We start from the raw sequence: 121896 nt of genomic DNA on the forward strand, positions 1-121896 counted from the left end.
AGGAGGAGGTGAAGCGGATAGCAGTGAGGGACATCAGGACGATTTCTTGTGTTGGCATCGTGGAGGTGAGTCGTGTGTGCGCCGAGAAGTGTGTCTGTCCTCTGCCTCGTTGTAAGGTGTTGGTTTGGTGGTGTTCCTGTTGTATGTCGGGAAGGTATGTTGTACACTGTACAGTGGTGGTGTTGGCGTGTGACCGTGTGTAGTGAAGGACCTTTGCCCGTTTCTCATGAACGAGATGTATTTCAGATGATAGGAAGTGTTGCTTGGCACTTCGTGGAACGGTTTGTTTATAGAGTATTTCTTGTTTATAGTGTATTTCTGAATATCAATTTGGTTATTTGGTAACACTTAATATGCATTGTAAGTTGCCATTCCGTAGTAAAATAACGCGTAGTGTTCTATTAATGGGAACTTGTAACCTGTTTGTTGAACGCAGCACATGCTCATAACTCGTGGCTTTGGTGTGCATTGATAGCAAGGCTGAAGGGTGCTTTTAGTGGCTCTTGGGTCTCCCTTAGTGTATCTCGGCTTCCCTCACTGAGCGGTGGCGCAGATGTAGGCTAAGCGGTCACGAACTTCGGCATGAGCTACGTGTAGGATTGTTAGGGTAGTGGGATAAGGAGTTGTGTGAGAGTTGTTGGGTAACGTGACGTTTCGACCCCAGTTTCGTATGTGTTGTGAACCAGTGTGCCATTTTATATGTAAAGCATCAAACAAGTGATCGTGCTTTAACGTCACGGCACCCCAGTTTCTTTAATAGTTTATGAATGAGTAAGGCTTTTGTTGTGTAAAAGCTTCGAAATGGCTGTGTAGTAACCATTTATATTGGCAGTGTCCCCGATAAAGTCTCGTGCGATCGCCTCGATTCCCTGCTTACACTTCGCAGCTCCTCTACCCTGGTGATTTGACGTCGCATATGTGAAGCCACGCTATTGGTCAGAGTGGCTTCAGAGAGAGAGAGAGAGAGAGAGAGAGAGAGAGAGAGAGAGAGAGAGAGAGAGAGAGAGAGAATGAAAACTAATATGAAAAATGGAAATACATATAGAGAATATGGTTTCTCAACCTTTTTACCCTTGCGTAACCCTTGAAATACATGCCATGTCTCGAGGAAGCCATGCGCAAAAAACAGTCGAGTAATAATTTTCGGGGTGTTGTGGTGCACTAGCTAGGTGCAGCACCATACGCTAGTTAGTTCCATCAGTAATATACGCAGTTGCATTGAATTTGAGGCAAGTCACTCTGATCATACTGTGCAATTTGTCCCTATATCAGAGGTCTTGGATTAGTCATTAAAGAGGAATTAATGACAGCAGATGTTTCTTTATTGATTGGTGACTTTCTTGTTGCAGGAGTGTACAACAAGGGGCGGTGTATACGACGAGGGACAAGGTCGGGTCATGCCGGCCATCCCCTAAACATGGAGCAAGCAAGTCTCGGGCGTCAGTCAGGAGGTGGAGCACGACCCGCCACAAATCTGGCACAGGCGTCCCTACAACTGCGCAACTGCGCATTACCAACTTCGTGGAGGCGCATGTGTTTCACTCTCTTCAGAAGATGACGCAGACCGAGGAGGCGTGTGGTTCGGCACAGGTATGGGCCGGGCCGTTTCACCGCCTCCATGAGGCGTACAGGCTATCAGGAACTGTTCTGTCCAGGGTCTCTTTTTTAACCCTGGTTCTGTCTTGGTGTTAAAAGGTAATATAACGGTGTTACAAGCAAAACTCGAACGTTCGTTATCAGAAGAGAATGAGGAATATATATATTTTTTAAGGAATTAGTTTTTTAAGGAATTAGTTGTTTTAAGGAATTAGTTGTTTTAAGGAATTAGTTGTTTTAAGGAATTAGTTGTTTTAAGGAATTAGTTGTTTTAAGGAATTAGTTTTTTTAAGGAATTAGTTTTTTTAAGGAATTAGTTTTTTTAAGGAATTAGTTTTTTTTAAGGAATTAGTTTTTTTTAAGGAATTAGTTTTTTTTAAGGAATTACTTTTTTTTAAGGAATACTTTAATAAAGAGGATTGGAGATAACTTGCGGTGAGTAAAATGGAATCCACTAAACATTTACAGGGCGGTCACACCACACCACACCACACCACACCTGTCCTACATTTGAGGACAAGGTTGTTCATGATTAAAGTGTAAAGGTAAAATTATTTTTTACAGGTCCTGCCACTACTGGAGGGAGAACCAAACCAGCGTGTCCTAACACCCTCAACCTGCGGCAGGAAACTGGCTCTTCTTGCACTGGAAGACACAAACTGTCTGCGCCTTTCATGGAGGAATTGGACCCTGCCTCTCACCAGCTCTGACCTGGCAACACTCGGCGTCATCCAGGGAGGGAGGACAGGACAGGACAGCCTTGCTTCATCTAACCTAACCTAACCAATACATGTTGCTGCCTCATCCAGGGTGGGAGGGAGGGAGGACAGGACAGACTGCCTTGCTTCATCTAACCTAACCAATACATGTTGCCAATCACTCTTGTAATGTTATTTATTATTCCTTCCATCTAATGTGAATGTGCCCACATGTGTAATGTTGTTATTCCTTATGTTCTGTGATGGACCCACATGACTGTTGTGTTAGTACTAATAATAAATCATAATAAGAAAATTGATATTGCTTTAATTCCATTATTTTTTTTTTTTTTATAGGAACCGTTTATGAAATAAACATAACCAGACTTGCTCTGGAGCTTAACCTTACCTCACTCACCTCAGTTAAAATCTAAACTCAAGCCTCCCCTTGTTAAGCCCCACAATATAATAATACTACATACAGCTTGTCACAAAGTGAGTAATCCTTTCTATCAAGTTAACCAACCATTCAACATATCAAAGAACCCTGAGATACTCACTCAATTGGGCCAATTCTCAGTGAAATGCCTAAAAAAGCTCAAAAGCAGTAGGAAATAGTTAAAAGAATACTGAAAACCAGTTAAAAGAATATAACTGAAAAACCAGTCCTTACAAAACTGCTCCTGAAAAGCAGCAAAGTGGGAAAATTCCCTGCAAAACTGCCCCAAAATGCTGAAAAATTGCTAAAAGCAGCAAAAATGGCAATTCCTGCAAAACTGCCCCAAAATGCTGAAAAATTGCTAAAAGCAGCAAAAAATGGCAAAAAATCCCTGCAAAACAGCCTCAAAAACTGTGCTAAGTCATAAATACTCCGAAGAGTCTCCGGAGAAACAGCAGATGTATATTTGGGTTAAAAATACATTGAAGAGTCTCCCTTCCTTCACTTTTATTCAATCAACACATTTTTACACAACTCTGAAAACTCCACCAAAACTTTCAACTTAGAAAAATTTTACAGTGTAACACCAGAATTTGTACAGCTAGAAAACTACAAATTTCAACTAGAAAATTTTTACACAAATCTGATGAAAACTCTACCAAAACTTTCGACTTAGAAAATTTTGTACAGCTAGGAAACTACAAATTTCAACTAGAAAATTTTACACAAATCAGATGAAAACTCTACCAAAACTTTCGACTTAGAACATTTTACAAAGCAACACTAGAATTTGAACAGCTAGGATATTTTTACAAAGCAACACTAGAATTTGAACAGCTAGGAAAATTTTAACAATTTTCAACAGAAATTTTACAACTTGCAACATACAACAATTTTTATATTTCAACTTAGAATAATTTCTGCAATTTCTAACTTGGGACAATTTTATATTTTTTAGTCTGGGAATATTTTCACCTTACAAAGTATTAGAGAAAAAAATTAGGAAAGTTGCAAGATGGACCATGAGGCCTGCACATACATGGCAGCAGTCTCTGTATGAACAGGTCATCCATACATTTGTCTAATATAACATTAAAAAAATGAATACAATAACATAATAGTATTTTGACAGCAATTTCATTGCAAAGTCTAGGAGGAACTATCAACTCTGTACAATGATTTCTTACACAATGGCTTTGGTCTCAAACAGCATGTTGTCCCTTGCAACGCTACATTGTCACCATAAATACACAAAACACAGACCGTCCTTCTGGGGCCGTATTCTACACAGTCAGCCTCAGGTCTCACTGAATGCCTGACCGTCACTCCACTGCTGGTCTTTGGGCTCATCACTTGTCAACTTTATATAAGTATACAAAGAAATAGATCCTTGACATAATTTCTACAATTCTAATTATTTTGACATCATAGTAAGACTGTGTATCCAAACAAAGGAAACATGACAAACATAAGATTATGCCCAACAGCCTGACACATGACACATGACACATGCAAGCCACTCAGAGCAAGGTTTGTTTGAGTTTTTGGAAAACTGATCGCACCCTCTTGGCAGTTATCTATAATGATAAATTACTCCATCAAAGGACATTATTTAGCCATCATTACAGATATTTATCATTAATTAATATCAAAAACTGTCGGGGATCATGCCATGGTACATAAAACAAGCTCTCACCATGCTGAGAAGAGTTTTAAGACAGTGGTTGGCAGCGCTGCAACAGACTGAACTTATGACGAGTCACAAGGTGAGAGCCTGTCATTGAGGGACTTGTGTCTAAAATGCACCATTTTGTCTACAATCACATCACTAGCTATGATGGTTTGTAGAATACGGCCCTTGAAACCTTACACAGAACAGTAACAGCAAAGCTCTACAAAGTAGAGAAACTTACTATTTAATCAGTCTAAACATTCCCACTCAAAAATGTCTATAAACCTAATTATATACAACAATTTTTCCCTAAATGAAAAACATTGAATTCAAGGAATGACTGGCACACTTGCCCATAAAGCTGCTGCCCACACACACACACACACACACACACACATATAATCCTTCGGTTAAAACTGTGTGCACTTCTTTCCACACACACACACACAAAAAAAAATAAAAAGCATGAACCAATGATGCTGTGAATGTTGATGCATCCTCCATCCTTGCCACTCTGTCTTGCACTCTGCACACACGTTTAGGAAAGAAGTGTGCAGTGTGCCGCTGGACCTCCAAAAGCCTGCAACAAAAGAAAGGAGTCAACAAAAGATCATGTTTAGTGATCAATTACCTTCAAGTCATCTTATCAATCAGAAATTGTGAAAACTGCTCATTTGTAATCACATTTCTGATACAGGAAGGTAGATCAAAAACCCAGCAAAGCAAAGCCACACTATTTTTTTTTTTTTTTTTTCCATGCAAGAGGGCAACTAGCCAAGGCAACAAAAGTTAAAGAAGAAGCCCACTTGAATTTCAAGTTCACTAAAAGATTGGTACAGAATTAGCATGTCTTGAAATCTCCCTATTAAAAAACATCAAGTTGTACAAAGATGGAAATACAGAAGCATGTAGGGAATTCCAGAGTTTACCAGAGAAAGGTCTGAATGGTTGAGAGTACTGGTTAACTCTTGTATTAGAGAGTTGGACAGAACAGGGATGAGAGGAAGAAGAAAGCCTTGTGCAGCAAGGCTGCAGGAGGAGGTGACGTATGCACTTAGCAAGATCAGTAGAGCAGTTAGCATGAAAATGGTGATAAGATAAAAAAGATGCAATATTTTGGCAGTGAGAAAGAGGCTGCAGACAGTCAGTCAGTCAGAGGAGAGGAGTTGATTACATGAAAAGCTTTTGATTCCACCCAATCTAACAATACTGTGTGAGTGGAACTCCCCCCAAACATGCAAAGATTACTTCATACAAAGACAGATCAGGCCCTTGTACCGAGTAAGCAGATGGGGGCGAGAAACACTGGCGACAATGTCAAAATAACTACTACTTGACAACTTGTTTGCCTTACTTGTAGTGCAGCAAAGTGTGTGTGCCACCCTTCTTGAAACTCTGGAGCACCTTCATGTGTTCAGTAAAGTGGTGGGCAGGAACACAAAGAGGTGCTTCCTCGACGCCTCGCCACCGGTGCAGTACGTCCTGTGGGGGAAACAAACCGTCATTGCACTCATTAACACACAGGGAAGATGTGCAACTCAGCCACTCAGCCCTCCTTACTGATAAACACCACCACTCACAAACACACACAAACTGCACTCACCAACTCCTAACAAATAAATACAAGTCAGCCACTCATCTCTTCTTCCTCCTGTGACAGAGATGCCTCCACAAAGAAATCAATAACACACAGATTGATCACATTCATCTTTGACAGACACAAAGTTCACAGAAAAACTGAGAATCTGTACATCTTACTATTCAATCACTTCATCTTTTCTTCATTACAAAGTTTCATAAACTGTTTCATTGCACACACACACACAAACACACACACACACACACGACAAATGTGGAGAATCTTTAGGAAAAGTGATGGAGAAGCAGGCTGAATGGAAAAAAAGTCAGGAAGTGGAAAGAAAGGAGGTAAATTACAAAGTTGCAAGTCTGGAAAAGGAAATCAAAGAGTCTGGGGAGAAAACTTTGGGCCTTGCTGAAATTATAGATCAACAGATCATAGAAGAGAAGATTGCTGAGAAAGTTGTGAAGGTTATTAAGTCAAATGAGACATTGGTGAGGGAAACTGTAGACAAAAAGAGATGTGTGGTGATATTTGGTGTGGAGGAGGATAAGACACCGAGTAAAATGGAGAGAGAAAAACATAAAAAAGGTGATAAATAATATCATTAATGTGGTGCAGGAGGAGGGAAAAGACCTAGTACAAGAAATAGAGGACTTCCATAGAATTGGAAAGTTCACAGGAGAAGGTATGAGGCCAGTAAGAATCAAATTTAAGTCACAAAAGGATGTAGATGAATTGGTGGAGAAGTCATGGAGGTTAGCCCAGCAGGAAACAACAAGGAAGATTTGGTTGAGAAGAGATCTCGGTGAAAAGGAAAGAGAAATGTTAAATGAGTTGAGAAAGGAGGCTTTGAAAAAAAATGAAGAGAGGACAGAAGAGGAGAAGAAAGAGTTTTTCTGGAGAATCTTGGATATGAGACTGAGGAAGTGGTTCATAACCCAGAAAAGTACAGTAAGAAAGGACTAAAGAAACTTACGTATGAGCGGAATGTAATGTATTCCAACATAAATGGAGTGATATCGGGATTTTAGAACTCAACGATTACTTGAGGGATAAGAACCCAGATATTGTGGGTCTTACTGAAACAAAACTGAGAGAGGAGAAGACCTGATGATGGTTGGAGAAGGAAATATAATGTTTGGAAAAGAAATAGAGTAGGTAAGATGGGAGGAGGAGTGATGTTGCTGGTTAAAAAAGATATAAAGGTGGATCAAGTGAAAGAAGGTATGGGAAAGGCAGAAGTGCTAAAGATCAGAGCAGAAACTAATGAAGGAAAAAGAGGCACTACATAGTGGTGTACGTACCACCTAAGACAAATGCATGGTCAGTACAGGAATATGAAGAAATGATAAGAGATACAGGAACATGTCTGGAAGAAATGTTGGGTGGCTGTGAACGAACTATAATGATGGGAGATTTTAATTGTAAAGAGGTGTGTTGGGAGGACTGGTCAATGGAGGGATCAGAGACAACATGGGGAAATACACTATTGACACTGGCAATGGAAAATGTGTTAACTCAGTGGGTCAAAGAAGATACTAGGTTTGGAGGAGAGGGAGCATCGTCAAGACTGGACTTGGTCTTTAGTACAGAGCCAATGGTCATTGAGGAGATGAGGGTGGAGTGCCCTTTAGCAAAGAGTGATCATGCAGTTTTGGAGTTCAAGGTGATAGATGAAGAGAAATCTAGAAGAAATGAAGAATATAAAGTGGGAAGATGGAATTATGCCAAGACAGATTTTGGAAACCTAAGGAAATTCTTTCAAGAGACAAGTTGGATGAAATTCAAAAGTGCTAAGGGAGCAAATGAAAAGTGGAAGGAATTTATAAAAATATACAAAGAAGGTGAGAAAAAATTTGTACCAATAAGACAACATAGAGAAGTTGGAAAGCAGGACTGGTTTAACGATAGATGTGAAAAGGCTAGAACAAGAAAAGAGGATGCATGGAAGAGGTGGAGAAGGAAAAGACGGATTAAGCAGTGGGAAAGTTACAAAAGAGCAAGAAATGAATATGTGTTGATTAGAAGAGAAGAAAGAAAGAAACAAGAAAAGGATATAATTGATAAATGTAAAGACCAACCAAGGCTTTTTTACAGACATGTGAACAACAACATCAAAAATAGAGAAAGTATTGAAAGTTTAGAAGTAAATGGAGTTTGCAGTGAGGATCCCAGGGAAATGGCAGAGGCTATGAATGGATGCTTTCGGAAGGTATTCACAAAGGAGACTGCTTTTGACAAGCCACTGGTAATGGAACAGAAAGGGATTATGAAGGAGTTTCAAGTAACTGTGGAGGAGATCAAGAATATGATGGGGAGTCTAGAAGTGAGAAAAGCTGTGGGACCTGATGGGGTATCAGGATGGATTTTAAGAGAATGCAGGGAGCAACTGGCAGAAAAAGTTTGTGAAGTAATTGATGCCTCATTAAGGGAAGGTGTAGTGCCCCAAGACTGGAAAAGAGCTAACATTGTCCCAATTTATAAATCAGGTAACAAGAGAGACCCATTGAACTATAGACCAGTGTCACTTACAAGTGTGGTAGCTAAGATGTGTGAGAGGGTGGTGAAGAATAGATGGACAGACTTCTTGGAGAAAAATGACATACTTTGTGAGTGTCAATTTGGTTTTAGAAAAGGGCGTTCATGCACGACAAACCTGATATGTTACTATTCGAGGGTGATAGATGTAATACAGGAAAGAGATGGTTGGGCTGATGGAATATATCTAAATTTAAAAAAGGCCTTTGATAAGGTACCACACCGGAGACTGATCTGGAAACTTGAAATGGTAGGAGGAGTGCATGGCAGTTTACTAAAATGGATGGAAGACTTTTTGGTAGGAAGAGAAATGAGAACAATAATTAAGGACAGACCATCAGAATGGGGCTTGGTGGAGAGTGGAGTCCCACAGGGATCAGTGTTGGCACCAGTAATGTTTGCAGTCTACATAAATGACATGGTGGATGGGGTGTCCAGTTATGTGAGCCTATTTGCAGACGATGCAAAATTGTTAAGAAAAGTGAGATGTGACAAAGATTGCGAACTACTCCAGGAAGACTTGGACAGAATATGGAAATGGAGCTGTACATGGCAAATGGAGTTCAACACGACAAAATGCAAGAAATTAGAGTTTGGCAAGAGTGAAAGAAGAATCAGGAGTATGTACAAGATAGGAAATGAAGACATAAAAACCAGTCATGAAGAAAAAGACCTTGGGGTGACAATTACCAATGACCTATCGCCAGAGAGACACATAAACAAAATAATTGGAGAAGTATTGAACTTACTGAGGAACATAAGAGTGGCGTTCGTATATTTAGATGAAGAAATGATGAAGAAAATAATTACTGCAATGATAAGACCAAGGCTTGAATATGCAACAATACAGTGGGCTCCGAACTTAAAGAAACACATAAGGAAACTAGAGAAAGTACAGAGGGCTGCAACAAAAATGGTGCCTGACTTAAGAGATTTGACTTATGAAGACAGACTGAACAGAATGCAACTTCCGACCCTGGAAAACAGAAGAGAAAGGGGAGACCTGATAGCAATATACAGAGTGATGATTGGCATGGAAAAAATGGATAGGGAAGATCTGTGTATGTGGAATGAAAGAGTGTCGAGAGGGCATGGGAAAAACTAAAAATGGCCACTTATAGGAGAGATGTGAAAAAAATATAGCTTCCCTCATAGAAGGGTGGAAGCATGGAATAGTTGACACGTGGAAGTGGTCAACGCAAGGAATATTCATGATTTTAAGAAAAAGCTGGACATTAGTAGATATGGAGACAGGACAGTACGAGCATAGCTCCTTTCCCGTATGTTACAATTAGGTAAATTAGGTAAATACACACACACACACACACACAACCTTACCTGCATGAGATGTGGTGCACTGCCTCCCTTGGTGGGAATAAGGGAGAGTGGAGTGGTGTGCATACTATCAGGCTGGCTGCAGAGACCACCCAGCCTGCCTAGCCATCCCCAATCTGCTCACATGCTCCACCACAAACTTCATCACTGAAAGAGAGAGAGAGAGAGAGAGAGAGAGAGAGAGAGAGAGAGAGAGAGAGAGAGAGAGAGAGAGAGAGAGAGAGAGAGAGAGAGAGAGAGAGAGAGTTAAAAAAGAATGATCTCAGCTTGCATTTTTCATTGAATCTTCTACTTTGGTCACCTGTGTAATGTTTTGGTGTCAAATGGTAATAAAGAAGGGAATAGTTTGAACAAATCTAGGATAAAAACAGCTGAAATTTCGAGGCAGTGGTAGCAAGAATAGGCAAGGTCATGATAGGTACCTTGTGCGACCTTCTCTTTCATTGTACCATTAGTTTGATGGTGTGTTGTGTTGGTGACTGTCCTGGTACAAGAAAATAACAGGGCAGATATTCATAGTACAATTACCTAATGGGGAGTTAGGTTAGGTTAGGTTACAAGATATTAGGAAAGTTTATCTTCTGGGAGAGATAAACGACAGCTTAGTTCATCCATGGTTGGTCTGTCCTTTGCTTATACGTAGGTGTAGGTACTGTGCGCAGAAGTACTGAGCGTGGAAAGTCCCATGTGTGGCAACTGTAAAAAAGTCCGGTGGTACATAGCATGCCTTGAATAGGTACGCAACACAGCACACGCAAAGCGACAGTCAGTTGTGACGTAGTGTAGCTACGCCCACACCCCCCCTAGCCCGGGAGTTTTTGGTACCTATTAACTCCACTATGTACCGCATCTGTGTAATCTAAACTGGACGCTTCACATCTCATCTCTTGCTAAAACAGCTTCTATGGAGTTAGGCATTCTGAGGCGTCTTTGCCAGTTTTTCTTACACTCCTGACTACTAACTCTGTACAAGGGTCTTATCTGTCCTATCCGTCCCTGTATGGGAGTATCCTTAACATGTATGGGGTGGTTCCACTCACACAGGGTGGAATCAAAAGCTTTTCATCTTATCAGCTCCTCTCCTCTGACTGACTGTCTTTAGCCTCTTTCTCACTGCTGGAATGTTGCATCTCTTGCCATCTTGTGGTAAATATTGACAAGAGGTCCTTTGTTTGCCAAATATTGCCATTTGTCCCCTTAGACCTTCTCAGCAAATGCAAAATTTGGTCTATTTTGGTTCCCCTTCCTGACTGACTCAACCAAAACAAACTTCATCGAAGTTAACCTAACCCCAAATCTAATCTAACCTAACCTAAACTTAATATTACAACTCTGTTTTTTGCACGATGTCCTCATTTTCAAAAGCATCAATAGGAGTCAGAGGTTTGAGAGTTCAGCTGGTGAATACTGAATACCAAAGTCTTGAAACTGCCAGCACATTGCTTGACAGTGGCCATCCTCAAGCAATCCTACCTGCTGTCAGCCCTGTGACCTTGTTGGGCTGTGCTGCCATCTCCCATGATTATGACTCAAGGTAAGGTGGCTAATACGCATTAGGGTCGTGCTGGAAGCTCCATCTGGCCCCTTGCTAGCTCTGCCTCTGCTGATCGCCAGGCCCATCGTAATCCAGGACCGAGTGTAAATGTAAACATTGAGTGTTGGTGAACCACAATTATGTGGCACCTGTAAATTCCCCAAGGAGAGAGAGGACTGTACAGGGTGTGACTGGTGTGCCACAAGGTGCCACTCTAACGCAATGTGCATGGGCGTGGCAGAGAGTGTAGTCCAAGACATTACTCTGTTGGCAGGAGAAGGTATTTCTTTTGTTTGTTTGCAATGTAGGGTACAAAAATGAGGGCTTGCAAAATAGTCTCCCACACCCCATAGAAGTGGAACAGCTGTTGATTTAAGAACAGTGTGACCAAAGAGAAGTTACAAAACAGTTGGCAGAAATGGTCACTGCCTAGTGTGCTACTGGTCAGACTTTGACAGACAAAGTAGAGGCAATATCGTCCAAGCTACAGTCTTTCTTGTCCTCTGCCCTCTCCGGTGCTCCTACTTCATTAGGTGAGGCTGCTCTCAATGCTAGAATTAGAGAACAGTGTAGAGAGCTAAGGGAGAGGGAACGACGCTATCGTTCGGTGACCATCAGAGGTGTACCCACAAACTTAACTATGTAAGTTGCTTATTGCACAAGTATGATTTACATGTGTTAGGGGTGACTGAAACTTGGCTATTGCCCTCAACACCTTCCCTCTTCTTTTGTTGATATTCCAGGTTATATATTTTTGAGGAAGGATGTCAATGGTGTTATTGCAAAGCACGGTGTGGGACTTTATATTAGTTCTACCCTAAATTTTCATGAAGTGGAAATTCATGTTCCAATTGTTACCATTTATCTTATAGATTTTGATTTCTGCCTTATAGAGTTTATAGAGCTCCTTCTTATGCAGTACTAAAAAATGAGTCCTTGTTATTGTGTTTGTGGGAATTGTGTTCTGGGAAGAATGTTGTTGTGGTAAGGGATTTCAATTTACCAACAATTAAATAGTATTCTGACCAACCTGGTATGCATTTGTCTCAGCTGGATGAAAGATTCTTGTTGGGATTAACCCAGTTGATTGCTGAACCAATCATAAATTCATCCAGTAATGTATTTGATTTGATCTTGACAAACTATGTTGAGAGAGTGAGAGGTAAGAGTTCTCTCCCCATTTCCCCACAGTGTTGTCCTACTTATTGTGCTTTAATTCTCCAAGACTTGCCACTGGTGGTTGTTATGATCTGGTTGCCATTATGATCGCCTAAAAGTTTTGAATTTATTTTCTGTTAAAGGGAGGCTATTACGTCATGGCATTATTAAGATGTGACAAATTGTAAATGGAAAATCCTTCTTATATTTTAATGACTTTTTCTTCCACCCAACTTCTAACACCACCAGAGGCCATCAACACAAGCTTGCACATGTACACACCAACCTAGATATTAGGAGACGTTCATTCACAATATGTAATACTGGCCACTGGAATTCCCTCCTGAGTCTGTTGTTACACATCCCAGTCTTCAGACATTCAAATCAGCTATCACCTCATCTCGGCAATTTACTTTTTGAATATTATGATTGATGAGGTTAATTTATCATATTTCTTATTGTACTTGTGATGCACTCCCCTGCCCATCTGTACAGTTATTCAAGATGTGGAGAGATAGAGTAGCTGTGGTGGCGAGTGGACGTGTTGTGTGTGCGCTCCGTTTCTGGCTGTGGTTTTTATAGTTAGCGAGTGGTGTTTGTGCTTGGTGTCTGTGTGTGGTGCTTTTGAGTGTTAGTGAAGTGAAAGTGTGTACTGCAAGTGTTAGATTAGAGTGAAATAGTGGTTAGAATCAGTGTTTGTGAGTTAAAAAGTATTTTTGTAGTGGGAGGAGACTAGGCTTGTAACCGTCAAGTTGACCTTGAAAGAGGATTAGTTGACCTCACTTAGGCCCTCCCACCACCGCGGTTCCCCCACCCCGCCGTCACCTAGTATTTTTATTTGTTTGTGAGTTAACATATTGTAAATTAGTATGGCGGTAGCTACTGAGGTATATCAGAGTGTGATTGAGTGCGTGAAAGAGAGTATTGAGGTGGGATTGGGAGAGTTTGTTGTGTGTGAGATGTGTGGGCACGACAGGAAGGTCGTTGACTTTTCTGAGTGTATGGTGTGTAGGCTCAAGAGCGAGAATTTAGTTCTTTCTCTTGAGCACCGAGAATTGCGAGAGGAAATCAGAAAGCTAAGTGAGGGGAAAAGTGCGAACGAAGTTCTCATCTTTGAATTGAAGGAGGAGGTTAAGAGGCTTGGGGAGGCAGTGGAAAAAATTAGGCAGGAGATCAGTGTTAGGCCGAAGGTTGGACCTTCTGAGGGCGACAGGGTGGCTTGGCCCTCTGTCGGGAAGAGCAGAGTGGGGAAGAGGGAGCAGGCGAGCCAGACGGGGAAAGATAGTAGTCAGGATAGGCAGAGATGGCAGGTTGCGAGGGGAAGGAAAGCGGAGACAGTTAGGGAGGATAGGACTAAACCCGTTGAGTGTGAAAATAGGTTCGGTTTGTTGGAGGGGGAGGGGGAGAGTGAGAGTGGAGTGAATGAAGTGGTTGTGGTGAGTGAAAGGAGAAAGAAGGGGGTAGAGGAGAGGAGGAGGAGGGTTGTGCCTAGCACACCTCAGGTGTGTGTGGTGGGTGACTCTCAGGTTAGGTATTTAGATAGCACTTTCTGTGGGAAAGACAGGGATAGGAGGACGAACGTGTGTATGCCTGGTGCAGGTGTGAAGGCAGTGAGTGAGGAGGTGCAGAAGAGGGTTGGGGGGATGGAGAGGGAGGGTGTAGTAGTTTTGCACGTAGGTGGGAACGATGTCAGAGCAGGTGGGTCGGAGGAGTTAGTGGCAAGATTTCGGAAAATGTTAGGCAAGATAAGGGAGAGTGGTAGGAGGTGTGTAGTGTCAGGAATCTTGCCTCGTGTGTATGTTAGCAGGGAATGGTTGTCTAGAGCCATTGGTGTGAATGTTCGGGTAAAAGGGATGTGTAAGGATGTGGGTGTCAGCTTTGTGGATGTATGGGATAGGTTCTATGGGCGAAGGGATTTGTATGCTAGGGATGGTGTGCATCTGAGTAGGAAGGGTGTGGATGTGCTGAGTGGATGTCTGGAGGGGAGTTGGGATGGAGTGTAGGGGGTGAGGTAGCAAATGCATTCCAGAAGAAAGATGCTAGACATAAATTAGATAGGATAAACAGAGATAGTGAAAAGATTAGGAAAGATTTCCAGGTGCAAATAGGAGAGAATAAGATTAGGATTCCAAATAAGGAGACAGCATCTAGGAAGGTAGCAGGACTTAAATGTTTTTATGTAAGTGCCAGGAGTCTTAGGAACAAGAAGGACGAGTTATCTAGTTATATAGTTGAGGAGGACTTAGATGTTGTATGTGTCACAGAGGCATGGGTAAATGAGGAAAAGTTTAGGGAAAATAGGAAAGAATATGAAGTAGATGGACACATTATGTATTTACACCAGAGAATTGGTAGGATAGGCGGAGGAGTAGTTATTTATGTAAAAAAATCCTTCATTTCCAGTCAGGTTAATGGTATTAAGGTAGATAACAGAGTAGAGTCCTTATGGCTGGATGTTAGAGTAAACAAAAGTAAGGTTATTAGAGTAGGAGCTTTTATAGGCCACCTAACCAGTCAGCAGATGTAGACAACCCTATGGTAGATGAGATAAATAGGGGGTGTACTAGTCAGACAATTATCTTAGGGGATTTTAATCTTAAGTCAGTAAACTGGGAGAGGATGGTAGGAGATGCTAGTGAAAATAAGTTTATGGAAAGTTTTCAGGATAACTATTTAGTGCAGATGGTAAATAAACCTACTAGGGGGAGGAAGGTTTTAGACATAGTACTAACAAATATTGAGCATTGTTTAAAGGAAGTTGAGGTAGGAGAGACTTTAGCAAACAGTGACCATCATATAATTAGATTTATCATTAATTCCAGTAGGGATAATATAGTGAATAAGACTAGAGTCCCAAACTATCAGAAAGGCAATTATGGTAGGTTACGTCAGTTATTAGGAGAGGTAAACTGGGAAGATAGTTTTGGAAATAAAACTGCACAGGAGATGTGGGATATTTCTAAGGTTGTAGTAAAGGGTATAGTGATGCAGTGTATCCCTTACAAAGATATAAGGCAGAGAAACAGGAAGCCATTATGGTGGACTCATGAGATAGGTAGCCAGATCAGAGAGAAGAAGAGGGCATACAGAGAGTTGCAGAAAAGTGGGGAAGATGTAGATTTGATTAGGTACAGACAGGTCAGGGATGATTTGAGTAAGGTTATAAAAAAAAGTAAAAGGCAGGCAGAGAGAGATAAAACTAGCTAGAGCTGGGAGTAAAGATCCCAAAAAATTATATAGTTATTACAAGGTCAGTGATAAAAGAAATAAGGATAGGATTGGACCACTCAGAAAAGATGGTGTAGTACTGGATCAAAATGAAGACATAGTAGAATTATTGAATGAACAATTTTCTTCAGTATTTACTAGGGAAAGAATAGGAAATCCTGTTACAAACAGTGCGACGAGTAGTTTAAGAGCTTTAGAAAATATTGATATAAAACCACAAATATAGTGTTTTGCCTGCATTTTTTAGTTTGGTGCATAAAACGCTAAAATACACTAAAATAACCCACTTTTGACATATTTCACTTCCTTAGATATATATTGTGTTTTCCCTGCATTTCTGAGTTTTGGTTCATAAAACGCTGGAATACATCAAAATAACCCCCCTGCAATTCTGAGTTTTGTTACATAAAACGCTGGAATACACCAAAATAACCCCTTTTTCACATATTTCACTACCTTAGACAAATAGAGTGTTTTGCCTGCAATTCTGAGTTTTGTTACATAAAACGCTGGAATACACCAAAATAACCCATTTTTTACATATATCAGTTCCTTAGACAATTAGTGTGTTTTCGTAGCATTTTTGTGTTTTGGTGGAAAACAGCTAAAAACTGATTATATTACACGTTTTTCTTAATTTTGCTTTGGATTCTCTATACTAGCTTGTTTTTATCAATTTTATAGTTTTGAAGCAAAATAATGTAAAATGACGAATAAGCACAATTTTCAATCGAGATAGTTTTTTTTTCATAAAACACCTTAAAAACACATCAATAAGACGTTTTAACAAATATAGTGTTTTGCCTGCATCACTATTTGTCTAAGGAAGTGAAATATGTCAAAAGGGGTTATTTTGGTGTATTCCAGCGTTTTATGTAACAAAACTCAGAATTGCAGGAAAACACACTATTTGTTTAAGGAAGTGAAATATGTCAAAAGGGTTATTTTGATGTATTCCAGCGTTTTATGAACCAAAACTCAGAAATGCAGGCAAAACACAATATATGTCTAAGGAAGTGAAATATGTCAAAAGTGGGTTATTTTAGTGTATTCTAGCGTTTTATGCACCAAACTCATAAATGCAGGCAAAACACTATATTTGTTAAAACGTCTTATTCATGTGTTTTAAGGTGTTTTATGAAAAAAAACTATCTCGATTGAAAATTGTGCTTATTCGTCATTTTACATTATTTTGCTTCAAAACGATAAAATTGATGAAAACAAGCTAGTATAGAGAATCCAAAGTAAAATTAAGAAAAACGTGTAATTTAATCAGTTTTTAGCTGTTTTCCACCAAAACACAGAAATGCTACGAAAACACACTATTTGTCTAAGGAACTGAAATATGTAAAAAAAAATGGGTTATTTTGGTGTATTCCAGCGTTTTATGCAACAAAACTCAGAATTGCAGGCAAAACACACTATTTGTCTAAGGAAGTGAAATATGTGAAAAAGGGTTATTTTGGTGTATTCCAGCGTTTTATGTAACAAAACTCAGAATTGCAGGCAAAACACACTATTTGTCTAAGGAAGTGAAATATGTCAAAAAGGGGTTATTTTGATGTATTCCAGCGTTTTATGAACCAAAACTCAGAAATGCAGGCAAAACACAATATATGTCTAAGGAAGTGAAATATGTCAAAAGTGGGTTATTTTAGTGTATTCTAGCGTTTTATGCACCAAACTCATAAATGCAGGCAAAACACTATATTTGTTAAAACGTCTTATTCATGTGTTTTTAAGGTGTTTTATGAAAAAAAACTATCTCGATTGAAAATTGTGCTTATTCGTCATTTTACATTATTTTGCTTCAAAACGATAAAATTGATGAAAACAAGCTAGTATAGAGAATCCAAAGTAAAATTAAGAAAAACGTGTAATTTAATCAGTTTTAGCTGTTTTCCACCAAAACACAGAAATGCTACGAAAACACACTATTTGTCTAAGGAACTGAAATATGTAAAAAATGGGTTATTTTGGTGTATTCCAGCGTTTTATGCAACAAAACTCAGAATTGCAGGCAAAACACACTATTTGTCTAAGGAAGTGAAATATGTGAAAAAGGGTTATTTTGGTGTATTCCAGCGTTTTATGTAACAAAACTCAGAATTGCAGGCAAAACACACTATTTGTCTAAGGTAGTGAAATATGTCAAAAAGGGTTATTTTGGTGTATTCCAGCGTTTTATGTAACAAAACTCAGAATTGCAGGAAAACACACTATTTGTTTAAGGAAGTGAAATATGTCAAAAGGGTTATTTTGATGTATTCCAGCGTTTTATGAACCAAAACTCAGAAATGCAGGCAAAACACAATATATGTCTAAGGAAGTGAAATATGTCAAAAGTGGGTTATTTTAGTGTATTCTAGCGTTTTATGCACCAAACTCATAAATGCAGGCAAAACACTATATTTGTTAAAACGTCTTATTCATGTGTTTTAAGGTGTTTTATGAAAAAAACTATCTCGATTGAAAATTGTGCTTATTCGTCATTTTACATTATTTTGCTTCAAAACGATAAAATTGATGAAAACAAGCTAGTATAGAGAATCCAAAGTAAAATTAAGAAAAACGTGTAATTTAATCAGTTTTAGCTGTTTTCCACCAAAACACAGAAATGCTACGAAAACACACTATTTGTCTAAGGAACTGAAATATGTAAAAAAATGGGTTATTTTGGTGTATTCCAGCGTTTTATGCAACAAAACTCAGAATTGCAGGCAAAAAACACACTATTTGTGTAAGGAAGTGAAATATGTGAAATATGTCAAAAAGGGGTTATTTTGATGTATTCCAGCGTTTTATGAAACAAAACTCAGAAATGCAGGCAAAACACAATATATGTCTAAGGAAGTGAAATATGTCAAAAGTGGGTTATTTTAGTGTATTCTAGCGTTTTATGCACCAAACTCATAAATGCAGGCAAAACACTATATTTGTTTAAACGTCTTATTCATGTGTTTTAAGGTGTTTTATGAAAAAAAACTATCTCGATTGAAAATTGTGCTTATTCGTCATTTTACATTATTTTGCTTCAAAACGATAAAATTGATGAAAACAAGCTAGTATAGAGAATCCAAAGTAAAATTAAGAAAAACGTGTAATTTAATCAGTTTTAGCTGTTTTCCACCAAAACACAGAAATGCTACGAAAACACACTATTTGTCTAAGGAACTGAAATATGTAAAAATGGGTTATTTTGGTGTATTCCAGCGTTTTATGCAACAAAACTCAGAATTGCAGGCAAAACACACTATTTGTCTAAGGAAGTGAAATATGTGAAAAAGGGTTATTTTGGTGTATTCCAGCGTTTTATGTAACAAAACTCAGAATTGCAGGCAAAACACACTATTTGTCTAAGGAAGTGAAATATGTCAAAAGGGGTTATTTTGATGTATTCCAGCGTTTTATGAACCAAAACTCAGAAATGCAGGCAAAACACAATATATGTCTAAGGAAGTGAAATATGTCAAAAGTGGGTTATTTTAGTGTATTCTAGCGTTTTATGCACCAAACTCATAAATGCAGGCAAAACACTATATTTGTTAAAACGTCTTATTCATGTGTTTTAAGGTGTTTTATGAAAAAAAACTATCTCGATTGAAAATTGTGCTTATTCGTCATTTTACATTATTTTGCTTCAAAACGATAAAATTGATGAAAACAAGCTAGTATAGAGAATCCAAAGTAAAATTAAGAAAAACGTGTAATTTAATCAGTTTTAGCTGTTTTCCACCAAAACACAGAAATGCTACGAAAACACACTATTTGTCTAAGGAACTGAAATATGTAAAAATGGGTTATTTTGGTGTATTCCAGCGTTTTATGCAACAAAACTCAGAATTGCAGGCAAAACACACTATTTGTCTAAGGAAGTGAAATATGTGAAAAAGGGTTATTTTGGTGTATTCCAGCGTTTTATGTAACAAAACTCAGAATTGCAGGGAAAACACACTATTTGTTTAAGGAAGTGAAATATGTCAAAAAGGGGTTATTTTGATGTATTCCAGCGTTTTATGAACCAAAACTCAGAAATGCAGGCAAAACACAATATATGTCTAAGGAAGTGAAATATGTCAAAAGTGGGTTATTTTAGTGTATTCTAGCGTTTTATGCACCAAACTCATAAATGCAGGCAAAACACTATATTTGTTTAAACGTCTTATTCATGTGTTTTTAAGGTGTTTTATGAAAAAAAACTATCTCGATTGAAAATTGTGCTTATTCGTCATTTTACATTATTTTGCTTCAAAACGATAAAATTGATGAAAACAAGCTAGTATAGAGAATCCAAAGTAAAATTAAGAAAAACGTGTAATTTAATCAGTTTTAGCTGTTTTCCACCAAAACACAGAAATGCTACGAAAACACACTATTTGTCTAAGGAACTGAAATATGTAAAAATGGGTTATTTTGGTGTATTCCAGCGTTTTATGCAACAAAACTCAGAATTGCAGGCAAAACACACTATTTGTCTAAGGAAGTGAAATATGTGAAAAGGGGTTATTTTGGTGTATTCCAGCGTTTTATGTAACAAAACTCAGAATTGCAGGCAAAACACACTATTTGTCTAAGGTAGTGAAATATGTCAAAAGGGTTATTTTGGTGTATTCCAGCGTTTTATGTAACAAAACTCAGAATTGCAGGGAAAACACACTATTTGTTTAAGGAAGTGAAATATGTCAAAAGGGTTATTTTGATGTATTCCAGCGTTTTATGAACCAAAACTCAGAAATGCAGGCAAAACACAATATATGTCTAAGGAAGTGAAATATGTCAAAAGTGGGTTATTTTAGTGTATTCTAGCGTTTTATGCACCAAACTCATAAATGCAGGCAAAACACTATATTTGTTTAAACGTCTTATTCATGTGTTTTTAAGGTGTTTTATGAAAAAAACTATCTCGATTGAAAATTGTGCTTATTCGTCATTTTACATTATTTTGCTTCAAAACGATAAAATTGATGAAAACAAGCTAGTATAGAGAATCCAAAGTAAAATTAAGAAAAACGTGTAATTTAATCAGTTTTAGCTGTTTTCCACCAAAACACAGAAATGCTACGAAAACACACTATTTGTCTAAGGAACTGAAATATGTAAAAATGGGTTATTTTGGTGTATTCCAGCGTTTTATGCAACAAAACTCAGAATTGCAGGCAAAACACACTATTTGTCTAAGGAAGTGAAATATGTAAAAAGGGGTTATTTTGGTGTATTCCAGCGTTTTATGTAACAAAACTCAGAATTGCAGGGAAAACACACTATTTGTTTAAGGAAGTGAAATATGTCAAAAAGGGGTTATTTTGATGTATTCCAGCGTTTTATGAACCAAAACTCAGAAATGCAGGCAAAACACAATATATGTCTAAGGAAGTGAAATATGTCAAAAGTGGGTTATTTTAGTGTATTCTAGCGTTTTATGCACCAAACTCATAAATGCAGGCAAAACACTATATTTGTTAAAACGTCTTATTCATGTGTTTTTAAGGTGTTTTATGAAAAAAAAAAAAACTATCTCGATTGAAAATTGTGCTTATTCGTCATTTTACATTATTTTGCTTCAAAACGATAAAATTGATGAAAACAAGCTAGTATAGAGAATCCAAAGTAAAATTAAGAAAAACGTGTAATTTAATCAGTTTTTAGCTGTTTTCCACCAAAACACAGAAATGCTACGAAAACACACTATTTGTCTAAGGAACTGAAATATGTAAAAATGGGTTATTTTGGTGTATTCCAGCGTTTTATGCAACAAAACTCAGAATTGCAGGCAAAACACACTATTTGTCTAAGGAAGTGAAATATGTGAAAAAAAGGGTTATTTTGGTGTATTCCAGCGTTTTATGTAACAAAACTCAGAATTGCAGGCAAAACACACTATTTGTCTAAGGTAGTGAAATATGTCAAAAAGGGTTATTTTGGTGTATTCCAGCGTTTTATGTAACAAAACTCAGAATTGCAGGGAAAACACACTATTTGTTTAAGGAAGTGAAATATGTCAAAGGGGTTATTTTGATGTATTCCAGCGTTTTATGAACCAAAACTCAGAAATGCAGGCAAAACACAATATATGTCTAAGGAAGTGAAATATGTCAAAAGTGGGTTATTTTAGTGTATTCTAGCGTTTTATGCACCAAACTCATAAATGCAGGCAAAACACTATATTTGTTTAAACGTCTTATTCATGTGTTTTTAAGGTGTTTTATGAAAAAAAACTATCTCGATTGAAAATTGTGCTTATTCGTCATTTTACATTATTTTGCTTCAAAACGATAAAATTGATGAAAACAAGCTAGTATAGAGAATCCAAAGTAAAATTAAGAAAAACGTGTAATTTAATCAGTTTTAGCTGTTTTCCACCAAAACACAGAAATGCTACGAAAACACACTATTTGTCTAAGGAACTGAAATATGTAAAAAATGGGTTATTTTGGTGTATTCCAGCGTTTTATGCAACAAAACTCAGAATTGCAGGCAAAACACACTATTTGTCTAAGGAAGTGAAATATGTGAAAAATGGGTTATTTTGGTGTATTCCAGCGTTTTATGTAACAAAACTCAGAATTGCAGGCAAAACACACTATTTGTCTAAGGTAGTGAAATATGTCAAAAGGGTTATTTTGGTGTATTCCAGCGTTTTATGTAACAAAACTCAGAATTGCAGGGAAAACACACTATTTGTTTAAGGAAGTGAAATATGTCAAAAGGGGTTATTTTGATGTATTCCAGCGTTTTATGAACCAAAACTCAGAAATGCAGGCAAAACACAATATATGTCTAAGGAAGTGAAATATGTCAAAAGTGGGTTATTTTAGTGTATTCTAGCGTTTTATGCACCAAACTCATAAATGCAGGCAAAACACTATATTTGTTAAAACGTCTTATTCATGTGTTTTAAGGTGTTTTATGAAAAAAACTATCTCGATTGAAAATTGTGCTTATTCGTCATTTTACATTATTTTGCTTCAAAACGATAAAATTGATGAAAACAAGCTAGTATAGAGAATCCAAAGTAAAATTAAGAAAAACGTGTAATTTAATCAGTTTTTAGCTGTTTTCCACCAAAACACAAAAATGCTACGAAAACACACTATTTGTCTAAGGAACTGAAATATGTAAAAATGGGTTATTTTGGTGTATTCCAGCGTTTTATGTAACAAAACTCAGAATTGCAGGCAAAACACACTATTTGTCTAAGGTAGTGAAATATGTCAAAAAGTGGTTATTTTGGTGTATTCCAGCGTTTTATGTAACAAAACTCAGAATTGCAGGGAAAACACACTATTTGTTTAAGGAAGTGAAATATGTCAAAAAGGGGTTATTTTGATGTATTCCAGCGTTTTATGAACCAAAACTCAGAAATGCAGGCAAAACACAATATATGTCTAAGGAAGTGAAATATGTCAAAAGTGGGTTATTTTAGTGTATTCTAGCGTTTTATGCACCAAACTCATAAATGCAGGCAAAACACTATATTTGTTAAAACGTCTTATTCATGTGTTTTAAGGTGTTTTATGAAAAAAAACTATCTCGATTGAAAATTGTTCTTATTCGTCATTTTACATTATTTTGCTTCAAAACGATAAAATTGATGAAAACAAGCTAGTATAGAGAATCCAAAGTAAAATTAAGAAAAACGTGTAATTTAATCAGTTTTAGCTGTTTTCCACCAAAACACAGAAATGCTACGAAAACACACTATTTGTCTAAGGAACTGAAATATGTAAAAAATGGGTTATTTTGGTGTATTCCAGCGTTTTATGCAACAAAACTCAGAATTGCAGGCAAAACACACTATTTGTCTAAGGAAGTGAAATATGTGAAAAAGGGGTTATTTTGGTGTATTCCAGCGTTTTATGTAACAAAACTCAGAATTGCAGGCAAAACACACTATTTGTCTAAGGTAGTGAAATATGTCAAAAAGGGGTTATTTTGGTGTATTCCAGCGTTTTATGTAACAAAACTCAGAATTGCAGGGAAAACACACTATTTGTTTAAGGAAGTGAAATCTGTCAAAAAGGGGTTATTTTGATGTATTTCAGCGTTTTATGAACCAAAACTCAGAAATGCAGGCAAAACACAATATATGTCTAAGGAAGTGAAATATGTCAAAAGTGGGTTATTTTAGTGTATTCTAGCGTTTTATGCACCAAACTCATAAATGCAGGCAAAACACTATATTTGTTTAAACGTCTTATTCATGTGTTTTAAGGTGTTTTATGAAAAAAAACTATCTCGATTGAAAATTGTGCTTATTCGTCATTTTACATTATTTTGCTTCAAAACGATAAAATTGATGAAAACAAGCTAGTATAGAGAATCCAAAGTAAAATTAAGAAAAACGTGTAATTTAATCAGTTTTAGCTGTTTTCCACCAAAACACAGAAATGCTACGAAAACACACTATTTGTCTAAGGAACTGAAATATGTAAAAATGGGTTATTTTGGTGTATTCCAGCGTTTTATGCAACAAAACTCAGAATTGCAGGCAAAACACACTATTTGTCTAAGGAAGTGAAATATGTAAAAAGGGTTATTTTGGTGTATTCCAGCGTTTTATGTAACAAAACTCAGAATTGCAGGGAAAACACACTATTTGTCTAAGGTAGTGAAATATGTCAAAAAGGGGTTATTTTGGTGTATTTCAGCGTTTTATGTAACAAAACTCAGAATTGCAGGGAAAACACACTATTTGTTTAAGGAAGTGAAATATGTCAAAAAATCGATATTTTGATGTATTCAAGCGTTTTATGAACCAAAACTCAGAAATGTAGGCAAAACACAATATATGTCTAAGGAAGTGAAATATGTCAAAAGTGGGTTATTTTAGTGTATTCTAGCGTTTTATGCACCAAACTCATAAATGCAGGCAAAACACTATGTTTGTTTAAACGTCTTATTCATGTGTTTTAAGGTGTTTTATGAAAAAAACTATGTCGATTGAAAATTGTGCTTATTCGTCATTTTACATTATTTTCCTTATAAAGCATAAAATTGATGAAAACAATAGAATGTTCTCCCTGCAATTCTGGGTTTTTTACATAAAACGCGGGAATACACCAAAATCTTGTGTTTTGCGTGCATTTATGAGTTTGGTGCATAAAACGCTGGAATACACGAAAATAACTCATTTTTAACATATATCAGTTACTTAGACAAGTACTGTGTTTTGCCTGCAATTCTGAGTTTTGGTGCATAAAATTTCTGGAATACACCAAAACAACCCCTTTTTGACATATTTCAGTTCCTTAGACAAATAGTGTGTTTTGCCTGCAATTCTGAATTTTGTTGCAAAAAACGCCTGAATACACCAAAATAACTCGTTTTTGACATATTTCATTTCCTTAGAAAATAGTGTGTTTGCCTGCATATCAGAGTGTTGGTGCATAAAACGCTGAAATACACCAAAATAACCCATTTTTTACATATTTCAGTTCTTTACACAAATAATGTGTTTTAGCAGCATTTGTGTGTTCTTGAAAAAAGCTAAAAACTACTAAAATACCACATTTTTTTTTTTTTACTTTGGATTCTCTATATTTGTTTGTTTTCATCAATTTTATCATTTAAAAGTAAAACAACATAAAATGACGAAAAAGCAAAATTTTCAATTGAGATAATTTTTTTTCATAAAACACCTTAAAAACACTTCAATAAGACGTTTTAAGAAATCTAGTGTATTGCCTGCATTTCTGAATTTGTTGCATAAAACGCTGGAGTACACGAAAATAGCCCATTTTTGACATATTTCAGTTCCCTAGAAAAATAGTATTTTTTCCTTCATTTCTGAGTTTTGGAGCATAAAACGCTAAAATACACCAAAATAACCCCTTTTTGACATATATCAGTTCCTTAGCCAAATAGTGTGTTTTGCCTGCAATTTTGAGTTTTGTTACTAAAATTGCATGAATACACCAAAATAACTCGTTTATGACATATTTCATTTACTTAGAAAAATAGTGTGTTTTACTTGCATTTCAAAGCGTTGGTGCATAAAAAGCTGAAATACCCCAAAATAACCCATTTTTTTACACATTTCAGTTTTTTAGACAAATTGTGTAGTTTGGTAGCATTTCTTTGTTGTGGTGGAAAAAAGTTAAAAACTACTAAAATGCCACAGTTTTCTTAATATTAATTTAGATTCTCTATATTAGCTTGTTTTCATCAATTTTATCGTTTAAAAGCAAAACAAGGTAAAATGACGAATTAGCAAAATTTTCAAACGAGATAGTTTTTTTTCATAAAACACTTTAAAATTTAACAAATAGATAAGTCGTTTTAACAAATCTAGTGATTTTGCCTGCATTTCTGAGTTTGGTGCATAAAACGCTGGAATACACGAAAATAATCCATTTTTGACATATATCAGTTACTTAGACAAATATTGTGTTTTGCCTGCAATTCTGAGTTTTGTTGCATAAAACGTTGAATACACATTTTTTACATATTTTAGTTCTTTAGACAAAAAGTGTGTTTTCACTGTAATTCTGAGTTTTGTTGCAGAAAACGCCTGAATACACCAAAATAACTCGTTTTTGAGATATCTCATTTCCTTAGAAAAATAGTGTGTTTGGATGCATATCAGAGTGTTGGTGCATAAAACGATGAAATACACCAAATTAACCCATTTTTTACATATTTCAGTTCTTTACACAAATAATGTGTTTTGGTAGCATTTCTGTGTTGTTGAAAAAAGCTTAAAACTACTAAAATAAACATTTTTCTTGATATTACTTTCGATTCTCTATATTAGCTTGTTTTTATCAGTTTTATCGTTTAAAACCAAAACAATATAAAATGATGAATAAGCAAAATATTCAATTGAGATTTTTTTTTTTTCATAAAACACCGTAAAAACACATCAATAAGACGTTTTAACAAATCTAGTGTTTTGCCTGCATTTCTGAGTTTGGTGCATAAAACGCTGGAATACACGAAAATAACCCTTTTTTGACATATTTTAGTTCCCTAGAGAAATAGTGTGTTTTGCCTTCATTTCTGAGTTTTGGTGCATAAAACGCTGGAATACACCAAAATAACCCCTTTTTGACATATTTTAGTTCCTTAGCAAAATAGTGTGTTTTACCTGCAATTCTGAGTTTTGTTGCAAAAATTGCCTGAATACACCAAAATAACTCGTTTATGATATATATCATTTCCTTAGAAAAATAGTGTGTTTTCCTTGCATTTCAGAGTGTTGGTGCATAAAACGCTGAAATACACCAAAATAACCCAATTTTTACATATTTCAGTTCTTTAGACAAATAGTGTATTTTGGTATCATTTCTTTGTTGTGGTGGAAAAAAGCTAAAAACTATTAAAATACCACATTTTTCTTAATATTACTCTGCATTCTCTATATTATATTAGCTTTTTTTCATCAATTTTATCCTTTAAAAGCAAAACAATGTAAAATGACGAATAACCAAAATTTTCATTTGAGATAGTTTTTTTTTCATAAAAACCTTAAAAACACATCAATAAGACATTTTAACAAATCTTGTGTTTTGCCTGCATTTCTGAGTTTGGTGCATAAAACGCTGGAATACACGAAAATAACTCATTTTTAACTTATATCAGTTACTTAGACAAGTATTGTGTTTTGTCTGCAATTCTAGGTTTTGGTGTATAAAAACGCTGGAATACACCAAAACAACCCCTTTTTGACATATTTCAGTTCCTTATACAAATAGTGTGTTTTGCCTGCAGTTCGGAGTTTTGTTGCAAAAAACGCCTGAATACACCAAAATAACTCGTTTTTGACATAGTATTTCATTTACTTAGATAAATAGTGTGTTTGGCAGCATATCAGAGTGTTGGTGCATAAAACGCTGAAATACACCAAAATAACCAATTTTTTACATATATCAGTTCTTTACACAAATAATGTGTTTTGGTAGCATTTTTGTGTTGTTGAAAAAGCTAAAAACTACTAAAATACCACATTTTATTTTATTTTACTTTGGATTATCTATATTTGCTTGTTTTCATCAATTTTATCATTTAAAAGTAAAACAACAAAATGACGAATAAGCAAAATTTTCAATTGTGATGTTTTTTTTTCACAAAACCACTTCAATAAGACGTTTTAACAAATCTAGTGTTTTGCCTTCATTTCTGAGTTTGGTGCATAAAATGCTGGAATACACGAAAATAGTCCATTTTTGACATATTTCAATTCTCTATAGAAATAGTGTTTTTTGCCTTCATTTCTGAGTTTTGGTGCATAAAACGCTGGAATACAACAAAATAACCCTTTTTTGACATATTTCAGTTCCTTAGCCAAGTAGTGTGTTTTGCCTGCAATTCTGAGTTTTGTTACTAAAATAACTCGTTTATGACATATTTCATATCCTTAGAAAAATAGTGTGTTTTACTTGCATTTCAAAGTGTTGGTGCATAAAACGATGAAATAATCCAAAATAACCTTTTTTTTTTTTTTACATTTTTCAGTTCTTTAGACAAATAGTGTATTTGGGTAGCATTTCTTTGTTGTGGTGGAAAAAAGCTAAAAACCACTAAAATGCAACATTTTTCTTAATATTACTTTGGATTCTCTATATTAGCTTGTTTTCATACATTTTATCGTTTAAAAGCAAAACAAGGTAAAATGACGAATTAGCAAAATTTTAAATCGAGATAGTTTTTTTTTCATAAAACACCTTAAAAACAAATAAATAAGTCGTTTTAAAAAATCTAGTGTTTTTGCCTGCATTTCTGAGTTTGGTGCAAAAAACTGCTGGAATACACGAAAATAACCCATTTTTTATATATATATATATATATATCAGTTACTTAGACAAATATTGTGTTTTGCCTGCAATTCTGAGTTTTGTTGCATAAAACGCTGGAATACTTCAAAATAACCCCTTTTTGACATATTTCAGTTCCTTAGACGAATAGTGTGTTTTGCCTGCAATTCTGAGTTTTGTTGCAAAAAAACGTCTGAATACACCTAAATAACTCGTTTTTGACATATTTCATTTCCTTAGGAAGATAGTGTGTTTTCCTGCATATAAGATTGTTGGTGCAAAAAACGCTGAAATACACCAAAATAACCCATTTTTTACATATTTCAGATATTTAGACAAATAATGTGTCTTTGTAGCATTTCTGTGTTGTTCTTGAAAAAAGCTAAAAACTACTAAAATAAAGCATTTTTCTTGATATTACTTTGGATTCTCTATATTAGCTTCTGTTTATCAGTTTTATCGTTTAAAAGCAAAACAATATAAAATGATGAATAAGCAAAATATTCAATTGAGATGGTTTTTTTTTCATAAAACACCTTAAAAACACATCAATAAAACGTTTTAAGAAAACTAGTGTTTTGCCTGCATTTCTGAGTTTGGTGTATAAAACGCTAGAATACACGAAAATAACCCTCTTTTGACATATTTTAGTTCCCTAAAGAAATAGTGTGTTTTTCCTTCATTTCAGAGTTTTGCTGCGTAAAACGCTGGAATACACCAAAATAACCCCTTTTTGACATATTTCAGTTCCTTAGCAAAATAGTGTGTTTTACCTGCAATTTTGAGTTTTGTTGCAAAAATTGCCTGAATACACCAAAATAACTCGTTTTTGACATATTTCATTTCCTTAGAAAAATAGTGTGTTTTCCTTGCATTTCAGAGTGTTGGTGCATAAAACGCTGAAATACACCAAAATTATCCAATTTTTACATATTTCAATTTTTTTGACAAATAGTGTATTTTGGTATCATTTCTTTGTTGTGGTGGAAAAAAGCTAAAAAAGACAAAAATCCCACATATATCTTAATATTACTTTGGATTCTCTATATTATATTAGCTTGTTTTCATCAATTTTATCCTTTAAAAGCAAAACAATGTAAAATGACGAATAAGCAAAATTTTCAATCGAGATAGTTTTTTTTTTCATAAAACAAATGAAAAACACATCAATAAGACGTTTAAACAAATCTTGTGTTTTGCCTGCATTTCTGAGTTTGGTGCATAAAACGCTGGAATACATGAAAATAACTCATTTTTAACATATATCAGTTACTTAGACAAGTATTGTGTTTTACCTGCAATTCTGAGTTTTAGTGCAAAAAAACGCTGGAATACAACAAAACAACCCCTTTTTGACATATTTCAGTTCCTTACCCAAATAGTGTGTTTTACCTGCAATTCTGAGTATTGTTGCAAAAATTGCCTGAATACACCAAAATAACTCGTTTTTGACATTTCATTTCCTTAGAAAAACTGTGTTTTCCTTGCATTTCAGTGTTGGTGCATAAAACGCTGAAATACACCAAAATAACCCAAATTTTTTACATATTTTAGTTCTTTAGACAAATAGTGTATTTTGGTATCATTTCTTTGTTGTTATGGAAAAAGCTAAAAACTACTAAAATACCATATTTTTCTTAATATTACTTTGGATTCCCTTTATTATATTAGCTTGTTTTCATCAATTTTATCCTTTAAAAGAAAAACAATGTAAAATGACGAATAAGCAAAATTTTCAATCGAGATAGTTTTTTTTTTCATAAAACACCTTAAAAACACATCAATAAGAACTTTTAACAAATCTTGTGTTTTGCCTGCATTTCTGAGTTTGGTGCATAAAACGCTGGAATACACGAAAATAACACATTTTTAACATATATCAGTTACTTAGACAAGTATTGTGTTTTGCCTGCAATTCTGAGTTTTGGTGCATAAAAACGCTGGAATACACCAAAACAACCCCTTTTTGACATATTTCAGTTCCTTAGACAAATAGTATATTTTTCCTGCAATTCTGAGTTTTGTTAATAAAATTGCATAAATACACTAAAATAACTCGTTTATGACATATTTCATTTCCTTAGAAAAATAGTATGTTTTATATACATTTCAGAGTGTTGGTGCATAAAACGCTGAAATACCCCAAAATAACCCATTTTTTTACATATTTCAGTTCTTTAGAAAAAGTGTATTTTGGTAGCATTTTTTTGTTGTGGTGGAAAAAAGCTAAAAACTACTAAAATGGCACATTTTTCTTAATATTACTTTGGATTCTCTATATTAGCTTGTTTTCATCAATTTTATCGTTTAAAAGCAAAACAAGGTAAAATGAGGAATTAGCTAAATTTTCAATCGAGATAATTTTTTTTTTCATAAAACACCTTTAAATCAAATAAATAAGTCATTTTAACAAATGTAGTGATTATGCCTGCATTTCTGAGTTTGGTGCATAAAACGCTGGAATACACGAATTAGCAAAATTTTCAAACGAGATTTTTTTTTTTTTTTTCATAATACACCTTTATAACAAATAGATAAGTCGTTTTAACAAATCTAGTGTTTTTGCCTGCATTTCTGAGTTTGGTGCATAAAACGCTGGAATACACAAAAATAACCGATTTTTGACATATATCAGTTACCTAGACAAATATTGTGTTTTGCCTGCAATTCTGAGTTTTGTTGATTAAAATGCTGGAAAACTCCAAAATAACCCTTTTTTGACATATTTCTGTTCCTTAGACAAATAGTGTGTTTGCCTGCAATTCTGAGTTTTGTTGCAAAAAACGCCTGAATACACCTAAATAACTCGTTTTTGACATATTTCATTTCCTTAGAAAAATAGTATGTTATGCCTGCATATCAGTGTTGGTGTTAAAAACGTTGAAATACACCAAAATAACTCCTTTTTCACATATTTCAGATCTTTAGACAAATAATGTGTCTTGGATAGCATTTCTGTGTTGTTCTTGAAAAAAGCTAAAAATTACTAAAATAAATCATTTTTTCTTGATATTACTTTGGATTCTCTATATTAGCTTGTTTTCATCAATTTTATCGTTTAAAAGCAAAACAATATAAAATGACGAATAAGCAAAATATTCAATTGAGATAGTTTTTTTTCATAAAACACCTTAAAAACACATCAATAAGACGTTTTAACAAATGTAGCGTTTTGCCTGCATTTCTGAGTTTGGTGTATAAAACGCTCGAATACACGAAAAGAACCCTTTTTTGACATATTTTAGTTCCTTAGAGAAATAGTGTGTTTTGCCTTCATTTTTGAGTTTTGGTGCATTAAACGACGGAATACACCAAAATAACCCCTTTTTGACATATTTCAGTTCCTTAGCCAAAGAGTGTGTTTTGCCTGCAATTCTAAGTTTTGTTACTAAAATTGCCTAAATACATCAAAATAACTCGTTTTTGACATATTTCATTTCCTTAGAAAAATAGTGTGTTTTGCTTGCATTTCCAAGTGTTGGTGCATAAAACGCTTAAATACACCAAAATAACCCGTTTTTTTTTATATATTTCAGTTCTTTACACAAATAGTGTATTTTGGTAGCATTTCTGTGTTCTTATTGAAAAAAGCTAAAAACTACTAAAATACCTCATTTTTCTTAATATTAGTTTGGATTCTCTATATTATAATATCTTGTTTTCATCAATTTTATCCTTTAAAAGCAAAACAATGCAAAATGACGAATAAACAAAAAAAAATTTTTTTTAAACACCTTAAAACACATCAATAAGACGTTTTAAGAAATCTTGTGTTTTGCCTGCATTTCTGAGTTTGGTGCATCAAACGCTGGAATACACGAAAATAACTCATTTTTAACATATATCAGTTCCTTAGACAAATTGTGTGTTTTGCCTGCAATTCTGAGATTTGTTGCAAAAAACGCCTGAATACACCAAAATAACTCGTTTTTGACATATTTCATTTCCTTAGAAAAATAGTGTGTTTGGCTGCATATCAGAGTGTTGGTGCATAAAACGCTGAAATACACGAAAATAACCCATTTTTTACATATTTCAGTTCTTTACACAAATAATGTGTTATGGTAGCATTTCTTTTTTGTTGTTGAAAAAAGCTAAAAACTACTAAAATACCACATTTTTTTAAATTTTACTCTGGATTCTCTATATTTGCTTGTGTTCACCAATTTTATCATTTAAAAGTAAAAACAAAATAAAATGACTAATAGGCAAAATTTTTAATTCAGATAGTTTTTTTTTCATAAAACACCTTAAAAACACTTCAATAAGACGTTTTAACAAATCTAGTGTTTTGCCTGCATTTCTGAGTTTGGTGCATAAAACGCTAGAGTACACGAAAATAGCCCATATTTGACATATTTCAGTTCCATAGAGTAATAGTGTGTTTTGCCTTCATTTCTGAGTTTTGGTGCATAAAACGCTGGAATACACCAAAATAACCCCTTTTTGACATATTTCCGTTCCTTAGCCAAAGAGTGTGTTTTGCCTGCAATTCTGAGTTTTGTTACTAAAATTGTCTGAATACACCAAAATAACTCGATTATGACATTTCATTTCCTTAGAAAAATAGTGTATTTTACTTGCATTTCAGAGTGTTGGTGCATAAAACGATGAAATACACCAAAGTAACCCAATTTTTTACATATTTCAGTTCATTAGACAAATAGTGTATTTTGGTAGCATTTTCTTGTTGTGGTGGAAAAAAGCTAAAAACTACTAAAATACCACATTTTTCTTAATATTACTTTGGATTCTCTATATTAGCTTGTTTTCATCAATTTTATCGTTTATAAGCAAAACAATATAAAATGACGAATAAGCAAAATATTCAATTGAGATAGGTTTTTTTTTCATAAAACACCTTATAAACACAACAATAAGACGTTTTAACAAATCTAGTGTTTTGCCGGCATTTCTGAGTTTGGTGCATAAAACGCTGGAATACACGAAAATAACCCATTTTTGACATGTTTTAGTTCCCTACAGAAATAGTGTGTTTTGCCTTCATTTTTTAGTTTTGGTGCATAAAACGCTGGAATACACCAAAATAACCCCGTTTTGACATATTTCAGTTCCTTAGCCAAAGAGTGTGTTTTGCCTGCAATTCTGAGTTTTCTTGCAAAAGTTGTCTGAATACACCAAAAATAACACGTTTTTGACATATTTCATTTCATTAGAAAAATAGTGTTTTGCTTGCATTTCAGTATGTTGGTGCATAAAATACACCAAAATAACCCATTTTTTACATATTTCAGTGCTTTACACAAATAATGTGTTTTGGTAGCATTTATGTGTTGTTGTTGAAAAAAGCTAAAAACTTCTAAAATACCACAATTTTTTTTATTTAACTTTGGATTCTCAATATTTGCTTGTTTTCATCAATTTTATCATTTAAAAGTAAAACAATATCAAATGACGAATAAACAAAATTTTCAATTGAGATAGTTTTTTTTTTTTTTTCATAAATCACTTCAATAAGACGTTTTGCCTGCATTTCTGAGTTTGGTGCGTAAATCGCTGGAATACAAGAAAATAACCCTTTTTTTTACATATTTTAGTTCCCTAGTGAAATAGTGTGTTTTGTCTTCATTTCTGAAGCCTCACGAACTACGTCGAGCGGTCCACGCACTCGGTGTCCAAACACTAGCTGATTGGGTGAGAAACCCAAGGACTCAGTGGGCGCTTCTCTCACCGCAAATAAGACAAAAGGGACAACCTCGTCCCAATCTTTATCTCTCTCCATGCAGAAACTCTTGAGCATGGTTTTGAGAGTTTGATGATGTCTCTCCAGGGCTCCCTGATACTGCGGATGATAAGCTCTGGACACAATATGTTTGATCCCCCACGCAGTCATCGTATCCTTAAACAACTTTGAAGTAAAGTTGGTCCCCTGATCGGACTGCAGCTCTGCTGGCAATCCAAAGTGTGTAAAGAAGGTTAACAAAGCCTTCAGCACCACCTTAGAGTGAGTGCTTCTCAGGGGAATTGCTTCAGGGTACCGCGTGGTAACATCCATTATGGTCAACAAATACTTGTGACCAGCCCTGGTAGTAGGCAGAGGACCTACTATATCAATCAAAACCCTCGTGAAGGGAGGATCAACAGCAGGGATAGGGTGGAGTGGCGCCACAGGGGGGGTCGGATTAGGCTTGCCCACCACTTGACAAGTGTGGCAGCACTTAAGAATCGTGGCTACTTCTCCAGACATGCTGGGCCACCAAAAATTGCGACGCATGCGAGCGACGGTCTTTCGGATGCCCAGGTGTCCAGCCATGGGCCCCTCGTGTGCCAACAGCACAAGTGCCTCACGCAGCTTCTGCGGCACGACTACTTGCAATAACTCACCACCGTCACTCTCCTGCCATCTACGACACAACACCCCTTGGTGCAAAACAAACTCCTCCCTGCCCTCCAACTCCTCACTTCCCTCACCCACTCGAGCAAAGAAGGAGGCCAACGCCGGGTCCTCCTGCTGCCTACGAATGAGCTCTGCAGGCTCTTGCTGGGTAAGAGAAAGGGGGGACTATAGGGTCATGGGGTTGAGGCAATGCTGCAACCCTACGTCCCACACGGCCTCGAGGACGGAGAGCTGGCCCAGGCTGCTCCGCTCTTGCCATGTGATCCGGTGAGTCCTCAGAAGGATCATCACCACCAGCCAGGCAGTCACCAGGCAAGGAAACAGCTCGCTCCCTGCCTCTACGATGCTCTACAGGGGGAAAAACTTCCCACTCCCCCGCAGAACTGGAAGTCTCCCCACCCTGGGCGCCAACTTCCAACGAACTGCCTGACTTATCATGCTGGGGCCTGTGCTGAACATCAGAGCCCTCAGCCTCCACACCAGGAAGCAACTCAGCACGAGTGCTCCCTCCGGAGTGCTCTGCAGAGTGAGGATAACCATCAAACAACTCAGTTACACCCAACACTCCGTCCTCACTCTCAGCAACAACTCCCAAAGTCGAGTCCGGTGCATTAACAAGTGACTCCACACCGTCACCGTCAGCCTCCACACCAGAACTCAATAGTGAGCCCAAAACTGGCTCCACCACATCAGCACTGCTACTCCCATCTGGAGTCAATCCCATTGGGCTGCTAGCAACCTCCTGGGTAGTAACAGGCTCTCTCTCAGCCCGGCGGGCCTGAGAGCGGGTAACAACGTTCACAGAGACTTGCACCACTGGCCCAGACTCTTCTGCAACCTCATCCTCCTCAGAGGTTGGGATCCATACACGACCACCAGCCAAATCATTCCCAAGCAGGAAGTCCACTCCTGCGACTGGCAGTTCGTCTGCCACTGCTACCTGAGCCGTAGCAGTGACAAGAGGACATGACAGTGTCACCTCAGCCGTCACGAACTCCTCCACAGTGTTAAGTCCACGACACAACACTGCCTTGCTAGACGTCACCTTCTTCCCAGTGACATTTCGGCACACTGACTGCTGTGCTCCCGTATCACGCAGTACAGTGACGGGATACTTTGTGCCATCAATCTCAACCGTGCCTCCACACAAGAAAGGACGGCACCAGTCAAGCTCACTATCCTTAACAACAGCGGGCGAGGCAACAGGGGGAGGGACAGGTGGGCCAACCTGCTCTCTCTCCTCCAAACACAACTCAGACACACGCCGTGCCTTCTCACTTCTAAAGCCTGAAGGAGCAGTCCACTCATCACCACAAACTTTATCTGGCCACACCAACAAGGCAACTGGTTTCTGCGAGGACTTGGGAGTTTCAGTTGTCACTAACTTTGGGCAATTGAACTTAATATGCCCTTTCCCTCGGCAGTGATAGCACGTAGGCTGGTAATCATACTTGGGCGTTCTAGGGGCTGCCTTCCCCGCCGTCCCGTCCTTCGCAGAAAAAGGAGGGGTGGGGGCCTGGGGCTTTCAAAAACCCATCTTACTGCCGAATCCAGTATATCGCCTAAAGTGGCCTGGAGAGCCCGAGGAAGAATTGCCACCACTCCCTGGGCCTCCCTTAGGACCACCTTCCTTACGACTCCAACTCCCAGGCTGCTGCACAGGACGGTGGGCCAACACATAATCATCAGCCCATGTAGCAGCCTCCTTCAAGGTCCTAAACCTCTTCTCCCTCAACAGAGGTACCAGCTCCTTATCAGCAACATCAATGAACTGCTCCAAAACTACTAACTCCTTCAAAGCCTCGAGAGAGTCAACACCCTCGCTAGCAACCCATCTCTCAAACACTTGCTCCAGTGAACGAGCACACTCGAGGTAGGAGTCACTTGCTCGCTTCCTCTTTCCTCTGAATTGCAAGCGATAGGCTTCTGGTCGCAGCTCATATGCCCGCAAAATGTCAGCCTTAAACTCCTCATAATCATCCAGATCATCAGCTGACATTTTGTCATAAACTTCCAAGGCTTTTCCCTTGAGTTTATTCGCGACCAAGCCTAGCCATCTCTCTCGAGACCAAGCAAACTCCTTGGCTTTCCTCTCGAAGCGGACAAACCATTCAGCCACCTTAGCCTCATCAAATTCCGGGACTAGCTGGAGACTTTGAACTAACGTACGCTCAACACTCTGTTCTCCTCCTCCTCCTACACTACCAACAACTCCAGGCGTACTTACTGCATGGCGAGTTCTCTCCCACTCCAACTCTCTATCTTTATCTGCCCTTTCTCTCTCCATCTCCAATCTCATCATCTCCATCTCTCTAGTCTCCTTCTTTGCTGCTAGTCTCTGAAGTTCTCGTCTTTCTTCCGCCTCTCTAGCCTCTTGCTCTGCTGCTAGTCTGTTTGACTCTCGTCTCTCTTCCGCAGCTAATCTCTTCAACTCTCGCCTCTCTTCTGCTTCTATCTCCATTTTCCTCATTTCCAGCTTCAATCGCAGTTCCTCCAGTCTGGCAGCTGACTGGACACTATCAGCAATACTGCTTGCTGGACTAGATCGTCGGGAACCTTCCCTGCTTCCGATACTTCTGCCAGGGCTAATATATCCCACATCACCTTCACTGGGACCGCCACGTGCGTTATCATGACACGTAGTAAATGCGTCCACCCTGACCCCACGCGCGGCCACCGACTCCTCATACCCACGTGGTGAGTCTCGCCGGCTCACACTCGCATCCTCACCCTCCACTGGTGGGGTGAAAAGACCAGTAACTCTCTCCATGGTGCTCACAAGGACTCGTTCTCACAAACAATAAAATAATATAAGTAATAATACCCCACACAATAACACTACACACTATAAAGCACTTGGTTTATCCTGGCAGGGTCGCCACTGTTACGGTTTAACGTACGCCACTCGGCTGCGGTTAGCTGCTACAGCTCACTAGACTGTTATTCTGGCAAAATCGCCAACTTTGTTACGATCAGTACAGTGGGGATTATAAAACACTCCACAGAGTCCCCACTACTATAACTCACAGCCGCCGTAACCCTCAGGTTCTTTCAAGGTCGCCAACAGTGTATAATTTCCCCCACTGTAAGGGAATCTCCTCAGCAACAACTCCTCCTCCTGTACCCAACCAAGTAGAATTTATAAATGGTAGATGTTATGTGTAACAGGGCGAGGCCTTAATACCCCCTATATCACTTCCTTCAACAAATCTTTTGTATACACGTGTTTTGCCTGCATTTCTTAGTTTTGGTGTATAGAAAGTTGAAAACCAGTAAGATAACTAGTTTTTTTTTACTTTTATTTCGTTTCTCTTTCTTAATTTCATCAGTTTTATCGTTTTGCAGCGCAAAAAAGTAAAATTACTGCAATATACAAAATTTTTAATTGAGATACTTTTTTTTCGAAAAAAAAAAACCTTAGAAATATAGAAATAAGACGTTTTAACAAATATTGTGTATATACTTTTTTGCCTGCCTTTTGAGTTTTTTTTTCATAAAATGCTGGAAAACACCAAAATAACTTTTTTTTTTTTTTTTTACATATTTCAGTCATTTAAAGAAATAGCGTTTATATACGTGTTTTGTTTGCATTTCTGTGTTTTGCTGGAAAAAAAAAAGCTGAAAGCTATTGAAATAATACGTTTTTAGTACTTCTATTTCGTTTTGTATATATTAGCTTATTTTCATCTTTTTATCGTTTTGAAGTATAATGATGTAAAATGATTTGAATACTGTATACAAAATTTTCAATAGAGATAGTTTTTTTCAGAAAACTCATGAAACACACATGAATAAGACATTTTAACAATTATTTTGCATATCCTTGTTTTGCCTGAATTTCTGATATAGTTTTTTTTTTTTTCAAAAAACTCATGAAACACACATGAATAAGACATTTTTACAATTATTTTGCATATCCTTGTTTTGCCTGAATTTCTGACATTTTGTGCCTAAAATGCTGTAAATCAGCAAAATAACATTTTTTTTATTTGAATTCTTTAAACAAATAGAATATATATACGCGTTTTGCGTGCCATTCTTTGTTGTAGTGCATAAAACGCTGAAAACTATTAAAATAAGATTTCGTTACTGTTATTTCGTTTCCTCATATTGGCTTATTTCAATCAATTTTATCGTTTTGAAGTGTAACAATGTAAAATGACTTCAATATACCAAATTTTCCCTCGAGATAGTTTTTTTTCATAAAACACCTTAAAACACGTTTTTCTTACTTTTGTTTCTGTATATTGCCTTGTTTTTATCAATTTTATCACTTTCACTTTCTTGAATATAGAAGATTTTCAACTGAATTTTTTTTTTTCAGGAAATACCTTCAAAACACATAAATAAGACTTTTTAACAAATATAGTCAATATATACTAGTCTTGACACCTCTCTGATTTTTAGGGCCTAAAAAGCTGTAAACCACGAAAATAACCCATTTCTTTTCATATTTCTGTTCATTAAACAAATAGTGTGTATATACACGTTTTCCCTGCATTTTTTTAGTGTTTTGGTGCAAAAAAAAAAGTAGAAAACCAATAAAATAACACGTTTTTGTTAAATTTATTTCGTTTCTCTATCTTGGCTGCTTTTCATCAATTTTCTCGTTTTAAAAGTGTAACAATGTAAAATGACTTCAATATACAAAATTTTCAATCGAAATATATAGTTGTTTTTTCATAAAACATCTTAAAAACATATAAATAAGACGTTTTAACAATACTGTATATATATATATATATATATATATATATATATATATATATATATATATATATATATATATATATATATATATATATATATATATATATATATATATATATATATATATATATATATATATATATATATATATATATATATATATATATATATATATATATATATATATATATATATATATATATATATATATATATATATATATATATATATATATATATATATATATATATATATATATATATATATATATATATATATATATATATATATATATATATATATATATATATATATATATATATATATATATATATATATATATATATATATATATATATATATATATATATATATATATATATATATATATATATATATATATATATATATATATATATATATATATATATATATATATATATATATATATATATATATATATATATATATATATATATATATATATATATATATATATATATATATATATATATATATATATATATATATATATATATATATATATATATATATATTTGTTTAGCCTGCATTTCTGAGTTTTGGTCCATAAAATGTTGGATAACATCAAAATAACCCATTTTGACATATTTCATTTCCTTAAACAAATAGTGTGTAATTATGTGTTTTGCCTGCATTTTGTGTTTAGGTGTGAAAAATGCTGAAAACTATTAACATAAAATGTTTTTGTTACTTTTATTTTGTTTCTTTGTATTGGCTTCTTTTCATCAATTTTATCATTTTGAAGCATAACAATGTAAAATTATTTGAATATACAAAATTTTCAATCGATATATATTTTTTTTATCAGAAAACACATTAAAAACACATAAATATAAATAAGACGTTTAATAAGTATAGTGTATTTAATTATTTAACCTGGTTTTCTGAGTTTTGTTGCTTAAATCGCTGTAAACCACCAAAATAAGACATTTCTTTTACATATATCAGTCTTTAAACAAATAGTGCGTTTGTACTTGTTTTCTCTGCATTTCTATGTTTTAATGCATAAAAAGGAAAAGACCACAAAAAAAAACATGTTTTTGTTACTTTTATTTCGTTTGTCTATTTGGTATATTTTCATCAATTTTCTCGTTTTAAAAGTGTAACAATGTAAAATGATTTCAATATACAAAATTTTGAATTGATAGTTTTTTTTTCATAAAACACATTCAAATCATATAAATGAGACGTCTTAACAAATATAGTGTATATACTCTGTTACGACCGTCAGCCATTAATATAATGTAATGTATTTTAGGTTAAGATGAAATGGCGTCCTGCAAGCAATGTTTTTGTTGTGTATTACTCTAATGTTCCCAGGATGTTCTATCCTATATATGTATTATTGATCCATTTATCATTTCTTTGTATGCTATGTTCGTATTTCGTGTTTCGCATGTATATATTGCATTATTTATGTATGTTTGTGTAAAGTAGCTGCTTGTCGGGTATTTTAGAGTGTCGTGGACGTCACCCCTTTGTCACCTCTTGCGAGAGAGGAAGTGATCGTACCGGAATCAATCGGATTATTTTACAATCTCGCCCTCTGGGAGTCTTGAAGTGTTTAGCCAATGGGAGTATAGATTACGCCATATGTGACGTAACACTCTCCTCGAACAAAGGCGTGGGAACCGACACAGAGAGACCAAAGCGGGTGCCCTCGTGTTAACACCTGCACCCACTGCCACTCCGTTCCCCTAATCCCTTTGTTCTTGGCTGAGTATATTTCTTTTATTCCTGATTAGCTAGGGTTCTGTTTCTCTTGGGCACTTTTATAGTCACTGTGATTAGTGATGTGAGAATATTTTGGTGTTTTGGGTGTTAACCCTGCATTATTATTATTATTTTTTTATTTATTATTATTTTATTTTTTGTTTTTTTTTTATTTGGTGAGTTTATCTTTGTGCAGCGCGGGGGACGCTTACTGCCTTTGTGTAGTGTTGCCAAGAGTGTTTTGGGTGCTAATTTGTTTCTATATTGCCTAGCAATCGTAATATTTTGGTGATTTATCTATTATTGTGTGTACCAGCCAGAGGCGAGGGTAATAAGTATGCACTGTGGTTATTTACGATTTACCTCTAATAAGGGTTGTCCTTATTACTTATTTTTGTGGTCTCATTTCATACTTTTACAACCCAAAAGCAGCTTAATTATTATATTTCTTGGAGTTGAAGAGTTATTTCTCTTGTATATGTGGATGTGTGCTGTAGGTGGTATTGATGCCCAGTGAGTGGCTTTTATTTTGGTATTGGGCAGCTGTGTTTGCATTTATTTCCTGCTTTATTTATATTTCTGAGGTGATATATTTTGTGATTGCCTTTATACTATTTACTTGGATGTGATTATCATTACTCTAACTATCTACGGGTCTTAATTTTAATATTGATTATCATTAAGTTAACTTTGACTTTTTTTTGTGTAAATAAATTATATCAAGGATTTAAATTCTTTATCTTAATCTTTCCTTATTAATACTTTTTAATTTCTTGTACATCCTTGAGTTGCCCTTGCGTTAAACTGTTGCATGAAGCCTAGTCACTTTTCACTTATTTATGTAAATATTCTGTACTTTAATAAGAATGATTTAACATATTAAGTGACAGGTGCCCCAGTCATTGTGGGAATCCAGTCAGGCTAACTCTAGGGTCGTAACAACTTGTTTTCCTGAATTTCTTATCTTTGGTGCATAAAATGCTGAAAAACACCAAAATAACCCATTTTTTACATATTTAAGTTCCATAAACAAATAGTGTCTAATCATGTGTTTTGCCTGTATATTCTGTTTTGGTGCAAAAAACCTGAAAACCACTATATAACACGTTTTTGTTACTTATATTTTGTTTGTCTATATAGACTTGTTTTTATCAATTTTATGGTTTTGTAGCATAACAATGTAAAACTACTTGAACATACAAAATTTTCAATCGATATATATTTTGTTTCAGAAAACACCTTCAGAACACATAAATAAGACGTTTTAAGACATGTAGTGAATTTATTTATTTTGACTGCTTTTCTGAGTTTTGGTGCCTGAAATGCTGTAAACCACGAAAATGACACACATTTTATATACTTTAGTTCTTTAGACAAATAGTATGCATATATATATATATATATATATATATATATATATATATATATATATATATATATATATATATATATATATATACGTTTTCCCTTCATTTTTGTGTTTTGCTGCATAAAAAGCAGAAAACCACTAAAATAACACGTTTTTGTTGTTTTTATTTCGTTTCTCTATTTTGTCTTATTTTCATCAATTTTCTTGTTTTAAAGTGTAACCATGTAAAATTAGTTTAATATATAAAATTTTTAATCAAAATACTTTCTTTTTCATAAGACACCTTGAAAATATGTAAATAAGACATTTTGACAAATATTGTGTATATAATTGTTTTAAACAGACTGCATTTTTTAGCTTTGGTGCATAAAATGCTGGAAGACACCAAAATAACTTCAGTTTCTTAAACAATTATAGTGTAATTATGCGTTTTGCCTGTAATTCTGTGCTTTTGTGCAAAAAGAGCTGAAAACTACTAAAGTAACACGTTTTTGTTACTTTTATTTCGTTTCTCTATTATGGTTTCTTTTCATCAATTTTATCGTTTTAAAGCATTAGAATGTAAAATGACTTTAATATACAAAAAAATCAATTCGGATAGTTTTTTTTTTTCAGAAAACGCCTTCAAAACACATAAATAAGACGTTTTAACAAGTATAGTGTATATATTTCTTTTGACTGCTTTTCTAAGTTTTCCTTACACTTGCACATCACAGACAAGCACATACACGCACACCAATATTATTATAGCATATAATGTTATTAGTCATTTTATGTATGTAGGATTTATAACGACCTGTGAAGTAGTTTTACCAATAAACAAAGCAAGGAAGAAAAGTGCTCTGTTGTTTTCCCTTAAGTGAATCCATAACGCTTAACTTTCTAGCTAGGTTTGGGCACAGCACAGCATTGGAGATGTCCTGTCCGAACGCTCTTAATGGACTGACACAGCGAGACTTGTTCTCATTTGAACAATAAGAAGGACAGGATACCTCACACGGTAGCCAGTTACACTGGTGACCCCAGAGTTGGCTTTTCTTCAGCGAGGAAGGCTAGTGGGCGCTAGGCCACCGCTACTGTTGACGCCGCCGCAGCCACAGACGCCGCCGCTATCGATGCCGCCGCAGCCGCAGACGCCGCCGCAGCCATAGACGCCGCCGCTCCCGACGCCGCCGCAGCCACAGACGCCGTCGCCGCAGCCGACGCCGCTGCAGCCACAGACGCCGCCGCCGTCGCCTCCGCCGTTGCCGCCGGCCTGCCAGACGCTCTGCCCCGCTGCTGGCCATCCCCATCCCGGCTTACCCTGCCCTGGCCTGCGCCGCATCGCCATCGTGCACCGCTGGTTGCTGCCGCCCACAGCTACCCTACCTTTTGCTGGCTGCCACACCTCGTCACAAAGCACCTCGCCACGCTACACCACGCCAGGTTTCGTCACGCTACCTCCTGCTGGCTGCCACACAGTGCCACGCCACACCACACCTCACCTCCACGCTGTGATCCTGCCACCACACCGTGATTCTGCACCTGCTACCGCACCGTGCTTTACTTCAGTGTGCGTGGATTACTCTTCAGTGTGCGTGGATTACTCTTCAGTGCCGTGGATTTACCCTCCAGTGCCGTGGATTACTCTCCAGTATGTCCAGTGATCAGTGTTCATCGCTGCTGCTCGTGTGTAGTGCTTCACCCTTACACGCGTGGTCACACACTGCTTCCCCGCCATGGCTACATCACCAAAGACTGCCGCCTTCACTGCAAATGTCACCTTCAAAGTGCCACCTTTCTGCAACCAAGCCCCATCTATGTGGTTCTCCATCCTCTAGTGCAACTTCAAGGCCGCTTCTATCACAGCTAATCTCACAAAGTTCACTCACGCTACTGCCCTGCTTCCTCCTGATACCGTCTCCAGCGTTTCTGACGTCGTCACCAAAGCTTACACTTCTATCATGCCGTATGATGACCTATGTGCCACTGTCCTGAATCGACTCCAGTCTTTAGTCACAACCCATCTACAGGAGCTCCTCTGCAAAGAACAACTTTGTGATGAAAAGCCGTTAGATCTACTCAGGCGCATGAAGAAGTTGCTGGATGACAAGCATGATTTCTTCGACAAGGAGCTCTTCCGCCACCTGTATTTCCAGCGCCTGCCCACCGCCACTCAGCAAAGTCTCTTCATTGTCAAGGACAAGTTGTTAGTCGAGGAGATTGCTCAACTAGCTGACGACTTCATGGCAACTCTTCCACCAAGTACTTCAGTTGCTGCCATCATGGAGAAGCCAGGACAAAACTTGCACCTTGCAGAGTTAGTCTCTAAACTAGCTCTCTAGGTCAATGCCATCAGTCAGCAACTCAACAGGCCTCCCCGCTCCAGAACTCCTCAGCACTTCAGACGACGCTCCCGTTCCTCAAATAAGTCTGCTAGAGCCTCCAGCTCCTCTACCTGCTTCTACCACTGCAAGTTCGGCAGTGATGCTCGCAAGTGCCAGTCATCCTGCAACTTCATAGCATCTTCTTTAAACCTGCCATGGCTCCACGCTGCTCCACGTCTTCAATCTGCTCACAAGAACCAAGTTCCTCATCGACACTGGCACTGAAGTTAGTGTTCTCCCTGCAACGACTTCCTAACGCCTCCTACCTCTATGCCACCAACAGCACTAAGATTCCAGTGTACGAGCGTCAGACAACGCTGGTGGAGCTCAACTTACACTGTTCCTTTGAGTGAATGTTCTATGTGGCAGCAGTCTCTCAAGCCCTCTTAGGTACCGATTTTCTCAATCACTTTGGACTCCTGGTTGACATCAAGAATCAACAACTTGTCGACCCACTCACCTCACTCACTACATGTGTCCAGCCCGTCGTCGGTGACAGCGCATGCCTCTCCATGATCCAGGCAGACAACCAATTTACTGCACTCCTGAAGACGTTCCCGTCTCTCCTGCAGCCATACTCCGCCGCCAAGCCTGTCAAACACAACATCACACACCACATAGAAACCTCTGGCCGACCTACTCACGCTAAAGTCCGCCGCCTCGCTCCTGAGCGCTTCAAGCTCGCCAAAGCGGAGTTTGAGTCTCTCATGTGTGCTGGTATCCTGCAGCTAAGCTCCAGCAACTGGTCATCTGCCCTCCACATCGTTGACAAGAAGAATGAGTTACATCCGTCCTTGTGGTGATTATCGTGCTCTCAACGCCCCTACCAAGATGGACCTGTATCCTTTGCCCAACATACAAGAGTTCACTTCCCAGTGCAGCCAGAAGACATCCTGAAGACAGCCATCATCACCCCTTTTGGTTTGTGTGAGTACACCAAGATGCCTTTTGGAATGAAGAATGCTGCCCAGACTTTCCAGCGTTTCATAGACGAAGTAGTTAGGGGCCTCCCCCTTCTGCTTTGCCTACATCAACGATCTCCTGATCGCATGTCCAGATGCAGACAGCCACCTCACTTATCTCCGCCAGATCTTCACTCGCCTGGACGACTATGGCATCCAGATAAACAGAGAGAAGTCTGTGCTCAGTGTCCCTTTCCTGGACTTTTTCGGTCACCACGTCTTGTCAGAAAGCATTTCACCAGATCCCAGTGCAGCCAAAAGACATTCTGAAGACAGCCATCATCATCCCTTTTGGTCTGTTTGAGTACACCAGGATGCCTTTTGGATTGAAGAATACTACCCAGACTTTCCAGTGTTTCATAGACAAAGTAGTGAGTGAATAGATCTTCACCCGCCTGGACGACTATGGTCCAGATAAACATAGAGAAGTCTGTGCTCAGTGTCCCTTCCCTGGACTTCCTCAGTCACCACATCTCGTCAGAAGGCAATGCACCTCTACCCTCCAAGTGTGAAGTTGTTTAGTGGTTTCCCAAGCCAATTTTTTTTTTTTTTTTTTTTTTTTTACGGTAAGGCCTAGAACCTGGGTATCATGGTGACATGTAGGTAACTTTAAACCACTCGACAAATGGCAAAGTGTTTTAAGGCTGTACGTGGTGGGATTTGAACCTACGCTGCCTGCTACACAGTGCTAGCTCAAGGTCCTGGGAATGGTTAATTATGACAATTGCTTCATCCCTTGCTGCTTGCTTCTCCTCCAACCTTTCTACTCCATGCTCATACCATGCAAGAGAGGCCAGTCTGTTGCCCTCGACTGATCTTCAGAAGCCAAAGCAGCCTTCACCTCTGCCAAGGACGTGCTCTCAGCAGTCTGCACACTTTCCTTCCCATCTCCTGACGCCAGCATCTCCATTTCCACTGATGCCTCCAGCGTCGGAGTAGGTGCCGTGCTCCAACAATACATCAGTGATGGCTGGAGACTCTTCTACCTTCTTCTACCAGAAGGTCAGTGCTGTGGAATCAATGTAGAGTGCCTTTGACAGGAGCTTCTCGCCATCTATAGAGCCATCAAACACTTCTGCTACTTCATGGGAGGCCAGCAGTTCCACATCCTCACAGACCACAAGCCTCTCACTACAGTGTTCCACAACAACAAGTCCACCTACACTCCACGCCAGCTGCAGTACATCGAGTACATGTCACAGTTGACCACCAACATCCGTTATGTTAAAGGCTGTGAAAATGCCCCTGCTGATGCACTTTCTCGCAACATCAGCGCTGTATCATCCTCCCTCATCGACTATGCTGCCATTGCTGCAGACCAAGTGGACGACGCTGAGCTGCAGCAGCTGAAAGAATACACCGCACTGCAGATGAGGAAGGTACAAATGCCTGGAACAATCATGCAGCTGTACGCCAATGTCTCCACGCCCAACGTCCGGCTTTACCTGCCTGAGCGCCATCGCTATCCCATGTTCAGGCAGCTGCACGACCTCTCTCACCCTGGCATCTGTGCATCACAGCAGCTGATGACGTCACGCTTCATTTGGACTGGCATCAACAAAGACGTCAGGCTATGGACCCACACCTGATTGAAGTGCCAAGCCTCCAAGGCAATGTGCCACTCCTGCTCTCCTCCAGCCACCTTCACACCAGTCTCCACCAGGTTTGAGCACATCCATATTGACTTCGTCGGGCCCCTGCCGTTCTCCTGAGATTACAGGTACCTGCTCACTTGTGTGGATTGCTTCATTCAGTGGCCTGAAGCTGTCTTGCTGGAAGACATCACCACTGACTCCGTGGCACATGCCTTCGTTGAGACATGGGTGTCCCGGTTTGGCATCCCCCTCAGCCTCACTTCAGACCGTGGTAGTCAGTTCGAGTCCTCTGTGTGGTTTCATGTCATTACACTACTGAGCATCTGCAGCTACCATCCACAGGCCAACGGCATGGTCGAACACTTCCACCATCAGCTTAAGGCCTCCCTTGCAGCCTCTTCATCCTGCTGCAAGAAGTGGGCGGACGCCTTGCCTCTCACACTCCTTGGTATCAGGACTGCCCTCAAGGAGGACCTCCAGCAATCATCTGCCAAGCCTGTGTATGGCACAATCCTCCGCCAGCCAGCCTGCCCTGTCGCCCTGCAGTGTCCAGGACTTTGCCAGCAGCCTGAAGGAGTTATTGGTAAGTCTTCAGCTGGTGCAGCCCTGCACATCTTCCACCAAGACCTTTGCCAGCCAGGACCTTGACAGCTACTCCCACGTCTTCCTCCGTGTCATGGTGTCAGATGACCCATTCAGCAACCCTACCAGGGCCCCTTCAAAGTCCTCCGTTGTACTCGGAAGACATTCACCCTGGATATCAATGGATCTTCCCAGACTGTGACTGTGGACAGGGTGAAACCTGCCTACTTTCTCCAGGACGTCCCACACCACACTGCTGCCACTACTACGTCTGCAATCTGCACTGCCGCCACACAGCTGGAACTCCGTAAGAAGAACAAGAGAGTCGTTCCTCCTCCCTCGTCACTAGAGGGGGAGTATTGAAGTGTGCCCTTAAACTCACCTATTGTAGTGTGCCCTTAAACTCAGCTACTGTAGTGTTCCCTTAAACTCAATCATTTTCTTCCATACACTCTCAAGTCCCATGCTCTATTCAGCCACTGTAAAAGTGATCTTTTCATGTTTTCCTGAAACTATGTCTACCTACTATTCGTTTCTATGGATTTTCTTCACAAAACTAACATGTGCATCCTTTTCTTCTTTATTCTCCCTTACACTTACACATCACAGACAAGCACATACACGCACACCAATACTATTATAGCATATAATGTTACTAGCCATTTTATGTATGTAGGATTTAAAATGACCTGTGAAGTAGTTTTACCAATAAATAAAGTTAGGAAGAAAAGTGCTCTGTTGCTTTCCCTTAAGTGAATCCATAATGCTTAGCTTTCTAGCTAGGTTTGAGCACAACACAGCATTAGATATGTCCTGTTCGAACGCTCTTAATGGACTGACACAGCAAGACTTGTTCTTGTTTGAGCAATTTGAAGGACAGGATACCTCACAAGGTAGCCAGTTACATCCTTTCTCCTCTTATTTTCTTTCCCATGATGATCCATATCCATCTGTGAGCCTTTCCTACTTGAGTGTGAGGTAGAGGATTGCGGGGAAGGAGAGTATGTGCTGGTGTCAGCCATGACCACTTCAAAGGTGGTAGGATAAAAAAAACCTTTATCACATATTGGGATCCATGAATCACCAAGACAGTAATTATGTTTTACATAAAACGAAAAAGGGAGGAAGCATGTAGATGACATATCAAATCATCTCCTTGGAAAGGTTGGGATTCTTTCTTACTATTTCTAGATCTTAACCACACATAATATCCATCTCCAATTTTTATACTTTCTGCTGGCTCATTCTAACATAACATAACATAAATAATAGGACAACAAAGGGCCACCAGGGCCCATCTAGGTTATCCTGTACCAGTCGCACAGCGACCTCGTCATCAGTACTTAAAGATACACTTACAAGTACACAATACATTATATACTAATTCTAAATATTTGGCCCATTAACAGGGCTAAGTCCTGCAGTGAAATCCTCTACAATTTGTGGTCCCCATACATGGGGATCATGTCTTATTTAACTATAGTAAATTTCTTATAAAAACTATCATGCAGTGCTATACATAATTATAAATCTAATAAATTTAAGTGCTTATCTAATCTGTTTTTAAACATTGTCAAACTAGTGCTATTTACAACCGTCTCTGGCAATGCATTCCAGAAGTCTACCACTCTATGACTAAAGAAATATTTTCTTATATCAAACCTGCAGCCTTGCTTTCTAATCTTCCTGTCATGATTTCTAGTCCTATTTCCTTCCTCTAAGGTAAAGAAAGATCTCACATCTATGTAGTTTGTATCTGAGAACATTTTGAATAACTCTATCATATCCCCTCTTATACATCTCCTCTCAAATGAAAACATGTTTAATTCCTTTAATCTATCTCTATACTCCAGGCACTTTAATGCTGGTATCATCCTAGTTGCTCTTCTCTGAACTGCTTCTAACATGTTGATATCCTGCCTATAGTGGGGTGACCAGGCCTGTATGCAATACTCTAAATGGGGCCTAACATAGGAATTATATAAGCTACGCACTACTTCCTTACTTTTATAACTAACATTTCTATTTATAAAACCCAGGATCCTATTTGCCCTATTTCTTGCTTCTAAACATTGCTTTGAAAATTTCATAGTCCTGTCTATCACTACTCCTAAATCCTTTCCTTCCTCTACTGCCTCTAGCCAACATCCCTCCATCTCATAGTTAAAGTTTGTGTTGTCTTTACCTAAATGCATAACCTGACACTTATCAGAATTAAACTCCATCTGCCACCTGTCTGCCCATGCTATCAGCCTGTCCAGGTCTCGTTGTATTCTGTAATTGTCCTTTTCACCCTGTACTGCACATGCTATCTTAGTATCATCTGCAAACTTTGATACTTTGCTACTAATTCCTATATCTAAATCGTTAATGTACACCAAGAAAAGAAGAGGTCCTAGCACTGATCCTTGGGGTACCCCACTAACCACTTCCTTCCACTCAGACATTGCCCCATTTAATACTACTCTCTGTTTCCTATCAGAAAGCCATTCACTAATCCAATCAACTAACCTACCCCCTATCCCATGTAGTCTCAATTTGTACACTAGTGTCCTATGCGGTACCTTATCAAACGCCTTGCTAAAATCTAGATATATAACATCTATGCTATTTCCATCATCTAACTCCTTGGTAATATATTCTAAGATATCGAGCAAATTTGTAAGACAGGACCTCCCTGATCTAAAGCCATGTTGGGTATCTCTAATTAATCTATTCTCATTTAAATGCTCCCAAATACTACCCTTAATGATTTTCTCTAGTATCTTACATACTATACTAGTTAAACTGATCGGTCTATAATTATTCGCATCATCCTTCCTACCTTTTTAAATATTGGAGTAACATTAGCTAACTTCCAGTCCTGAGGTATCTCAGCAAACCTAAGTGATCTTTCAAAGATTAACTTAAGTGCTTCAGAAATACTGTCTACACCCTCCTAAGTACTCTGGCATGTAGCTCATCAGGACCACTAGCTTTCCTATCGTCTAGTTCAAGAATAAATTTCCTAATAATTCCCGGTTTTATATCAATATTTTCTAAAGCTCTTAAACTACTCGTCGCACTGTTTGTAACAGGATTTCCTATTCTTTCCCTAGTAAATACTGAAGAAAATTGTTCATTCAATAATTCTACTATGTCTTCATTTTGATCCACTACTACATCATTCAATAATTCTACTATGTCTTCATTTTGATCCACTACTACACCATCTTTTCTGAGTGGTCCAATCCTATCCTTATTTCTTTTATCACTGACCTTGTAATAACTATATAATTTTTTGGGATCTTTACTCCCAGCTCTAGCTAGTTTTATCTCTGCCTGCCTTTTACTTTTTTTTATAACCTTACTCAAATCATCTCTGACCTGTCTGTACCTAATCAAATCTACATCTTCCCCACTTTTCTGCAACTCTCTGTATGCCCTCTTCTTCTCTCTGATCTGGCTACCTATCTCATGAGTCCACCATAATGGCTTCCTGTTTCTCTGCCTTATATCTTTGTAAGGGATACACTGCATCACTATACCCTTTACTACAACCTTAAAATATCCCACATCTCCTGTGCAGTTTTATTTCCAAAACTATCTTCCCAGTTTACCTCTCCTAATAACTGACGTAACCTACCATAATTGCCTTTCTGATAGTTTGGGACTCTAGTCTTATTCACTATATTATCCCTACTGGAATTAATGATAAATCTAATTATATGATGGTCACTGTTTGCTAAAGTCTCTCCTACCTCAACTTCCTTTAAACAATGCTCAATATTTGTTAGTACTATGTCTAAAACCTTCCTCCCCCTAGTAGGTTTATCTACCATCTGCACTAAATAGTTATCCTGAAAACTTTCCATAAACTTATTTTCACTAGCATCTCCTACCATCCTCTCCCAGTTTACTGACTTAAGATTAAAATCCCTAAGATAATTGTCTGACTAGTACACCCCCTATTTATCTCATCTACCATAAGGTTGTCTACATCTGCTGACTGGTTAGGTGGCCTATAAAAGCTCCTACTCTAATAACCTTACTTTTGTTTACTCTAACATCCAGCCATAAGGACTCTACTCTGTTATCTACCTTAATACCATTAACCTGACTGGAAATGAAGGATTTTTTTACATAAATAACTACTCCTCCGCCTATCCTACCAATTCTCTGGTGTAAATACATAATGTATCCATCTACTTCATATTCTTTCCTATTTTCCCTAAACTTTTCCTCATTTACCCATGCCTCTGTGACACATACAACATCTAAGTCCTCCTCAACTATATAACTAGATAACTCGTCCTTCTTGTTCCTAAGACTCCTGGCATTTACATAAAAACATTTAAGTCCTGCTACCTTCCTAGATGCTGTCTCCTTATTTGGAATCCTAATCTTATTCTCTCCTATTTGCACCTGGAAATCTTTCCTAATCTTTTCACTATCTCTGTTTATCCTATCTAATTTATGTCTAGCATCTTTCTTCTGGAATGCATTTGCTACCTCACCCCCTACACTCCATCCCAACTCCCCTCCAGACATCCACTCAGCACATCCACACCCTTCCTACTCAGATGCACACCATCCCTAGCATACAAATCCCTTCGCCCATAGAACCTATCCCATACATCCACAAAGCTGACACCCACATCCTTACACATCCCTTTTACCGGTCATTCACACCAATGGCTCTAGACAACCATTCCTGCTAACATACACACGAGGCAAGATTCCTGACACTATACACCTCCTACCACTCTCCCTTATCTTGCCTAACATTTCCCGAAATCTTGCCACTAACTCCTCCGACCCACCTGCTCTGACATCGTTCCCACCTACGTGCAAAACTACTACACCCTCCTCTCCATCCCCCAACCCTCTTCTGCACCTCCTCACTCACTGCCTTCACACCTGCACCAGGCATACACACGTTCGTCCTCCTATCCCTGTCTTTCCCACAGAAAGTGCTATCTAAATACCTAACCTGAGAGTCACCCACCACACACACCTGAGGTGTGCTAGGCACAACCATCCTCCTCCTCTCCTCTACCCCCTTCTTTCTCCTTTCACTCACCACAACCACTTCATTCACTCCACTCTCACTCTCCCTCCAACAAACCGAACCTATTTTCACACTCAACAGGTTTAGTCATTTCCTCTCTAACTGCCTCCGCTTTCCTTCCCCTCGCAACCAGCCATCTCTGCCTATCCTGACTACTATCTTTCCCAGTCTGGCTCGCCTGCTCCCTCTTCCCCACTCTGCTCTTCCCGACAGAGGGCCAAGCCAAGTTTAGTTTCTACAATACCCATGATGTCACGCTGCTTTATCTAAATATAATCATCAACTTCTTGCAACATTAATATTATTCCATTTATACTTGTATATGGTACTGATCATTTAACATTTCTAGTTACATTACTGACTCCTCTTATCCTTTTCTTGTCAGATACCATTCTCATCCTCTCATCCTTGATCTTCCAATAAAGCTTCTTCTCTTCCTCTGCTCTGTTCCTGTTTTTTTTTCCTATGTCTCTTTTATAATTTCATTTATTTTGTTTCTCTCCTCCTTATTCATTTCTCGTTTTATCCAAAACTTCTTGTATTGGTCTGTCTTGTCAAGTTTCCATATATGTGTGTGTGTGTGTGTGTATGTGTGTGTGTGTGTGTGTGTGTGTGTGTGTGTGTGTGTGTGTGTGTGTGTGTGTGTGTGTGTGTGTGTGTGTGTGTATTCACCTAGTTGTAATTTTACAGGGCCTGGGTATCATACTCGTGTGGCCCCGTCTCCATATCTACACACATCCAACTTTCCTTTAAAACTATGCACACTCCTCGCTGACACCACCTCCTCACTCAAACCATTCCACACCTCCACACATCTTTGTGGGAAACTATATTTCTTCACATCCTTCAAGCATATTCCCTTGGCTATCTTTTTACCGTGTGATCTCGTAGTTCTATTTAAGTTTTCCTCTCTCAACATCATTTGCTCATTATCCACTTCATCCAGTCCGTTCAACAGCTTATAAACCTGTATTAAATCTCCTCTTTCTCTTCTTTGTTCCAAGGTAAGCAAATTCATTTCTTTTAATCTCTCCTCATAGGTCATTTCTGCCAATTCCGGAATCATTTTTGTTGCCATTCTCTGCAATCTCTCCAACTTCCTTATATGCTTCTTTTTATAAGGGGACCAAACCACTCCAGCATATTCCAATCTTGGTCTAATTACCGTACTAATTAATTTCTTCATCATATCTTTATCCATATAATGAAAGGCTAATCCAATATTTCTTATCAAATTATATGTTTCTCCAAACATCTTATCAATATGAGCCTCGAACTGCCCATGGTCTTGTATTATCACTCCCAAATCCTTTTCCTTTTCCACCTTTTTCAGCACTACTTCTTCACCCATCTTATATGACCCTCTTGGCCGTCTTCCACTCTTCCCTATCTCCATCACATGACTTTTGCTCAGATTAAATTCCATTTCCCACCTCTTGCTCCACTCCCAAATCTTATCTAGATCTGCCTGTAAAATTTCACAATCTTCTTTACTCTTCACACACCTACACAACTTCGCATCATCCATAAACAAATTAATATAACTGTTTACTCCTCTGGCATGTCATTAATATATACAAGGAAAAGTATTGGTGCCAGCACTGAACCTTGTAGGACTCCACTCTCCACCACCAACCAGTCCGACTTTGCATCCCTTATTACCGTTCTCATCTCCTCCATCTCAAGTAGTTTTCCATCCACTTTAACACTTTTCCTTTCAGTCCTCCATAAATCTCTAATTTCCATAGCAGTCTCATGTGAGGTACCTTGTCAAAAGCTTTCTTTAAATCCAAATATACACAGTCCATCCATCCCTCTCTTGTATTTTGTCAACCACTCTTGAATAAAAGCTCAGTAGATTTGTTACACATGACCTCCCTTTCCTAAAGCCAAATTGATGATCCGATAATAACTTATGATCCTCCAGGAACCGTATCCAATATTTCTTTATCACCCTCTCACAAATCTTACCGACCACACTTGTTAGAGACACAGGTCTATAGTTAAGAGGCTCTTCCTTACTGCCTCCCTTATAAATGGGCACCACTTCAGCTCTTTTCCACTCCACGGTACTTCCCTGTTTCTAATGAGCACCTTATAATATCATATAATGGATCAATCAATTCTTCTCTACATTCCTTCAATAATTTTCCTGAAACTTCATCTGGTCCCATCGCTTTATCATCTTTAAGTTCCTCCAACATTTTATATAACTCCTTTTTAGGTATCTTAATGTCATCCATGTGCACATTTCCTTCTACATTCTGAGGCTTTACAAACATTGTTTCTTTGGTAAATACTTGCTGAAACCTATTATTCAGCAATTCCACAATATTCTTAGAGTCATCTACTATCCCTTGCTCTCCTTTTAATCTTTCAATGGACTCTCTCTTTTTAAGTTTACCATTTATGAACCTGTAAAACAATTTTGGATGTTCCTTACTCTTGTCTACAATATCTTTTTCAAATTTTCTTTCTTCCTCCCTCCTTACCCTCACATACTCATTTCTCGCCACTCTATAATTCTCCTTATTTAGTATATTCCTGCTTTTTTTTCCATCTTTTCCAAGCCACATCTCTCTTTTCCTTAGCCTTAACACAAGTTGCGTTAAACCAATCCTTTCTTCCTTCCTCTCTCGGCTTATACTTTGGTACAAATTTCATAACTCCTTCTTTATAATATTTCATAAAAATCTCATATTTTTTTTTGCACTTCTCTGATTTGTAACATCTCCTCCCAATCTAATTTTCTGAAACAATTTTTCAAACTTTCTGTGTTCATCTTTCTATAATTCAATCTACCACTCCTGTATGTCTCGTCTTTCCTTCGCTGTGTTGTTGCTATCTGCATTTCCATAACCACATGATCACTCTTTCCCAAAGGACATTTGTATTGTATATCTCAACACAGGTACACTTCTCTTGTTAACACCAAATCCAGTCTAGCCGGTTCATCATCTCCTCTATATCTAGTATTTTCCTTCACCCTCTGTTCCATCATATTTTCCATCATTAGATTAAGAAATCTCTCTCCCCATGCTTCCTCTCCAACACCACTTACTAGATTTTCCCAATCCACCTCCTTACAATTAAAATCTCCTACTAGTATCACCTTTCTTTTTCCAGATAATACACTTTCCAAACTCTGTAAAGTATCCTTGATCATAATGTCGTATTCCCTTAATGTCCAAGAATTTGTTTTAGGAGGTACTATATCATGGTCACCATGATTATTAATTCTTTTCCATCACTTTTTATCCTTATGCTTATCACTTCTGCGTTGTTCTTCCCATACCAAACCTTATCCACATTTATTTATTTCTTCGTCATAATCATAACTCCTCCTCCACCTTTACTCTCTCTATCCTTTCTCCATATATTATATTTATTGTTTTTTCATGTAATTTTGTCTCAGTCAAACACACTATATCAGGCTTCTCCACCATCATATAGTCTTGCAATTCCAATCTACTTGACAGTATCCCATCTATATTAGTATACATTACGGTCCACCCACTGCTCTCTCTAGGGGTTCCTCCGCATTCCTTCTTTCCACATACCACTTTCTGACTCTCTCTCCTATAACTCTCCAAAAAAACTTTTCTCTTTCTTTTTCAGACCGTTCATCATTTTTCCTTCTCGCCTCTTCCAACAATTCCTTATATCTTCTCCTCTCTTCCTCATTTCTATTTTTTCTTACATACACCTCTTTACACCCTTCCACCTCTCTTAACTTTGATGTTCTATATAGGATATTCTCCAGATTGTTGTGACTTCAGTACTACTTTAATCGGTCTGCTCACTCCCTCCTTATACGGACCCAGTCTATGGATCTCTTCCACTTCTTCTTGTAGGTCTTTTTTTTCATCATCATTTAGATTTTTGAACAGATCTCTTACCGTTTTTAATTCTTCCCTAATTCTCTTAGGCTTATATGTTATATTTTGTTCTTTCATCCCAAATATTAACACACTCTTCCTCTTTTCTGCTATTTCTCTTATCAATGTTTCCTTATTCTTCATAACTTTAACCAGTTCCTTGGACCTTTCTTTTTTGTCTTCCTTCGACTGATCTTTCATTATTTCTTGTAATCCAACCATCTCTGCTTCCCTCGACTCAGTCCATTGTGTTTTCTTCAGTTCCCTCCTTTCAAACCTTTCATTCTGCTCACTGATCATTTCCTTAAAGTCATCTTTCTCCTTTACTACTCTCTCCATTTTCTCCTCCAACCGTCTCTTGTATTTTTCAACCTCCACTCTCAAGTGTGCATTCTCATCCACCAATCGTTTTTCATTTTCTTCCAGTCTCTTAACTCTTTCCTTCAAAGCCTTGCGGAATTCTCTATCCTGCTCCTCCTCGCTCCTCTGAACTTTTAATTCCTTCATGAACTCCTCAAATCTCTTCTCCAACATTACCAATCTATCCTGCTTTTGCGTTCCTGTTGAAGATTTGATTGGCCACTTTCGGTTTTGCTCCCTGGGCCTCATCGGCATATTTTGAATTTAGTAACTTATTTCTTACCTGTCTATCCATTTTATTTCACTCTTCCTGGGAGCATGTGGGTGTGTGGTGGTGTGCACTGGGGTCAGGCCTGTTAGCTACGTGTGTGTGGTGGGATGCGTTGGCGGCTGTTATGGCTGGCCTTTGTGTGGTTCCCGCTCTGTCGTTTGGAGTGCGGAGGTTCTCACACCTCCGATCACTCTTATGTACACGCCACCAGGCTACGTTCACTCTGTACACTCGTTCACTCGCTCTGGTCGCCCTTTAATACCAATAACGATTCTCACTCAAGCACATTGCTTAGCGTGCGGAGTGTTAGTTAGATGCCACTCTGAGTAGGAGGCACGTCCACTCTCCATGGAGCAGTGTGTGTATTTACCTAATTGTATTTACCTAATTGTAACATACGGGAAAAGAGCTATGCTCGTACTGTCCCGTCTCCATATCTACTAATGTCCAGCTTTTTCTTAAAATCATGAATATTCCTTGCGTTGACCACTTCCACGTCTAAACTATTCCATGCTTCCACCCTTCTATGAGGAAGCTATATTTTTCACATCTCTCCTATAAGTGGCCATTTTAGTTTTTCCCATGCCCTCTCGACATTCTTTCATTCCACATACACAGATCTTCCCTATCCATTTTTCCATGCCAATCATCACTCTGTATATTGCTATCAGGTCTCCCCTTTCTCTTCTGTTTTCCAGGGTCGGAAGTTGCATTCTGTTCAGTCTGTCTTCATAAGTCAAATCTCTTAAGTCAGGCACCATTTTGTTGCAGCCCTCTGTACTTTCTCTAGTTTCCTTATGTGTTTCTTTAAGTTCAGAGCCCACTGTATTGTTGCATATTCAAGCCTCGGTCTTATCATTGCAGTAATTATTTTCTTCATCATTTCTTCATCTAAATATCTGACGCCACTCTTATGTTCCTCAATAAGTTCAATACTTCTCCAATTATTTTGTTTATATGTCTCTCTGGCGATAGGTCATTGGTAATTGTCACCCCAAGGTCTTTTTCTTCATGACTGGTTTTATGTCTTCATTTCCTATCTTGTACATACTCCTGATTCTTCTTTCACTCTTCCCAAACTCTAATTTCTTGCATTTTGTCGTGTTGAACTCCATTTGCCATGTACAGCTCCATTTCCATATTCTGTCCAAGTCTTCCTGGAGTAGTTCGCAATCTTTGTCACATCTCACTTTTCTTAACAATTTTGCATCGTCTGCAAATAGGCTCACATAACTGGACACCCCATCCACCATGTCATTTATGTAGACCGCGAACATTACTGGTGCCAACACTGATCCCTGTGGAACTCCACTCTCCACCAAGCCCCATTCTGATGGTCTGTCCTTAATTATTGTTCTCATTTCTCTTCCTACCAAAAGTCTTCCATCCATTTTAGTAAACTGCCATGCACTCCTCCTACTTTCAAGTTTCCAGATCAGTCTCCGGTGTGGTACCTTATCAAAGGCCTTTTTTAAATCCAGATATATTCCATCAGCCCAACCATCTCTTTCCTGTATTACATCTATCACCCTCGAATAGTAACATATCAGGTTTGTCGTGCATGAACGCCCTTTTCTAAAACCAAATTGACACTCACAAAGTATGTCATTTTTCTCCAAGAAGTCTGTCCATCTATTCTTCACCACCCTCTCACACATCTTAGCTACCACACTTGTAAGTGACACTGGTCTATAGTTCAATGGGTCTCTCTTGTTACCTGATTTATAAATTGGGACAATGTTAGCTCTTTTCCAGTCTTGGGGCACTACACCTTCCCTTAATGAGGCATCAATTACTTCACAAACTTTTTCTGCCAGTTGCTCCTGCATTCTCTTAAAATCCATCCTGATACCCCATCAGGTCCCACAGCTTTTCTCACTTCTAAACTCCCCATCATATTCTTGATCTCCTCCACAGTTACTTGAAACTCCTTCATAATCCCTTTCTGTTCCATTACCAGTGGTTTGTCAAAAGCAGTCTCCTTTGTGAATACCTTCCGAAAGCATCCATTCATAGCCTCTGCCATTTCCTGGGATCCTCACTGCATACTCCATTTACTTCTAAACTTTCAATACTTTCTCTATTTTTGATGTTGTTGTTCACATGTCTGTAAAAAGCCTTGGTTGGTCTTTACATTTATCAATTATATCCTTTTCTTGTTTCTTTCTTTCTTCTCTTCTAATCAACACATATTCATTTCTTGCTCTTTTGTAACTTTCCCACTGCTTAATCCGTCTTTTCCTTCTCCACCTCTTCCATGCATCCTCTTTTCTTGTTCTAGCCTTTTCACATCTATCGTTAAACCAGTCCTGCTTTCCAACTTCTCTATGTTGTCTTATTGGTACAAATTTTTCTCACCTTCTTTGTATATTTTATAAATTCCTTCCACTTTTCATTTGCTCCTTAGCACTCTTGAATTTCATCCAATTTGTCTCTTGAAAGAATTTCTTTAGGTTTCCAAAATCTGTCTTGGCATAATTCCATCTTCCCACTTTATATTCTTCATTTCTTCTAGATTTCTCTTCATCTATCACCTTGAACTCCAAAACTGCATGATCACTCTTTGCTAAAGGGCACTCCACCCTCATCTCCTCAATGACCATTGGCTCTGTACTAAAGACCAAGTCCAGTCTTGACGATGCTCCCTCTCCTCCAAACCTAGTATCTTCTTTGACCCACTGAGTTAACACATTTTCCATTGCCAGTGTCAATAGTGTATTTCCCCATGTTGTCTCTGATCCTTCCATTGACCAGTCCTCCCAACACACCTCTTTACAATTAAAATCTCCCATCATTATAGTTCGTTCACAGCCACCCAACATTTCTTCCAGACATGTTCCTGTATCACTTATCATTTCTTCATATTCCTGTACTGACCATGCATTTGTCTTAGGTGGTACGTACACCACTATGTAGTGCCTCTTTTTCCTTCATTAGTTTCTGCTCTGATCTTTAGCACTTCTGCCTTTCCCATACCTTCTTTCACTTGATCCACCTTTATATCTTTTTAACCAGCAACATCACTCCTCCTCCCATCTTACCTACTCTATTTCTTTTCCAAACATTATATTTCCTTCTCCAACCATCATCAGGTCTTCTCCTCTCTCAGTTTTGTTTCAGTAAGACCCACAATATCTGGGTTCTTGTCCCTCAAGTAATCGTTGAGTTCTAAAATCCCGATATCACTCCATTTATGTTGGAATACATTACATTCCGCTCATATGTAAGTTTCTTTAGTCCTTTCTTGCTGTACTTTTCTGGGTTATGAACCACTTCCTCAGTCTCATATCCAAGATTCTCCAGAAAAACTCTTTCTTCTCCTCTTCTGTCCTCTCTTCATTTTTTTCAAAGCCTCCTTTCTCAACTCATTTAACATTTCTCTTTCCTTTTCACCGAGATCTCTTCTCAACCAAATCTTCCTTGTTGTTTCCTGCTGGGCTAGCCTCCATGACTTCTCCACCAATTCATCTACATCCTTTTGTGACTTAAGTTTGATTCTTATTGGCCTCATACCTTCTCCTGTGAACTTTCCAATTCTATGGAAGTCCTCTATTTCTTGTACTAGGTCTTTTCCTCCTCCTGCACCACATTAATGATATTATTTATCACCTTTTTATGTTTTCTCTCTCTCCATTTTACTCGGTGTCTTATCCTCCTCCACACCAAATATCACCACACATCTCTTTTTGTCTACAGTTTCCCTCACCAATGTCTCATTTGACTTAATAACCTTCACCACTTTCTCAGCAATCTTCTCTTCTATGATCTGTTGATCTATAATTTCAGCAAGGCCCAAAGTTTTCTCCCAGACTCTTTGATTTCCTTTTCCAGACTTGCAACTTTGTAATTTACCTCCTTTCTTTCCACTTCCTGACTTTTTTTCCATTCAGCCTGCTTCTCCATCACTTTTCCTAAAGATTCTCCACATTTGTCACAATTCACTTTAATTAGCTTAACTTCCTCTTTCAGTACTTCATTTTCTTTCTTCATATCGGCACACTCTTTCATTACATTGTCATAACTCGTTTCCAGGCCCCATACTTTTCAAACAGTTTTTCAATTTTACCTTCCAACTCCAGAATTTTCTTCACATAAACGCTCTTCTCCATTATTCCTTGAAATCCTGTGAAGTCTGATTCATCTTTCGAGTTCACGGCCGCCATGTTGCGCAGATGTAAACAAACCAGCTGATGGCTCAAATGCAGGCTACAGTTTATATTCACCTTCTCTGGACATTATTTTGCTAATCAACAGTTAACATGACTATATGGAGACGGGACAAACATTACAAGCTCCTTTCCCACCTTGGTTACTCTTAGGCAATGGTAACTGTAGAGTTAGAGATGATTGCTCTGGAGCTCAGCGACCACATCCGCCATCGACGGTGTCCCGTGTGTGTGTGTGTGTGTGTACTGGCAGTCAGACCTCATACCAGTAACCAGTCCTGCATGTATGTAATAGTTAAGAATATCCTACACTTTTCTAACCCTTATACATCATTTACTGTTGACATAAGCATACTATTTCCTATAATCCTTATCAAGTACTAATTCACTAACCACTGTAGTTGTCTGGAACTTAACTTTTGTGCTTGGAGAAAGAAGTGACCTTTCCTTATTGTATTACTGCTGTTTTACATTACAATGTCAATAATTCTTTTTGGAAACCTGTGTGTGTGTGTGTGTGTGTGTGTGTGTACTGGCAGTCAGACCTCATACCAGTAACCAGTCCTGCATGTATGTAATAGTTAAGAATATCCTACACTTTTCTAACCCTTATACATCATTTACTGTTGACATAAGCATACTATTTCCTATAATCCTTATCAAGTACTAATTCACTAACCACTGTAGTTGTCTGGAACTTAACTTTTGTGCTTGGAGAAAGAAGTGACCTTTCCTTATTGTATTACTGCTGTTTTACATTACAATGTCAATAATTCTTTTTGGAAACCTTACATGTATGAGGAAAGTGAAAATAAACAATAAAAAGTTTTTAATTGCTTGTAATTTTGGACAAGCAACAAGGGCTAGAATTATAAGATGACCTACATGGTTGAAAAAGAAACCATAAATAATAATTTCTACTAGAATATTTCATCATCGATCCACCTCCCACTTCTGGGCTGATGAAGATGAAGAGAATGAAGAGTCCAGCGAACCCAGGTCAGAAAGCGGCCATATACGGAACACTGCTCGCCCTCGGATCAACCCAGCTGGTACTGAGCCAAAGTTACGGGAGTCAGTTGAGTTGCTATGGTTGTCTCCCTCGAGCCAGACATGACCTTTGGGAACCTGTTATGGAGAGATCATCAGATGAAACTAAGAATAATTTCTTTTTTCCTTTTTTATCATGCAAGATGGGAGACTGGCACAAGGGCAACTAAAAATGGGAAAAAAAGGCCCACTGGATTGCCAGTTTCCTGGCAATCCTTCAGAGTTAGCCAAAAGTGTGGGAAAAATATCTTGAAACCTCCCTCTTAAAAGAAGTCAAGTCATAGAAAGATGGAAAAACAGAAGCTGGCAGGGAGTTCCAGAGTTTACTAGAGAAAGGTATAAATGACTGAGAGTACTGGTTAACTCTTGTACTAGAGAGTTGGACAGAATAGCGGTGAGAGGAAGAACAAAGCCTTGTGCAGGGAGGATGCACAAGGAAGGGAGGCATGCAGTTTGCAAGATCAGTAGAGCACTTAGCATGAAAATAGCAAGAAATGCAACATTTGAGTGGTGAAAAAGAGGCTAAGATAGTCAGTCAGAGGAGGGGAGTTGATGAGACGAAAAGCTTTTGATTCCGTCCTATCCTATCTAACAAAATTGTGTGAGTGGAATCCCCACAAACATGCAAAGAGTACTTCATACAAGGATGGATAAGGCTCTTGTACAGAGTTAACAGTTGGAGGGGCAGGAAAAAACTGGCGGAGATGCCTCAGAATGCCTAACTTCATAGAAGCTGTGAAGTATTTTTTTATTTTATACCATGTGGGCTTTTCACAGGAATTTATGGGCTAAAGGGGATACTTTTATGGGGTACCTCCTATTTCAAAGCCCACCCACTAGGAAACCGTTGCCCCGACTGAGGAGGCCCAACCTACACTCGGACTGTGGACAGGATTCAAACCCGTGTGCATGGAGATCCCTCGGACCCCAAAGCACGCATGGTTCCGCTGTACCACAGCGGTTTAAGAGTGTCATTGATTGAAGAAGAGGGAATAGTTGTCTGGAAGATTGTGTTGAGTTGATAGATGGAGGATTTGAGTTTTTTGAGGCATTGAACACTACTAAGTTTTCTCTGCTCCAATCAAAAATCTTAGAAAGATCAAAAGTCAGGCATTCTGTGGCATCCCTGCATGACCTGTTGACTTCCTGAAGGGTTGGTCAACTCTGAAAGGACATGGAAAAGTGTAGGATGGTATCATCAGTGATATGGAAAGATGTTTGGTTAATATCATTAATGAATAATAGAAAGAGAGTAGGTGATATGACAAAACCCTGAGGATCACCACTGTTAATAGATTTAGGAGAAGAACAGGGGCCGTCTACCATGGCCGTAATAGAACAGTCGGAAAAGAAACTTGAGATAAAGTTGCAGAGGAAAGGATAAAAACTGTAGGAGGGCAGTTTTGAAATCAAAACTTTGTGCCAAACTCTATCAAAAGCTTTTGATATATCTAACACAACAGCAAAAATTTCACCGAAATCTCTAAAAGATAATGACCAAGACTCAGTAAAGACAGCCAGATCACCAGTAGAGCAACCTCGACGGAAGCCACACTGGCAATCAGATAAAAGATTGTGAAGTGACAGATGTTTATGAATCTTCTTATTGAGGATAAATTAAAAAAAACTTTAGACAAGCAAGAAATTAAATCTATAGGGCAGTAGTTTGATGGATTAGAACAGTCATCTCTTTTAGGAACAGGCTGATTGTAAGCAAACTTCCAAAAAGAAGGAAAGATAGAGGTCGATAGACATAGTTGAGAGAGTTTGGCTAGGCAAGTTGCAAGCACAGAAGCACAGTTTTTGAGAACAATAGGAGGGACCCCATCAGGTCCATAAGCCTTTTGAGGGTTTAGGCCAATGAGGGCATGGAAAACATTATGAAGAACTTTAATTGTGGGCATGAAATAGTTAGAGGAAGGAGGATAAGGAGGGACAAGCCCAGAATCATCAAAGGTGGAGTTGTTAGGAAAGGTTTGAGAGTTCAACTTTACAGACAGATGAGATGGCAGTGATGCCAACAGGATGAAATAAAGTAGGGAAAGATAAAGAAATAAAATTATTGGAGATATTTTTGGCTAGATACCAGAAGTCTTGAAGGGAGTTGGAGTTTTGAAAGATTCTAACATTTTCTATGTATGAAGGAGTGTTTGGCAAGCTGAAGAAAAGACTTGGCATGATTCTCAGCAGAAATATAAAGTGTATGAGAATCAAGTGATAGAAGGCTCAAGTACCTTCTGTGGGCAACCTCTTTATCAAATGTATTGTTGTGAGACAGCTGGACTTTCAATTCTGGTCTCCACTCTCCCCTCCGTCCTGCATGTTATCTCCTCCTCCAAGACCATGTCTCACCCCATGCCTCACTGCCAGACTTCTCCACCATCTTCTCTATATCATAAGACTGTTATGATCTTTTCAAACATTTTTTTTTCTACTGCCTTCATCATCACAACTTTACAGGACATAGCTCTCACAATAACACTATTACGAAAAATTATGTTGAGACAAAGGTAGAAAGCTGTACCAGACAAACAATAAATACTTCACTATCATTATCTCACTTCAACACACTAATAATGACTCAGGTAGTGTCTAGTTCAGCAGTGAAACAGCAGATTGCCATGACGCTGCTGATGGCACCTTCCCAACCCTCACATTTTCTAGAGAAGCAGGTATCTGATATGTTATCATTCTGTCATTCTACAGGAAGTCATTATTGTATACACAATAATTTAATGCGCTTTCATTCATTGTTTTCTTACCCATTTGGGTTATGTACATGTTTTTTCTCAATTTAAACGGGGTTGGGAGAGGAAATTCCGCATATCCGGATATTTCGCGTATCCGTCAGGGCCTTGGCTGCTATAATCCGGATACACGAGCGATTACTGTATATATTTTTTGTCCTAGCCTAAGAGTGAAAAGTAGTTCAGTTGTTTCTTTACATTTTCTGGGACTGTCACGTTCCAAGGTAGAACTCCCAAGGAACAACTGGCCAAGATGAGCAGCTCTGTTGTTTATGAGTGGACAAAGCTGTCTGAAGAGTTTCTCACAGGGAGCATTAAAGGCCACAAATAGCAACGAAAAAATAGCAACAACTTGCTGGGGGTGAAGGGGCTGCCATGTTTGTTTACAGTTGACAAACGCGACAAAGGCAGATGCGAGCTTGTGTGTGACAACCAGCGCCAACAAAAGTTGAGTCTTCAGAAAGTTGACAGAAAAAGTTGACGGAAAAGTGCTTGTGTGACGCCACCTTAAGCAATGCACAGGGTAGTGTTGGTTTACACTTCAACCTGATGGGCTGGCGGCAAATTAGGAGTGGCGATGGATTTGACCGGGTGGGTGGCGCGCGAGATACGAATGTCAAATTGGCGAGTCAGTCGGTCGAACCTTGAGGATTGGGTATTAATTTAGTTCGAATTGGTGACAATTCAAACTGCGAACTGTCGAATCACGAGGATCCCCTGTATACTGTGTCCATCCATCCATCTCTGTTTTCCAATGCTGCAATAACTCTCGAGTAGAAGCTTAATAAGTTTGATAACACTCAAAAGCACCACACACAGACACCAAGCACAAATACCACTCGCTAACTATAAAAACCACAGCCAAAAACGGAGTGCACACACAACACGTCCACTCGCCACCGCAGCTACACAGCTTGTATGCATCTAGCATTCTACCAAGCATGTATTATTTTCTTTATAAACAGGTACAAATTTTTTAACCACTTCATTATATTTCTGTAAGAATATGTCATATTTCCTTTACTGTCTTTCTGTACATAATGTTTCTCCATTCAATATCAGTAAAATAGATCCTTAATTTTTTTAAAATCCCCTCTTGCATAATTTAATCTCTCTCCTTTATAGTCACCTCTGTAACTTATCCCATCTTCCTCCCATATTTGCATCTCTAATGTCACATGATCACTTTTTCCCATTGGAGGGGGCTCTGGTTTCTTTAAGAATACTAGGTCAAACAACAATGGTTCTTCTTCCCCCCCTGTACCATCTTAAGTCCTCCACCTACTGATCCATTGTATTAACTATAGTCAACAGTAACACTTCCTCGCTCCACTGCCCAGCATTATCCATTATTGCCATCTCTCTCCAGTTTACTTTTTTTGTGGTTAAAGTCTCCAACTAAAAGTATTCTTTTATCTCATCTTATCATGTTATCTTGGCACTTAATCATCTCTCTTTGCATGTCTTTATGTTCTCAGTTCCCAATGTATTGGTCTTAGGTGGCACACATGCAACTATAATTTTTCTCTTCTACAGTTCCTCTGTTTTGATTGTTACTCCCATTACTTCCACTTTGTCCTCTCCATATTGCACATTCTCCACACATATATTATCATGAGCCATTATTAGCACTCCTTCTCCCTCTTTATCCTTCCTGTCTTTCCTCCAGATATTACAAAGTTAACATCACTTCCTTCATGTATCTTAACTCCCTTTCTATGTTGACCAACCTCCTTATACTACCTCTTTTGTCCCTGAATCCAGATAAGTCCTTGTCCATTATATCCTCAGTTAGTTTCCTTAGTCCAACAGGAGTTTCAATGTACCATTGGTTTTCACACAATGGCGTATGTTTTGAATCCGTCATATATCTGGCAGCACTACTCTGTTCCATCTCTCTCTCTCTCATCCTTCTTTCCGTATATACGATCTGAAACTTATTTAATATAAAGACAGGAGAACCTGTGGCTCCATCCCACCCCTGTACATACGTCTAGGCCAGTCTCGAGGTCTTGTTGTAGCTTTGCTCTGCGAGCTGCTCAGATACGCACAATTGGTACGATGACCTGTGAGTGTGTGTGTATTTACCTAGTTGTATTTACCTAGTTGTATTGTACAGGGTTAGAGTGGGGCTCATAGTATCCTGTCTCCATGTCTCCATTTATCTAATATTTCTTTAAAGTTATGCACACTATGTGCTGCAACAATTCCATTATCCGATGCATTGCATTTTTCCACCGTTCTGTGTGGAGAACTGTATTTTCCAACATCCTTCACACACTGCCTCATCCTGATCTTCTTTTCATGTCCTCTTGTCCTTCCATCCTTTTCCGCCAACAACACCAGGTCTTCTTTGTCTATCTTTTCAATATCATTTATTATTTTATACATTGTTATTAGGTCCCCTCATTCTCTTCTGTCTTGTAAGGTTGGCAATCCCATTTCCTTCAGTCATTCTTCATATGTGAGGTCCTTTAATTCCGGCACCATCTTTGTAGTAATCTTCTGTATCCTTTCCAGTTTTTTTATATCTTTTTTTAGAACTCGGAGACCATACCACTGCTGCATATTCCAGCCTTGGGCATATCATGCTTGTGATGATTTTTTTCATCATATCTTTATCCATGTAATGAAATGCCACTCTTATATTAGTCAACATCCTATATGATAGTCCAAATATCTTATTTATGTGTTTATCAGGGCTCAGATTTTCTTGTATGATCACTCCAAGATCTTTTTCCTCTTTAGTCTTTGTTATTTGCTCCTCTCTCATCAAATAGTTTCATACTGGTCTTCTCTTACTCTTTCCTAGTTCCATTATGTGACATTTCTTGGCATTAAACTCCAATTTCCACTTCTTGCTCCATTCATAGATCTTATTTAAATCTTCCTGTAGCAGTATACAGTCCTCTCTGGTTTTGATAACTTTTAGCAACTTCGCATCATCAGCGAATAAATTCATATAGCTGTTTACTCCAATGAAAATATCATTTACATAAACTTGAAACACAATGAGGGCTAACACTGACCTTTGTGGCACCCCGCTGGTTACTTTACTCCAAGACAAGTATGTATCTCTGATCACAGTTCTCATTTCTCTATCCTTCAAATAATCTCTTGTCCATTCGAGCAAGGTTCCATGCAGTCCTATGTTCTCTAGTTTCCAAAGAAGTCTTCCATGAGGAACTTTATCAAATGCCTTTTTAATGTCCAGGTATACTGTGTCTACCCATCCATCTCTGCTTTCAAGTCCTGCAATAACCCTGAAGTAGAAGCTTAATAAGTTTGATACACATGACCGCCCTGTCCTGAACCCAAACTGTCTGTTCGATATGACTTGCTCCTCTTCTAGAAATTTAACCCATTTTTCTTTGATATTAATTTCACATAACTTCCCTAAGACACTTGTAAATGACACTGGTCTGTAGTTTAGTGGTTCAGTTGCCTTTCCTCCTTTAAATATCGGTATTACGTTGGCTGTCTTCCACTCTAGTGGAACTTTCCCTTCATTTACTGAACTTTTAATTTTTTCCCAAATTGGCTCCAGTAATTGCTCTTTACATTCTTTTAACACCCAGCCTGATACACCATCTGGCCCCAATGCTTTCCTGACTTCCAACTTGTCCAGTAATCTTCCAATATCCTCTTTGTGAACTGCAATTTCCTGTACTCCTAGGCAATTCAATGTCCTATTAGATTCTGTGAAGTCATCTTCTTCAGTGAAAACCGTTTTGAAGCTCTCATTCATTATTTCACACATTTCTTTCTCTATCTGGTATGTCTTTCCTCTTTAATTAGATTTTCAATTGTTTCCTTATTCTTTGTTTTGCCATTTATAAACTTGAAGAAAAGTTTGGGTTCATCCTTGCTTTTATCCACTACATCTTTCTCAAACTTTCTTTCTTCTTCTCTCCTTACTCTAATATATTAATTTCTAGTATCTTTGTACTGCCGACTATTATAGTTATTTCCCTGCTTTAAAAGTTTCTTCCATGTTTTATCCTTTGCCTTTTTTGCTTGTAAGCATTTAGCATTGTACCATGCATGTATTTTTTTCTGAACTCTATAAACAGGAACAAACTTTTTTACTCCTTCATTGTATTCCTGTAAGAATATGTCATATTTTTCTTGTACAGTCTTGTACAGTGTGTAATTCACCTCGGTCGTCTGCTGGTCACCCAGCCAGTCTTTCCCATTATGGAGCGAGCTCAGAACTCACAGACCAATCTTCAGGTAGGACTGAGACCACAACACACTCCACATACCGGGAAAGCAAGGCCAGAACCCCTCGAGTTACATCCCGTACCTATTTACTGCTAGGTGAACACGGGCTTCACATTAAGATGCTTGCCCATTTGCCTCTCCTCCTCTGTGATTCGAACCCGGACCCTCTCGAGTGTGAGTCGAGCGTGCTAACCACTACACTACGCGGTGTGTGTTTCACTGTTTCACTGTCTGATCTGCTGCAGTCTCTGACGAGACAGCCAGACATTACCCTACGGAGCGAGCTCAGAGCTCATTATTTCGATCTTCGGATAGGCCTGAGACCAGGCACACACCACACACCGGGACAACAAGGTCACAACTCCTCGATTTACATCCCGTACCTACTCACTGCTAGGTGAACAGGGGCTACACGTGAAAGGAGACACGCCGTCGCTGAGAGAGGACGGCTCGTCTCCGGCTGCGGACGGGAAGAAGGAAAATACCTATGGTGTTACAGGGCCCGGGTAACTCTTAAGTTAGTGTCCTGTTAATGTCCTACTGTCGCTTAGTGTTGAAAGTGAGGGATATGGAGAGTGATCCCTGAGAGGAGAGTGTGGGCGGTGATTGTTTTGGCAGTAATCAGCTGACGATAACAAAAATGGCGTCTAAACAAGCCAGAGACTTTGAAGGTTTCATAACTATGCCAAAAGGACTGGAGAAACTAGATATGGATGCAAGAATCCAGGCACTGGAAAGTAAGTTCCTAAACATTTTGTCCATAGAAGAAAAACTGGATAGAGTTCTAGCCGAGAATGATTCCTTCAAAAAGGAGATCTATTTGTTAACGTTAGCGAATAAAGAGCTATTGAAGAAAAAAGTAGAGATGGAGAAAGAAAACCAACAACTAAGGAAACAATGTGGAGATGAAGGTTAAACTCATGGATATGGAGATAAAAATATCCAAAAGGGACTTGAGGAAGGAGGAATGCCTTAATCTAATTGATACCAGGATGAAAGAAGTGAACCATGAACATCAGGAGGTACAAAGGTCGTTTAGGGAGATAGTAAAAAAGCAGGAAGAGGAAAATAAAGGGATTATGCAGAGGGAAATGGTAAAGGCGCTAAAGGAAAATGAGTATGTGGTGAGAGATATTGCTGAAAAGAAAAAATGTGTGATCATAATAGGATTGAGGGAAGAAACTAACAGGAACTGGCAGGACAGGAGGGATAAGGAAAATGACAGGATTAAGTCTTTACTGAACAAGATCTCTGTGGAAGAAGAGGACCTATATGCTGAGGTAGAAGAAAGTGTGAGATTGGGAGTTTTTGAGGAAGGCAAGAATAGACCATTAAAATTGAAATTAAAGTCTCAGGTGGCAGCGGAGGCCTTGTTGAGGAGGGCTTGGAAACTTAAGGACTCTGAGGAAACCAAAACAATTTACATAAGAAGAAATATGTCACAAGATGAGCGAATGAAAATGAAGGAGCTTGTAACTGAAGTGAAGGAGAGGAATGACGAAAGAACAGAGGAGGAAAAGACCAAGTTTTTTTGGAGGATAACAAATGGGAGGCTAAAGAAGTGGTGGATAAAACAAACGGAATAGGCATTACATGGAAGAATGAGACTAGGAATGGAATAAAAGTGACTTACACGAACATAGATGGATTATCTAAGAAATAACGAACCGGACATAATGTGTGTGGTGGAAACAAAGCTAAGGCCCGAAATAAAGCTAGACTGGTTTGTTGTAAAACTCTACAAAGTATGGAGAAATGATAGAAAAAATAAAGGAGGTGGTGGTATAATGGTACTTACTAAGGAAGATCTGATAGTGAAGGAGGTGAACTATAGTAAGAGAAATGAGGAAGTGATAAGTATGCTTATAACAGATGGCAAGAGGGATATTAATATTATAACAGTATACATACCACCCAGAACCAGTGCTTGGGAATATAAACAGTACCAAATGGTGATGATAAATACTCTAGACAGAATGAAGCAAGAACTCATCAGAAAGGATAGAGTGATGATAGTTGGAGACTTTAATTGCAAAGAAATAGTGTGGGAAGACTACGAAGTGGTGAATGGTGGTGAGTGGGCAGAAGAATTGTTAAAGGTAGCAACAAATAACTTGATGACACAGTGGGTGAGATCACCAACAAGGTGCAGGGGACAAGATGTTGCAGCAAGGTTGGATTTGGTATTTACCAGGGGAATCTCTCTAAAAGAGGAAATTGAACATGAATGTCCCTTGGGGAAAAGCGATCATGATGTCCTAAGCTTTGAGCTGGATACAGAATTAAGCACGAATAAGATTGTGGAACACAGGGAGGAAAAATTCAATTATACTAGGGCAAATTATAACCATATAAGGGAGTTCTTTAATGTCATTGACTGGTCCGTGGTATACCAGGAAAGGGATATGCAATTGAAATACGATAAATTTATGGATTTGTATAACTCTGCTGTGAAAAAGTTTGTGCCATATCACAGAAAGAGGACTTTAAATAATAAACAGTGGTTTAATAGAAATTGTGAAGAAGCAAAAAAGAACAAAGAAAAGGCATGGAAGAAACTTAAGAAAAACAGTGATGTATTATCAAGAAAAGTCTACAAAACAGCAAGGAATAGATATGTTGAAGTAAGGAGAACAGCACAGAAGGAATATGAACAGAGGGTGGTGGAAAACTGTGATAGTGACCCAAAATGTTTTACAAATTCATAAATGGAAAACTAAATAAAGGAGGCAATAGAAAAGGTAAAAACGGGAAGAAGTATATGAAGATGCTGGAGATATAGCTGAAATTTTGAACGACAACTTTTGCAAAGTGTTTACAAAGGAAGAGCATATTATGGGAGGAAGACCTACGGAAATAAAGCAAATGCAGGACATCATGGTTACTAAGGAAGATGTAAGGAAAATTATACACAATCTGGATATTAATAAATCAATGGGGCCTGATGGCATATCTGGGAGGTTGCTAAATGAATGTAAGGATCAATTGTTGAACCCAGTATTTGATATTGTGGAAACCTCCATACGAACAGGAGTAGTCCCGAAACAGTGGAAAAGAGCTGACATTGTGCCTATATATATGAATGGTAGTAGAATGGAACCGCTAAATTATAGACCAGTATCGTTGACTAGTATATTGTGCAAGGTATGTGAAGAAGTAATTAAAGCTAAGTGGAGTGAGTATCTAGAATGTGAAAACATTCTGAGTGAAAGGCAGTTTGGTTTCAGAAAAGGAAGATCGTGCGTATCCAATTTATTATGTTTTTATTCAAGAGTGACTGACATACTACAACATAGAGAGGGATGGGTGGATGCTATCTACCTGGACTTGAGAAAGGCCTTTGATAAAGTACCACACAATAGACTGATGTGGAAACTAAAGATGATTGGAGGAGTAAATGATAAACTAGCAAAATGGATGGAAAATTACTTAATGGGAAGAGAAATGAGAACAGTGGTGAGAGGAAGGAAGTCCGAGTGGAAGAAGGCAACCAGTGGAGTTCCACAAGGGTCAGTGCTCTGTCCCATCATGTTTTTGATTTATGTTAATGATATGCCAGTAGGAATTGACAGTTACATGAACATGTTTGCGGACGATACTAAAATTATGAGGAGAGTAAAGAATGTGGAAGATTGTAACAAGTTACAGGAAGATCTTGATAAAATATATGAGTGGAGTAAGGAGTGGCAGATGGAATTTAATATAGACAAGACCCATGTTATGAAAATGGGAAGAAGTAGATACAGACCAAACAGGGATTACAGGCTGGGTGATGAGAAAATTAAAGAGACCAATGAGGAGAAAGACTTAGGAGTAACCGTGCAAAACACCTTGTCACCGGAGAAACACATTAACAAGATTTTTGGGAAAACATACAACATGCTTCAAAATATTGGCCTTGCATTCCACTACCTAGATGAAAGAATGATGAAGAAGATATTATGTACCTTAATAAGACCCTAGTTAGAATATGCAACATGTGTCTGGTCACTGCATATGAAGAAAAATGTGAAGAAGGTGGAAAGGGTACAGAGGCTGGCAACAAGGATGGTACCAGGACATAGGGAGTTAGACTATGAGGAAAGACTGAGGAAGCTGGGGCTGACCACATTAGAAGAGAGAAGAACAAGAGGAGACATGATAACTATGTATAAATTGGTGAACAAGATTGACATACTGGACAGAGAGTTGATAAAGGTGACCACATGTAAGCATCTCCGAGGACATGGAAAAAAGCTAATAAAGGACATCTGTCTAAATGACGTGAGAAAATACAGTTTCCCGCATCGTAGCATTGATAAGTGGAATGAACTGAGCAGTGATGTCGTTGACGCGATGTGTGTCAATCAGATTAAAGAGAGATATGACAGGAATGGACAAGGAGACAGGTCACAGAGAGCTTAGCTCGGGCCCTGTAATACACAAATAGGTAAATACCCAAATATCTCCACCCGGCCGGGGAATCGAACCCCGCTCCTCTGGCTCGTGAAGCCAGCGCTCTAACCACTGAGCTACCAGTCGTGTGTGTGTGTGTGTGTGTATTTACCTAGTTGTATTTACCTAGTTGTAGTTTTACAGGGCCTGGGCTTTATGCTCGTGTGGTCCCGTCTCCATATCTACACTTATCCAATTTTTCTTTAAAACTATGTACACTCTTTGCTGATACCACTTCCTCACTCAAACTGTTCCAAGTCTCAACACATCTTTTGGAAACTAAATTTTTAACATCTCTCAGACATCGTCCTTCCTTAGTTTCTTACTATGCGATCTTGTGCTTCTAAAGTCATATTCTTCTCTCAGGATCAGTTTCTCATTATCCACTTCATCCATTCCGTTAATCAATTTATAAACTTGTATCAGATCCTCTCTCTCTTCTCTGCTCCAAGGTTGGTAGATCCATTGCCTTTAGTCTCTCCTCATATGCCATCCCTTTAAATTCTGGAACCATTCTTGTAGCCATTTTTGTAGTCTCTCTAATTTTCTTATGTGTTTCTTTTATGGGGAGTCCACACAACTCCTGCATATTCCAATCTAGGTCTTATTTTAGTACTTATCAATTTCTTCATCATTTCCTTGTCCATATAGTGAAATGCTACTCCAATATATTCCTTAGCAAATTATACGTCTCTCTGAAAATTCTATCAATATGGCTAACCGGTTGATTATTTTCTTCCATTGTCACTCCCAAGTCCTTTTCCTTTTTTACTTTTTCTAGTTCTACTCCATCTCCCATCTTATAGATTCCCACTGGTCGTCTTTCACTTTTTCCCATTTCCATGACATGACTTTTGTCCACATTGAATTCCATCTCCCATTTTTTGCTCCATTTCCAGATCTTGTTTAAGTCTTCCTGTAGTATTTCACAATCCTCTTTTTGTTTAATGACTCTGCACAGTTTCGCATTGTCCGCAAACAGATTTATGTAGCTGTTCACTCCCTCTGGCATGTCATTTATATATACGAGAAAAAGTATTGGTGCCAATACTGACCCCTGTGGCACTCCGCTATCTACTGTTCTCCACTTGGACTTCATATCTTTAACTATCGTCCTTATTTCTCTCCCCCTTAAGTAATTCTTCATCCATCTCAATGTGCTTCCTTTTAAGCCACCCTTCTCCTCTAACTTCCATAGTAATCTTTCATGTGGCACTTTATCAAAAGCCTTTTTTAGATCTAAATAAATACAGTCAACCCATCCTCTCTCTCTTGTACTTTATCAACTATTCTACAGTAGAAACTCAATAAATTTGTCACACATGACCGACCTTTTCTAAAACCAAATTGGCTATTTGATAATATTTTGTTGTCTTCAAGAAACTCGATCCATTGCTTCTTTATTACTTTTTCACACATCTTGCATATTACACTAGTTAGTGATACCGGCCTGTAATTTAAAGGTTCTTCCTTCCTTCCGCTCTTATATATGGGAACCACCTCAGCTCTTTTCCACTCCACTGGCACTGTTCCATTTTCTATTGAGCATTTTATGATGTTGTATATTGGACTTGCTAGTTCTTCCCTACATTCTTTCAGTATTCTGCCTGAGACTTCATCCGGTCCCATTGCCTTTTCCTCATCCAATTCCGTCATCAACTTTTTATTTCAAGCTTGGTTACTTTAATCTCTTTCATATAGACAGTCTCTCTATTACCCTGTGGTCTTTCAAATTTGGATTCTTTAGTAAAGACCTCATGAAATTTACTATTTAACAGTTCTGCCATACTTTTTGGGTCTTCCACCATTCCGTTTTCTCCTTTTAACCTTTCTATTGTTTCTATTTGTGTGTGTGTGTGTGTGTGTGTGTGTGTGTGTGTGTGTGTGTGTGTGTGTGTGTGTGTGTGTGTGTGTGTGTGTGTGTGTAATTCACTGTTTGATCTGCTGCAGTCTCTGGCGAGACAGCCAGGCGTTACCCCACGGAAGCAGCTCAGAGCTCATTATTTCCGATCTTCGGATAGGCCTGAGACCAGGCACACACCACACACCGGGACAACAAGGTCACAACTCCTCGATTTACATCCTGTATCTACTCACTGCTAGGTGAACAGGGCTACGTGAGGAGACACACCCAAATATCTCCACCCGGCCAGGGAATCGAACCCCGGTCCTCTGGCTTGTGAAGCCAGCGCTCTAACCACTGAGCTACTGGGCCATGTGTGTGTGTGTGTGTGTGTGTGTGTGTGTGTGTGTGTGTGTGTGTGTGTGTGTGTGTGTGTGTGTGTGTGTGTGTATCGAATGTGTATGTGTGTGTGCACCATGTATGTAATACCTATTTATTTAATACATTACACAACTCATATCAATAATTATGGTAACAGGTATGCAAAATGTGCAAAAGTTGTATTTTCAGATAACTTGAACTGGCCTTCCCTCAATTGGTGTGGAATCATGCACTAATGTATGGTACTTTAGAATTCAAACTAATGTAAAAAAAATTCCATTATGTCACACAGCAGAAATGGAACTTGGACATAAATTGAGGACTACAATAACATTTTAAAAGTATCATATTCATTGTACTGATATATTGCCATCTCAGTTGTTGGTGCTTGCTAGATTTCCCCACAGATGGTTTGATAGTTGGGCGATGTCTTATACTGTTGATATCAGTTGAAACCATTAAATCCAAACTGAAGTTCTGGGATCATCTTATCTGCTAAAATATGCAATAAATACAATAAAAGAAATAAGAACACAAAAAAACTTACATAATGTGTCTTAAATCCATCCTTGACCCTGTCCCCTTCCAGACCAGTAACACGTTTGCAGATGTGGTGATGAGGATTGGTAGGGGAGCGAGCAATGATTACATCTCCACGACTAATGCCATTGAAATGAGGAGTAATGTGTTCTGTCAGTATTACATCCTCAGAGTAGATTGTTGGCTCCATAGAGGGTCCACGACACTGTAAACAAAGGCAGCGCAATAAGTAATCAATGACTACTTCCTATATCACCAGTGGCACATGTCCAATCTTATCTTTTTTATGATTTTCTAGAAGACTTCATGGAAATATACTATTCCCTCAAAAAAGAGAGGTTGGATTCCCAAGTTAGAGTATTTACCTAGTTGTATTTGCCTAGTTCTATTGTACAGAATTCGAGCGGGGCTCATAATGTCCTGTCTCCACGTCTCCATTTATCCAATTTTTCCTTAAAGTTATGCACATTATGTGCTGTAACAACTTCATTATTCAATGCATTCCACTTCTCCAATGTTCTGTGTGGAAAACTGTATTTTCTAATATCCTTCACACACTGCCTCATCCGGATCTTCTTAACATGACCTCTTGTCCTTCTATCTTCTTCTCTCATCAGCACCAGGTCTTCCTTGTCTTTCTTTTCAAACTTGTACATTGTTATTAGGTCTCCTCATTCTCTTCTATCTTGTAAGATTGTTAGTCCCATTTCCTTCAGCCGTTCTTTATATGTTAGGTCCTTTAGTTCAGGCACCATCTTTATAGCAATCTCCTGTGTCCATTCTAATCTTTTTATATCTTTTTTAGAGCTCAAAGACCACACCACAGCTGCATATTCCAGCTTTGAACTTATCATGCTTGTGATTATTTTTTCATCATATATTTGTCCATGAATTGAAATGCCACTCTTACATTAGTCAACATTTTATATGATAATCCAAATATCTTGTTTTTGTGATTTTCGGGGTTCAGATTTTCCTGTACAATCACTCCCAGATATTTTTCTTCTTTAGTCTTTATTATTTGTTCCTCTCCCATCAGATAGTTCCTTACCAGTCTTCTATTGCTCTTTCCTAGATCCATTACATGACATTTCTTGGCGTTGAACTCCAATTTCCACTTCTTACTCCACTCATAGATTTTGTTTATACCTTCCTGTAACAGAAAAAAGTTCTTCCAGGTTTTAATAACTCATAGCAGTTTGGCATCATCAGCAAATAAGTTAATATAACTGTTTACCCCACTGTGAATGTCATTTACATAAATCTGAAACACAATGAGGGCTAACACTGACCCTTGTGGCACTCTGCTTGTTACTTTATGAGTATGTATCTCTGATCACAGTCTTCATCTCCCTGTCCTTCAAATAATCCCTTATCCATTCTAACAAAGTTTCTTGCAGTCGTCCTATGTTCTCTAGTTTCCAAAGTAGTCTTCCATGAGGGACTTTATCAAAAGTTTTTTTTATGTCCAGGTTTACTGTGTCCACCCATCCATCTCTGCTTTCCAGTCCTTCTATATCTCTCGAATACAGGCTTAACAAGTTCGAGGAGTAGGTAGTAGACACCTACTACAATGATCATTTACTCCCAGTGAGGTCTAAAAGTATTAGTTCACAGGATGCTGTGAACTCTCCATTAAAGCTAGTTGTGATCTTGCTGAACATTTCCCTTTGTGTCTCACAACTCAAAGGGGCAGTCACAGCCTGCCCTCTAAAGACAACTCTCCTACTTCTCATAAAATTACATGTACTTACCACACACACACCCTTCTTTTAAAATAAAAAACAAAAAAATGGCAACTCCAAATCAAGCTTTGGAGTCCTCTTCTGGGGAGGGGACCAGAAATGTCCCAGGTCGGACTGCTCTCTCGTTGCCAACCCAAAATGTCTTGACTCCTCCCTCAACTTATTCTTCATTAACTTCTGCAACATTCATGGTCTTAGATCTAATTTTCAATCTGTACAACACCACCTCTACTCTACTAAACCTCATCCTTTCCTCACTGAAACACATCTGTCTAAGGCAACTGACAGCAGCCCCTTCTCTGTTCCCTCCTACTTTCTCTATTATCATTTTCATTACAAATTTGGATGTTCTGTCTATGTGCTCAACGACTTAACTTGCTCTCTTGCCCACACTCTTGAATCTTCTGAGTTTTCTACAATTTGGCTTCGACTCAATAGTCACTCTCTAACTAAATTTATCTGTGCTGTCTATCTCTCCTCCATCTCCTCTGACTATAGTAAATTCTTTCACTATTTAACAAAGTGGAGCACATTCTGGTGGTGACATAATGAATAAGGTGGTGAGCGAGGGATCGGGCAGACATCCACATATATCTTTGAATCTCACCACATACATCTTTGAAACCATGTCATTTGTCGGGGTGGTGATATGGGCCCTAATATGGGTACCACTATAAAATTGCCTGCGCCACTAATGGGTAGAAGCTTAAGGGTTGATTCACACCATAGGTTCGATCACACTTAGCTCTTGCTCCAGTCTCGGTCCGGTCCAATAATGTTTAATGCATTTCAATGTAAGCATTCACAATGGCGGTAACGGTTCGCTCTCGCTCTGCTCTCGCTCCGGTTGCTATACATTCAACAGATATTTTGACTGGAGCAAGAGCGAAGCAAGACCAGGGCTGCGTTCCGCTGGGGACAGTAAGACTAGCAGTATGGCATACTTTCCCCGAATCAGGGGGAACCACCATACTGCTCACCTAGCGGGACCGCGCGCTCCTTGGAGGTGAATGCTTGGCGGTGTCTGGCAACCTTTGTTTATCAACAAACCGCAAAGATGGCCACCGCTTCACCACTATATTTTCAGTGTGGGGGGATGCAAATGCTATTTTGACAGCTTATGCAATGTCACAGAACATCAAAAACAATGTGGTAAGTCTGTTATCCCTTGTAGAATGCTGGAATAAGGCAATATGACCAAAATATTAGTATTTATAGCAATAAAAGTTGCCGTCTATCACTGCCTCACCCTTTCCACAAATCAATTAAGTAAGTAATCCATGTCCTTCACCACTTACTTCAACAGTTTCCCTTTGCATACGAAAGTGTTTCTTGAAAGTCTTCCCCGGAGTAGAGGCACTATTATTTCTGCATAGTCCTTGACCCTCACAGGACTTGGCGGCCTATCCTCTCCCTCTTCTCCTTGCCTTGGCAGCCTCTCTTCTCCCTCTTCCTCTTGCCTCAGCAATATTTCCTCCTCTCGTGCTATGAGGAGCTCTGCAGCGTCCAACAGAGGGTCTTCTGCAAGCTCTTGAGTGAGGAGGAGGAGAGCAGCTCGGATGGCCATCTTGTCAACAATACCCATATGGCTATAGCCATTCCCTTGCGTTCCGTTGGGGGTTGCGGGGGGGGGGGGGGGGCAGCGTGCTAACCTCTAACGGAACGCAGCCCAGACCGTTGCAGCCAGTGTGAACTAGCAACGGTCCGCTCCAGTCGTGATTCAGACTTCATATTGGGAAATGTTTCTGCCCTTCATCCTATGAAACATGGAGGATCAGAAGAAAACACTACAATGGGATCATGCAAAAGATAGGTAAATAATTAAATAGAGAATAGAATTTGATTTATCACTGATATAAGGACAATTTTTACAGTTATCCCATATATATATATATATATATATATATATATATATATATATATATATATATATATATATATATATATATATATATATTTACACTGGAAAAAAATATGCAAAAGTTAATTACATCTTGTAGTTTTCATCCTCAATTTTTTAGAGTATTTTTTTCAAATGTTCCAATGTTCATAAGTAGTTGAAAAATTTAATCTCATAATCAATATGATGAGAACATAAGGTATAGAACTCTCCTTCACTCTTTCTATCTTTCAGCATGGAATGAACCCACAATCTCATTTTTTGCTTTCTTTCTTCTTCGTTAAGTGCAATGGCGATCACTGCCAAATTGGATGGAGAAAAGTCACACATCCTCCATCACTGGTGGTGTGACCTCCACTTGTATTGAGGGAGAGGAAGGGATGGGACCGATTGCGGAGTAAGAGCAGACCGGACATGTGAATGCACCAGGACCTTGATGAGAGCAGAGCAAGACCGGAGCGATAGTGTGAATCAAGCCTAATAGTGCTTCCCACATATACTTTTCACATGTCTACACTTACCCTTGCCCACAATACATTATTACAAGCAACTTTAATTGAAAGTATAAAATATTCAAAGGGAGGAGGAGAGGGAGGGACAAGCCCAGAATCATCCAAAGTGGAGTTGTTTGCAAAGGTTTGAGAGAAGAGTTCAGCTTTAAAGATGTGATGGCAGTTGAGCCAAAAGGATGAATTAAAGGAGGGAAAGATGAAGAAGTAAAATTATTGGAGATGTTTTTGGCCAGATGCCAGAAGTCTCAAGGGGAGTTGGAGTTTGAAAGATTTTGACATTTTCTATTTATGAAGGAGTGGCTGGCAAGTTGAAGAATAGACTTGGTATGATTCTGGGCAGAAATGTAAAGTGCATGATATTCAGGTCATATATTAAAACAATTTTTCCCATTGAAATGCATTGAAAATCCCCCTAATACATCCCAGCCTCCCTGGGTAAGAAAAAGGTACAGCAATACTCTGCTTAACGAACAGGATAGGGGATGTCAAAGTTGTTTGCAGAGCAAAAATTTGTTAAGCGGACATAATTTTCCCATAGGAAATGATGGAAATACAGGAGATGCGTTCTGGGCTGGTCCCCAAGAAAGAATTATATATGTACATATATATGTATATATATATATATATATATATATATATATATATATATATATATATATATATATATATATATATATATATATATATATATATATATATATATATATATATATATATATATATATATATATATATATATATATATTCATATATATATATATATATATATATATATATATATATATATATATATATATATATATATATATATATATCTCAGATGTGCTGGAGTCGCAGCTGTCCAGTCTGAATGACGACCAATGAGGCTTCTTTTATCTGGTTCCGCTTCCCCAAAATGGTAGACACAGTCGACCGTGAAAGTTTCATTTCATCTGCCAGTATCGACGGCTTGGTGCCCTCCTCCAACCTCTTGATAATAGCAGCCTTCTCCTAAAGGCTTAGAACCTTCCTTGTCTTCTCAGATTTCTTCCCCATCTTCATTAAGTGGCAAAAACACGTTGTTAAGCGAAGCAGAAATATAGGTCAACCTCTTCGTACTGCAGAGCAGGAGGGAGTGAGACAGAAGCAGCCAATACCAGCACCAGGAGCACTAGTGACAGAGACAGGGAGCCAGCCAATCACAACGAAGCTGCTGTGTTCGATTCCTCACCCAGCAAATTCAAACCCAGAAAATTTGCTAAAATGGATGTGGTTGTACGTTATGCAGACTTTTTGGTCTAACTTTATACAGTACGTTAAACCAGAAATTCGTTACACGAACGTTCGTTAAGCGGAGTATTACTGTATTCATAAATAGCAAATATTGTATAAAAACATAATAAAACATAATAAAAGAGAACATAATAGAACATAAGAACATAAGAAAGGAGGGAAGCTGCAAGAGGCCGCCAGGCCTACACGAGGCAGTCCCAGTGTGCTTAATCTACCTAATTCCATCTATCTTCCCCATCCATGAGTTTATCTAACCTTCTTTTAAAGCTCCCTATTGACTCAGCCCTGACTACATGCCCACAGAGACCGTTCCACTCATCAACCACTCTGTTGGAAAACCAGTTTCTTCCCATTTCCTTCCTAAACCTGAATTTTTCAAGTTTAAACCCATTATTTCTGGTTCTGTCCCCACTACTGATCCTAAGAACTACATTCATGTCTCCTTTGTTAAAACCCTTATATCACTTAAATACTTCTATCAAGTCTCCTCTTAACCTATGTCTCTCTAAGGAATGCAGACTAAGTTTTTTCAGTCTCTCTTCATAGGGTATATCCCTCATTCCCTGTGTCTTTTTAGTCATCCTCCTTTGCATTGACTCCAACAGAGCTATGTCCTTCCTGTAATGTGGGGACCAGAATTGTACCGCATAGTCAAGATGTGGCCTGACCAGCATCAAGTATAATTTTAGTATTACTTCAGGACTCCTGCTTTTAACACTTCTAAAGATGAAACCTACTACAGTAAGGTCCCGGGTTACGTCGGTCTCAAGTTACGTCAAACTCGCACTTACGTCAGTCCACTATAAGGCAATTTAAGATTTAAAAAATAGAAAATTTATAAATCATAAAGCGGGGTTTATTGTTATTGTTGGCCGCCAGGCGTCACTAGTGGTTATCCGCCACACCGCCCACCTCATGCTTGAATACAATAACACTTTACGTACCTCAGTTCCACCACACCGTTGCCCCTGGCAAGAGTGTTCCTACATCTATCTTAGTATCTTGCTCAATGGCACCAAAAAAAAAAACTCCTGAGTGATAGCAGTGATGCTAAGGAAAACCATTACGCTACAAGAAAAAGTGGACATAATTAAAAGACATAAGAAGGGAGGCAGCAGCTGTGTGTGAGGGAGTGAAGAAGAAAATGGGAAGCCCGTTACCATGACAACGGAGAGGTTGACGACCTTGAGGGCTCGCGCACCCACCATCACAACAATAACTCAGGAGCCTTCGCCTGGGCCACATGACACTTGCAGCTGACTTGCACCGTCTGCACCTGTCTGCTGATCCCTATTGCCCTTTCCTATTGCATTTCCTGCTCCGCTGCCCACGCTTCTACTCCCACCGCACTGCACTACGCTCCCAGCTGTCCGCCCTGGGCATCACAACATTCGACCTGCCCACCCTCCTGGCGGCCTCAGGCGTCCACCCCTCTGGCAACATGCAGTCCTTCACGTTTGCGGCCCTAATCAACAACAAAAACAAGCTTGTGTTTCATATTCCTACATACTTGTAAACAATATAACAATATAACCTTTTACTTATATAATGCTTCTACTCCTACCGTACTCCACAAAGCTTCCAGCTCTCCGCCCTGAGCGTCACAACATTCGACCTGCCCACCCTCCTGGCGGCCTCAGGCCGCCCCTCTCGGCAACTTGCAGTCCTTCATGTTCGCGGCCCTAATCAATATATTCCTACATAGTTGTAAATAATATACCAATATAACAATATAACCTTTTACTTACCTGAATAACCATAAAAAATGATTGGTTGAAAACTCGATAATATGCTTTGAAAGTACAGAAACTCGAGTTACGTACAAAATCGACTTACGTCATGTTTCAGGAACGTAACTCTGACGTAACTCGGGACCCTACTGTACTCTATTCGCCTTATTTCTGGCCTCAATACATTGCTTCCTTGTACTGAGATCAGAGCTAACTATGACTCCTAGATCTTTCTCATACTTGGAACTTCCTAGTGCCACGTTATCTATTGTGTACCTATTGCTTGGATTATCTCTACCCACGCTCAGCACCTTGCACTTGTTAATATTGAACTGCATTACCCATCTATCTTCCATTCTTTCATCCTATCCAAGTCAGCCTGCAAAGCTTTAACATCCGAATCGAACCTAATGAATCTACCTATCTTCGTGTCGTCCGCAATTTTACTGATATCACTATTAATTCCACTATCCAAGTCGTTGATATATATTAGAAATAATAATGGCCCTAGAACTGAGCCCTATGGCACCCCACTAACTACTTCTCCCCACTCGGAATTCGATCCATCCCTTTGTCGCCTGACGTCTAACTACGCTTCAATCCAGCCTAATATTCTACCCTCTATACCGTGTGCTTTAACCTTTTTAAAGAGTCTCTGGTGAGGTACTTTGTCAAAGGCTTTACTGAAATCTAAGTATAGAATGTCATAACTATCACCTTTATCTGCCGCCTTATAAACCTTACTATAAAAGCTCAACAAGTTGGTAAGACACGACTTCCCCTTTGTAAATCCATGTTGTGTGTGATTTATCAAGCTGTGTTTATCTAGGTGTTTCTAATGTTTTTCGTTATTATCGATTCCATTAGTTTACCCACAACTGAAGTTAAGCTGACAGGCCTGTAATTAGACATTAGGGTTTTATCTCCCTTCTTAAATATGGGAACCACATTAGCTTCTCTCCACATTATCGGTACCTCACCTGACTCCATTGACATCCTAAAAAGTGCCGCTAAAGGCTCGCTTACGATGTCCTTGCATTCTTTTAGAACCCTTGGATATACGCCTGTAACTATACGTTAGGGTTTTATCTCCCTTCTTAAATATGGGAACCACATTAGCTTCTCTCCACATTATCGGTACCTCATCTGACTCCAGTGACATCCTAAAAAGTGCCGCTAAAGGCTCACTTACAACGTCCTTGCATTCCTTTAGAACCCTTGGATATACTTCATCAAGTCCCGGTGACTTGAATTTCTTTAGTTTATTTATCTCCTGTTCTACAATCGCCTTAGATATAAGGATATCTGTCAACTTTTCACTATCCTCTGCTCTAAATACCTCATCGCTATCTGGGATTTCCTGTGTGTTCTCTTGGGTGAAGACAGTTAAAAAAATACTCGTTCATAATTCTACTAATCTCTTCCACAGAACTAGCCATTTCCCCATTTGTTGTCCTTACAGGACCTATTTCTTCTCTGCTTTTCGTCTTATATAACTGAAAAAATCCCTTAGGGTCCATCTTTGCTTGGCTGGCTACCTTCAACTCATATTCACTTTTAGCTTTCCTCGTTAACCTCTTAACTGATCTTACTAATTCATAGTATAGTGGCCTTAAAGTTTCATCTCCTGCCTTTAGCCTCTTACATATATTCCTTTTTTGCCCTATGCAACACTTTAATGTCTGTCATCCACTTAGGATCATTGCTTCATGACTCTACTGTTTTATATGGAATGTTGGTTATCTGACCGTCACGTATTTTATGTAGGAATTCGGTATAGCTCTCACTAATCCTCAGCTGACCAGGATTCCCCCCATGTTCTAGTCCAGCTTCCCCCTCTGCCTCACTCTCTCTCCGCCCCACCCTGACTTCACACCTCCCCCCCTTCTCTGGTCCTCAGCAAATCTATTTTATTTAAAATACTCTACAGTTTGTGTAATACACATCTAAACTATTCTTTGCATTTACTAAGCTGGTTACTTTTCTAGATTTGACTATTCCTTCCTGCCTATGGGTCTCCGATACCCCTTCCCTTTCCTTTCCCCCGAAAAAAGCGCAGTAGTGCATTTAACTCCCTTTCAAGTGTTCCAGCCAAAACTCGAACACCTTGGCATGATAAATGCACTCCATCCCTGGCATACAAGGTGTCTTTGCCGTAAAAGAGGTCCCAGTTATCGATGAATGCCCATCCATTGCTCCTGCAGTGATCTGCAAATCTGCAATTTAATGCAATAGCCCTGGACAGCCATTCACCTCCCAGTCCCTTCCTTGGCAACACACCGCATACCACAGGGGTTGAATCCTTATTTCTAATTTTAGCCAAAGCCTCCTTAAATCTCCTAAACAGCTCCTCACTCCTTACCTTGCAAATGTCATTCCCTCCCGCACTGAGAAAAACAATGGGTCTGGTCTCGTCTGCCAAACACGTGTCCAGCTGATCACTTACCCTCTCAATTCCTGCCTCACCTGACTGTCACCAATAAGCAGTACCTTACCTGCAGGTATGGACCCCTCTACCCTCCTCATATCATCGCTTCCCGCCTCCTCTTTCTCCTCCTCCACTCCCTCCAACACAGTGAAGGAATTTTCCGTTTCCACTCACTGTGTCGCCCTGAGGACCTTTCTCCTCTTTGCACCTGAGGACACCACTCGCCACTCCTCCTGGCCCTTTGTCTTGATAATGAGACTGCAGGAACCGCCACTCCCTCAGTAGCTGAGTTCACTTGGCAGAACTCGGCCTGCTGGTCAGAGATTTGACCTCGAAACTCCTCCCACACCTCCGAGATCCTTCGATGGAACTCAGCCTCCACCTCTGAGACCTTTATAACAAAAGCCTCAAGAATAGGAGAACTAACACAACCAGCCAAAACCCTAGGGAAAGCAAGGAAAGCCATCACTACGTAAAGAAGCCAGCAGATCACACACCACTAACGGAGACTGGTCGCCTCCATCAGAGACACGTTTGACCACTAGGAAGATTGACCTGAAACTGAGGAAGAAATAATATAATAAACTACTTTTACACTTGACCCTCATTTATCCAGACTTTGGTTCATCCAGACAGTGTCCAGATTATAATTTAATAATTTGAGGACAGACGACCAACAAATAAATTCAAACAGAGAGTGTCTTGCATACTGCCAGAAATGGCCTATAGATGGCACCTGGCAGTTGTAAACTAGTCCAGGCGACACTCCTGAACACAGCATTTTGTCCGGCATCAGTGAACAAGTTTGTGCATTTTTCAATACCTTAGAACTCTTATGTTTCCTAAAGCTGTTGAGTGTAAGCAAGTGGCCCTAACTTTGACTTGAAAGCTAGAATTACAGTAATCACCTGCATATCCAGATTATGTCAGCCAAGGCCCCGGCAGATACGCGAAATATCTGGATATGCAGAATTTCCTCTCCCAACCCCTTATAAATTGAGAAAAAAACATGTACATAACCCAAATGGGTAAGAAAACAATGAATGAAAGCACATTACATGTATAATCTGCAACAAAAAATGGTACATAAGCAGTACAAGGGGTGGTGAGATGTACACACAACAGTAAAGGTGGTGTCACACTAGCACTTTTCCATCAACTTTTTTAACCCTTAAAGTACAGGGGGTTGATTTACTTTCCGTCTGTTACAACGGGGAAAAATCACACCTGTCAAAAATACTAAAAATATTTTTTTCTTATAAAAACATATTTCTGTGTTATTCTGAGTACAACAATGTAGTTTTTAACATGTTATGACCTCTGAGAGCAAAGTTATTGCATATTAAAAAATTCATGGCAGAACCCGCCACTAAGAAATACCCCCCAAGCTCCGATAACACCGTCTCTCTCTCTCTCTCTCTCTCTCTCTCTCTCTCTCTCTCTCTCTCTCTTTTGGGCATTTGAATTTGATGTAAAAGTAGGAACTTTTGCACTTTCATGTCAAGAAAATGCAAAACTCAGATACAGTATATGAAATGATGTGCAAAACAGGCAAAGAAAAAGAAACCACATATTACAAGTATTGTGGATTTCTATAATAATTGGAATGTGGCAACTCTTATTAGCAATGGGATTCACGTGACTTGGCCAACAAAGCACAGTCTTGTAAAAGCAACCAGGTGTGACACGCACCAGCGCATTACTCGAGGGGAATAGGCTACGTGAGGAAATTTATGAACGTAGCTGTGAGGGTTGGTCTCTGTCTCCCAGATGACTATCAGAATCACTACTGGAGTCTTCACTTTCTTCTGTCTCAATAAAAAAAATCACTGTCTTCATTTTCATCACTCCTCAATGTCATTACCGAGTAACACTGACATAACATCACTCGGAGTACCGTTTCCTCCCTCCGGGTCACGGAGGTGGCCAGATGTTGCCTCAAAATGGGAAAAGATGACGTATTGTGAGAGAACATATGTCTCAAAGCTCAAGCAGGCGAGTAAGAAAAGATGCCAGATACCTCCACTTGCCCTAGGACCAATAGCGAAGGGGAGAGATTCAAACTTTAAGCAGAAAAATCATGATTACATGTATGATCCCCGCCTCTCCAAACGCGATGCTACAATCATACATATACGATCACCGTACCTTAAGGGTTAAGTCTGTCAACACACACAAGCTCGTTACAGCCTTGGTCGCGTTTGTCAACTGTAAACAAACATGGCGGCCCCTACATCCCCCAGCAAGTCGTTGCTATTTTTTCATTGCTATTTTTGGCTTCTATTGCTCTCTATGGGAAACTCTTCAAACAGCTTTGTCCACTCATAAACAACAGAGCAGCTCATCTTGGCCAGCTGCTACTTGAAAGTTCTGCCTTGGCGTGTTGCAGTCCCAGAGAAATGTAAACAAACAACTGAACAACTTTTCACTGTTAGACCAGAACAAAAAAAAGTAATATATATATATATATATATATATATATATATATATATATATATATATATATATATATATATATATATATATATATATATATATATATATATATATATATATATATATATATATATATATATATATCTTTTTTGTTCTGGTCTAACAGTGAAAAGTTGTTCAGTTGTTCAGTTGTTATATATATATATATATATATATATATATATATATATATATATATATATATATATATATATGAATATATATACAATAAAACCTCACTTGACAAACGTCTCTATGGACAAACAATTCGGGAGACGACCAAAAAATTTGTCAATATATCGACCCAGGGGACGAACAATATTTCCGGGGACGAACGTGGTTAAACGGCTCGCCGGCAGGAGAGCCGTTTGTGTGATAGCTAACCCGGCTATCACACTACAACAAAACAAAATCTAAGCACAAAAGAAAATAGAAACAGGAACATACAAAAATTATTACATAATATAATCTCCGTGCCACCACGATTTTCTCCTGTTTTTCCTGGGCATGGTGATGTTACCGGCACGCTCTACTGTAGCTTCCTCGGCGTTATCCTCGCTGCTCTGGTGGCTCTCAGCGTTGCTGTCATGATCATCCTGGCCATGTCCAGGTACTGCAGATTGTGGCACATCCATCGCAGCTGTTTCCTCGCTCGCCTAGCAAGGAACACTGCCCTACTGCCCGCTCCTCTCACACTGAGCATCACCTCCGAGGATCAAAGGACATACTGGCCACGTGCCTTTAACTTCCCTCCTTGGAAGTCCAAATTTGCTCCCATATGCATGAGGAAGTCAATCCCCAGCAGGCAAGGGTCTTCCAAGGCAGAGACAAGGACTGGCAATATTTCCATGTTTCCCACGCCGATGTTCACTATAACGGGGCCCCACATAGCGGCACTGACTTGTGACGCTACACAGCTGTTGTGTAGCTCTGGCACGCTGCGCACATCCAAAGTCCTCTCTCATGACTGTCTTCTCGAATCTTGTCTGTCTTCCTTCCCATCCTCCTCTCCTCCATTCCATCATGCCATCAACGTCCAGTCTCTCAAGTAATTAATAACGTTTTCTTTTTTATTAATTTTATTATCATTTTGATAGCATTTAGGTAAGTAAAACAATTTAGGCTTTTTATAATTATTTTGTTCATGTCATGCATACATTAACCCCTTCATTACCGATGAGGTACCATAGTACTTCATGTCAACTTTCGGCTGCCGAACCGATGAAGTACGTGCGTACTTCATTGCTTAGTAATGATACCCAGGGCTCCATATTTCTCGGTTTGTATGGTTGTAATTTACCACAGTGACAAATTGACTAATTGGCACCTTGTGTTTCAAGGACGTTGGCCCGTGGTGGCGGGGGGTGGTGATGTGAACCGCCCCACCCATCAGTGTGTGTGTTTGACTTTGAAACATCCCATGAGCCAAATCTATCAAAAGACATGAAAAATAATACTTAGATGACTAAATATGGGCATAGAAATGAACATTAGACTACCTACGCGAAATTATGAGAAGCTCGAAAAACTCGGTGCAGGGGAGGGGTTGATGCAGCGTTTGTTTGACTTTGACACGTGTCGCATTATGGCATCTTTGTGCTCCTCCAGCAGTGATTCTGAGAGTTATACCCCTCTTGACGATGACTTGCAAGGATCAGATGATAATCTGACACAATCAGAAGGCCTCACAAGTGATTCAGATGATGAATATTTGCCAGAAAATGACAGTGAGGCGAGTAGTGATGACCTATATGAGAGTGATGGTGACGATGAGGAGACACCACCCAGCCCCTCACCTCACACCTTCACACTCATGGCTGATCCCTTTTCTGATCATCGTCCTGGCACTGTTCCTGCCCTAGTAGAAGATTTTTCAGGTGTTCATCCTGATATCTCACGGGATAACATTAGTGCTTTGGACTGCTTCCAGCTATTCATGTCAGACGAGGTCATAGGAAATCATGTATAACAACTTCCGATTTGAAAAAGTATACATCCCATGACCAAATCTATCAAAAGACATGAAAAATAATACTTAGATGACTAAATATGGGCATAGAAATGAACATTAGACTACCTATGCAAAATTATGAGCACTCGAAAAACTCGGTGCTGGGGGAGGGGGTTGGTACGCGCAGGATCACGGAGTCGGTAATGAAGGGGTTAAAGGTCTATTTTGAATGGGTTTTATGGACAAAAGTATGATTTTTTTTATCCGGAACGGATTAATGGTATTTCAATACATTCTTATGGGAAAAATTGATTCAGGGGACGAAAAAATCGGGTGACGAACAGGATTTAGGAACGAATTATAGTCGTGAGCTGAGGTTTTACTGTATATATATATATATATATATATATATATATATATATATATATATATATATATATATATATATATATATATTTAGTAAGGTCTCGAGTTACATCAGAGTTATGTTCCTGAAACATGACGCAAGTTGATTTTGTACGTAACTCGAGTTTTTGTACTTTCAAAGCATATTATCGAGTTTTCAACCAATAATTTTTTATGGTTATTCAGGTAAGTAAAAGGTTATATTGTTATATTGGTATATTATTTACAACTATGTGGGAATATATTGATTAAGGCCGCGAACGCGAAGGACTACGGGTTGCCGAGAGGAGCGGCCTGAGGCCGCCAGGAAGGTGGGCAGGTCAAATGTTGTGACGCCCAGGGCGGACAGCTGGGAGCTTTGTGGAGTGCGGTAGGAGTAGAAGCGTTATATAAGTAAAAGATTATATTGTTATATTATTTCCAAGTATGTAGGAATATGAAACACAAGCTTGTTTTTGTTGTTGATTAGGGCATGACGAAGGACTGCATGTTGCCAGAGGGTGGACGCCTGAGGCCGCCAGGAGGTGGGCAGGTCGAATGTTGTGACGCCCAGGGCGGACAGCTGGGAGCGTAGTGCAGTGCGGTGGGAGTAGAAGCATGGGCAGCGGGGCAGGAAATGCAATAGGAAAGGGTAATAGGGATCAGCAGACAAGCGCAGATGGTGCAAGTGAGCTGCGAGTGTCGTGTGGCCCAGGCGAAGGCTCCGAAGTTGTTATTGTTGTGATGGTGGGTGTGTGAGCCCTCAAGGTCATCAACCTCCCCGTTGTCATGGTAACGGGCTTCCCATTTTCTTCTTCACTCCCTTACACACAGCTGCTTCCTCCCTTCTCATGTCTTTTAATTATGTCCACTTTTTCTTGTAGCGTAATGGTTTTCCTTTTCTTAGCATCACTGCTATCACTCAGGAGTTTTTTTTTTTTGGTGCCATTGAGCAAGATACTAAGATAGATGTAGGAACATTCTTGCCAGGGGCAACGGTGTGGTGGAATTGAGGTACGTAGAGTGTTATTGTATTCAAGCGTGAGGTGGACGGTGTGGTGGATAACCACTAGTGATGCCTGGCGGCCAACAATAACAATAAACCCCGCGCTTTACGATTTATAAATTTTCAGTTTTTTAAATCTTAAATTGCCTTATAGTGGACTGACGTAAGTGCGAGTTTGACGTAACTCGAGACCGACGTAACCGGGACCTTACTATATATATATATATATATATATATATATATATATATATATATATATATATATATATATATATATATATAGCTATATATACAGTGGAGACTCAATACTCAAACTTAATTCATTCCAAACGGGCGTTCGAGTATTAAAAAGTTCGACTAATGATACCTATAAATCAGGTAATTCGTTCCAGCCATTGCCAAACCCAAGTTTAGAAAAAAAGTAATGGTTTAATTTTGCAGTTGCCGCAACCATTGGCACAAAGAAGTAGGGTTGGCCTATCCTTCATGGGCTTGTGACCTGGCAAATACTTCTCTTCCTTTGTTATAGATCATATTTAGTATTTTTTTTTTCCAAAACAGGCCAGTTTCATCACAATTAAAGATCTGTTGTGGGCTTAGGCGTTTCTTATCCCCAAACTTCTAAAATTCAGGCACAAATTACTCAGCGGCAACTCTGTCAGCACTTGTGGGCTCGCCATGCACTACAACAGAATGAATTCCAGTTCTTTTCTTGAAATTCACAAACCACCCTTAACTTGCTTTATAGTCATCATTGGAGTCAGATGTAGTATCAGAAATAAGATCATAATGCAGCAGCCTAACTTTCGCACAAATTATGCCCTCTGACAAAAAATCACCAGCCTTTGGTTTATCCAATCATCAATTTTTCCATTTCTTCTATTACCACAGGTCGCTTAAATTGCCCTTTCATACCAATCACCACATCAGCTCTTTTAATGAGCTTTCTCCTTCAGTAGTGTGGCTACTGTACATTTAGGCATACAGAACTCTTCTTGTATTTATCAATAATTTCCTTTTTCCTTTCGATGGTTGTCACTACATTCTTTCTTGTAGGCTTATTCTCACTACTAACAAGCCTCTTCTGTGCTATTGTAAACTTCTGAATGCAAAAAAAAAAAAAAAAAAAAAAAAAAAAATCCGGAGAGAAAACGCAGGACAATGTTATTTTTACAACAGCGAAGGACCGGTAGGGCGCGTGGGGCAGCAGGAAGGATGAAAGCGCAGGACAAGGTTATTCTTACGACAGCGAAGAATCAACTGGATGCGGTGGACCGGTGGGGCGGCAGAAGGATGAAAGCGCAGGACAATGTTATTCTTACAACAGCGAAGGATCAACTAGCTACGGTGGACCGGTGGGGCACGTGGGGCGGTGGGAAGGATGAAAGCGCAGGACAATGTTATTTTTACGACAGCAAATAATCAACTGGCTGCGGTGGACCAGTGTGGCGTGTGGGGCAGCGGGAAGGATGAAAGCGCAGGACAAAGTTATTCTTACGACAGCAAAGGATCAGCTGGCTGTGGTGGACTGGTCGGGTGTACGGGGCAGCGGGAAGGATGAAAGTGCGAACAAAGTTATTCTTACGACAGCGAAGGATCAACTGGCTGCAGTGGACCGGTGGGGCGCGTGGGGCAGCAGGAAGGATGAGGCCTTTTTTGTTGACAGTCACGTGGAAGGACGTTCGACTAACAGGTATTTTTTCGAGTATTAAGTCGAACTTTTGCGTTCGACAATTGAAAAGTTTAACTATTTAGACGTTCAAGTATTGAATCTCCACTGTATATATATATATATATATATATATATATATATATATATATATATATATATATATATATATATAGATAGATAGATAGATAGATAGATAGATAGATAGATAGATAGATAGATAGATAGATAGATAGATATAAATAAATAAATACAGGCAACCCCCGCTTAACGAAAGGGTTATGTTCGTAAAAAACACTTCGTTAAGCAAAACTTCGTTAAGCGAACCGATTATAACCCCTGACTTCAACTTCCACTGAGAGTAAGCAAAGCAAGAGTGCATCATAGTACAGTGAAAGTTTTAATGGAAGTAAAAATTATGAAGTTTGACATTTAGGCAGTTAAATTTAATTCAAGTCATTATAATGTACACTAATGTTTGTATGTACGTAACTTTATAATGTTGTTGATCTTAAATAATATTTATGAAGGGAGGGAAAGTGAAACCGGAAAGACACTAACCAGCAACCTGTGGAATGTAAACAAAGGGCACACCATTGTACCGCATACAAAACTTATGTACCACATTTCCACAAGGCTTTCCATTTTATCTATTGTAGAGTCACGAGTTCAGGTGGTTCTTTTAGCTTGCAAGGAAGATACAGTCTTACCAGCCTTCTTAATAGTCTGCTGACTTGAAAATAGTAGAGACAGTATATGGAGTCAAGATGGTGGCCAGCAATACTATAGATTTCTCTCCTCTTTCATGTCTGTGAATAATATCCAGCTTCACTTCCAGAGTAGGAGACTTCCTGGTCTTCTTAGCAACACTAGGCCACATTGCAGGGCGTTTTGGTGGTAAGTTGAGCGAGTGAAGACGAGCTGCTGCTGACGCTGTTATGTGGTGCGTGTTGTCCACGAGAAGCTTGATCTTGATCTTGATCTTGATTCTACGGACGTCTCAGAATTTCTCCTGAGGCAGGCCTTAGTATTTGCAGCTCCTGGTGTATTCAAAAGCTTGTCGGCTTGCGTGATACAACAGAGCTTTCAAACTTGGAAAAAATTATCTGGATAAAACTTCGTTAAAGCGAGTTTGGTGCTCATTAAACGAGCAGATGGTAGTAAAATGAAATCTTCGTTGTAGCGAAATTTTGTTGTGTGAACCTTCGTTAAACGGGAGTTGCCTGTATATATATATATATATATATATATATATATATATATATATATATATATATATATATATATATATATATATACAGTAAGGTCCCGAGTTACGTCAGAGTTACGTTCCTGAAACCTGACGTAAGTCGATTTTGTACGTAACTCGAGTTTTTGTACTTTCAAAGCATATTAACGAGTTTTCAACCAATAATTTTTTATGGTTATTCAGGTAAGTAAAAGGTTATATTGTTATATTGGTATATTATTTACAACTATGTAGGAATATATTGATTAGGGCCGCGAACGCGAAGGACTGCAGGTTGCCGAGATGGGCGGCCTGAGGCCGCCAGGAGGGTGGGCAGGTCGAATGTTGTGACACCCAGGACGGACATCTGGGAGCTTTGTGGAGTGCGGTAGGAGAAGCGTTATATAAATATTGTTATATTATTTACAAGTATGTAGGAATATGAAACACAAGCTTGTTTTTGTTGTTGATTAGGGCTGCAAACGCGAAGGACTGCATGTTGCCAGAGGGGTGGACGCCTGAGGCCGCCAGGAGGGTGGGCAGGTCGAATAATGTGACGCCCAGGGCGGACAGCTGAGAGCGTAGTGCAGTGCGGTGGGAGTAGAAGCGTGGGCAGCGGGGCAGGAAATGCAATAGGGATCAGCAGACAAGCGCAGACAGTGCAAGTGAGCTGCGAGTGTCGTGTGGCCCAGGCGAAGGCTCCGGAGTTGTTATTGTTGCGATAGGTGCGTGAGCCCTCAAGGTCGTCAACCTTCCCATTGTCATGGTAACGGGCTTCCCATTTTCTTCTTCACTCCCTTACACACAGCTGCTGCCTCCCTTCTCATGTCTTTTAATTATGTCCTCTTTTTCTTGTAGCGTAATGGTTTTCCTTTTCTTAGCATCACTGCTATCACTCAGGAGTTTTTTTTTTTTGGTGCCATTGAGCAAGATACTAAGATAGATGTAGGAACACTCTTGCCAGGGGCGACGGTGTGGTGAAACTGAGGTACGTAGAGTGTTTTTGTATTCAAGCATGAGGTGGGCGGTGTGGTGGATAACCACTAGTGACGCCTGGCGGCCAACAATAACAATAAACCCCTCGCTTTACGATTTATAAATTTTCAATTTTTTAAATCTTAAATTGCCTTATAGTGGACTGACGTAAGTGCGAGTTTGACGTAACTCGAGACCGACGTAACCCGGGACCTTACTGTATATTAGTTTTTTATAAGCATTGCCCCCAAGAAAGGATTGTTTTGTAATGCATAAAGTGAAATCTTACATGGAATATCCAAAAATAAAGCAGAGATGATGAGATCGGCCACAGACAGCGGAGACTCCGGCGACTTGGTCGCTTCTTCTTCTTCTTCTTGTGACCTTTTTAGCTTGGCGTATTTTCTTTCACCACGATATTACATTTGTTTCCACTTTTCTATTGCCTGCTATAATGGATATCATATCTTAGTATTCATATACGCTCATGCCGTGAGGATAACCTGGACTCCGTGGCAGTGAGTGATAGTGAATTACTAATGAAATACCATGGTATTTCATTAGTAATTCACCATCACTCACTGCCAGGGAGTCCAAGTTATCCTTATGGTATGAGCATATATAAATACTAATATATGATTTGGATTTGGATTTTGTATATCTGGCGCCGCAAAACTACTAAGATATGATATCCATTATAGCAGGCAATAGAGGAGTGGAAACAAATGTAATATCATGGTGAAAGACAACACGCCAAGTTAAATAGGTCAGAAAAAGAAGCGGTCACGTCACCAGAGTCTCCACCATCTGTGGCCGATCTCATCATCTCTGGTTTAGTTTTTGGTATTCCATGTAAGATTTCACTTTATGCATTACAAAACAATCCTTTTTTGGGGGCAAGGTTTGTAAAAAGCTAATAGAAATGTTGTTTTGTGAACATATATGTATATATAAGACAGTAACACCACCTCCAGAGGTGGTGTTCCCAGCAACCTCAGAGCAACCTCAACACAGTCCCTCCAAGTGTTCATGGAAGCCATTTCATTGCAGGAGGTTGCTCTGAGATTGTTAAAGAATCTTGGATCAGCTCCAGGAGGGCTAGAGACAGGCGGGGAGCCAGACAATCACAGCGAAGCTGCTGCGTTCGGTCCCTTACCCGGGAAATTCAAACACAGATTATTCGTTAAAACGGATGTGGTTCTACATTATGCGGTCTTTTTGGTCTCACTTTATATAGTACGTTAAACCAAAAATTCATTAGACGAAAGTTCATTAAGCGGAGTATTACTGTACCTTATTTAGTTTATTTGCTAGTTGGAGAGGGCTTGAAATACGAAGTGATGGGCCTCTGACTGGCCATGGCTAAGATGAAATCAAGAGAGCGCAAGGGATCCACGTCTGCACACAACAACAGCACAACAAGGAGAGAGCGAGTGGCGCGAGGCAGCGTGCTACCGCTGTGTTCGGCGAGGCATGACATATATATATATATATATATATATATATATATATATATATATATATATATATATATATATATATATCACTACGGTTAATGTTTGAGGGAAATGTTAATAATGGATGCATGTCCATATATATATATATATATATATATATATATATATATATATATATATATATATATATATATATATATATATACAGGCAACCCCCGCTTAACGAAGGGGTTACGTTCCTAAAAAACACTTCGTTAAGCGAAACTTCGTTAAGCGAACCGATTATAACAAGTTTAACCCCTGATTTGAACTTCCATTGAGAATAAGCAAAGCGAGAGTGCATCACAGTACAGTAAAAGGTTTAAGGAAAGTAAAAATTATGAAGTTAAACATTTAGGTAGTTCAATTTAAGTCATTATAATGTACAGTAATGTATGTATGTACGTAACTTTATAATGTTGATGATCTTAACTTTATAAAGGGAGGGAGAGTGAAACGGGAAATACACTAACCGGCAACCTGTGGAATGTAAACAAAGTGCGCATCATGGTACCGCATACAAAACTTATGTACCACATTTCCACAAGGCTTTCCATTTTATCCATTGCAGAGTCACGAGTTCAGGTGGTTCTTTTAGCTTTCAAGGAAGATACAGTCTCACCAGCCTTCTTAATAGAGTCTGCTGACTTGAAAATATTTGACAGTAGATGGAGTCAAGATGTTATTAGTTTTCTGGCCTCTCTCTTGTCTGTGAATAATACCCAGCTTCTCTGCGAGAGTAAGACACTTCCTGGTCTTCTTAGGAACGTTAGGCCACATTGCAGGGCGTTTTGGTGGTAAGTTGAACTAGGGAAGATGAGCTGCTGGTGATGCTGTTATGGTTTGACTAGGGAGTGAGTGGAGCGTGATCTTGATCTTGATCTTGATGCTACAGGTGACACAGAATTTCTTCTGAGTCAGGCCTTTGTATCGGCAGTGCCTGTGTTGTCCATGAGAGGCTTGATCTTGATCTTTATTCTACAAGTGTCTCAGGATTTCTCCTGAGGCAGGCCTTAGTACCAGCAGCTCCTGATGTATTCAAAAGCCTGTCAGCTTGCATGTTATGGCGGGGCTTTCAAATTTGGAAAAAAAAATTACCAAGATAAAACTTCGTTAAAGCGAGTTTGGTGTTCGTTGAACGAGCAGATGATAGTAAAACGAAACCTTCGTTGTAGCGAAATTTTGTTGTGTGAACCTTCGTTAAACGGGGTTACCTGTATATATATATATATATATATATATATATATATATATATATATATATATATATATATATATAACCCCGTTTATAATTGACACAATATATACTATAACAATTTCGTTATACCATCCGCTCTTTTAACACCAAACTCGCTTAACTAAGTTTTATCTAGGTAATTTTTTCAAAATTTAAATATATATATATATATACATATATATATATAGTGTAAGGTCTCGGTTTACGTCAGATTCACGTTCCTGAAACATGACATAAGTCGATTTTGTACGTAACTCGAGTTTCCGTACATTTCAAAGCATATTATCGAGTTTTCAACCAATCATTGTTTATGGTCATTCAGGTAAGTTAAAGGTTATATTGTTATATTATTTACAACTATATAGGAATATGAAACACAAGTTTGTTTTTGTTGTTGATTAGGGCCATGAACGCAAAGGACTGCAGGTTGCCGAGAGGGGTGGCCCTGAGGCCGCCAGGAGGGTGGGCAGGTCAAACGTTGTGACGCCCAAGGCAGACAGCTGGGAGCATAGTGCAGTGCGGTGGGAGTAGAAGCGTGGGCAGCGGGGCAGGAAATGCAATAGGAAAGGGCAATAAGGATCAGCAGACAGGCGCAGACGGTGTAAGTGAGCTGCAAGTGTCGTGTGGCCCAGGCGAAGGCTCCAGAGTTGTTATAGTTGTGATGAGTGCGCGAACCCTCAAGGTCGTCAACCTCCCCATTGTCATGGTAACGGGCTTCCCATTTTCTTCTTCACTTCCTCACACACAGCTGCTGCCTCCCTTCTCATGTTTTTAATTACGTCCTCTTTTCCTTGTAGCGTAATGGTTTTCCTTTTCTTAGCATCACTGCTGTCACTAAGGAGTTTTCTCTTTGGTACCATTGAGCAAGATACTAAGAACTTGAGTCAGTAAACGCAGAAGTAGGATAACACTCTTGCCAGGGGCGACGGTGTGGTGAAACTGAGGCAGGGTGTTATTGTATTCAATCGCTTTACGATTTATAAATTTTCAATTTTTTTAATCTTAAATTGCCTTATAGTGGACTGACGTAACTGTGAGTTTGACGTAACTCAAGACCGATGTAACCTGGGACTTTACTGTATATATATATATATATATATATATATATATATATATATATATATATATATATATATATATATATATATATATATATATATATATATATATATATATATATATATATATATATATATATATATATATATATATATATATATATATATATATATATATATATAGATAGATAGATAGATAGATAGATAGATAGATAGATATGTAAAGAAATTAATAGAAGAAAAACAGGAGTGTTAACATTGCAGAGAATCATGAGCTGAGAAAAAACATTTTGTTGGTTACATTGATCTTATATGTATTGTGAGTCTCTTGAAATAATGAAAGGTATATAAAAATATTGAAAGAGAAAGAGAAACGGTGGATTACGAGGCAAATTTATGAAACTATAATGACAGGATTTCAAGTTGTATTAATTTATACATGTATTATGTTGAGTTGAGGATGCTATCAGTTAGGTAACACTGTTATAGCAGTGCTAGTTCATGCAATTGCAGGCTGATGGCTAGATCCTAACTCATCTTAAATTTTCTTCTCACCACCTTAAATTTACATCTCACCTCAATTTTTCTCTCTCAAAGGGTTAATTGAATAAAAAGTAATGGAATTTTTAAATGTGCTGAGATGAGAAGCAAAATATATATTAAATGTCAATCACGTGTGTAATGCAAAGCCAACCTTTAGTTATCCACCTAAGAGGACAATATTGTTGTAAAGTTGTATTGGATAACATCATATTAGTGACCAAAGTTTAAGACAAGAAATTATATGTAAGTTGCAGCATATGTAGCTATCAGGATAATATAAGCCCGAACCCCATTATTAGCAACAACCTGAGTGTACCTCTTTGAATGATGTAACATTTTGCAAAAGACACACTGCTACTAAAATTAATATACATACACCTGAATATACAAGAAAACCAGACATCATAAGCTTAACCCTAATTCTTACCACAACAAAGTCACCCACAAACTCAAGAGTACAGTGGGCAATACATCCATATTGTATCATGTAGCCAGCCACCCCAAGCCACCTGCCTAGGTAACTGTAGATGCGGGAGGTGGTGTTGATCATGACTCTTAGGTGCACAGAATTTCTTCCTTAGCTCAGCTCACTAGTTACCACCACCATTCTTGGCTGTTGACAAAATGTAAAATGAGAATCTGTTGTTTCCCATATAGAACAATAGACTAATTTGTATTACAAAAGGAAGAGTTGTGTATAAAAGGTACACATAAATCTAAAGAAAATATGGGATTTTTTAATGTAAAATCCATTCTTATTTACATACATACCCATAAGTATCAATCATTGCTTAAACCCCATCCTCCCCATTCCCACAGCAAACTTACACCATGTCAAACACCTCAAGAAAAGAAATGAAAGAAATACTTAGTGTCCTTTCTCATTTTCTTTGAGAAGGCACCCAGCCCATTTTCTACTCCCAGGTACCAACCATCAGGCTGATTCCCTCATTTGTCTATAGCATAAAAGGTCATAGAGGGGAGGGAGGAAGGGAAACTCAATTATAATTAATAATTATGGGTATGTAGATGAAAATGGATTTTACATTAAAAAATCCTATTTGTTATTATACATACTACTACCCATTAATTATTAATTATTGCTTAATAACTGAATCACAAGAATAGGAGGGAGGATGACCTCACCCCTAAGAACAACTTTCACTCCCCAAGACACCCTTACAAACCCAAAACTTACAAGGTGGAGGCCATATCCAGAAGAGGGTGCAGCACTTGTATCCCATGACAGAGGGACAAAACCAAAGGAGTGAGAGGAGCATCACAACTCTCACCATAAGAACAGTCCAATGACCCCGAACCCCACAGAGGACAATACATATAACTGTATGTATAAGGAACCCAAAAGAAAAATTATTGAATTGCCCTGAGAGCTGACATAACAGGGCCCAGAGAAAAGGTATCCAAATACCAATGAGTAATATCCCTGAGATAAAAGGAAGCAAAAGTGGACATATTCTTTCAGGTTCCTGCCCAAAAGAACGGCAGGAGTACTGCTCTAACTTCATATGCCTTCACCAGAACCAAGCCCATGTCCTCCTCAGAAACATCCTCAAGTGCACACTGAATAACCTGACATATCCAGTGAGAAATAGTATGAGGGTGCACCACATGCCGAGGCTCAGTAACCATCACAAAAAGGCGGGAGCATCTAGGACAACAATCTCTGGTCCTACGAAGGTACTCTCTGATGGTTCTGACTGGGAATAAAAGCCTGTCCTCTTCCGAGTTGCCATTCCTGCTCTTACAAAGAGCAGGAATGGTGAAGCCGAACTGAGATTCATTACCTGGAAGTTGAGTCTTCACTAGAAAATCAGGGGCTAGAGAAAAAGTCATAGAAGACCAATGAATGAACGTGATGAAGTTCCGCTGAAAGCCCATGCAGTTCGCTAACTTGCCGAGCATCTATCAACTCGACACAACCTTCCAGACAACTATCCCTCTTCTTCAATGACACTCATCTGTCTCCCTCTTCCACAATGAATATCCTCGGTCTGTCCTTTACTCATAATCTTAACTGGAAACTTCACATCTCATCTCTTGCTAAAACAGCTTCTATGAAATTAGGTGTTCTGAGGCGTCTCCGCCAGTTTTTCTCGCCCCTTCAACTGCTTACTCTGTATAAGGGCCTTATCTGTCCCTGTATGGAGTACTCTTCGCATGTTTGGAGGGGTTCCAGTCACACAGCTTTGCTTGATAGGGTGGAATCGAAAGCTCTTCGTCTCATCAACTCCCCTCCTCTGACTAACTGTCTTCAGTCTCTTTCTCACCGCCAAAATGTTGCATCCCTTTCTATATTTTATCGCTATTTTCATGGTAACTGTTCTACTGATCTTGCTAACTGCATGCCTCCCCTTCTCCTGCGGCCATGCTGCACAAGGCTTTCTTCTTCCTCTCATCCCTATTCTGTCCAACTCTCTAATGCAAGAATTAACCAGTACGCTCAATCATTCATCCCTTTCACTGGTAAACTCTGGAACTCCCTACCTGCATCTGTATTTCCAAATTCCTACAACTTGTCTTCTTTTAAGAGGGAGGTATCGAGGCATTTGCTCCCCTAATTCTGGCTGACGGTTTTGGTACTTTTTGTACTCTTTGGAGAGCCAGCGCTCAAGTGGGCTTTTTTCTAACTTTCTTTTTTTTGCCCTTGGCTGGCCCTCTTCCCTACGTAAAAAAAAAAAAAAAAAAAAAAAAAAAGATGCTAAAGCCAAAAGGAAATAAGACTTTAGTGCAATGTCCCTCAATGACGACAAATGAAGAGGTTCATAAGGGGGCTTCATTAAAGAATGTAAAACTAAGGACAAATCCCACACAAGAATGCATGGTGAACATGGAGGAGCCAACTTGGCAAATCTCCATAGCAGAGCTGACAGATCCCAATCCTGTGAGATATCCAAGCCAGTTTGGCAGAAAATGGGGGCCAAAGCTGAATGATAGCCCCTAATGGACAGCAAGGATAAATGTTGTGTCCCAAAGAAAATAAAAAAAAAGGCCACTAAGACCATTACAGAGGCTGAGAGAGGATGACAACCTCTTGACTCACACCAACCACAGAAGACAGTCCACTTTGCCTGATAGACACTGGGAGAGGACTGTCTGACTGGACTGGCCATAAATCTAGCAGCCTTCCGCAAAAAGCCTCTCTTTCAGAAGAAGACTGGAGAGTCTCCACGCGTGAAGGTTAAGTGCCCCTGAAGACTTGTGAAAGAGGTGGCGATGAGGCTGGTGAAGCAAAGAGGCCCTCGAGGATGGTCCACTAGCAGACTCAGAAGCAGAGGAAATGAGTCTACCTGATACCACTGCAGAGCAATCAGAGTCACACAAACACAAGCGGACTCTCTGATTTGAACAAACACCCGACGAATCAGAGAAAAGGGAGGAAAGGCGTACAGATCCAAGCCCACCCATGGAAAAGCAAACGCATCCTCTTTCCAAGCCCCCAGGTCAGGCAGGGGAGACACATACAGAGGTAACTGGTGATTTACGGGTGTTGCAAACAGATCCACCTGCAGCACACCCCACACCTGGAACACCTGCTTGCACACTACTGGATGTACGGTCCACTCTGACCCCACACACTTGCGACTGTGGACGTCTGTCACTGCATTACACCATCCCAGTATGTACCTGGAGCAAAGAGAGACCGAGTTGTCCTCACACCACTGGAGAACGTCCCCTGCCAGAACCGGCAGAGACTCGGACCAAGTGCCCCGAGTTTCGTAAACAGGCCACCACTGTCGAATTGTCTAACATGAGAGACACCACTGTGCCCAACAATTCCTGCTGAAATGACTGCAAAGTCTGGAAAACAGCCATCATCTCCAGGTGGTTGATGTGAAACCTCTGCTCCTGTGGAGACCACACCCCCAAGACAAGAGAGTCCTCCAGATGAGCACCCCAACCGTGAGGAGACATGTCGGAAAACAGACTGTTCTGGAGGCATCATTGCAAGGAAGCTCCCCTAAGCAGATGACCAGAAACCATGCACCAGGAGAGGTCCGCTAGACACAGCTGTAAAGGAGGAACCCGTCACCAGGGTGGATCCAACACTGCCTTCCAGTGTTTCTTCAGGCACCATTGAAGGGACCTAGAGCATGCCCGCCCGCCCAAGACCAGCCTCTCCAGGAAAGCCAGATGACCCAGGAGTGAGCTCCACAGAGAAACTGTAGGGGCTCTGTCCTCTAGAAAACTTTGCACCACCAACAGAAACTGACTGACCCTTTCTGGCAATGGAAAAATCAGAGCCCTCACTAAAAGAGATGAACCAAAGATTATCTGTAAGCCCTGTGACAGCAAAGAGGCGAATGAGGGAATCAGCCTGATGGGTGGCACCTGGGAGTAGAAAACAAGCTGGGTGTCTTCTCAAAGAAAACAAGAAAAAGGGCACCTCAAGTACAGGCAACCCCTGCTTACCGAATGGGTTACATACCTACAATACCGTTCGTTAAGCAAATTTTCTTTAAGCAATCCAGTTATAACAAGTTTAACCCCTGACTTGAACTTCCACTGAGAGTAAGCAAAGCGAGAGTGCATCATAATACAGTGAAAGGTTTAATGAAAGTAAAAATTATGAAGTCAAACATTTAGGCAGTTTAATTTAAGTAATGTACACTAATGTATGTATGTAACTTTATAATGTTGATGATCTTAAATTTATGAAGGGAGGGAAAATGAAACAGGAAAGACATTAGCTGGCAACCTGTGGAAAGTAAACAAAGGGCGCATCATTGTACCACATACAAAACTTATGTACCACATTTCCACAAGGCTTTCCATTTTATCCATTGCAGTCACAAGTTCAGGTGGTTCTTTTAGCTTGCAAGGAAGATATGGTCTCACCAGCCTTCTTAATAGAGTCTGCTGACTTGAAAATAGTAGAGACAGTAGATGGAGTCAAGCCATGGTGGCAAGCAATGCTATTAGTTTTCTCACCTCTCATGTCTGTGAATAATATCCAGCTTCACTTCAAGAGTAAGAGACTTCCTGGTCTTCTTAGCAATGCTAGGCGACATTGCAGGGCGTTTTGGTGGCATGTTGAGCGAGTGAAGATGAGCTGCTGCTGATGCTGTTATTGTTTTGAACTACTATGCTTTTCAACAGCTGTGTTACCTCGATTTTCTCAATTGTCTCGGTAACGAAGTGTTGGATCACTATTATACTTTGCCACAGTATATTTCACACCAAGCACTAAGTTTTAACTGCACAGTGCATTACCAGAAGTGTAGAGTAAGCTACATACTCTTGACAATTGAGAAATTTCCGATATCCGGAGAAGGCATTCGGACAGTCACTACTACGTAACACCCTAGCCCCACCCACCTCTCTCCCCCTGTATGATCCCTCCTCTCTATCACTCGTTATTCCCTTCCTCCCACACCCTATCCCCAATCTCTCTCTCTCTCTCTCTCTCTCTCTCTCTCTCTCTCTTTCTTTCTCTCTCTCTCCCTCTCACTCTCTCATGGATTCATAACCTATGGTGCACATTGTTTTCCTGAAGTATATAAAAAATGTGGTATACCAACATAGACTTGTCATTTATTTAGAGTGAAATAATGTGGAAATAAAGCCTTGGTTACGATAACGTGAAGGTTGGTAACAAACGAGAATGTTGGCAAACAAGTGGTTTAATGGGGCTGAGCAGTTTGAGGTGTTGCAAAGTTACATGGTTTGATAAAACGGGTTTCTGACTGCACTCTACAGTAAAACCCGCAACCTACAGGACGTTGGCTCCAAGTATGGCATTTAAGTTACATCATTGTCCTCGTGACTGCAGGAATGGCATTGTCATGCAGCTCTTTTATCCGTGTTTACCAAGGAACAGAGAGATAATAGGCTGAGGTTCAGTTTGCACAGGTGCGTGTCGTTGATAGCTATATTACTGCAACCCATTCATTCCCAATACTAATTTGATAAGTGATGGGCTCCATATCAATAGACATGCATTACCTATCTAAACATACCAAAGTTTTATTGTTAAAGTGGTAATTAATTAAAGTGAATTCTGTCTCCATCCCAAATAATACTTCAGCAAAGGTTATAGACATATCACTAATGTTGCAATATTGTCCTATCACCAAGCAGGCCATATGACAGGGTTGCCTATGCGGTCGGCATGAGCGTCCGCGCAGTGAGGATGGTGGAAAAGCGGCATCGCATCACCAACTCCAAGGCAGAGACGGCCGAGGCACTACCACCCGGGAACCTGCTACCACCAACACCGCCTGCAACATCTCCCAGAGCTCCGGCCGTATTCGACAGTTTTGCTGTAGCGGCCATTCGTTGCAAAGTTCACTCAAAGTTCGCCGCCAAAGAAGTCATGACAATTGCTTCCTTGACAGAGGAGCTGATGATTGCCAGCATCACCCCAGAGGGAACCCCAGATACATCGGTTTGGCGATTCCTACACGCTATGGGATTCCGCTATAGGACATACGTGTATATATATATATATATATATATATATATATATATATATATATATATATATATATATATATATTGTGTGTGTGTGTGTGTGTGTGTGTATTTACCTAATTGTATTTACCTAATTGTAACATACGGGAAAAGAGCTATGCTCGTGTTGTCCCGTCTCCATATCTATTAATGTCCAGCTTTTTCTTAAAATCATGAATATTCCTTGCGTTGACCACTTCCACGTCTAAACTATTCCATGCTTCCACCCTTCTATGAGGAAGCTATATTTTTCACATCTCTCCTATAAGTGGCCATTTTAGTTTTTCCCATGCCCTCTCGACATTCTTCCATTCCACATACACAGATCTTCCCTATCCATTTTTCCATGCCAATCATCACTCTGTATATTGCTATCAGGTCTCCCCTTTCTCTTCTGTTTTCCAGGGTTGGAAGTTGCATTCTTTTCAGTCTGTCTTCATAAGTCAAATCTCTTAAGTCAGGCACCATTTTCGTTGCAGCCCTCTGTACTTTCTCTAGTTTCCTTATGTGTTTCTTTAAGTTCGAGCCCACTGTATTGTTGCATATTCAAGCCTCGGTCTTATCATTGCAGTAATTATTTTCTTCATCATTTCTTCATCTAGATATCTGAACGCCACTCTTATGTTCCTCAATAAGTTCAATACTTCTCCAATTATTTTGTTTATATGTCTCTCTGGCGATAGGTCATTGGTAATTGTCACCCCAAGGTCTTTTTCTTCATGACTGGTTTTATGTCTTCATTTCCTATCTTGTACATACTCCTGATTCTTCTTTCACTCTTGCCAAACTCTATTTTCTTGCATTTTGTCGTGTTGAACTCCATTTGCCATGTACAGCTCCATTTCCATATTCTGTCCAAGTCTTCCTGGAGTAGTTCGCAATCTTTGTCACATCTCACTTTTCGTAACAATTTTGCATCGTCTGCAAATAGGCTCACATAACTGGACACCCCATCCACCATGTCATTTATGTAGACTGCGAACATTACTGGTGCCAACACTGATCCCTGTGGAACTCCACTCTCCACCAATCCCCATTCTGATGGTCTGTCCTTAATTATTGTTCTCATTTCTCTTCCTACCAAAAGTCTTCCATCCATTTTAGTAAACTGCCATGCACTCCTCCTACCATTTCAAGTTTCCAGATCAGTCTCTGGTGTGGTACCTTATCAAAGGCCTTTTTTAAATCCAGATATATTCCATCAGCCCAACCATCTCTTTCCTGTATTACATCTATCACCCTCGAATAGTAACATATCAGGTTTGTCGTGCATGAACGCCCTTTCCTAAAACCAAATTGACACTCACAAAGTATGTCATTTTTCTCCAAGAAGTCTGTCCATCTAGTCTTCACCACCCTCTCACACATCTTAGCTACCACACTTGTAAGTGACACTGGTCTATAGTTCAATGGGTCTCTCTTGTTACCTGATTTATAGATTGGGACAATGTTAGCTCTTTTCCAGTCTTGGGGCACTACGCCTTCCCTTAATGAGGCATCAATTACTTCACAAACTTTTTCTGCCAATTGCTCCCTGCATTCTCTTAAAATCCATCCTGATACCCCATCAGGTCCCACAGCTTTTCTCACTTCTAAACTCCCCATCATGTTCTTGATCTCCTCCACCGTTACTTGAAACTCCTTCATAATCCCTTTCTGTTCCATTACCAGTGGTTTGTCAAAAGCAGTCTCCTTTGTGAATACCTTCCGAAAGCATCCATTCATAGCCTCTGCCATTTCCCTGGGATCTTCACTGTATACTCCATTTACTTCTAAACTTTCAATACTTTCTCTATTTTTGATGTTGTTGTTCACATGTCTGTAAAAAAGCCTTGGTTGGTCTTTACATTTATCAATTATATCCTTTTCTTGTTTCTTTCTTTCTTCTCTTCTAATCAACACATATTCATTTCTTGCTCTTTTGTAACTTTCCCACTGCTTAATCCGTCTTTTCCTTCTCCACCTCTTCCATGCATCCTCTTTTCTTGTTCTAGCCTTTTCACATCTATCGTTAAACCAGTCCTGCTTTCCAACTTCTCTATGTTGTCTTATTGGTACAAATTTTTCTCACCTTCTTTGTATATTTTTATAAATTCCTTCCACTTTTCATTTGCTCCTTAGCACTCTTGAATTTCATCCAATTTGTCTCTTGAAAGAATTTCTTTAGGTTTCCAAAATCTGTCTTGGCATAATTCCATCTTCCCACTTTATATTCTTCATTTCTTCTAGATTTCTCTTCGTCTATCACCTTGAACTCCAAAACTGCATGATCACTCTTTGCTAAAGGGCACTCCACCCTCATCTCCTCAATGACCATTGGCTCTGTACTAAAGACCAAGTCCAGTCTTGACGATGCTCCCTCTCCTCCAAACCTAGTATCTTCTTTGACCCACTGAGTTAACACATTTTCCATTGCCAGTGTCAATAGTGTATTTCCCCATGTTGTCTCTGATCCTTCCATTGACCAGTCCTCCCAACACACCTCTTTACAATTAAAATCTCCCATCATTATAGTTCGTTCACAGCCACCCAACATTTCTTCCAGACATGTTCCTGTATCACTTATCATTTCTTCATATTCCTGTACTGACCATGCATTTGTCTTAGGTGGTACGTACACCACTATGTAGTGCCTCTTTTTCCTTCATTAGTTTCTGCTCTGATCTTTAGCACTTCTGCCTTTCCCATACCTTTTTCACTTGATCCACCTTTATATCTTTTTTAACCAGCAACATCACTCCTCCTCCCATCTTACCTACTCTATTTCTTTTCCAAACGTTATATTTCCCTTCTCCAACCTTCATCAGGTCTTCTCCCTCTCTCAGTTTTGTTTCAGTAAGACCCACAATATCTGGGTTCTTGTCCCTCAAGTAATCGTTGAGTTCTAAAATCCCCGATATCACTCCATTTATGTTGGAATACATTACATTTCGCTCATATGTAAGTTTCTTTAGTCCTTTCTTGCTGTACTTTTCTGGGTTATGAACCACTTCCTCAGTCTCATATCCAAGATTCTCCAGAAAAACTCTTTCTTCTCTTCTTCTGTCCTCTCTTCATTTTTTTCAAAGCCTCCTTTCTCAACTCATTTAACATTTCTCTTTCCTTTTCACCGAGATCTCTTCTCAACCAAATCTTCCTTGTTGTTTCCTGCTGGGCTAGCCTCCATGACTTCTCCACCAATTCATCTACATCCTTTTGTGACTTAAGTTTGATTCTTATTGGCCTCATACCTTCTCTTGTGAACTTTCCAATTCTATGGAAGTCCTCTATTTCTTGTACTAGGTCTTTTCCTCCTCTTGCACCACATTAATGATATTATTTATCACCTTTTTATGTTTTCTCTCTCTCCATTTTACTCGGTGTCTTATCCTCCTCCACACCAAATATCACCACACATCTCTTTTTGTCTACAGTTTCCCTCACCAATGTCTCATTTGACTTAATAACCTTCACCACTTTCTCAGCTATCTTCTCTTCTATGATCTGTTGATCTATAATTTCAGCAAGGCCCAAAGTTTTCTCCCTGACTCTTTGATTTCCTTTTCCAGACTTGCAACTTTGTAATTTACCTCCTTTCTTTCCACTTCCTGACTTTTTTCCATTCAGCCTGCTTCTCCATCACTTTTCCTAGAGATTCTCCACATTTTTCGCAATTCACTTTAATTAGCTTAACTTCCTCTTTCAGTGCTGCATTTTCCTTCTTCATATCGGCACAGTCTCTCTTTACATTGTCATAACTCGTTTCCAGGCCCTCATACTTTTCAAACAGTTTTTCAATTTTACCTTCTAACTCCAGAATTTTCTTCACATAAGTGCTCTTCTCCATTATTCCTTGAAACCCTGTGAAGTCTGATTCCTCTTTCGTGTGTGTGTGTGTGTGTGTGTATATATATATATATATATATATATATATATATATATATATATATATATATATATATATATATATATATATATATATATATATATATATATATATACATAAATATATACAGTAATACTCCATAACGAACAGGATAGGGGTGTCAAAACGAAAATTCGTTAAGTGGACGTAATTTTCCCATAGGAAATAATGGAAATAGGGGATGCGTCCTGGGCTGGTCCCCAACATACCACATGAATTAAAGAAAAAAAAAAAAAAAAAAATATATATATATATATATATATATATATATATATATATATATATATATATATATATATATATAACCTCGACTCCGTGGCACTGAGTGATAGTGAATTATTAATGAAATACCGTGGTATTTCATTAGTAATTCACTATCACTCAGTGCCATGGAATCAAGGTTATCCTCATGGCATGAGCATATATGAATACTAAGATATGATATCCATTATAGGAGGCAATAGAGGAGTGGAAACATAAACATTATGATGAAAGTAACACGCAAGCAAAAAGGTCACAAGAAGAAGAAGCGGCCGAATGGCCGTGAGTCTCCTGCTTCGTCTGTGGCTCATCTCATCTCTGCTTTATTTTTTGGTATTTCATGTAAGATTTCACTTTATGCATTACAAAACAATCCTTTCTTGGGGTCAAGGTTTGTAAAAAGCTAATAGAAATGTTGTTTTGTCAACAAAAATGCATATATAAGACAAAAACACCACCTCCAGAGGTGGTGTTCCCAGCAACCTCAGAGCAACCTGATAGCAACCTTGTCTCCATCCCTCCAAGCGTTCATGGATGTCATTTCGCTGCAAGAGGTTGCTCTGACGTTAAAGCATCTTGGATCCAGCTCCAGCCTCCAGGAGCGCTACAGACAGGGGCGGGGAGCCAGCCAATCACAGTGAAACTACCGCGTTTGGTCCCTCACCCGGCAAATTCAAACCCAGAAAATTCGCTAAAACGGATGTGGTTGTACGTTATGCAGACTTTTTGGTCTAACTTTATATAGTACGTTAAACCAGGAATTCGTTAAAGGAACGTTTGTTAAGGGGAGTATTACTGTATGTATGTATGTATGTATATATATATATATATATATATATATATATATATATATATATATATATATATATATATATATATATATATATATATAGTGGTACCTCAAATACAAGATCAATTCGTTCCATGACAGCGCTTGTATCTCAAAACTATTTTTCCGACTGAAATGCATTGAAATACAATTAATCTCTTCCAGCCACCTCAACAAGAGCACTCCAAGTTTTTTACGAATTTTAGCTAAGTAAAAAAGTATCTACAAATAACAAATATACTCAACCCTCATTTTTCCTGATTAAATAGTGTAGGCACCAGTTCAGGTTATAAAAAAGTCTGGATAATGCAAATGGCTCTTTTGTTTTACAAAATGTGGATTTTGCCACTTTAGACTTTTTTGAAAATGAAAAATTTCTTCTATATCAGTTTCCTTGATTAACCCAAGCAAAACTAAGCTAAGTTAACCTAACACTTAAACTAATCAAACTGTACACTGCTGGTCAGAGCGGAAGGTGCGGTACCTGTGACACCTTATGAAGGAGATTAATGACACAGAAAATATGTTTTAATAAGGGTATTCACCTAAACTAGTGATTGATATGGTGCCCTTGTGCCTTCTTGACCTTTTGAGTCTCCTGGGATGTGAATCACCCAGGTGGTGGAGATACTGAGCGTCAATATTGTCCCATATGTCCTGAATAGCGGCTTGGAGGCGTGAGAGGGAGGAGGCATCTCTCTCCTTTAGCTTCAGTTTTATGTACGCCCAGGGATTTTTCATAAGGTTAAGGTCTGGGGAACTTGCAGGCCAAGGTTTTAAAAGCCTGACATTGCAAAAATCAAACCAGTCAACAATTAACTTTGCCGTATGGCACAGTGCACCATCTTGCAGGAAGGTATCAGCATTGCACTTTTCCAAACACTCATCTAACTCATCTAGAATTAGCTCAAAGTAGTTATTTTGGTTCGCACGAACATTCTTAGGCAAAAACACGAATTTTTTAAGATTATAGCAAGAAAAACAACCCCACACCATCAAAGAATTTGAATTTAAATGTGTGTGTTGTGTAGCGTTGATCGTGATGGTTCCTACAGGGTCTGCGGTACACACGGTTTCTCTGGTTGTCTGTAATCTGAAAACTTGCCTCATCTGACCAACGTACCCTACGACACTTACCTAAGTCCCAATCTTTGTGCTGAAACAGAAACTGCTTGCCTACTGTTAAGGTAAACACGACTGAAGCAAGGTTTTGAAACTGCGCGGCAACTCCGTTATCCCATGTCGCCTTTCACATATCTCCACACAATCCTTTCACTCACCCCACCCAGCACAGAGGGTTCCTAGCCCAAAGTTCCTTGCTGTGTATGGGAGAGTTGGCCTAAAGCTGTCTTCAAATAATGTTCAGATTTCTCTGGCTCACACTGCACTTACGCCCTTCAGGCTTGTAAGATGGTGGCGAAGCGCTTCTTCCAATGTTGAAAAATTCTGAGACCTTTGCCAGTGTTCGCGGCAGTTTCTTGATTTGACTTATTCTCCCTCATTGAGGCACAAATGACTGAGATTTGGGCCTTATTAATTAGTTTCCTAGGTCCCATAACAGGTAGTAACAGGGCACAATGGTAAGCTCACGCATCCACAAAAAGGGCCCGTGAGGGAGGGTGAAAGAAAATTCAAATGCAATCACACGAACCACAGACGAACGTTGACTAAGGAAACATATCATCTAGCTCAAAGTAGTTATTTTGGTTCGCACGAACATTCTTAGGCAAAAACACGAATTTTTTAAGATTATAGCAAGAAAAACAGCCCCACACCATCAAAGAATTTGAATTTAAATGTGTGTGTTGTGTAGCGTTGATCGTGATGGTTCCTACAGGGTCTGCGGTACACACGGTTTCTCTGGTTGTCTGTAATCTGAAAACTTGCCTCATCTGACCAACGTACCCTACGACACTTACCTAAGTCCCAATCTTTGTGCTGAAACAGAAACTGCTTGCCTACTGTTAAGGTAAACACGACTGAAGCAAGGTTTTGAAACTGCGCGGCAACTCCGTTATCCCATGTCGCCTTTCACATATCTCCGCACAATCCTTTCACTCACCCCACCCAGCACAGAGGGTTCCTAGCCCAAAGTTCCTTGCTGTGTATGGGAGAGTTGGCCTAAAGCTGTCTTCAAATAATGTTCAGATTTCTCTGGCTCACACTGCACTTACGCCCTTCAGGCTTGTAAGATGGTGGCGAAGCGCTTCTTCCAATGTTGAAAAATTCTGAGACCTTTGCCAGTGTTCGCGGCAGTTTCTTGATTTGACTTATTCTCCCTCATTGAGGCACAAATGACTGAGATTTGGGCCTTATTAATTAGTTTCCTAGGTCCCATAACAGGTAGTAACAGGGCACAATGGTAAGCTCACGCATCCACAAAAAGGGCCCGTGAGGGAGGGTGAAAGAAAATTCAAATGCAATCACACGAACCACAGACGAACGTTGACTAAGGAAACATATCATCTACTTTGACAACTAGAGCTGCAGAGTTGTCAGATAGCGACGTACAGCAAATCCCGCCGTATATTTAGGAGCTAAGAAGGGATAAATGAAATTTGGTCAGCGTCGAAGTTGTTGTCCCTTTCGCGCCTTCCGCTCTGACCAGCAGCGTACAGTACATTGTGGCTTGTAAGTCGATTTGGCACTTAAGTCGACCTCTATAACTTGACCCCAAAATGTTGTACTATATGTTGACCTTTGCAGATAAATTGACCCCCCCTAAACTATTACTAAGCCTGGCCCAATGTTGCCTTGAGTCACTAGATACTGGACTGTAAATGAAGTTTTATCTACAGCAGAACAAATAAAACAATTCTCACAGACTGAAAACCAACCTCAAGGATTTCAACATCAACATTTGTCTGTTTTAACTCTTTTTATCTCTACTCACCTGTTTCACCACTATATCAGGCGAATATTTACTTTTAAAACTCTAATGGTAATTGTGTCCAACCACCTACAGTCCTGCTTCAAACATTGAAACAAAAGAAACTGCTACTCATGGGGATTGCACATACTCCCAAAAGGAATATGTTCAAGGGTGATGTGAATACTTCATAGGCAAAGGACTAAGGGAGGCCAGATAGGACTCCTGAGCTCAGAGATATGCCTCTTCCACCAACATGCTGTGCAGGGGACTGACACTCTGTAGTAAGTAGGAACAACAATGTACCATACTTTATTACCATAGAATATTTTATTGACAAAAAAAACTAAAAAACATAGAGTAGAGGCAGTAGTTTGCACTACCCTAAGCAGACAATATCAGCTACAAAACCTCCTGATTCAAATACAACAACAAAAGTTTCACCAGTGTGTAAAATTGTATCTACTATGATGGTGGGTATTGCACTACCCTCTATCACTGCAGTTTCTCTGCATGGAGTATTGTAAGTGAAGGAAGGTTGGGACGGCTGTGCGCCTACTAGGGTTTACATGCTAGGGGATGTTGGGTTATCGTGCTAGGTACCTTAAGTTCTTTTTTACTCACAAGCTATCAAAATTGTTCTCATTAAGTAGCTAGTAATACCTCTTACCTATCAAAAAAAGAAGAAAAAAAAAAAAATTGCAAACTAGCTTTCTATTTTTCACTTTTCATCAGGATGCCAGAACAGAAGTACACACTGACACTTCCCCATCTTACTGTGTGTTGTACAGCAAGACCAATGAAAAAAACTCTCTCCATAATAACTGAAGCAAAATGCTGTCTCATCTTATGCATTATGATCTCAAGAGGACATAGCAGTAAATATTATGTACATTACTAGTTGCATTTTCACTTTTATAACCGGCACCTTTACTCTATTTAATTTACTTATATAACATAATCACCTGCAGAGATCTTCATGTCTCATGTGTCCCCTCCCACTTTTTTATACAAAATCATGCATTAACTTAAACAGAGAACTGTTATTCCATTTCCCTTGAAATAATGAGAGATATGGCAAAGTGGCATGGATTATTGGTCTCACCCTGTGGGTCAGTACAATTTAGTTTTACCATAGCCTAGTAATGCTCTACCCTGGTTGGCGTACTACCCTCCAAGGGCGTTTTATGGAGGGTTAACATGCTACCCACACATTTCCTTATTTGTTGAGACTGGACATGTTTATCCTCAATCATTTGACAGCCTGGCATAATAATGAATTCATTGACAAGATATGTTACTTTTATATGAAAATAGGTGGTAGCGATTAACATTGACTGAAAAGGTTAGCAGACCTCATGTACCCTGGTTATAGTGGAAAACACACTGCCTAGTTTTCTCTAGCACATACAGAACAGTGGAAACATGCTGGCAGAAAAATTTAAACTATGCCTTGTTACTTATTAGACTGAATAAAGTGAATCAGATCAGAAAATTTGAGAATACATTATCTTAATTACAAACAAGATAAACTTCCTACACCCATGGCTTCTGCCTCCCTGAACTCCCATCTGTCAGTGCAGCCATCTACATCCCCTCCAGGTCCATTGCCACTGCCTGGGGGTTGCCAGCTACTGCCTCCATCACCACAGCAGAACTGTCTGCCACCAAAGAGGGCCTTCAATATGCCACCACCCTTGCTGCTTCTTGCTCTATAGCCCTCTTTTCAGATTCACTCTCTGCCCTCCAAATAATAAAATCCCACTGCCAAAACTTTTACCACAACTTCACCCTCATCATACATCATCTCATCCTCCATCTGACCTCCCTGAGACACACCATCCACCTTCAGTGGGTGCCCTCCTATGTCGGTGTCATGGGAAACACCATGGCCGACGGGGCAACAGCAGAGGCACACACCTATCCCTCCTCTACTGACTTTTCCACTGACCAGACTGACTTCCTAACTGACCTAAAGACAGCCTCCAGGTGACATTGGGACACTGTGCTGACTGACGTTTTACAGTACACCTCACTGGGACAAATTAGACAGGACACAAGACACCACTGATGGACCTACTCCCCAAACCGGGCCATGGGCATAGCAGTCACCAGACTGAGAATTGGCCACACCCACCTCAATGCCCACTAACACAAGCTGTGCATGTCTGATTCTTCCCACTGCCCCTGGTGCCCTACACAGCCTGACACCCCTGACCACCTGCTGCAGCACTGCCCCATCACCACTCACACCATGTGGCCTTCCTCCACTCAATAACCACTCTCCATCCACACAGGCCTACAGTGAATGACCATCTGGGTAGCTCTACCAATCCCAACCTGGCCTTCAAGACCCTCAACCTCACCAGGACCTTCTTACACAAGACAAATCAGCTCCACCACAAATAATTTGAAAATAAAACTGCTGCATACTGCACCTTTGGGGCACTAAGAGGTCTTACAGCCTACAGGGCCCCAACAAATCACCAAGAAGATAAACTTCCATTACTCACATTTATGGATAAGTGGCACATAGTCAGGCAGAAAGCAAGCTGACTAGCCATGAAAGTTTATTCAAGGTCTGTAATTGACAAATTTACCAAACCACACTTCTCATCAAACACCATATTAACACCAACAACGCCCGCTAGATAATGATTACCTTTTTTCGTATATCTGCAGGGTTGGACCTCCTCTCTATTCATTAAAAACACATTGCAACGTGATAGAGTACTTACTATAGAATATGTCTGTGATGTTTTCAATGTGGGGAAGGCTTTTGTAAGGCCATAGTAATTAAATTAATAGCGCACTGCCTCCAGAAACTAAGTCCACAATCATCCCTTCCAAGTGAAGCTACACAAATTAGTGCGTGTGTTCGTGTGTTGGTAAGTGTATGGCGCACGCAGGTGGAGCGTGACGTCGTCAATTCACGTGATAATACATCTGCCAATCACCATACAATACGTGTGATCTCTCTCAGTCACGGCTGGCAAGGGTGGCCTGCTGATATACTCTAGTTGTGCCATGGCGAGATAGGTGTGCTGAATGCGACTAGGGATTATTTGACTATGTTAGAAAGTATTGTGGAAAACTAAAAGATCTCTTTGAGTTGTGCGTTCGCCACAAACTAATTCTAGAGGAAAGACTTTGTGACAAGTGTGAGAACAAGGCTGTTCTATCTCTTGATACAAAGCTTTGGCAGTGCTAGAAACAGGTGGCAAAAGGTCACAAAAAGAAAAGCAAGTGTTAGTGGCAAGTGAGGATTTATAAAAATACTTTTTTTGAAAAATCTAATTTGGATTTGGAAACAATTTTATTGTTCGTTAACACCTTCCTTACCGCAAGACTGTTTTGTGGTACGTGCGTACCACGCGCAAAAGCGACCTCGTGGTACCGCAAGATGTTGCCGTGGTACGTGCGTACCACACCAATACATTTCCGTGTATAACCGTGGCCTGAGTGCGGATTTTGCCTTTTTCATACTCCACGTGGTTCACTATAAACAAACAAACACTGGAGGCGTTATTTTTAGCCACCCCAGCGTAACAAAACCATCCCCCCCCCCCACTAGCCAATCAATATCGGAGTTAATTTTTCATGCATAAACTATAAAGCCAATCACTATTCTTTGACATATATTATTCCCACAGTCCCCCCAAGAACATCAGTTCTCTAGTATCGGCCATGGTGAAACTGTTCTATTGCCTCTAGTTAGAGATAATGGTGTCTGCTTCGTGTAGCAGCGATGAAGATTATCATAATTATGAGACAGATAGTGAGGATATACTGGAAGACTCTCCAGATGAATATGATTCAGACTATGATCCTGAAAAAGAAATAGGAGAGAGTGATAGTGACAGCAGTGTTGAAACCCTCTCGGCAAGTAAGGGGGAGCAGCCTAGTTATGACTGCCTCAGGGCCACCCTCACCAGGTGCAGAGTGTGTGGTGCTGAATTTATGATTAGTGCACAATTTATGATTATGTTTACATTTTCTTTTATTAATAAAATGACAAAAATATGTTTAGAAAAAAGTACATAACACTGAGTTAGAAAGAAATATAATGTGTAGATCTGGCCGTGAGGCACGTGCGCTACGGGCAGGGGCTGCGGTATAGGAGGGGAACGCTTTGTTTATATCGGGGGGTGGCTGCGGTAAGGAAGGGGTTAACGTATATGTTCGTGAGTGCTTAACGTACAAATTTGTCTGAAACGAACTGAGCCTCACTGACCATTCCATCTGTGATTGGGCAAGTTTTGCAAGAGAAGTACTTATTTAGTGGTGCATTAAGAGGGAGGGTAAGATAGGCGGTGAAGGCAAAATTGTAGAAATAGACGAATCCAAGTTTGGAAAAAGAAAATATAACATCGGTCGTCTCGTTGAGGGTCAGTGGTTGTCGGGGGAGTGTGTCGGCAGACCTGACAGTGTTTCATGGTTCCCGTTGAAAAGAGGGACAGAGACACACTCCTCCACATAATCAAAGACCGTATTTTGCCCGGTACCATCATTATATCGGACTGCTGGAAGGCATACAGCTATCTCGAGGACGAAGGATTCCGGCACCTGACAATTAACCACTCAGTTAACTTTGTCGATCCTCTTGACAAAAACACACACACAAACACCATCGAATGGCTGTGAAAGGAAGCAAAGGCTTAAGTGCCCCTATACGGATGCAGGAAGAAACATTTTGCTGGTTACCTGGCAAGGTCCATGTTTGTAATGGCCTACAAGGAAGAGAATAAACGCTTCCACGCATTTCTCCTTGAGGCAGCTTCCCTGTATAGCCCTTATGACCCTATCCGTTCTCAGGAGACAGTTGCTGCTGCACAGTCTTCCTAATTTGGTAAGTTTGTTATTTATTACGTATTTTCTAATATCTCCACATCAACCATAAACGTAAGTCACATTGATGAATGTCTTATCATATTATCAACATCATATCGGGAGTTTTTGGGAGGAGGAGGTATAAAGGAGCGATAAATGCATTTTTTGAATCTAGGGAAATTTCCCTAGGTACTTTACTGTTATTGCGTGGCTAGGTTACTAGCCAAGGATATAAGTTAGGTTAGGTTAGGTTAGTAACCTTAGGGGGGGTTCCATGGGGGTGCAGCCCCCCAGTTAGGTTAGGTAAGGTAACATTAGGTTAGGTTAATAATTTTAGGGAGGGTCCAGGGGGGTGCAGTCTCCCCTGGTTAGCAGGGGGGGGTGTCCAGTGGGGGCACAGCCCCCCCAGTTAGGTTAGGTTAGGTTAATAAGCTTAGGTCAGGTTAGTAACCTTAGGGGGGGTCCATGGGGGTGCAGCCCCCCCAGTTAGGGTAGGGTAGGGTAGGGTAGGGTAGGGTAGGGTAGGGTAGGTTAGGTTAGGTTAGGTTAGGTTAGGTTAGGTTAGGTACCATTAGGTTAGGTTAATAAGCTTAGGTTAGGTTAGTAACCTTAGGGGGTGTCCATGGGGGTGCAGCCCCCTCGGTTAGGGTAGGGTAGGGTAGGTTAGGTAACATTAGGTTAAGTTAGTAACCTTAGGGGGTCCAGGAGGGCGCAGTCCCCCCTGGTTAACAGGGAGAGTTCAGGGGGGGCGCAGCCCCCCGGTTAGGTATATAATTATTCTGGCGTATTGCTTGAAACTTTAATTTTACCCCAAATTTTTTTTAATCTAGGGAAATTTCCCTAGATTTTCAAAGTCCATTTATCGCTCTTTTGTGTCTCCCCCCAAAAAAACCCCGATTCCCCACAGGCCCCCAAGCTTGTTGGGGAGGGTTGGGGGGTGGGATGGAGGAAAAGGGGGAGGTCCAACCTTGCAGTTTTACCTTTTTTTCTTCAGTTAACATATTTTGAGGATAAGCGTATTTCTTGTCTGACATCCGTCTTATATAGTAGCGCGTTATAATTTACTCTTTAAACCTGCCATCGAATCAATCATAAATAACCAATTTTCTTTGCCAATGCCAATCCAGTTTTTATCTTCTTGATGCGATAGGTCAATAGTATAAGAAAAAAAAATAGGTACCTTCTTTTCCTGCCTGCCAATACATTCATTACATATCTATTATCACTTAGTTCATCAAGTTACTGTCTTAAACACCTTGGTTCCTCACCTTCACTGCTTCTCTCCGGCGACTTAATCTCTTTCCTTGTGACTTTGGTCTTCTTGGGGGTTTATTGGGGCCGTGCAGGCTGTGTGTCACAGCCTCTAGTGCCCCAAAGGTCCGGTATGTGGTGGTGAGGTGTTCAGGCTGTATGTGGTAGAGTTGATTTGTTTTGTGTAGAAAGGTCCTGGTGAGGTTTAGAGTCTTCAAAGCCTGTGTGACTTGTTGTTGTTATTGTTATTTATCTCGCTCAGCTGGTGCAGAACCACCAGATCTTGATCTTGATCTTGATAGTACAGGCGACTCGGCATCACTCCTGAGCCGGGCCTATGGATCGGCAGCTCCTGTAGACGACAAAAAAAGGCACACAGAAAAAAAAAAAAGAAGAAAAAAGGAAACAGGGTCCTTTGCTACATCTGGCACGCCACATTCTCTCCAGAAACTCCTTCACCGCCTCAATCATCCTTTCATTCGTTTCTCTACTCAGTCCCAGCAGCACCACCATCCACTCCCTCCCCGTCTTTTCCACTCTTTCGTTCCTATAATACCCTAATTCAGTCAACACCACTTGCATCATCTCATACCTGTCTCTGGCATACTTCACGCACTCCAGCATCACATGCTCCACCGTCTCGTCCTCTCCCGAGTCACACATCTGGCACACTTTGCTGCGGGACTCAGACCACCTGTA

General features: G+C 39.2%; 2 protein-coding genes and 1 long non-coding RNA gene across 7 annotated transcripts; 1 reads left to right on the forward strand and 2 right to left on the reverse strand.

Moving 5' to 3' along the window:
• Positions 1-42: 42 nt before the first annotated feature.
• Positions 43-2610, forward strand: LOC123512458. Of its 3 annotated transcripts, none has more exons than XM_045268883.1 (3): positions 43-154; positions 1350-1590; positions 2161-2610. In XM_045268883.1, the coding sequence occupies exons 1-3, from the start codon at positions 144-146 to the stop codon at positions 2377-2379; spliced, it is 471 nt and encodes a 156-aa protein (XP_045124818.1). In that variant the 5' UTR covers positions 43-143; the 3' UTR covers positions 2380-2610. The 3 variants fall into 3 exon arrangements, with proteins under 3 accessions (XP_045124818.1, XP_045124819.1, XP_045124817.1); XM_045268884.1 differs by lacking the exon at positions 43-154 and adding an exon at positions 163-281 and having other exon boundaries at positions 2065-2178; XM_045268882.1 differs by lacking the exon at positions 43-154 and adding an exon at positions 232-281.
• Positions 2611-3223: 613 nt separating this feature from the next.
• On the reverse strand, positions 3224-12809 carry LOC123512461. The gene is made up of 4 exons (XR_006677104.1): positions 12425-12809; positions 9864-10007; positions 5760-5887; positions 3224-4985 (listed from the first exon to the last, which is right to left on the reverse strand). It is a non-coding gene; the product is annotated as an uncharacterized LOC123512461 (long non-coding RNA).
• Positions 12810-62778: 49969 nt separating this feature from the next.
• Positions 62779-121481, reverse strand: LOC123512460 (mitochondrial inner membrane protease subunit 1-like). 3 transcript variants are annotated; one of them, XM_045268885.1, is made up of 4 exons: positions 121215-121481; positions 101210-101395; positions 77181-77378; positions 62779-63082 (listed from the first exon to the last, which is right to left on the reverse strand). In XM_045268885.1, the coding sequence occupies exons 2-4, from the start codon at positions 101330-101332 to the stop codon at positions 62888-62890; spliced, it is 516 nt and encodes a 171-aa protein (XP_045124820.1). In that variant the 5' UTR covers positions 101333-101395; positions 121215-121481; the 3' UTR covers positions 62779-62887. The 3 variants fall into 3 exon arrangements, with proteins under 3 accessions (XP_045124820.1, XP_045124822.1, XP_045124821.1); XM_045268887.1 differs by lacking the exons at positions 101210-101395; positions 121215-121481 and adding an exon at positions 80217-80527; XM_045268886.1 differs by lacking the exons at positions 101210-101395; positions 121215-121481 and adding an exon at positions 78225-78349.
• Positions 121482-121896: the final 415 nt, after the last annotated feature.

The sequence above is a fragment of the Portunus trituberculatus genome, chromosome 33, assembly GCF_017591435.1.
Source record: "Portunus trituberculatus isolate SZX2019 chromosome 33, ASM1759143v1, whole genome shotgun sequence".
NCBI lineage: Eukaryota > Metazoa > Arthropoda > Malacostraca > Decapoda > Portunidae > Portunus > Portunus trituberculatus.

Excerpts from the sequence above, each read along its gene's own strand:
- LOC123512460 (XM_045268885.1), bottom strand. The coding sequence starts at position 101,332 with ATGATCAACACCACCTCCCGCATCTACAGTTACCTAGGCAGGTGGCTT. Across the intron at positions 77,379-101,209 it reads TTGTGGGTGACTTTGTTGTG|TGTCGTGGACCCTCTATGGA; the intron begins GTAAGAATTAGG and ends CTTTGTTTACAG. Across the intron at positions 63,083-77,180 it reads ATGGATTTAAGACACATTAT|GTTCCCAAAGGTCATGTCTG; the intron begins GTAAGTTTTTTT and ends TCTCCATAACAG.
- LOC123512458 (XM_045268882.1), top strand. The coding sequence starts at position 247 with ATGATAGGAAGTGTTGCTTGGCACTTCGTGGAACG. Across the intron at positions 282-1,349 it reads GCTTGGCACTTCGTGGAACG|GAGTGTACAACAAGGGGCGG; the intron begins GTTTGTTTATAG and ends TTCTTGTTGCAG. Across the intron at positions 1,591-2,160 it reads AGGCGTGTGGTTCGGCACAG|GTCCTGCCACTACTGGAGGG; the intron begins GTATGGGCCGGG and ends TATTTTTTACAG.